The 144,179-nt window shown below is 31.9% G+C and overlaps 1 protein-coding gene across 3 annotated transcripts; it reads left to right on the top strand.

The window, feature by feature from the left end:
- The first annotated feature begins 65,558 nt into the window (after positions 1-65,558).
- LOC132730986 (phorbol ester/diacylglycerol-binding protein unc-13-like) lies at positions 65,559-138,627 on the top strand. Of its 3 annotated transcripts, XM_060717080.1 has the most exons (14): positions 65,559-65,740; positions 69,860-69,889; positions 72,571-72,639; positions 93,506-93,605; positions 99,243-99,360; positions 102,038-102,161; positions 103,248-103,327; positions 106,099-106,144; positions 109,423-110,221; positions 112,623-112,697; positions 117,658-117,820; positions 130,870-130,890; positions 135,035-135,120; positions 138,468-138,627. In XM_060717080.1, the coding sequence occupies exons 1-14, from the start codon at positions 65,719-65,721 to the stop codon at positions 138,610-138,612; spliced, it is 1,878 nt and encodes a 625-aa protein (XP_060573063.1). In that variant the 5' UTR covers positions 65,559-65,718; the 3' UTR covers positions 138,613-138,627. The 3 variants fall into 3 exon arrangements, with proteins under 3 accessions (XP_060573063.1, XP_060573065.1, XP_060573064.1); XM_060717082.1 differs by lacking the exon at positions 72,571-72,639 and having other exon boundaries at positions 65,560-65,740; XM_060717081.1 differs by lacking the exon at positions 130,870-130,890 and having other exon boundaries at positions 65,560-65,740.
- The last annotated feature ends 5,552 nt before the right edge of the window (positions 138,628-144,179 follow it).

Raw genomic sequence — 144,179 nt, 5'->3', positions numbered from 1 at the left:
AGAAGTAAGATGTCTGGATTAATTAATTCAATTTCCGTAAATGTGTTTATAAAGAGGTACATGTACATTTGTAAATATTTTATTGCTATACAAGAAGAGCCTAATCATGGAATACTAGTATTGGAGAATACCTCAGTGCATATGTGAAATATTTAATACTTGTTGTTATGTCATTTCTTACGATCGAGATTCTCTAAAAGGAAACCAGGACATCAAACGGACATTATTACAAAAAAGTGACAAGTCCAAACCTAACAATGTCAGGGGCAGGAGACCGAAAATAAACTCTTCGATAACAGAATATTTCAATTCATTGATTGTGTTGTTTTACCTGAAATATAAGTATTATAATCTCGATACATCTAGCTGACAAAATGTACGATCAAAACATCTGATGGCTTGTACGTTTATCAGCCTGTAAATACTGGGATCTGATTGGTTGATTCCAGTGACGGTGTTGTATCAACCAGTGATAGATGATGGTTATTTGAATTATATTCAGATAGGTAAATATTAAATGTCACACATACTGAAAGACCTATCGAAAGTCAATGTATTCATATTATCAGATATATGCCCCTGTGACAATGACAAAACTTAGAGTTATAAGGCCACCAGTCCATACACACCTTTATAATACAAATATACATATATGGATGCTACCCTTGTGAATGTGGCAAGAATAAACTGTCAGACAATTAATTCAAGAAAATAATCATTTGAATTTCTTAGATTTAAGAATACTTTCGCGATGTAAATTTAGTGTTTATATAAAAGATAACTGCTTACTAACCTTTTTTGTTGAAAGAATATGTTTCGGAATCAGTTTTATTTCAATAAAGAAAAAGTGTTTGTGCTGAACGCGATAAATGATCGTTTTTGGATGAACGCAATTAGAAATAAGTCAGTAGAATATTCAAATTCTATTGTGCTAGGGAATAAATGTGTAACTTTCTTGTGCTTCACTCGAGACAATAGATTGAAATTTAATTTAATTTGTCAAAATCGTTGTACACAAGGTAACAATTTAATACAACTTAATAATAATCTTTTATAACTTGGTAGAACATGTCATTGTCATAGTTTTAAATGATATCATTTCGATTTCAACGATATGAGACAAAATGAGGCTATACTTACTTTACAGTGCTATATGAATGTTTGAGTAAACACTTTCATATCGACTACACCATTTATTTACTAAAACAGTCTTGTTAATAGGAACGGAACATGCTTTTTACAAAATAGTTATATTAAGGGATAGAGAGCGCTGAAAATACAATATTAGCAAACTTCCTCAGATGTATGTCTATGTTGTTTCATACTGTTTTGGTGACACTTTTGCTTGTGTCCCTTGTTGTTTTCTCGTCTACGGTAAGTATCTTCCCCTTTGCCTCTAGTTTTTATTTCTTTGATTACCCCCCCCCCCTTCCCCCGGTCTCCTGTCCCCTTCCCCTTTATGGGCCTATTATTATTTTCTTTGAATTCCTAATCAGTTACAAATTATTTATCATTTAATGATTAACGTGTCGTTGCCCTGTCCTTTTTATGTTTGGGGTCCACCTGGGCTCCTTGCCATTGGTTCTTGTTGCTGGGTCATATGGGGGTTGCGTTCATTGAACGCCGCCTTTCCTTGTTGATCTTGTTTTTCATATTTTATAAAAAAACATGTTATGTCTGTCCCCAAAAGGATAATTTTAATTTAGCAAAATATAATTTTACATATTTTTCCTTTGTAACAAATTCGTTAAACATTCTATAACCTTTTCGCAGTGTAACCAATTTTTCAACTTTTCAATCATGAAAGGAAATTAGAATATTCAGTTGTGATAAATCCAAAGACATTATAGGAAACACAGTATCAGTCTAATTATAAATACTGTAATACGCAATCAATAAATTAAAGAAGGAACTGGTATCACTTGATATGTGTAACGACTTTTTTGTTACAACATGTGTTTCAAGCACTCTACATGCAGTTTAAAAATGCCACATATCCCAAAAATGTATGTGTCAATATTAGAATTATGTAATTATTCTGTCAACATGTACATGCCTTAAATTTTGCTGACAAGTTATCAATGATTTTCTCGTCAGTTTTAGTCAAAATACACTTTTGAATAATAGCAAAGTTATTTCAAAAGGCATCAATTAATGAGAACGTTTTAGATTGGACACAACCATCTTGTCACGTTTATATCATGATTTATGATATAGAAGTTTAACTGTAGACATAACCATGCTTGTGCATGACACGACCTTTTCAAATTACACATTTACGCAAAGTTATTGTCGTTCCAGGACGGCGGCATATACAATTAACAAGATTTAAATATTTTTACCCGTACACCGCCTGGTCAATCAAAACAGATAATTTAATACCACATGATAACAAAATAGACGACAAAAGTCCTAACACAGATGTACTTGTTGGGTTATCTATATAAGCAAATGAAATACTATACTCATGCACGAAGCTCGGCACTAGTATGTAGGGGCCTCTATGGGATAAACACCATATGGAATATTTCTCTTACAAGAAGAAACCTTAACTCTATTCTTCATGAAATTAGTATATTTCATGAAAAAAAAGTAATTTTCGAATGCCAGCCTGGATGGCTATTCCTATATTACTTTTGGAAATACATGTACTAAGGCTTTTTTTAAATATCAGTTCGTGCATGAAAAACTATTGCCCGGGTACCCACTAATGAACTTTTACAAAATTGTCTTTCTTGATAGACATGACCCTGATCTTTGGACTGTTGAATTGGCTCTCAAGCACTACACGTCCCAGTACATGTTCTTGCGCAATTGACATTGACATAAGAAATAACCAAACAATTTTCATGGTATCCCTGTTTGAAGATTAAGTAATAATATAAAGTACATCATTTCCCAATCCGTTATAGGCCATATATTTATGCTTAACTATTTCAAAATCCATCTCTTAATGACAGAATACTAAAATGCACATCTTTTTTCAAGCACTTTCAAGTCTAACTTGAGAAGTTGAGCTTCAAACCTGGGTCTTTCTTATGACATTGTATCAATGTGCCACACATAAATGCAATTTATTTCAAAATCTATCCAAAAATGACAGATATGGACGGGATTTAAAACGGACAGACAGGGACAAAGCAGCCTTTTGCCTCCCATAACCAATTATTCATCCTGAAGGTCGGGGTATACGGAATTAATCTAAACGCCAATTTGTGATCGCAAACACCCCTAACTGACACAAGAGGACGCTCGGACAGATAGACAGACGGACAGACATTTGAGCAGGTCCCCCCTCAGGGCGATACAAATCCAATTTAAAAAACATCGCAATGATTTAAAGAACATGCATTGTATTCTAAGAAGTATAAAAATAACATCTAAATGACAAAGTGAACTCAAATATGACACTCATTTACGTTGTATTAGGGTATAAATGGTGAACATAAGTTTGTAGTTTTAATGGATGTTTTTCAAACTCTGCGCTTGGAAGTCTTAATTAGTATCACTGCACTTCTAATAAAAGAAAACATGCCTAGTACAATGCCTTCTTGTGCTTGTTTACTTTAATTATAAAACAGTATATAAAACATAGGAAATTGTCAGCCATTTTGAAATCCAAGATGGCTGCTGCAATAAATTGTATTGTGTTTGCATCTATTCTTCTCGTCCACACTTCAGCAGACTAAAATTAACAAAGCCTTAAAAAGCCAAAACATGTGTATATATCTCGCCAATGGGAGCATTAAAGTAAAATTTTGAAATTGATTTTTAAAGGTCAAGGACTAAAAAAACAGCCGTGGTAGAGCAAAAAATGAATTCAGCGTACTCGAAATTGGTAAGTAAGCCCAACTACCTGCTTGTACTAAAAAGCCGAAGGGTTAATTTTTTCCAAATTTCAAAAGTTAAGTTTTATAATTACTAAAAAACAAATTTTTTTTTTTAGTGTCCCAATTTTCCCAAAGGTTTTTATATTAATAGTTTTGGGGAAATAAACAAAATTTCAACATTTTGTATTAACCAATGTTTTAATTGTTAAAATTTGTCAACTGTTGACTATTCAGGTGGTAAGCAATTCAAATCTAAATTATACTCGGTCGGACAAAGGGAGATGCCTCAAAACATTATCAAAATTTTGATTCCCAAAAACATTTTTTATCCTTTCTGTTCCTTATTATTTTCAGGGCATATGTCGCTTTCAAATTTAAAGAATTTTCTGTTCATAGATATTTTATACGCAAGGCAAGGTGTTTGCATGAGAACAATTCATATATATGTCTTTTGAAGGATTGGTTCTTTTTATCGCATATCAAAGAGAGAACCTTGTCACGGAATATTTAAAATACGCCTCCGTTAATACGTCGAACAATTGCGTAATTTTCATGCTTCATTCCTTTTGTTGTTCTTGTAAATACTTGTAGTTGAAAACATCACGCACGCATATACCAGATTGCTTCAATTATTGACTAACTTAAGCGTCATTAAAGATTTTACTGTTTGGCCTTGGATGTAAGTCTCTTACTCTTGTAGATAATTCAATGACAAAACTAAGGAACCCAATCTTTGGAATCAATTTAACATTTGATCTGTTTAATTAATTTGTGAGATTCGATATTTGATGCATATTGACCGTTAACAGTGTTCCAGCTAATTAAATATATTTTCATACCATTCTTGATTTTATAGGGCAAACTGAATGATAAAGAACTTAAACCGTTAACTACAAAAACTCGTTTCCAGGTAACATTGTACTGACAGTTTTAGTAAATAAATATTTTATGCAAACATTTTTTTAAAGATATACAATGCTCCAATTTGATTTTTGAAAATATTGATAATTGCTGCACAGTCTGTTTGTATGTATAAAATAAACATGGTTTGACTTCATTTAAAGTAAATATTTTATGTTTTGAATTCTACACACTATAGGTGGTCACAATGTGAATATATAGTGTCATTAAAAATGGCAGTTTTTTTAAAAAAGACCAACTTTACTTGACCCGTAAAAGAAAATGCAGCTTTCATGCATAATTTATTCATTCTTTTATTCAAATTAAACCTATTCAGCAAGAATGTCATGGATTTCAATACATTTCTAAGATAAATATATCTTTAATTCAGCTGAATATTGATTTTATTAAACAATCTTATCACAATAACATCTTACATCGAAATGTTTTGTTAACTGTTCACAAAACATGTATTGTTTTGTAAAATAAACATATAACTCCTGTAAAGATTCTTTGTAAACGTTTTAGAATTTCAAGTGATAACGCAGAAATATGAAATAATTTTAAAATAAAAGCAACAACATGCATTTTTCGTCTAACTATTAATTTGTAGGCTAAAACTTTTTTATATATCAAAAACTGCACGAGTCTCTCAAATTCTAGCAATGAATAACAAGTAACATTATATTACAAAGAATAAATATAATAAATAATGTGAACGGTAAAGAAACGGTTTTGTAAATTAAGTATATTTTAACATTTTGTACAGTAAACCTGTAATGATAAAGAATCTATTCTTTTTTCATAATGGAAGCGTCTTGTACAATGTATTACTATTAGCTTTTCGGGCAAAATTCGTGAAACCGACACATTAATCCAGTAAAATGTCTACACAAAAATGGTATATTTCAACGCCTATTGTGCTAAAAGAATCAATTCTGTCAATTCATAACTAAGTTTAGGTGACACTTTAAACATTGACCAGTCATTGAATAATCTTGTCTGAAACAAGAGAATTGACAATAGAACAAGCAGTAAAAAATTCTGATACAGAATCACTTTCATCATTGTTCCCAAATATATCCTAACAGTTAACTGACTCAAATGAACATACCAAAGGTTATTTAATCAATATGCTGAAGAAAAAATCAATTCTTCAAATTATTGATACTTAGACACATAGCTACATTTTTTTTTTAATTCCTCTAGTTCTACTTTTACAGTTACAATCAAAGTGATTGAAGGTTTATTGCTATGCAATTTCACTCATAAGTATTTTTATAATTAATTACAGAAATTGATAAATGTTACTGCAAATTATGACTGTAAATATCTATGTCACCACATTAACCTATGGTTATATGCAAGGATGTACTCATGGTTTTGGAAATCTTTTTGTCTTAACTTTTTTTTAAGCAAATCGATTGAAATTGAAATAAATTTGTTTCTTTCATATATTTACACAAAAATAAAATAAAAAATTGACCTTAAATACAATTAATAAATGTTAACTTATCAGGCTGTAAAACAGACACATTAAAACAGTTAACTGTGTGGGAAAATGGGAAAGACATACTAGGTTTTAATGACTACTGTGTTTAATATAAATTTAGATAATTTATGCTTTTAAAACAGTTTTACAGTCCACCTGTCATTACCTTCGCACTTTGCACTATGATATTTCAATAAATGCATGTATAATATTTATATTTGTAGGACCAATATGCTGCGAAAAAAAAACAAATATGTAAAACTTATAAAGCAGCATATTCTTTGCTGTATTAAATCGTACAACGATACATTACTAAATCCTGGTGCAACACCTAATTTGCCCCTGGTTTGGCTATATTTTGATTCACATTTTAACAACTTTAACATCAAAGTTAAATATCTCACGTTCATATTAACAAAGTAAGCACTGTAACAAATAATGTCATTGACACGGTGCAAAGACATAGCGTGCAATCTGCTTCAGTCGTGTGAAAATATAGATACTAGTATATGGAACATTCAATGTTGTGAGGACTCGTAGTACATGTAGTAATCATCACTCACTGTTGTAACCCTTTAAAGCAGAATTAACAGATTAAACGATTATGAGATTCAGTTATATCCAAAACTGGCAAATGGAGATTCATAATGTAGCTAAACTTGAATACTAAAAAATATTTAGACATATTAACTCATAGTAAACCAAGAGAGCTATGTCATTACTTTAAAATATCAGCACATAATCTCAGAATTGACGTAGGTATATATACTGGCATTGAATGACAAAATCGTATATGTCAACTTTTATTCTCACATTCAGTTGAATCTGAGTACCATTTTTATTACGCTGTAATAAATATTATGGTTTACGATAGAAAGATTTTGAAAATAATGCTTTTATAATGCCGATTGGCCAATAAATGTAATGAAATGAAATGTTGTAACCGCTTAAAACAAAATTAGCATTATCATGTTTTTCAGTCAATTTGCCTTTTTGCTTTGAGAAAATGTTAAAACGGTCAATAGAAGAGTTAAAAAAGCAGGTTGATTGAATTTAATGTCTGAAAATTAACACAGATAGTGTGCTGAAAGGAAACAGATGTCGTGTTTTGATTACCCTTCTGGATTTGCATGATAATTTATTCCATTAAAATAACTCTGAAAATTAGTGCATTAACCTATAAATGAGCTCAGTGCGATTTTAAAACGGTTATATATGAACAGACTCAATCAAACCGAGCGTGCAACATCTTAAATCTTGTCGTTTTTGGACGTTCTTTAGGGATTCTTTTTCTCTTTTTTTTATTATCTGGTTATTCTAATTAACTTTAAAAGATATCATCTTCCTTCAATGAATCTTTTCAAATTAATTTTTTTTCGAATAAAGTGGCGCATAAATTATCCGCTGGAATAATTAATTTTATTACAATTTTGAAGCCAATGCGTTGTCCTTCCTTATAAAATAATTCTCTTTAAAAAATAAGCGTCAGTCGGAGCTTTAACTAACATAAGTGTTTATTTAACGGTGTGATTAAATTTCTATTATGTTTTAATATTAAACTGTCCAATGAGAATCACAATTATAATTAAATATGCAGAAAATTATAAAATTGAGGACAATAAGGAGCGAAATAGAGTTTCTTTTTTATTTTTCGAAATGCACTAATTAGATTGTTTCGTTTTTGGGGTATTGACAGCTTTAAATTGCAATGAAAAGCAAATTAAAATAAAACTTGTTCAAAGCATTGAGATTTTGAGAATTTAGTCATACATAAAATGCTTTTGAATGCAATGTAATTTTGAATGTGAAATATGTCCTAGAATTAGTGAATCTTTTAACGCATTACAAAAAAGTACTGACTGCAAATTTTTCTATCCAAACCAACCTATCTACCTTTCTATGTTTACTGCAACACTCTCTTTCGAGTATTTCGTGCAGGTGCGTGTCTGTGCGACAGTTAAAAAGAAGAAATGTAAAGGAGAATAAACGTAATACTGAGAGTTAAAATTAAAAGTTGAAAGTATCAGTTAAAAAGAGAAAGCTAAAACAGATAAAAAAAAATCATTTTAAACATGGTGGAGAAGAGATGTTACTCACTGTTTAAATTGGTTCAAGGTCGGGACCTGCACAAATTTAGATGACAGAGAGTTCCAGAGGACTATAATTGCTGGAAAAAACATGTATGTTTTAAAGCCACTTAATTTGCAAAAATCTTCAATATTTGTTGTGTTCTGTTCATGAAACATCAATATCAATTCTTAAACCGTGTTTTCATAGCATAGATATTTATCAATTTGAATATTTGTTTTTATGTCTAGTTCAAGCCAAAATACAATATTGCATTGCCAAATAGATTGGCTCAAATTTAAGACCATTATATCCCAATAAATGCTCTGTGTTTATATCTTAAAAGCTTTTAATTTTTAATAATTAAACAATTATATATATAGTATTTTGTATGAAATTGAAAATACAACGTTTATATTTTGCAAATATTATGACAAATTTGTGCATTCCGCGCCATTTTTATAGTGATAATCTAAGTAATAGAAAGAGCATCGAAACACAAGGCTATCTGATTTTTACGAGGGGGGCATAGCCCCAGAGTATTAATCAGATTGCCGAGTTTTTTTATGTTCTTTCTCTTTTGTATCATAGTCATAACTATAAACATAAAAAAACACGTTCCCTGTTATCACAATATGTAACCCCGGGAAAAGGTAACCAATGAACGAGCATCTGAATATGCTATTTCTGTCGCTTTCCCTTTCTCTTCCGTCACAATAAGTAAACCCCAGCAAAAACACTAGCCAATCAACAGGCGTTGGAGTGCGGGTAACTAATACCTGCACTCCAGTTAACGCACTGTGCATGTATATGTATACGATTTAACTCTGACACATTTTCAACAGAAAGGTCCCCAAACTATGATACAAATGATTATTTAACGTTGAAAACTCACTTATGCCCCTCTAAAGAAGAAGAAAAAATATTCGTTTCTGCGGCATAATGTTCCGTTTATAAGACCCTGTAACGGTAATTATAAAAGTGTGACAAAATTGCCAATTATAATTCAAATTAGTCTTATAGGAAACAAGATAAAAAAAATGAAAATTGTTTCCGTAAATTTCAATATACAATTTTATGACAGTGTAATTATGCGATAGAAACATTAATTCTGTCGACAGCCAATTTTTGTGAAAAGGCGAATATTCACGAACAAAGTTACTCATTTTGCCTTTATATTTGTTTTTATTATTGAAGTCTAATCAATAATAATAATTGCATGATAAATTGAAATATTTCGAGAAGTCTTGTTCTTTGGTCTCGTTTGCCAGGATGATTATATCAGTTAAAAATGCTGGCACCTGATTTAAAGTTGTAATTTAAAACGTCAAGCGTATGTCTGGATTACGGTATCAATCATAAGCGAACATCTTGAAATTGGATCGTGTTTTATAGGGCTCTATATTTGCTTGCAAAAATTATTAGTTTTGAATTTTAAATTGCTTGTTTTTTGATTTCATGGTAATTGGTAAAAATAAAAGCAACAATTGGAAGACCACTTCATATGTTGTTATGAACTTGGTGCAAATATTCCTGATAATACGAATTTCTAAAATACTTTTATCAATATTGTAGAAAATTATTTCTTTATTTCTATTTTTGTAATTTGATACTGATTTCATATCAATATATAGTTTAATGCTGGCGTTTCCATTTTAACATTCCTTTTTAACTGCAATCTTTCAGAAGACATAATTTTAATACCCTTTAAACAAACATAGCATTTGTCCCTATAAATACCAAACAAATTCCATTTAGTGACAGAATGACAATATAATTCAAAGGATTAGCTTATTGAGAAATAAAAGTTGTGTATATAACATTGGATTACGTATATTTTTACTGCACGATGTGACTAAAATAAAGATTATATTTCATTATCAGGAATCGTCTTGTAAGACAAATAATCGTTAAGTTTTCAAGCAAACGCCAACACATTTACCGAGTAAAATGTCAAAGATAAACATGGTATCTTCCACCGCCTACTGTTCTGTGTGATTCAATTCTGTCGATTTGTAACTTGAATGAACTTGAAGCATTATCCGGTCATTCCATTCTCTTGTTTAAACTGTTACGATGTAGTAAATGATACTCAAGAATAAGCTATTGTATTCTTCAGTACGCAACGGTTCATGGTCAGTTCATAGTAACAATTGAAAATAAAATATTCGAGTCTCCGCTCTCCTTTACCTTTTTACTCTAGACTACATACAAAAAGTAGTTAGTAAGCCCAACACTTCAAACATGAAAAAATGTATTAAGAAAAATCCCATTTCTCCTTTAAGAACTAGGAAACCACTTAACAACCCACCTACTTATGCATATATAAACCCCATAGAAGAAGATCCACTCACGCCATCTAATCTTCAGTACGAATGTAGGATTTCCTAACGACAGAGAGCCCGGAACAACAGAATTTTCTCATCAATGAACCGGTATGTTGTACAGGCTCAAGACTGCAACAAGATTTAATAAAGATACTTTACGTCGTTGCAAGATGCCGTGGAATTGATTATTAATGATAAACTGTCACGGTCTATACTGATAAACATACAATTGACAGTCGAAGGTCTTGTCCAAAGGATTGTGTTTAAGCATGAAGAAAATCTATTCATAAATAGCAAAGTTATATCCAATTATAACAAAAATCAAGCAAAATTTTAAATTATGCTAGATCATTTATGAGTCAACGTTAAGTTTAGTCTGACCTTCTTGAAGGTTTTGTCCAAAGAGTTGTTGGTCAAAGTATGAAGACAATCCATTTAGATATAAAAAAATGGCACAGGCTAGCTACCTACCTACCTACCCCTACCCCTACCCCTACCCTTACCTTACCCTACCCTACCTACCCTACCCACCCTAACCCTACCCACCCTCACCCTACCTACCCACCTACACACCTACCTACCCTACCCCTACCTACCCTACCTACCTACCTACCTACCCTACCTACCCTAACTACCTACCTACCTACCTATTTTGACGGCAACAACAATCTGACTGTAAAAATAGCTCGAAATTTTTCGTCGAAAAAGTAATTCTAAAATTGCATCATTTTCAAGCTTTAACAATGTGGCTGATTATTTCAATTTAGTCAGATGATTAATCATAAAACACGCAAATAATTATTGGTCTAAACATTATTTAATGTGACTCCAAAACCCCTAAAATTATCTAATAATTCAATTTAATTCCGAGAAGGCCTTTAAACTCTCGCTTGAGTTAATCAGTTATCCAATATTATTCATTGTGTTATGAAAATAGGCTAAAATTACTTTCAACTGCATTGAAACTGAGGAACGTGGGTTCAAACCCCAAAATAGTCAACTTTTCTTTTTCTCTTTTTCATTTTTCATTTTTTAAATATTTCTCACATGCCTCATGGAAAGAAAAAAGTCTTTAATTTTAATAATGTAATTATTATAGGCTATTAAATGTCCAATCTAACAAATATGGTACCTTGTATTTTCAAAGTTAAATAAAATCAAAACTACACGGTAAACGTATTTTATATTTGAAAAGATTAACCAATATACTTTAAAAAAAATGTAGGCAAACGTTGAAAACATTCCTTCACTTTGGTTACTTTAAGGAATAATTTGAATAAAATTCACTGAGTAGGAAAACGGTCAAACTAGTTTTTAAAATGGATGGTGTAGGGTAATATTTTTGTACATATTTCAAACATTTTTAGAAGAAACAATCATTTTGCGTGTGTGATTTGTTAGTTGAATGCTATTACTTGTTTCTTAACAATGGTCAGTAAGAAAACATTTTTCATAATGATGATATTAAAGATTATTGATAGTTTCCTCATTCCTATCTAAGATCATAACTCGTAAACCTTACTTTAAAATGTGTTTATATGTTGGCATTCATGTGTCATTTAAGGCATTTAAGGCATATAACTGACCTATGTCATCAATTTTACAGTTCCTCCTAATGCCCATAAGGGGGTCATTCCTTTAATATTTTGGTATACGCGTGTGCAAATTACAATATTTTTATGTTTTAATCATTTATTATACTAGCATATTGAAACAGAAAAAAAAATCGTAAGAAGAGTTGAACATTGCCGATGTTGAACAAAATTTGTAACAAATTGTATTATTAGGATGACACCATAATTATAATATGGATGTCTTAGAAGTAAGATGTCTGGATTAATGAATTGAATTTCAGTTATGTGTTTATAAAGAGGTACATGTACATTTGTAAATATTTTATTGCTATACATGACATGGAGCTTCATCATGGAATATTGGAGAAGGCCTCGGTGTATATGTGAGATATTTATTACTTGTTGTTATGTCATTTCTTATGATCTGGATTCTCTTATAGAAAACAAGGGCGTCAAAAGGAAATCAATGCAAAAAATGACAAGTCCAAACCTTACATTATCGGGGGCAGGATACCGAAAATAAACTCTTCGATAACAGAATATTTCAATTCATGGATTGTGTTGTTTTACCTGAGATATAAGTATCATAATCTCTGATACATCTAGGATCAAAACATCTGATGGCTTGTAAGTATACCAGCCTGTAAGTATTTGGATCTGATTGGTTGATTCTAGTACAGTACCGGTTATGTATCAACCAGTGATAGATGATGGTGTTTTGAATTATATTCAGATGATTAAATATTAAATGTCACACATACTGAAAGACCTATCGGAAGTCAATGTATTCACTTAATCAGATATATGTCCCTGTGACAATGACAAAACAGGCCACTGGCTCATACACACATAAAGATTTATATTACAAAAATGCATATTTGGAAGCAAGAATAAGCTGTCAGACAATTAATTTTTAAAAAGAGCCCCCCTTCGTACAAAGTAGATATGCTCTATCTATTACTCATTACGATTTCAAAGACGACATAATGAGGCTACTTACTATAGGAATGTTTCAGTAAACATATCGATTACAATTATGAACTAAAACTTGTTAACGGGAACAAGTTTATTTTACAAAATAGTAATATTAAGGGATAGTGAGAGCAGAAAATACAACATTAACAATATTATCAAAAAAAAAAACACAAATCCTTCAGGGTAATTTTAATTTAGCAAAGTATGATTTTACAGATTTTTCCTTTGTATCAAATTCGTTAAACAGTATCGAGTATATAAAATAAACAATGTGAACGGTATAGAAATGTGGCTTACTGTGGATGTTTCAAAATTCAAAATTGTACCAGTTCATGTTAAATGTTGAATTCTGCTTAAGCCGGTGCTAAAATGTCACACACCCTGAAAGACCTATCGGAAATCAATGTATCTACACTATAAGTTAAATGCCCCTGTAACAATGACAAAACTTATAGTTATAAGGCCAACGGTCCATACACACATTAAGATTTATAATACAAATATACATATATGGATGCTACCCCTGTTAATGTGGCAAGAATAAGCTGTCAGACAATTAATTCAAGAAAATAATCATTTGAATTTCTTAGATGTAAGAATACTTTCGCGATCTTAATTTAGTGTTTATATAATAGATAACTGCTTACTAAACTATATGTTTCGGAATCAGTTTTATTTCAATAAAGGAAAATTGTTTGTGCTTAACGCGATAAATGATCGTTTTTGGAACGCAGTATAATAGAGACAATAAGTCAGTAGAATATTCAAATTCTATTGTGCTAGGGAATAAATGTGTAACTTTCTTGTGCTTCACTAGAGACAATAAATTGAAATTTAATTTAATTTGTCAAAATCGTTGTACACAAGGTAACAATTTAATACAACTTAATAATAATCTTTGTATAACTTGGTAGAACATGTCATTATCATAGTTTTAAATGATATCATTTCGATTTCAACGATATGAGACAAAATGAGGCTACTTACTATATGAATGCTTGAATAAACACTTTCATATCGACGACACCATTTATTTACTAAAACAGTCTAGTTAATAGGAACAATTTTTACTAAATAGTCATATCAAGTGATAGAGAGCGCAGAAAATACAATATTAGCAAACTTATAAAAAAACATGTTATGTCTGTCCCCAAAAGGGTAAAATTGATATAGCAAAATCTACTTTTACAGATTTTTTCCTTTGTAACAATTTCGTTAAACAGTTTATGTCCTTTTCCCAGTGTAACCAATTTTTCAACTTTTCAATCATAATAGAAAATTACAACATTCAGTTGTGATAAATCTAAAGACATTAAAGGGAACACAGTATCAGTCTAATTATAATTACAGAAATACGCAATCAATAAAAGAAGGGACTGGTATCACTTGATATTTGTAACAACTTTTTTTGTTACAACATGTGTCTTATGCACTCTACATGATGTTTATAAAATGTCACATATCCCAACAATATATGACTGTGTCAATATTAGAACTATGTAATTATTCTGTCAACATGTACATGCCTGTTAATTTTCCTGACAAGTTCGCCAGTTTTAGTCAAAATACACTTTTAAATAATAGCATAGGCTAATAATGTAATAACGATATCAACTGAAGGGACTTACTTTTCTATTCTACAGAATTGAAAGTTATGTTTTTATATTTAATCCCATTCCGCGAGATAATGAACCGTAAAAACTTATTCATCTAAGAATTGTAGTGATAATTTTGGAAAGAAAAAAAGATTATTCTCTCAATTTCAGCCAGTTAGTTATATTCTATATTCTTAAAATGTCATGTGGAAATAATATAAAATAAAACGTCAATTGCTATTAAACTAATTAAGGGGATTTTAATGTGTCACATTATGTCAACATATGACTAGTCAGGTGGTTAGCAATTCAAATCTAAATTATACTCGGTCGGACAAAGGAAGATTTTATCAAAATTTTATTTCCCAAAATCATTTTTCATCCTTTCTTTTCCTTATTATTTTCAGGGCAAATGTCGCTTTCAAATTTGAAGAATTTTCTGTTCATAGATGTTTTATATGTAAGGCAAGGTGTTTGCATGAGAACTATTCATATATATGCCTTTTCAAGGAGTGGTTCTTTTTATAGCAAGAGAGAACCTTGTCACGAATATTAAAAGAAGCTTCCGTTAATATGTCAAACAATTGCGTAATTTACATGCTTCATTCCTGTTGTTGTTCTTGTAAATACTTGTAGTTGAAAACATCACGCACGCATATACCAGATTGCTTCAATTATTGACTAACTTAAGCGTCATTAAAGATTTTACTGTTTGGCCTTGGATGTAAGTCTCTAACTCTTGTAGATAATTCATTGACAAAACTAAGCAACCCAATCTTTGGAATCAGTTTAACATTCGATCTGTTTAATTAATTTGTGGGATTCGATATTTGAGGCATATTGACCGTTAACAGTGTTACAGCTAATTAAATATATTCTCATACCATTCTTAGTTTATAAGACAAACTGAATGATAAAGAACTTAAACCGTTAACTACAAAAACTCGTATGGCAGTTTTAGTTAATAAATATGTTGTGCAATCATCTTTTAAAGCATTTATACTGGGACATATCTCCTATCAAATTTCTATGTAGCTAATAGCATAATAACATGCATATATTTTTAATTCAGCTGAATATTATTTTTTTAAAACAATCTTATCACAATAACATCTTACATCGAAATGTTTTGTTAACTGTTCACAAAACATGTATTGTCTTGTAAAATAAACATATAACTCCTGTAAAGATTCTTTGTAAACGTTTTAGAATTTCAAGTGATAACGCAGAAATATGAAATAATTTTTAAGAAAAAGCAAAAACATGCATTTTTCGTTTTAATCAAATATGCGCAGTTCATTAGATTCTTAACATAAGGTATCAAATTGCAAGGTTTACGGTATTACACAATGTCTTATTCCATACATTGATATAACTCGTGTATTTATACAATTTAGCATATCACGATTTCATGGTATAAATCTCATTTAAGTCACGTCTAACTATTAATTTGTAGGCTAAAACTTTTATATATATCAAAACTGCACAAGTCTCTCAAATGCTAACAATAAATAACAAGTAACATTATATAATAAAGAATAAATATAATGAATAATGTAAACGGTAAAGAAACGGTTTTGTAAAATAAAAATATTTTAACATTTTGTACAGTATACCTGTAATAATAAAGAATATGTTCTATTTTCATGGAAGCGTCTTGAACAATGTATTACCATTAGTTTTTTGGACAAAATTCGTGAAACCGACACATTAATCAAGTAAAATGTCTAAAACAAAAATGGTATATTTCAACGCCTATTGTGCTAAGTGAATCAATTCTGTCAATTCATAACAAAGTTTTGGTGACACTTAAAACATTGACCAGTCATTGAATAATCTTGTCTGAAACAAGAGGATTGACAATACAACAAGCAGTAAAAAAAATTCTGATACAGCATCACTTTCATCATTGTTCCCAAATATATCCTAACAGTTAACTGACTCAAATGAACATACCAAAGGTTTCTTAATCAATATGCTGAAGAAAAAAACAATTCTTCAAATTATTGATACTTAGACACAGAGCTACATTTTTTTAATTCCTTTAGTTCTACTTTTACAGTTACAATCAAAATGATTGAAGGTTTATTGCAATGTAATTTCACTCATAAGTATTTTTATAATTAATTACAGAAATTAATAACTGCAAATTGATGAATGTGAAAAAATAAAGATATATTTATGTCACCACATTGAATTATGGTTATATGCAAGGATACACTCATGGTTTTGGAAATGTTTTTGTCGCTACTTTTTTAAAGCAAATCGATTGAAATTAAAATAAATTTGTTTCTTTTATAAATTTACACAAAAATAAAAAAACTTGACCTTTTAATACAATTAATAAATGTTAACTAATCAGGCTGTAAAACAGACACATTAAGACAGTAAACTGTGTGGGGAAAATGGTAAAGACATACTAGGTTTTAATGACTACTGTGCTTAATATAAAGTTAGATAATTTATGTTTTTAAAACAGTTTTACAGTCCATCTGTCATTACCTTCGCACTTTGCACTATGATATTTCAATAAATGCATGTATAATATTTATATTTGTAGGACCAAGATGCCGCGAAAAAACAAATATGTGAAAATTGTAAAGCAGCATATTCTTTGCTGTATTAAATCGTACAACGATACATTTACTAAATCCTGATAAAAGATGAACCTGCAACACTTGATTTGCCCCGGGTTTGGCTATATTTTGATTCACATTTTAACAACTTTAGCATCAAAGTTAAATATCTCACGTTCATATTAACAAAGCAAGCAATGTAACAAATAATGTCCCTGACACGGTGCAAAGACATAGCGTGCAATCTGCTTCAGTCGTGTGAAAATATAGATACTAGTATATGGAACATTCAATGTTGTGAGGACTCGTAGTACATGTAGTAATCATCACTCACTGTTGTAACCCCTTTAAAGCAGAATTAACAGATTAAACGATTATGAGATCAGTATATCCAAAACTGGCAAATGGAGATTCATAATGTAGCTAAACTTGAATACTAAAAATATTTAGACATATTAACTCATAGTAAACAAAGAGAGCTATGTAATTAATCTAAAATATCAGCACATAATCTCAGAATTGACGTAGGTATATATACTGGCATTGAATGACAAAATCGTATATGTCAACTTTGATCTTCACATTCAGTTGAATCTGAGTACCATTTTTATTACGCTGTAATAAATATTATGGTTTACGATAGAAACATTTTGAAAATAATGCTTTTATAATGCCGATTGGCCAATAAATGTAATGAAATGAAATGTTGTAACCGCTTAAAACAAAATTAGCATTATCATGTTTTCAGTCAATTTGCCTTTTTGCTTTGAGAAAATGTTAAAACGGTCAATAGAAGAGTTAAAAAAGCAGGTTGATTGAATTTAATGTCTGAAAATTAACACAGATAGTGTGCTGAAAGGAAACAGATGTCGTGTTTTGATTACCCTTCTGGATTTGCATGATAATTTATTCCATTAAAATACTCTGAAAATTAGTGCATTAACCTATAAATGAGCTCAGTGCGATTTTAAAACGGTTATATATGAACAGACTCAATCAAACCGAGCGTGCAACATCTTAAATCTTGTCGTTTTGGACGTTCTTTAGGGATTCTTTTTCTCTTTTTTTATTATCTGGTTATTCTAATTAACTTTAAAAGATATCATCTTCCTTCAATGAATCTTTTCAAATTAATTTTTTTTCGAATAAAGTGGCGCATAAATTTATCCGCTGGAATAATTAATTTTATTACAATTTTGAAGCCAATGCGTTGTCCTTCCTTATAAAATATTCTCTTTAAAAAATAAGCGTCAGTCGGAGCTTTAACTAACATAAGTGTTTATTTAACGGTGTGATTAAATTTCTATTATGTTTTAATATTAAACTGTCCAATGAGAATCACAATTATAATTAAATATGCAGAAAATTATAAAATTGAGGACAATAAGGAGCGAAATAGAGTTTCTTTATATTTTTCAAAATGCACTGATTAGATTGTTTCGTTTTTGTATTGACAGCTTTAAATTGCAATGAAAAGCAAATTAAAATAAAACCTGTCAAAGCATTGAGATTTTGAGAATTTAGTCATACATAAATGCTTTTGAAGCAATGTATTTGAATGTGAAATATGTCCTAGAATTAGTGAATCTTTAACGCATTACAAAAAAGTACTGACTGCAAATTTTTCTATCCAAACCTATCTACCTATCTATGTTTACTGCAACACTCTCTTTCGAGTATTTTGTGCAGGTGCGTGTCTGTGCGACAGTTAAAAAGAAGAAATGTAAAGGAGATTAAACGTAATACTGTACATGTATTTGTGAGAGTTGAAATTAAAAGTTGAAAGTATTAGTTAAAAGGAGAAAGCTAAAACTGATAAAAGTTTTCATTTTAAACATGAAGGAGAAGAGATGTTACTCACTGTTTAAATTGGTTCAAGGTCGGGACCTGCACAAATTTAGATGGCAGAGACTTCCAGAGGACTATAATTGCCGGAAGAAACATGTATGTTTTAAAGCCACATACTTTGCAAAAGTCTTTAATATTTGTTGTGTTCTGTTTATGGAACATCAATATCAATTCTTAAACCGTGTTATCATAGCATAGATATTTATCAATTTGAATACTTGTTTTATGTCTAGTTAAAGCCAAAATACAATATTGCATTGCCAAATAGATTGGCTCAAATTTAAGACCATTATATCCCAATAAATGTTCTGTGTTTATATCTTAAAAGCTTTTAATTTTTAATAATTAAACAATTATGTATATATAGTATTTTGTATGTTAACGTTTATATTTTGCAAATATTATGACAAATAATTTTTGCATTCCGCGCCATTTTTATAGTGATAATCTAAGTAATAGAAAGAGCATTAAAAACACGTTCCCTGTTGTCACAATATGTAACCCCGGGAAATGTGCGGGTAACTTATACCTACACTCCAGTTAACGCACTGTGCATGCATATGTATACGATTTAACTCTTTCAACAAAAAGGTCCCCAAACTATGATGCAAATGATTATTTAATTTTGTCCCTCTAAAGAAGAAGAAATAATATTCGTTTATGCGGTATAATGTTCCGTTAATGAGACCCTGTAAACAGTAATTAGAAAAGTGTTACAATATTGCCAATTATAATTCAAATTAGTCTTATGGGAAACAAGATCATAAAAATGAAAATTGTAAAATTTCAAAATATTATTTTATAACCGTGTAATTATACGACAGAAATATTAATTCTGTCGACAGCCAATTTTTGTGAGAAGGCAAATATTCACGAACAAAGTGACTCATTTTGCCTGTATATTTGCTTTTATTATGGAAGTCTAATCAATAATTACAATTGCATGATGAATTGCCATATTTCGAGAATTTTTGTACTTTGGTCTCGTTTGCCAGAATGACTTTATATCAGTTAAAAATGCTGGCACCTGATTTAAAGTTGTAATTTAAAACGTCAAGCGTATGTCTAGATTACGTGAATCATCATAAGCGAACATATTGAATTGATCGTGTTTAAGGCTATATATTTGCTGCAAAAATTAGTGTTTGAATTTTAAATTGCTTTCATTGATTTCATGGTAAGAACAATGGGCATGAATTCATGGTTGTATAAACTTGGTATAAATATTCCTGATAATACGAATTCAAAAATACTTTATTAATAGTGTAGAAAAGATTTCTTTATTTCTATTTTTGTAATTTGATACTGATTCATATAGTTTATGCTGGCGTTCAATTTTAAACTTCCCTTTTTTAAAAGATCTTTCAAAAGACATAACTTTTTTCCCCTTGAACAAACATAATTTATCCATAAAAACCAACAATTTCCTTTTAGTGAAAAAAAATGAAAATTTAAATTTTCAAAGGATTACCTTATTGAGAAATAAAAGCTGTTTATATAACATTGAATTACGTATATTTTTACTGCAAGATGTGACTAAACTGAAGATTATATTTCATTATCAGGAAACGTCTTATAAGATAAATAATCGTTAAGTTTTCAGGCAAACGCCAACACATTTATTGAGTAAAATGTCAAGGATAAACATGGTATCTTTCAACGCCTACTGCTCTGTGTGATTCAAATCTGTCGATTGGTAACTTGAATGAACTTAAAGCATTACCCGGTCACTCCATTCTCTTGTCTTTACTGTTACGATGTAGTAAATGATACTCAATAATAAGCTATTGTATTCTTCAGTACGCAGCGGTTCATGGTCAGTTCATAGTAACAATTGAAAATAAAATATTCGAGTCTCCGCTCTACTTTACCTTTTTACTCTAGACTACATACAAAAGGTCGTTAGTCAGCCCAACACGTAAAACATGAAAAAAATGTATTTTTTTTAGGTTTTGTCCAAAGAGTTGTTGGTCCAAGTATGAAGACAATCCATTTAGAAATATAAAAAAATGACCCAAGCTATTTATTTATTTATTTATTTATCTAATTATTGATTTATCTATTTTATCTATCTATCTATCTATCTATCTATCTATCTATCTATCTATCTATCTATCTATCTATCTATCTATCTATCTATCTATCTATCTATCTATCTATCTATCTATCTATCTATCTATCTATCTATCTATCTATCTATCTATCTATCTATCTATCTATCTATCTATCTATCTATCTATCTATCTATCTATCTATCTATCTATCTATCTATCTATCTATCTATCTATCTATCTATCTATCTATCTATCTATCTATCTATCTATCTATCTATCTATCTATCTATCTATCTATCTATCTATCTATCTATCTATCTATCTATCTATCTATCTATCTATCTATCTATCTATCTATCTATCTATCTATCTATCTATCTATCTATCTATCTATCTATCTATCTATCTATCTATCTATCTATCTATCTATCTATCTATCTATCTATCTATCTATCTATCTATCTATCTATCTATCTATCTATCTATCTATCTATCTATCTATCTATCTATCTATCTATCTATCTATCTATCTATCTATCTATCTATCTATCTATCTATCTATCTATCTATCTATCTATCTATCTATCTATCTATCTATCTATCTATCTATCTATCTATCTATCTATCTATCTATCTATCTATCTATCTATCTATCTATCTATCTATCTATCTATCTATCTATCTATCTATCTATCTATCTATCTATCTATCTATCTATCTATCTATCTATCTATCTATCTATCTATCTATCTATCTATCTATCTATCTATCTATCTATCTATCTATCTATCTATCTATCTATCTATCTATCTATCTATCTATCTATCTATCTATCTATCTATCTATCTATCTATCTATCTATCTATCTATCTATCTATCTATCTATCTATCTATCTATCTATCTATCTATCTATCTATCTATCTATCTATCTATCTATCTATCTATCTATCTATCTATCTATCTATCTATCTATCTATCTATCTATCTATCTATCTATCTATCTATCTATCTATCTATCTATCTATCTATCTATCTATCTATCTATCTATCTATCTATCTATCTATCTATCTATCTATCTATCTATCTATCTATCTATCTATCTATCTATCTATCTATCTATCTATCTATCTATCTATCTATCTATCTATCTATCTATCTATCTATCTATCTATCTATCTATCTATCTATCTATCTATCTATCTATCTATCTATCTATCTATCTATCTATCTATCTATCTATCTATCTATCTATTTAATTTTGACGGCAACAACAATCTGACTGTAAAAATAGCTCGAAATTTTTCGTCGAAAAAGTAATTCTAAAATTGCATCATTTTCAAGCTTTAACAATGTGGCTGATTATTTCAATTTAGTCAAATGATTAATCATAAAACACGCAAATAATTATTGGTCTAAATATGATTTAATGTGACTCCAAAACCCCTTAAATTATCTGATAATTCAAATTAATTCCGAGAAGGCCTTTAAACTCTCGTTTGAGTTAATCAGTTATCCAATATTATTCATTGTGTTATGGAAATAGGCTAGAATTACTTTCAATTGCATTGAAACTGAGGATCGTGGGTTCAAACCAAACCCCAGAAGAGTCAACTTTTCTTTTTCTTTTTTTCTTTTTTCATTTTTTAAATATTTATCACATCCCTCATGGAAAGAAAAAGTGTTTAATTTTAATTCCAGTATTCCTACTTGAATACTGTCTAATCACCCTTAGGATATGTTGCCTGCTTTTTAAATTTGTCTTTTGACGTATTATCTGTGATATGCAGGCTTCATAACCTCTGATCCCCTTTCAAAATTCAATTTTATTTAGTTCCGCCCATTGTTTTCTCGTTTAGGTCACACGCATTTTTTTACTTGGGGACCATATGCCGCTTTTCATGGAATGGCACTTGCGTGTCACATTGAAGGTTCCATGACAACCGCCATATGAACACATCTGCGGATGTTTCAAAATTCCAAATTGTACCAGTTCATGTATAATGTTGAATTCTGCTTAAGCCGGTGCTAGGGGGCGTGGACGGTAACTTGCACTATCCAGTACCGTCCATGAACATTGTCAATTTTGCCGTGTTGGGCTTTCTTTAGGGATTCTGTTTATCTCTATTGTACGTTTAATAGCCTGTAAATACTGGGATCTGATTGGTTGATTCCAGTGACAGTTTTGTATCAACTAGTGATAGATGATGGTTATTTGAATTACATTCAGATAATTAAATATTAAATGTATCACACCCTGAAAGACCTATCGGAAGTCGATGTATTCACTTAATCAGTTATATGCCCCTGTAACAATGACAAAACTTAATTGAGTTATAAGCCACTGGCTCATACTCACATTAAGATTTTTTTTACAAAAATGCATATTTGAAAGCTACCCCTATTAATGTTGCAATAATAAACTGTCAGACAATTAATTTAAAAAATGAGCCCCCTCGTACAAATCAGAGATGCTCTATCTATTACTCATTTCGATTTCAAAGATTGAAGACAAAATATAGGAATGTTTCAGTAAACATGATTTCATATCGATCACAACAATTATTAACTTAAACAATTTTGCTTACGGGAACAAGTTTATTATACAAAATAGTAATATTAAGGGATAGTGAGAGCAGAAAATACAACATTAACAATATTATCTAAAAAAAACACAACCCAGGGTAATTTTAATATAGCAAAGTATGATTTTACAGATTTTTCCTTAGTAACAAATTCGTTAAACAGTCTATGTCCTTTTTCTCAGTGTAACCAATTTTTCAACTTAGCTGATTTTCTTTCATGATAGATGATTAGAAAATTCAGTTGTGATAAAACATCAAAGTAAACACAGTATCAGTCTAACTAGAAATACAGTAATATGCAATCAATAGAAGAAGGAACTGGCATCACTTGATATTTGTTACGCCTTTTTTATTACAACATGTGTCTCTGGCACTTAACATGCAGTTTATAAAATGACACATATCCCAAAAATATATGTGTCAATATTAGAACTATGTTATTCTTCTGTCAACATTTACATGGCTGTTAAACATTGATTACAAGTCATCAATGATTTTTTCGCCAGTTTCAGTCAAAATACAATTTTGAATAATAACAATAATGTTATAACGATAAAAATAGAAGGGGCTAACTGTTCTATTCATCAGAATTAAAAGTAAAGTTTATATTTCGCGAATTAATTGGCCATTAAAAACTTAATTATCTAACAAAAGGCAAACTGAATGATAAAGGACTGAAACCGTTAACTACAACAACTCGTATCCAGGTAAAATTGTACTGACAATTTTAGTTATATAAAGATTTTAAGCAATCATTTATTTTTCTTTAAGCATTTCTACTGGGGCATATACCATATCAAATTTCTTGATAGGTAATAGCATAATAACTTACATATATCTTTAATTTTAATTCAACTGAATATGGATATAAAACAATCTTATCATAATAACATCTTACATTGAAATGTTTTGTAAACAGTTCACGAAGCTTGTCTTGCAAAATAAGCATGTTCCAACTGTTTAATGTTGAAATTCTTCGTAAGGATTTCAGCATTTCAAGTGATAAAACCGATCTAAGAAATAATTATATATGGTAAAGCAACAACGTGTATTTGTCGTATTAATCAAATATGCTTATGATATCAGGTGCAGATCATAGATTCTTAACATAAGGTATCAAAGGGCATTACAATATGACAGTATGTTATATTCCATATATATGCTGTTTTTATAGAATTTAGTATACCACAATTTCATTGTATAATACGTGTTAACTATTAATAAGTAGGCTAAAACATAGCTTTATGTGCATCAAGAAGTGCAGGAGTCTCCCAGATGCAATGAATAACATGTACCATTATACCATATTGAGTATGTAAAATAAACAACGTGAACGGTATAGAAATGTGGCTTACTGTCGTGATCCGGAGTGAAAACTACCACCACCTCCACCACGGTATAGAAACATGTAAAATAAGCACATTTTCACATTTTGTACAGTATAGACTTTTTTACAATACAATTTTTCCATAGTAACGATTGTTGCATTGCGCGCATGCGTATTCTGCGTAGGGCAAAAACGCAATAACGATGACTACAATTTAATTGATTAAAGGCTTTAATACACGTGATTTCAAGTAATGTAACCCAGAAAACAGTATTATTGTTATGACTTAAAGCAGTATGTACATGAAACGTTAATTGTATCTATAACAGATATACGAAACCATGAGGGGCTATAACAATTCAATGAAAAAAGCGCATGTACAAGTCCTCTTTTTAAGATATCATATCATTTCCATCAGAAATTTAAATTGAAACAGCAGGGTGTTAAATATTTAATTCTATTACCCCTGTATTACATAATATTGCACAATTTGTATTGTACACTTGGCTTGGGAAGGCTGTAATTAAATGCCAAACAGATTGACACGTGACCGGTTGTGTATTTCCAGCTAGTTTACAATGTCATTCAACCGGAACGTTTTAGTACCATGACGTAGTTAAACAGGCATGAAAATCGTAATTTAAGTAACTTTTACATATACCAATCATATAATCATATCAATGTTTATTGATTTTGTGAAGTGACAAATAAATTATATATAGTGTGACGTGCATTTACATGTGTTTCCAGGAACCGGATGATGAACAGTGTGTTACTTCATTAACCACTCCCCATCTTAATTTCTCAATATTTTGAAATATAATGTAAATATATTTATGTGACATAAAAATGTTCTGTTTGGCATCAATCGGATAAAGGATAAAATCAGGTAAACTGAAAACTTAAAAAGCATTATCTCGCGTGTTCTGACTTTTTTCAGAATGATAATTAACCTTGATTTCAAATATGATTAAAACTTCTAAAGTTTATATATGAACTATTTCAACAAATTTAATTTGACCTCTTTATGTGCTTATAGATATATTTCCACAGTTTTTACAACAATGTAAATGTCAATGTCAGGTCCTTGGTCGTAAGTGGGAATTCTTAAATAATTATCTTTTCCATGCATTTTTATAGCAAACTTGATCACAAAGCTTTAAATGCATCTTTTATGTTTTTGTTAAAAGCTATTTCATATAATTTTCTACTTTTTGACTTAAACTAACTCGAAATTGAATGTGAACTTCTACTATATTTCTATGTAGGGCGATGCTCTTTTTGCCCTACGCAGATTGCGCATGCGCGAGAAAATACTACTTTCGATCAATTTTTCAAAGCAACGGACCGCGTCGTAAAAAGGTCTAAAGAATCTGTTTAGTTTTCATTATTGAAGCGTGTTGTACGAGAACAATCATCAAGTTTTCGGACAAAAGTTGTGGAACCGACACATTAATCCAGTAAAATGTCAAAGACAAATATGGTATATTTCAACGCCTATTGTGCTAAGTGAATAAATTCTGTCTATTTGTAACAAGGTTTAGGTGACACTTAAAACATTGCCCAGTCATTGAATGATCTTGTATGAAACAAGAGGATTGAATAAAGAACTTTAGACTTTATTCTGATACCGCATCACTTTCATTATTGTTTCTAAATGAGTATACCAAAGATTTCTAAATCAATATGTTGAAAAGAACAATTCTACCAGATGCAGACACTAAGCAACACTTTTAATTCCTATAATTTTACTTTTATAATTTCGAATAATTGCAGGTTTATTGCAATATACTTTCACTTATAAAAATTTTTATTATTCATTACAGAAATTCAAAACTGCAAATTGGTGACTGCAATACGACAAAGACATATTTATGTCACCATAATGACCTATGATTATATGCAAAGATGAGTGTTTACTAATGTACTCATGGATTGGATTTTTAACAATTTTGTCTATACTTTTATTTTAATGCTAACCGATTGAAGTTAAAAATATAACTGTTTCTTTCACATGTACATAAAAATCATAATATCTGTTAAATCAATCAAAGTTTATGTTTAAATAAGGTTAATTGTAGGAAAATTTTGTAAATAATACGATTAAATAACGTTAAGATCTCACTAGTTAAAGAGCATGTCTTTGCTGTTTCCGAATAAATTTAATTTCCGTCTTGTACATAAATTTCAATTGATAAATGTCAAGTTATCAGGCAAAAGCTGTAAAACAGACACACTAAGTCAATAAAATGTGAGAGACATACAAGGTAACTTCAACCCCTACTGTGCTTAATATAAATTTTGATGGTTTGTGATGTTTTTCAAACATTTACAGGCACTCTGTCATAACCTTCACACTTTATATTATGATTCCAATAAAGTGCATGTATATAAATTAATTTATGTTTGGGGATATAGAATTAGATATAGATGCCGCGGAAAAACAAATATTTGAAACTTGTAAAGCAGCATATTCACTGCTGTATTAAGTCGTGCAACGATACATTTACTAAATCCCTGGTATAAGGTGAACTTGCAACCTAATTTGCCCTGTGTTGGGTTATATTATATTTAGATTCACAATTTTTAGCATCAAAGTTAAATATCTCATGTTCATATTAACAAAGAAAGCAATATTACAAATAATGTTCTTGTAACAGTGCAAAGACAAAGCATACAATCTGCCTCAGTTTTCCGGAAATTTAGATATATGGAACAATCAAAGTTGTGAAGAATCGTAGTACATGTAATTATCATCAGTCATTGTTGTAACTGCTTAAAAGCAGAATTATCAGATTATCATTTGTGTTTTTTCGCTCCCATAACACTGTTATGCGAAAGTCAAATAACAATGTTTTACGGTCAATAGAAGAGTTTAAAAAAGCTGGTTGATTGAATTTAATGTCTTGAAATAAACACAGATAGTCTGCTAAAATGAAACAGATGTCGTGCTTTTATTGCACTTCTGCGTTTGCATAATAATTTATTCCATCAAATAATGCTCTAAAAATAGTGCATTAACCTGTAAGTGAGCTCACTACGGTTTTAAACCCGTTATATATGAACAGACTCAATCAAACTGAGCGTGCAACATTTTAAATTTTGTCGTTTTGGACGTTCTTTAGGGATTCTATTTCTCTTTATTTTATTATCTGGTGAGTCTAATTAACTTTAAATGACTGGAAGAAAAATCATCTTCTTTCAATTTTTTTTTTCAAATTAATTTATTTTATTTTGGAATAAAGTAGCGCATAAATGTATCCGTTTAAATCATTTATTTTATTTCACTTTAAAAGCCATGGCGTTATGCTACCTTATGCTATCCTCTTTTAAAAATCTCTCAAAAATGAATCGTCAGTTCGAGTTTTAACTCAAGTGTTGATTTAACAGTGTTGTTAAATTTCTGTTATGTTTTAATAGTAAACTGTCCAATGAGAATCTCTATTATAATTAAAAAGCAGAAACTTATAAAATTGCAGTCAATAATGAGCGAAATAGAGTTTATTTTTTCATTTTTCAAAAGGCACTGTTCCTTTTAGCAGACTGTGTTAAGTTTCAGACATTAAATTCAATCAACCAGCTGTTTGTAACTCTTCTATTGACCGTTAAAAAATTTTATTTGACTTTCGAATAACAGTATTATGGGAGCGAAAAGGTAAAGAGACGGAAAACATGATAATCTGATAATTCTGCTTTTAAGCGGTTACAACAATGGCTGGTGATAATTACACTTACTACGATTCATTACAACTTTGATTGTTCCATATATCTAAATTTCCGGAAAACTGAGGCAGATTGTATGTTTTGTATCTGTACTGTTACAGAGACATTATTTGTAATATTGCTTTAATCGTTGATATGAACATGAGGTATTTAGCTTTGGTGCTAAAGTTGTTAAAATGTCAATCTAAATATGACCCAACACGGGGCAATTAAAAGTGTTGCAGGTTCACCCTAATACTACGGGTTTAGTTAATGTATCGTTGCACGACTTAATACAGCGATGAATATGCTGCTTTACAAGTTTCAAATATTTGTTTTTTCCGCGGCATTTATGGTTCCCAAAAAATAAATTATATACATGCACTTTATTGGAAACATAAAATAAATTGGAAGGTAATCCCAGATGAGGTGTAAATGTTTTAAAAACATAACAAACCATCAAATTTTATATAAGGCACAGTAGGAGTTGAAATGTTACCTTGTATGTCTCCCACATTTTATTGACTTTGTGTGTCTGTTTTACAGCGTTTGCCTGATAACTTGACATTTATAAATTGTATTTAAGGACAAGACGGAAATTAAATTGATCCTGAAACAGCTCAGACATGCTCTTAAACTAGTGAGACTTTACTGTTATTCAATCGTATTATTTACAAAATTTTCCTACAGTTAACCTTATTTAAACATAAACTTTGATTGATTTTTCAGATATTATGATTTGTATGTACATGTGAAAGAAACAATTATACTTTTAACTTCAATCGATTAGCATTAAAATAAAAGTAAAGACAAAAATGGTTCAAAGTCCATTTAGTTAATACTCATCTTTGCATATAATCATAGGTCAGGTCATTGTTGTGACAATAAATATGTCTTTGTCGTATTACAGTCATCAATTTGCAGTTTTGAAAAACTGTAATGAATTATGAAATACTTTTGAGTGAAAGTATTTATCGCATTACCCAGGACAAACCTCCGAAACATATTCTTTTAACAAAGGAAATTAAGTAAACAGTTATTTTTATTTAATTTACAATCACGAAAGAATCCTTAAATTTAAGAAGTTCATTGTTTTAAAAATAAATTATCTGACAGCTTATTCTTGCCTCAATAACTTGGGTAGCAACAATAGATGTATACTTTTATTATAAATCTTTATGTGTCAGGACGTTGTCAAGAAACATCCAAAAGTGCCCAGGAAAAATCATAGAAAATATTTACTAGATTTCCAAGTACATGTATCATAACATTCTGATTTACAGTAAATCGTTATTGGGAGCAGAAAGACATCCGATGATTACTTCGATGAAATCATGAGTTTGATTATTGAATGACTTGGACGGATTGTAATTCTTTCTATCCAAACCTTTGAATAATTGTGATTGTTCAACCGGATATAGCAGTTTTGGGAATTTAGAAATGATTAACTGACTATGAAAATTTATCGTAATGTTAGGGATAGGGTTTTGTTCCTAATTATTGGGATCTGATTGGTTTGTAATGTAATGACAATGTTTTCCGTTTGAAATATGTCAGTAATAAGTAAAACATGCATCATCACTGACCATGCTATCAAATATTTCAGAAGAATTACTATGATATATAAAAAGATTAAGTTTTGGCTAACCAATGAGATATAGGGTTTTATCCGTGTAATAAAATCCATGTTACCAACAGTATATCCCGACAGTGTTGGTTATATAGCCCTGTTGAACTATTTTTTTGCGCACGTTTGAATTTTCATTATTCCGTAAACTTCTAAATTTACATCAAATTTATTGGTTGCGTTTGTTCTAATTGGCATATATCTCGATTCATTTATCATTATTTCTCTTAATTGGTTAAAAGTTACTCCACGATAATCAATACAAACTTAACTAACTTTTGTTTGCACAGCGTTCATGTAACGGTTGAACGTCTGACGTCATCTTCTTTACGTAAGTTTTTCCGACACATCAATATACAGTTGAAAATTGCTGTTATTATAGGCAAAGCATTTTTAAAAAATGCTTGTTTATCGGGAAAATGCTACATGTCACACTTCCAAGTGAGAAAATATCCACATTTGTAATCGAAAATTTTGAGATTTTCTCACTTCACAGTGTGATATATAGCATATTCACTAAAAACAAAGCATGTTTCATTTCACCTTGCTTGCCTATTGACAATAATTTACACCTCAATATAATAAATAGGCTAAATAGCAGCAATTAACCGCATGTAAAATTAATTATCTGACGATTGTCAATAATTTCTGCAAGGCACTTTATATTCATATTGTGAATTTTAAACATAACATACTTTGTGTTAAGTCAAAATATGTGTATTTTATATTACTAAGAGACTGTCATATTCTCACAATATCAATGTCTTAGGAGTTAAGTGTCTAGATTAATTTAATATCCGTTTTTGTGTTTATAAAGAAAAAAAGATTTTAACGCTATACAAGACATAGAACATCTTCATGGAATATGGGAGGATGCCTCCGTGAATATGTGAAATATTTGATACTTGTTGATATGTCATTTACTTAAAGAACACCAGGGCATCAAAAGCCCATCATTACAAAAATTGACAAGTCCAAACTTGTCAATATCGGCGGCAGGATACCGAAAATAAAATTTTAGTTAACAAATTAAATTAAAACTCTAGCACTTGTTGTTTGACCAGACATATCAGTATCATAATCTCGGATACATCCAGCCCACAAAAAAAAATCGATTCAAACACCTGATGGTTTGTACGTATAACAGGCTGTAAGTACAACAGGCTGTAAGTACTTGGATCTGATTGTTGATTCGAGAGACGGTTATGTATTAACCAGTGATACATGATGTTGATTTGAGTTATATTCAGATAATTAAATATTAAATGTCACACATACTGAAAGACCTATCGAAAGTAAGTGTATTCATATTATCAGATATATGCCCCATGTAACAATAACAAAATTTTATTTAGTAATAAGGCCACCGGCCAATACACACATAAAGATTTATATTACAAAAAATGTATATTTGGATGCTCCCCCTGTTAATGTTGCAAGAATAAGCTGTCAGACAAATGTTTTTTGCGCACCCTCGTACAAATCAGATAGCCTAGTGTATCGATGCTCTTTCTATTACTCATTTCTATTTTAAAGATTGAAGACAAAATGAGGCTACTTACTTTAGGAATGCTTCAGTGAACATGAATTTATATCGATCACAACAATAGGAACATGTTGTTTGTTTTACAAAACAGTCAAATTAAGGGATAGTGAGAGCAGAAAATACAACATTAGCAAAATTATCTAAAAAAACACAACTTGTTATGTCTGTCCCCATAAGGGTAAATTTAATTTAGCAAAGTATGATTTTATAGATTTTTCCTTTGTAACAAATTCGTTATTCAGTCTACGTCCTTTTTCTCAGTGTGACAAATTTTTTAAACTTAGCTGATTGTCAATTTGCATTATATTCAGATAATTAAAAATATATTTTCACACATACTGAAAGACTTATCGGAAGTCGATGTATTCACACTATCACTTATATGCCCCTGTGACAATGACAAAACTTTATTGAGTTATAAGGCCACCGGCCCATACACACATTATTAGACGCCGCTTGCAAGCGGCGTCTAGTAGATATGCTTTTGTCCACACAGCAATGGGAAAAAATTTAGACTTGATTTTGTGTATTTTTTTTTTTGTTTAAACAAAGTCACACTGATCTCAAATTTTCTAATAAAAATAGCTTTTCTGATGTACAACATGTCACGGAGCTTTAAGGGATTTGAATAAACGTCTAACTAAAATGCTAATGCCAAGTTTGAATATCATATTCTTTATATCATCTACATAATATATAACGTGCCAATGAGCCAGTCTATAATAGTCGATCGTTCTAAAAAGAGTTTACGACTGAGACAGTGTCACTTACTTATATTGCTCCGCCTCTGTTGAAGTTCGGCTCCGCCTTAAATTGTCGCAAACATTTAAAATGATACTCCGTATGCTAGCATTTAGTCTTCGTTGACGGGGCAGAAGGGAACCAGGACAACTTTGATCAATATCACTTGTCGAATCATTAAATTACAAGTCACAAAGCCTAAATCACGCCCATTATCAGAGAGGCGGTTCTTCCGTTACGGCCAGTAAGGGAAGATCACTGCAGAACAGTTCGTCCTCAAAATCATTCGAACATTATGCAATTCGTACCAATATTTAAATGGATATATTCTCGGCACATATTGTCTTGAATTCATTTTAAGTATACCAATCATTTCAAGTTTACTTGTTATCCAATTTATTTTGCTTCGACCAGACGTTTCAATATTTGTCGCAACAGAAAAACATTTTAGAATTTCAGACATGGCGTTACTTTGTGAATTTATGCATGAGGTTCTACCATTTTACAAAAATATGCAACTTTATTATTAAACAACGAGCACATACCAAGAACATAGAGAAAAAAAATTGGTTTGTGCTTCAGATATTCAACTGTGATAGAGAACGATTTTCAATGCTGATTGACTGTTCACATCATTTGGCGGCGTCTTTGATGTGCAGCATCAACATTTAACTTGTTTATAATACAAATATACACATATATGGATGCTACCCCTGTTAATGTGGCAAGAATAAGCTGTCAGACTATTATTTTCTAAATCAAATAATTTCTTAAATTTAAGGATACTATCATGATTGTACATTAAGTATTTATATGAAAAAGAATAACTTTTTTACCTGCTTTTGTTGAAAGAATATGTTTCGGAATTAATATATTTCAATAAAGGAAAAGGATATATTAATAAAGGAAAAGGTTTTTTCTTAATGCAATTTTTGGCAATAAGTCAGTAAAATAACAAACTCTATTGTACAAGGTAATATATTTGTTACTTTTTGTGCTTTACTCGAGGCAATAGACTGAAATTTAATTTAATTTGCCAAAATCGTTGTACACACAAGAAAACAATTTACTTAATAATAAACTTTGTATAACTTTGCAGAACATGACATAATCATAGCTTTAAATGAAATTGTATCATAGTTTGTGGACTATTCTGTTGAAAATATGTCAGAGTTAAATTGTATACATATATATATTACAGTACGTTAACTGGAGTGCAGGTATTAGTTAACCGCACTCCAGAGCATGCCTATTGATTGGCTCAGTTTTTCTGGGGTTTACTTATCGTGACGACAGTTGTTGTTTTTTGTTGTTGTTTTTTGCATTTGATACAAAAGAGAAAGAAAATCAAAACACCCGGCAATATGATTTATACTCGGGGGCTACGCCCCCTAGTACAAATCAAATAGCCCCGTGTTTAGATGCTCTTTCTATTACTCATTTCAAATTCAAAGATTTGAGACAAAATGAGACTAATTATTTAATTATTATATGAATGTTTGAGTAAACATGATTTCATATCGACGACAACAATTATTAACACTCTTGTTTATGGGAACATATTTTCTTTTACAAAATAGTAATATCAAGGGACATTGAAAGCAGAAAATACCACATTAGCAAACTTTGCGTTCATTGAACGACGCCTTATATTTTATGTAAAAAACAACATGTTTTGTCTGTCTCATTAAGGGTAATTTTAATTTATCAAAATATAATTTTACAGATTTTTCCCTTGTAACATATTCTTTAAACATTCAACTTAGCTGATTGTCAATCATATGGGAAATTAGAAAATTAAGTCGTGATAAAACCAAAAACATCAAAGTAAACTCAGTATCAGTCTAATTAGAAATACAGTAATACGCAATCAATAAAAGAAGGAACTGGTATCACTTGATATGTGTAACGACTTTTGTTATTACAACATGTGTCTCAAGCACTCTACATACAGTTTACAAAGTGACACATATCAGAAAATATATGTGTCAATATAAGAACTTTGTGTTTAATCTGTCAACATTTACATGCCTGTTAAATATTTATTGCAAGTTATCAATGATTTTCGCCAGTTTACGACAAAATATAATTGTCAGTAATAGCCAAAAATGTAATCACGATATCAATTGAATGGGCTAATTGTTCTATTCATCAGAATTAAAAATTATGTTTTAAATTTTTATTCCACGAGAATATTGACCGTCATAAAAATTTAATATCTAAGAACTGTAGTTGATATTTTGAAGAAAAAAAGGTTTTATCTCTTGCTTTCAGCCAATAGGTTATATTCTTAATGTGTCATGTGGAAGCAATATAAATACAACGTCATTTCATAGTAATATTAAACCAATAAAGGGAATTTTAATGTGTCCAGATATGTCAACATTTTATTAGTCAGGTGGTAAACAATCCGAATATAAATAATACTCGGACAGAAGGAGATACCTCAAAATATTATCAAAATTTTGATAACCCAAAACATTTCTTTTATCCTTTCTTTTCCTTATTATGTTCAGGGCATATATCGGTTTCTCATAGATATATAATAAGGCAAGGTGTTTGCATGAGAACAATCCATATATATGTCTTTTCAAGGAGTGGTTATTTTGTAATCGCAAATCAAAAAGAGAACCTTGTCACGGAATATTAAAAGCTGCTTCCGTTAATATGTCAAACAATTGCGTACTTTTTTGTTTCGTTCTTGTTGTTATTTTAGTAGGTATTAGATACCCGTAGTTGAAACGTCACGCACACATATACCAGATTGCTTCAATTATTGACTAACTTAAGCGCAATAAAAGTTTTTATTGTTTGGCATTGAATGTCAGTCTCTAACTCGTGTAGATAATTTATTGACAAAAACTGAAGAAATCAATCTCTGGGATCAGGTTTACATTCGATCTGTTAAATTAAATTGTGTGATTCGATATTTTCAGCCAACTGACCCTTAACAGGGTCCCACTTTCAGGTGTATGGAAATTAAATATGTTCTCATACCATTCAAGATTTTATAAGGCAAACTGTATGATCAAGTAGTTCTTGGCCCGATATACATCTAGCCACTGGACTGACATTTACACACGATACGTCGATACCAATATCTTATTGAAGATAAGTGACAAAGTTACATGCGATTTTACACAGATTAAGTCGCATAAAACACACTTTGATTAGTAGAAGGGTGTGCCATTTAGACCAAATGGAGAAAGTTAAAATCAGAGCCGTCATTAAGGACCTCTCTAAGGAAGGAATGTCCCCAAGGAAATCTATGAAGACTTAATGGAAACTCTTGGGAAGGAGTTCCTTCCTATAACACTGTGAAAACATAAAACATGGGCTGCTGAATTTAAAAGGGGAAGGGGCTCTGGAGATGATGAGCGGACTGGGCGGCCAAAAGAGGCCACCAAACGATGAAACTGCTGAAGCTGTGCTCGATCTGGTCATGTGCAACAGAAGGCGAGACCTGCAAAGCATTGCTAAGGAAGTGGGTATAAGCTTTGATTCAGTTCAGGCAATTCTGACTGATGTCTATGGCATGTCAAAAGTTTCCGCTAGATGGGTCCCCAGACAGCTGACTGACGACCAGAAACGGACCTTGCTTGACATTTCAAGATATCTTTCGTCTCGCTACCTGATTTTATCTACCGATCATAACTAAGGATGAAACGTGGATCCATCACTTCGATCCAGAATAAAAAAAACAGATCATGCATTGGAAGCAGCGTGGCTCACCCCATCCGAAGAAATTCAAGAGGGTGTCATCAGCAGGGAAAATTATGGCTTCAATTTTTTGGAATAGTCAGCGGATTGATTTTATTGAGCAAGGTCGTATCATAAACGGTACGTAGTATGCAGACGAAATGAGAAGTCTGTGTCATAAAATTGCGCGTAAAGGAGGAGCAAACTGACTCAATGCGTTCTGCTCCTGCACGACAATCACACATCCCAAGTTGCGATGGCTGCTGCTTTGAAATTCTTCCCCATCCCCCATATCCTCCGGAGTTGACCCCCTCTGACTTCTACCTGTTTCCGAAACTGAAAACCAAGCTTCATGGTAGACGTTTTGGAAGCAATGAAGGTGTCATGAAGGTGGTCAAAGAGTTCTTTGAGGTCCAAAATAGAGAGTTCTGTTTTGAAGGGTTAAACAAGTTGGAGCACAGATGGGCAAAGTGCATTGATGGCGATTATATTGAAAAGTAAGACCATTAGTTGGGTTTTCTGACTACCGGAAGTACATAGGGCGGCCAAGAACTTTTTGAGCAATCCTCGTATCATAATAACATCCTACATCGAAATGTTTTGTAAACTGTTCACGAAACATGTCTTGTGAAATAAGCATATTCCAACTGTGAAGGTATTATCATCCTAATGCATTACCTCCGCATTGAAGTATTCAAATAGGCTAGAACTACTGTTAACTTCGCCGTGGGTTTAATCCCCAGAAGGGTCAACTTTTTTTTCTTTTTCTTTATTCTTTTTTAACATTATTTATGTATCTCCCATTTGGAAAGAAAAAAAGTGTTTAATTTTGATTTTTTAATTTATATAGGTATTTATTGGCTAAATTATGCTAAATCTAGTAATAAATATAGTACCTGATATTTTCAAAGTGTAATAAAATCAAACATAGACAGTAAAAGTATTTCATATTTTACAAGATCAACCAATATACTTCTTTAAAAATTTTGGGGAACTTTGAAAACAGGCACTCATTTGAGTAAATTTTAAGGATTTTTAAATTAGGCTCCCTAAGTAGGAAAATGGTCAGACACGTGGTAAAAATGGGTGGGGTAGGGTAACATTTTTATACAAATTTCATAAATTTTAAGTAGAAACCATAATTTTGCTTATGTGGATTGTTAGCTGAATGGTACTATTTGTTTTTTACCAAAGATTAATGGGAAAACATTTTACATTAGAATGTTATTGCAGATTATTTAAAGGTTCCTCATTTCTAAAAAAAGGGGCCCTCATAACATCCTAGCTTGAGTTCAGAAAAGTGGCCATAACTTGATTTCCGTACGGTAAACTTTGTTTAAATTTTGCATACAGGTGTATTTTAAGGTATATATCAGACCTATGATGTCAATTATTTAGTTCCTTATAGTGCCCATTAGGGTGGTAATACCTTAACTGTTGAACTTCTTTATAAGCATTTCGCCATTTCAAGTGAAAGAAGAAAAATAATTATTTAAGGTAAAGCAACAACGTGCATGTTTATCATTCATCAAATATGCTTATGAAACCATATACAGCTCATTAGATTTTCTACATTAGGTATCAAATTGCCAGATTTATGGTACATGTATTACACCTTTTCTTGTTCCATACATTGATAATATTCGTGTATTTATACAATTTAGCATATCACGATTTCACAGCATAATTCTCATTTAAGTCACGTGTTGACTATTAATTACTAGGCAAAAGCATAGCGTTACATATATCAAGAACTGAAGAAGTCTACCTTGTTTTAGCAATGAATTACATGCATTATATAATAAAGAATAAATATAATGAATGATCTAAACGGTATTATAAAAAACATGTTTTGAAAATTAAGCATATTTTCATATTTTGTACAGTATACCTGTAACGATAAAGAATCTGTTTTATTTCATTATAGAAACGTCTTGTATAATGAATAATCATTAACTTTTCGGACAAAATTCGTGAAACCGACACATTAATCCAGTAAAATGTCTACACAAAAATGGTATATTTTAACGCCTATTGTGCTAAGTGAATCAATTCTGTCAATTTGTAACTGACTTTAGGTGACACTTAAAACATTGTCCAGTCATCGAATTGTCTGAAACAAGAGGATTGACAAAAGAACAAGAAATTAGCTTAATTCTGATACAGCATCACTTTCATCATTGTTCCCAAATATTTACTATAAGGGTCATCCCTCGGAAGAACTACACACAACAGAATAACATGAAATTGCAGACTTGGTTTGAGACTGTTGTTGAGGGATAATTAAATTTTGAAACATCACGCACATCCCCTAGCACCGTTTGAATGCTACACAATTTTCAACACTTTAAAGCACTTGGTGAGAACAATGATCCCGAAGTACCAGAAAAATTAAGTGAAGTACGGGGCAAATTTTTACGGCTGTCACACTACACTTGACACCTGCTGTTGAAGTTAACTGACTCAAATGAGCATACCAAAGATTTCTAAATGAATATGCCTGAATGAACAATTCTACCAAATATTGATCCTCAGACACACAGCTACGTTTTTAATTCTTTTAGTTCTAGTTATATAATTACGATGTAATCAATTTCATGAATATTGTAATGTATTTTCACTCATAAGTATTTTATAATTTATTACAGAAAAATTATAACTGCCAATTGATGACTGTAATAAAACAAAGGCATAAGCCTATTTGTGTCACCATATGGATAACATACAAAAATGAGTGTATACTAAATTACCCTTTTTGTTTTAATTTAAAGCAAGTCGATTGACGTTTAAAAGTACATTTGTTTCTTTCACATTTACATGAATTTAAAAGCAAAATATACGTTAAATCAATCAAAGCTTATGTTTAAATAAGGAAAATTGCTGGGAAAGATAATGTATCATATGATTAAATAACTGTAAAGTCTCAGTAGTTAAAGAGCATGTCTGTGCTCTTTCAGAATTAATTTATTTTCCATACTGTACGCGTCTTGTACAATAAATAAATGTTAAGTAAACAGACACACTAAGTCAATAAAATGTAGAAGAAATACAATAAAACTTTCAACGCCTACTGTGCTTAATATAAATTTTGATTGCTTGTTATGTTTTTAAAACATTTACAGACCATCTTTCATTATCTTCACACTTTATACTCTGATTCCAATAAAGTGCATGTTTATTACTTATTTTGACGGATCACAGATGCCGCGGAAAAACAAATATATGAAACTATTCATCGCTGTATAGAGTCGTGCAACGGTACATTAACTAAATTCCTGGTACAAGGTGAACGTGCAACCCTTTTAATTTGTCCCGTGTTTGACTATATTTAGAATTACATTTGAACAACTTTAGCATCAAAGTTAAATACCTCATGTTTATATTAACGAAGTAAGCAATGTTACAAATAATGTCCTTGTAACAGTAGAAAGACGTGGCTTGCAAAAACAATCTAATGGGGACATCAAATAACAATGTTTAAATGAACAATAGAAGAGTTACAAAAAGCTGGTTGATTGAATTTAATGTCTGAAAATTAACACAGATAGTGTGCTTAAAGGAAACAGATGTCGTGTTTTGATTACACTTCTGTGTTTGCATGATAATTTATTCCATTAAAAATGCTCTAAAAGTAGTGCATTAACCTGTAAATGAGCTCACTGCGATTTTAAAATCGTTATATATGAACAGACTCAATCAAACCGAGCGTGCAACATTTTCAATTTTGTCGTTTTGGACGTTCTTTAGGGATTCTATTTCTCTTTTATTATCTGGTTATTCTAATTAGTTTTAAAAGATTGTAAGAACTATTACCTTCTTTCAATATTTTATTTTTCAAATTAGTTTTTTATTATTTTTTTCTAATAAGGTGGCGCATAAATTCATTCGCTGGAATCATTTATTTTTTTATTTCAAATTTTGAAACAATAGTTTTATCCTTCCTTATGCTATCCTCTCTAAAAATTCAAAAATCTAACAAGTTAATCGTCAGTTCGAGATATAACTCAAGTGTTTAACGGTGTTATTAATTAATAGTCAACTGTTCAATGACAATCTCTATAATAATTAAATAAGCAGAAAATTATAAAATTGCGGATGATCGAAAAGAATTTCTTTATTGATCGAAAAGAATTTCTTTATATTTTAAAAATGCACTGATTAAATAATTATTTTTTTTTTTTTTTTTGTATTTACATTTTCAAATTAAAATGAAAAACAAATCTACATAAAAACCTGTCAAAGCATTTAATGCTTTAGAATTTAGTCATACACAAATGTGTTTGAGTGTGAAATACAAGACTTTGAATTGGTAAATCTTTAACGCATTACAGAAAAGTAGGACCTTGTCAAGAAACATCAAAAAGTACCGAGAAAAATCATGGTATATGTAAACTTGATTTCCAGGTATCATGACATTCTGAAGACCTCCGCACTTACTAAGGCGAAATCATGCGTTTGATTACTGAATTATTATTAAACTGATTGCAAATCTTCTTATCCAAACCTTCGAATAATTGTGATTGTTCAACCGACGATAGCAGTCTCAGGCATTTGGAAATGATAAATTGACTAAAAAAATAGATCGTAATGTGTGCGGTAGGGTTTTGCTCCTAAATATTGGGATCTGATTGGTTTGTAATATAATAACAAGTTGTATAGTTATGTTTGAAATATGTCCATACTAACAATAGCATACAAACACCATGGTGATATAGCCCTGTTGAACGATTTTTGAGTACATTCTAATTGTTTTATATTCAGTAAAGTTACATAAACATTATTTTTTGCGTTTTGTTCTTATTGGCATATATCTCGATGTAAATATCAGAAGTTCTCTTAAATTGTTAATAGTTACTCCGCGATAATGACTACTAACTTGACTTTCTTTTGTTTGCAAAGCGTTCAAGTAACCGTTGAACGTCTGACGTCGTCTTATTTCCGATTTTCTCACTTATTTGTGTGATATATAGCATATTCAACCAAAACAAATAAATATCTATTTCTTATATCTCTAATGGAATAGAAATTAACTATTAAAAAGAAGTGAGTTGATATGCACTTTTACATCGTTTGGGCGTTCTTTGATTTATAATTTACCATTAATTTTACCAACAGAACAATTACTCATAAAGAACAACCAAATGGGTCTTTGTCAAAATTTTCATCATTGTAGGATAGTCTCATTAGTGAATTAGTGGATATCATTGTATAGGCTTATACATATTCTGCAAGTGATTTTTGGTCATTCTGTATTTACATGTTCAAATCATATGCATACTTTCACATATGTAATGTAATGATCTTATGAGGGAACGCATACATCATGGCATTTTTTAATTATTGTGATTTTCTTTTTATTTATTGTTTAATTCACCTTGTTTGCTATTTGAATAGCATTTTTAATTTACAGACAAGGATTTACACCTCAGCAAAATAAATGAGCAGAAAAAAAAACAGTAATTAACCACACGTAAAATGAAATTATCCGACGATTATAATTAATTTCAAGAAGGCTTTCATTTCCCATCTGAGTTTATCAATTGTTCAAAATAATTCAGTGTGCGATAAAACATCATGAAATATTAAAAGGGCCATACATTTTGTCATTTTTCTCTAATATTTCCGATTTATGGTTAACTTTAAGTTGACGGATCCTCAAATTTCCCATTGTTGTTTTAAGTGTTATCATATTGCAAATGATTTATAAATGAGGGTTATTTAATCATTTAGGCATACATGTGTACACCTTATAGTTGTTTGTTTTATAATTCATTAGATAGTGAAACATAGAAATGTTTATAATCGACAAAATGGTGTATTCAAATTTGATGTTATATTGCGAGTTAAAAATAAAACCATATTTGTAACAAATTGTGTAATGAAGATGACATCATCTGCTCAATGTAATGTGCCAGGATTAATTTGAATTTCCGTTAATGTGTTTATAAAGAAATAAATAATTAAACGCAATGCAAGAAAAAGAGCATGGTCATGGAATATTGGAGGATCCCTCCATGTATATGCAAATATTTTATACTTGATGACATGTCATGCGATAGCGGTTCACGGAAGAAAACAAGGGCATTATGAGGATATAATTGCCTAAAATTGACCTGCCAAAAGCTCGTATAACTTGGTAAAAATGTTATAATCTTATCTTTAAAAATATATTTATTCTGATGTACATGTATCTTCGTAAATGATATAATATCGGTTTCAATGATATTTGACCAAATGATGCTACTTACAATGGAATCGGTATGTGAATGTTAAAGTAAACATGTTTTATATCGACGTGAATAATTATTTACTTAAACAATATTGTTTATAAGAACTTCGTACGGGTTATTAAGCGCAGAAAATACAACATTAGCAAATTTGTCTAAATTAAAAAAAACAATAACATGTTATTTTTGTCTCCATAATGGTAATTTTAATTTTCCGAAGTACAATTTTACGGATTTTCCTTTTTTTATATACTATAACAAATACGTAAAAAGTTCTTTGAAATCAATTTTTTAAATCCGATGAAATTCAGTTATGATAGGAAATATGATAAAACAAGAAACATCAAAGTTTACGCAGTATCACTCTAGTTTGGAATACAATTATAAGCGACTGATAAAAGTAATAGCACGTGTCACTTGACATTTGTAACGGCGCTTTGTTTCGTGTACTCTAGTTATAAGAGTGTTACAGTTTTGAACTGGAGATAGTGTGTAGCGGCCAAATAGCTCAGTCGGTAGAACCGCGGTACGATATTCCAAGGGTCCCGGCTTCAAGTCCCGGTCAGGCTGCACATGTTTCTCTCCCTGTAACAAATGGACAAATATACACACACACAAAATAATTGCATCAATATTTGGACTATGTAATTATTCTGTCGGCATGTGCATGCCTGATTATTAATGATTTTATTGCCAGTTTGAGTCAACATACAGTTGTCATGTGATATATCAACTGTTGCCCTGATTTCATTAATAAAACCAAAATTAACGTATTATAAACTCAAATCATCTCCAATGAAGTGACACATTGATTTTCAGCAAAGTTTCAAATCTATTTAATTTATAAATAAACCTTTGGTAGGGCATTAAGCTATATGTTTATATAAAGGCACACTTTCGAATTCCTTTCCTGGGACAGCCTGTAAGCAATGAGGGTAAAGTGTCATGCTCTTCATATCAAAGTTTCAGGATTACAATACAATACCTTGTTATATTCCATATATATGCTGCAGCTCATCTATACCCCTTTATATATCACTTCATTAATCTCATTTAAGTCACGTGACTATTGATTAGTAGGCTCAAACTTAGATTGAGGAGTCTCCTATGAATAACCTTTAAAACATTATATCTTAAAATATATCAAGTCAAGTTTAGTCAGTAAATATTTATTTATCTTATAATACTGAGAATAGCACAAAGGCTCTAAAGAGCCTTTAAAGCCGACTCATAAACTACATTTCAAGACAACAGTATATATAGTAATTTAAGAAAATAATTTAAAATAACATAAGATTATGATAAATAATGTTTGTTAAATATATTATCAAAGGATACATGAAAGAACAGCATTCTTTTTTACAAGTGCATGTAAAGACATAATCTAAAATGATTAAAATACTATCCTACATAATGAAAATAAAAGAAATAATACTGTATAATGGAAATCTGAAACATGCAATATGTAATTTAGAAAGAAATTTAGTTTAGAAATGAATAAGACATATCAAACATACGAAATAAGAAAATAAGGGCGCTATGAATATATTAAAACAAGCAAAGATAAACAACAACTATAAAAAAAATACGAGACGAATAATGAATAATGTGAAATGAGTTAATCATAAAACAAACCTTGTTAAATAAACATATTTTTTGTAGAATATATTTGTAATTATCAAGAATCTGTTTTATTTCTATATTTGGAAGCGTCTTTTACTTTTTAGTGTGAATAATCATTAACATTCTGACTAAGGTCATGAAACAGACCCATTAATCCAGTAAAATGTCAAAGACATACGTGGTTTCTTTCAGCGCCTATTGTACTACTAAGTTAACCAATTATGTCGATTTGTAACTAAGTTTCGGTTACACTTACATTAACCGGTCATTACATTATTCTGTCTGAAACAAGAGCATAAACAAGAGCATAAACAATAGAACAATGGATAAACTTACGTGCTAGTAAATTCAGTTGTGTTGACACTCTGGCCGGCTGCTAAATTTTTACTCATTACAAACTTACAGTTCCAAATTCATTAAAAGACAATAACCGCACATACTAAACTTCTCGGACAATTATAGGAGGTCCATTGCCAAACAGATTTATTTTCCAATTAGAGAACTAAGACCACCAGCATGCACATGACATCTCACACGTGTTTTATACGTTACTAAAGTATGATAAACAAGATCAACAAGGAAAGCCGGCGCTCAATGAACGCAACCCCAACAACATCCAGCAACAGCTATACTAAATAGGCTTTATTTTATATGCTTCTCAATAACGTAAGTCGTTGAAATTGAAAGTGTTAACATTTCTTGTATCAGATATAATTTCTCCTATTCATATGAATAAACGTTTTAGAGGGATAGTATTGGCACACTAGAAGTTAATAATTATAGGTTATTATTTACTGTATTCCTAGAAAAGATTTCGCGCATTTTAAGTTAGCGCTTTTCGCGGTAGGCATGATTCCGCGAATCTTTGTAGCCGCGAAAATGTCACATATAACAAATCCGCGAACATTTCTGGCTTCAACCAAATAAAAACATAAATATGCAGACTATTTATTATAATCTACTTAAACAAAAAAACACAGGTTCTATAGGAATGTGTAAAGAAATATGTATGTATGTTACAGATACCAATTTGGACCCTGAAAGAAATGTCAATTATTAGTAATTATGCTTATTGACTTTATTCGCTAGTCACAGCGTATACAAAAGCATTTACAGTTTGCGAACATTGAGTGACTTTGATTACTTTTTGCTCGAAGAAGGTGTAATCCTTTGTTAACAGTACAATAGCGATCAAGTGCTACATTGATAATCAGCTGTTATGTTGTTATAATGAAAGCGATGTTTAGTCCGATACTGTGAAAACAATAACGTATTGACATTTTGAAGATAAAGTCAGTTATGATTCAAATGAAAATAAAAGCTAACTGGTCTGATTAAATCTTCCTTAATCACATAGTGCAAAAGGTAAGGAAATAAGTAAAAAGTGTTCACTGAATAACCGTCCGTGTTCAGCTAGTCAAATGATAAAAAAAGAATCGAGTAACGTAGCGCTTTAGGCGCGACTTGTCAAAAAAAGTGAAAGAATTAAAAGTACCCAACAGGCAAGGTCATACACCAAAAACGTAGCCTCCAAAAACTGTAATTAAGGCCGTAGCGACTTAGTATTCGCGGAATTCGCGGTGACTACAAATCCGCGAAAGTTTGTCTCCGCGAAAAGGTCGACGTTGTGAAAAACGCGAAATATTGTATCCGCGAACATTTCTAGGAATACAGTATGTTAGAGTTCATTAGAAGGCATTTACAAAATCATACTGGTCAAGAGTGACTGTAGAACAATGTAATGTTTGAAATTGACATTTGAAACGCGTGTACTCAAACATGTAAATTTGTCGTATAACTCATGTTATTTATGTTTATTTACTCATAAGTGCAATATGTTTACAGAAGGTCACATATATCATTTGCTATTGTCTTTTTAATTGTATATCTTAAAGTAATAGGTTTTAAACTTTTCTTCGATAAAAAATATTTGTTTCTTTAACATGAACATCAAAATATCTGTTAATTCAATCAATTTAATATTTAAAAGGTTAATTTAAGGATAATTTCGTGCATAATACGATTTAATACGGTAAAATCTCATTCGTTTAAGAGCATGCCTGTGCTGTTTCAGAATCAATTTAATTCCCATACAGGACGCGTCTTGTACTTAAATACAATGAATAAATGTTAACTTATAGCGCTTTAATCAGACACTATAAGTCTGTAAAATGTAGGAGAACATGTGGGAGACATCCTAGATAACTTCCAACGCCTACTGTGCTTACTATATAATTTTGTATGGTTTGCAATGTACTTTAGACATTGACTGACAATCTGTCATATTAATTAACCTTAATTTCAATAAAGTACATGTATATCATTTTTGGGGGACCATATATGCCGCTTTTCACAGAATAACAAGTATCAGCAACATTGGAAGCAGTGTGTCCATAAGTGTATATTGTTATGCAAAGATGCTGTAATCTTAATTCTCTGCATAAGGTGAACGTGCAACACAATAATTATTGTGCCCTGTTGGACTATATTAAGGCTCACATTTTAACAACTTTAGCACCAAAGCTAAATACCTCATGTTCATATCAACGATTAAAGCAATGTTACAAATTATGTCTCTGTAACAGTACAAAGACAAAGCATGCAATCTGCACCAGTCTTCTGAAAATTTAGATATATGGAACATTCAAAGTTGTGAAGAATTGAAGTACATGTAGTTCTCATCAGTCATTGTTGTAACCGCTTAAAACAGAATGTCAGATTATCATGTTTTCTGTCCGTTTGCCCTTCTGCTTTGCAAAAACAGTCCCATGCGTAAATTAAATAACAATGTTAAAACAGTCAATAGAAGAGTTAAAAAGCTAATATCTGAAAAATTAACACATAATCTGCTGAAAGGAAACAGCTGTCGTGATTTAATTACACTTCTGGGTTTGTATGATAATTTATTTAATTAAAAAATACTCTAAAAGCAGTACATTATCCTGTAAATGAGCTCACTGCGATTTAAAACCCGTTAGAGATGAACAGGCCCAATCAAACCGAGTGTGCAGCATTTCCGATTTTGTCGTTTTGGACGTTCTTTAGGGATTCTATTTCTCTTTATTTTATTATCTGGTTATTCTTATTAACTTTAAAAGATTGGAACGGATATCATTTTCTTTCAATAAATGTTTTGCAATTAGTCTTTTTTGGAATAAAGTGGAACATGAATTTATCTGTTGGATTCTTTATATGGGAACACATAAATAATGGGAATTTTAATTGTTATGATTTTTTTAATATTATTTTTCTTTTGTCAATTTACCTTGTTTGCTATTTGTATAACATTTTTAACTTACAGACAAGGATTTACACCTTAGCAAAATAAATGGGCAAAACCAGCAATTAACCACACATTAATTATCATTAATTTTTAGAAGGCCTTTTTGTTCTCATCTGATGTCATCAATTTTCAAATGTATTCAGTGGGCCATAAAATAGCATGAAATATTAAAAGGGACATATATTTAAATAATAATAATAATTCCGATTTATGGTTAACCTTATGTTAGTGGAGCGTCAAATTTTCCATGGATGCTTTAAGTGTTATCATTTTTCAAATGGTTAAAAATTGAGGGTTATTTAATAATTAGGTATACATGTGTATACATTATTGTTGTTTATTTTATCATTCGTTAGATAGTGAAACATAGAAATGTTTATTATCGATAAAATGATGTTTTCTATTTTGGTGTTATGTGGCGGGTTAAAAAAATAAAACCATAGTTACATGTATAACGAATTGTTTAATGAAGACGACATCATCTGCTCATTGTAAATGTACCAGGATCCGTAAGTGTGTTCATAAAGAATTAAATACTTCAATGCAATGCAAGAAAAGGAGTATGATCATGAAATGCTTAAGCATCCCACTATGCAAATATTTGATACTTGATGATTTGTCATTTCTTTCAGTGTGTATTAATTGCGATATCGGTGGTTCACTGAAATGACACCGGGGCATTATGAGGAAAGTGACATGTCCACAGCTCATTTAACTTGGTAGAAAATGTCATAATCTTATCTTTAAAAATATATTTATTTTGATGTACATGTATGTTTGTAAATGATATCATATCTGTTTTAATGATATTTGACCAAATGATGCTACATAACATGGAATACAGTATGTGAATGTTTAAGTTAACATGTTTTACATCGAAGTCAATAACAAATAATTAATCAAAACAATATTGTTAATAAGAACTTTTAACAAAATAGTATAGTTAAAGCCTTCTTGAAAATTAAATATATACGGCAGAATCGGTTATTTTATTTTACGTGTGATTATTTGCTGGTTTTTGCCCATTTATTTTGCTGAGGTGTAAATCCTTGTCTGTAAGTTAAAAATGTTATTCAGATAGACAAATAAATTAATAAAATTTAAAAAAAATTATAACAATTAAAATTCCCATGATTTATGTGCTCCCTTATAAAACAATTCATTTTATTGTCCCCCGCCTTTTCCAAGAAAAAGGGAGATATAGAAATAGGCTCCGTCCGTCTGTCCGTCCGCTCTCACGAGACAGTAATAATGTGGCTAGAGGGACAATAAGTAACTGTTCTTTCTCTTTGATGTCATTCATTCCGTAATGCTTTTATGTGGTTATTTTCTTTTGTGTGGCTAAAAAGAACAATGGAGAGAACAATAGAGTAGCCACATTATTAATGTCCCGTTAGAAAGTCTGTCTGTCCGAGCAAATATTTTGGGTTTAGGGGCTATATAACAGTAAAGAGAACAAAAGAGAACAATAGGTTCATTCCGTGATCATAGGGTTTATGGGCTAGTAGCCCTTAAGAAAACAAAGAAAATAACAAAGAAAATAGCCCCTAAACCCAAAATGTTGGAACGTCCGTCCGTCTTTCCGTCCGTCCGTCACACTTTTGTGTCCGGTCCATAACTTTGTCATTTATCAAAGGAATTTGAAATAACTTTTGTTTGTTATAATAAGACTATGTGTTAATAAGACGATGTGTCATGCGAACAACCAAAACCCTACCTCCAGGGTCAAGGTCGCACTTGCTCATTCAAGGTCAACATTGTCTATTTGAGGGTATATGTCGTTTCCGGTCCATAACTTTTTTTATCTTTGAAGGGATTTTTTAAAATACTTGCCACAATTTTTCACAATAATAAGACGATGTGTCATGCCCAAAAGCCGGTCACCTACCTCCAAGGTCAAGGCCACACTTGGATGTCAAAGATTAACATAGTCTGTTAAAGGGTATATTTTGTATCAAGTCCATAACTTTTTTGAAAATACTTGGCACAAATAGTCACTATAATAAGATGATGTGTCATGCACAACACCTGCATCCCTACCTCCAAGGTCAAGGACACACTTAAAGGCAAAAAATTAACATAGTCTGTTATAGGGTATATTTGTGTCCGATCTAGAACTTCTTCAGAGTTCGAGGGATTTTGATATATCTTGGCACAAATAGTCACAATAATAAAACGATATGTCAAGTATAACACCTGCACCCCTACCTCCAAGGTCAAGTTCACACTTAGAGGTCAAAGGTTAACAGAGTCTCTTATATGGTATATTTTGTGTCCCGTCCATAAGTTCTTCATAGATCAAGGGATTTTGAAAATACTTGGCACATATAGTCACAATGATAAGATGATATGCCATGCGTAACACCTGTGTCCCTACCACCAAGGTCAAGGTCAAACTTAGAGGTCAAAGATTTACATAGTCTGTTATGAGGTTTATTTTGTGTCCAGTCCATAACTTTTTTATAGATCAAGGGATTTAAAAGATATTTTGCACAAATAATCACAATAATAAGATGTCAGGCGCAAAACATGCGTCCCTACCTCCAATTTGATCAATACCTTGTTTCCTACATTTATTATATTCAGGGCATATGTCTTTTTCTGATTTGGAGAACTTTTTGTTCTATAGCCAAACATAGATGTTTAAGTAGTAAGGTATTTGCATAAGAACAATCCATATTCATGTCTTTTCAAGGAGAGGTTCTTCTTATCGCATGTTTAAGAGGTAACAATTGCGTACTTTTACATGTTAGATACCCGTAGTTAAAAACACCACACGCACCTAATAAATTGACTAACTTATGCGTTATAAAAAATTATTGATTGACCTTGGATGTCATTCTGTATCTCTTGTAGATAATTAATTGAAAAAACTGTCGATCCAAATCTCTGGGATCCGTTTTACTTTTAATTGATTGCCCTCCATGTACTGAGGTCTTATTGTTAAACTGTGAGTATCGATATTTTTTGCCTACTAAAAAGTTGCATTTTACGTATATCCTGTATATATACGCATACAATTTATTTCTATATGAATCCTACTGAATGATAAATAATTAAAACCGTTTATTCAAACAACTCGTGTCTAGTTAACATTGTACTGACTGGACATTTAAGTCATTCTCTCATGCGCCTTCGGAACATGCTCTTCGTTGAGAGACACAGAGCTTCGGCAGATGATTAAACACTTGATGCTACGTGTAAGACGTAAGGTTGTATGGAAGACCTAAAACCCGGGTTAACACGATTTTCTCGAATGGAACCAGCTACCGACGCCCTGACTGAAGCCGATGGCAATGGTTCTGTAGGGATACCTGTACCTGCTTCATTTTTGGCACAGGTAACTGTACGTTTAAGTACCCATTGATAGCTGTGTAGATTACTACTTTCAGCTCAAAATTTATTTCTTTGGTTAATACTCTGTGGAAATTGCAGAGAGATAAATAATTACCATTTTGTGCCTAAAAATAAAAGTTTTAAGGGTATAAATGGTGACACGCCCGGAATCTTCTTGCGCCTCAACCGGCGGATTGACCCTAATTAAACGCAGACTACAGACAGAAGAACGGAACATACACCCTGTCGTTTAAAGTGTTTAATATTGATATAAAACAAACCTAGCATCATTTATAGAAATGTATATTAACTGTGGAGATCATGTCCAAACCTCAATCAAGAAATAAAAGAGAAATAATAATCTCAGATACCCGACACCCGACAAAGCAGCATAAGTTGTTTTCGCAATTTTTAATGATATCTTTTTTAACAGTCTTAATTTTAACTGTCTCTCTCTCTCTCTCTCTCTCTCTCTCTCTCTCTGTCTGTCTGTCTGTCTGTCTGTCTCTCTCTCTCTCTGTCTCTCTCTCTCTGTCTCTCTCTCTGTGTCTCTCTCTGAAACAAAAAGATAAACAAGAGAACAATGGATAAACTTACATGCTAGTAAATTCATTCATGTTGACACTCTGATCGGCTGCTCTATTTTTTATTAATTACAAAACTTACAGTTCCAAATTCATTACAAGACAATAACCGCACACTAGAAGTTAATAATTATAGTTTAGTATTTATGTTAGAGTTCATTAGAATGCATTTACAAAATCATACTGATCAAGAGTGATTGTATAACAATGTAGTGTTTGAAATTGATATTTGAAATGTGTCTCCTCCAACATGTTAATTAACTCATGTTCTTTATGTTTATTTACTCATAATGCAATATGTTTACAGAAGGTCACATATATCATTTGCTGTTGTTTTTTTTAATTGTATATCTTAAAGTAATAGGTTTTAAACTTTTCTTATCTATATTTCTATTTTAATGAAAATCGATAAGAAAAATATTTGTTTCTTTAACATGAACATCAAAACATCTGATAATTCAATCAATTTAGTATTTAAAAGGTTAATTTAAGGATAATTTTGTGCATAATACGATTTAATACGGTAAAATCTCACTCGTTTAAGAGTATATCTGTGCTGTTTCAGAATCAATTTAATTCCCATACAGGACGCGTCTTGTACTTAAATACAATGAATAAATTTTAACTTATAGCGCTATAATCAGACACTATAAGTCTGTAAAGTGTAGGAGCAAATTTTGGAGACATCCTAGGTAACTTTCAACGCCCACTGTGCTTACTGTATAATTTTGTATGGTTTGCAATGTACTTTAGACATTGACTGACAATCTGTCATATTAACCTTAATTTCAATAAAGTAAAGCAAAGACAAAGCATGCAATCTGCATCAGTCTTCTCAAAAATTAGATATATGGAACATTCAAAGTTGTGAAGTATTGAAGTACATGTAGTTCTCATCAGTCATTGTTGTAATCGCTTAAAACAGAATGTCAGATTATCATGCTTTCTGTCCGTTTGCCTCTTTGCTTTGAAAACAATCCCATGCGGAAGTCAAATAACAATGTTAAAACGGTCAATAGAAGAGTTAAAAAGCTAATATCTGAAATATTATCACATAATCTGCTGAAAGGAAACAGCTGTCGTGATTTAATTACACTTCTGGGTTTGTATGATAATTTATTTAATTAAAAAAGTACTCTAAAAGCAGTACATTATCCTGTAAATGAGCTCACTGCGATTTAAAACCCGTTAGAGATGAACAGGCCAATCAAACGGCGTATGCAGCATTTTCGATTTTGTCGTTTTGGACGTTCTTTAGGGATTCTATTTCTCTTTATTTTATTATCTGGTTATTCTAATTAACTTTAGAAGATTGAAACGGTAATCATTTTCTTTCAAATTAGTCTTTTTACATGAATTTATCTGTTGGATTCTTTATATGGGAACACATAAATAATAGGAATTTTAATTGCTATGATTTTTTAATATTATTTTTCTTTTGTCAATTCACTTTGTTTGAAATTTGAATAACATTTTTAACTTACAGACAAGGATTTACACCTCAGCAAAATAAATGGGCAAAACCAGCAATTAACCACACGTAAAATAAAATTATCTGCCGATTATAATTAATTTCAAGAAGGCTTTTTAGTTCTCATCTGATGTCATCAATTTTTCAAAATTATTCAGTGGGCCATACAACAGCATAAAATATTAAAAGGGACATAAATTCTGTCATGTTTCTGATATTTCAGATTTATGGTTAACTTTAAGTTAATGGAGCGTCAAATTTCCAATGGATGTTTTAAGTGCTATCATATTGCAAATGGTTAATAAATGAAGGTTATTTGATTATTTAGGCATACATGTATATACCTTATAGTTGTTTGTTTTATAATTCGTTAGATAGTGAAACATAGAAATGTTTATAATCGATAAAATGATGTATTCAATGTTGATGTTATATGGCGGGTTAAAAAAATAATACCATAGTTACATATATAACAAATTGTTTAATGAAGATGACATCAACTGCTCATTGTAAATGTACCAGGATCTGAAAGTGTGTTCATAAAGAAATAAATACTTCAACGCAATGCAAGAAAAGGAGCATAATCATGGAATGCTTGAGCATCCCACTATGCCTATACAAATATTTGATACTTGATGATATGTCATTTCGTTTAGTGTGTATTAATTGCGATAGCGGTTCAATGAAAGAACACCAGGGCATTATGGGGAAAGTGACATGTCCAAAGCTCATTTAACTTGATAGAAAATGTCATAATCTTATCTTTAAAAATATATTTTGATGTACATGTATGTTTGTAAATGATATCATATCGGTTTTAATGATATTTGACCAAATGATGCTACTTAACATGGAATACAGTATGTGAATGTTTAAGTAAATATGTTTTATATCGAAGTCAATAATAATTAACTAAAACAATATTGTTAATAAGAACTTTTAATAAAATAATATAGTTAAAGCTTTCTTGAAGATTAATTATAATCGGCAGATAATTTCATTTTACGTGTGAATAATTGCTGGTTTTCGCCCATTTATTTTGAGAGGTGTAAATCCTTGTCTGTAAGTTAAAAATTTTATTCAGATAGACAAAAATAATAATAAAATTCAAAAAAAAATCATAGCAATTAAAATTCCCATGATTATGTGCTCCATTATAAAACAATTCATTTTATTAATTGTGATATGATTCTCAGTAAAGGATATTTTAATGTGAGATTTGATGTCAAGTTACACTCGGACAGAGGGAAAAATCTTAAAGAAAAATAAAATAAAATACGGATATCCGAAAACATTTCATCAATACCGGTAATTGAAACCTTGTTTCCTACATTTATTATGTTCAGGGCATATGTCTTTTTCAGATTTGGAGAATTTCCTGTTCTATAGCCAAACATAAATGTTTTAGTAGTAAGGTGTTTGCATGAGAACAATCCATATATATGTCTTTTCAAGGAGAGTTTCTTTTTTATCGCATGTTTAAGAGGTAACAATTGCGTACTTTTACATGTTTCATTCCTGTTGTTATTTTATTAGATACCCGTATCTACAAACACCGCACACGCACATAATAGATTGACTAACTTAAGCGTTATAAAAAAAATATTGATTGACCTTGGATGTCAGTCTCTAACTCTTGTAGATAATTCATTGAAAAAAACTGTCGATCCAAATCTCTGGGATCCATTTTACTTTTGATTGCCCTCCATGTACTGAGCTCTAAGTAGTTTGGGTCACGGTGTTTTATGCCCCCTAACAAGTAACATTGTTGCATTTAACGTATATCCTGTATAGAACTTAAATAAATACGCATACCATTTATTTCTACATCACGCCTATTGAATGATTAAGGATTAAAACCGTTTATTTCAACAACTCGTGTCTAGTTAACATTCCACTGATTATATATTTAAGTAATTCACTCATCCGCCCTCTGAACATGCTCTCCGTTGACAGCCACATAGCTTCGGTAGACTTGATGCGACGTCTGTCGGTATGTAAGACCTAAAACCCGGGGTAACAAGATTTTCTTGTATGGAATCAACTACCGATGCCCTGACCGAAGCCGATGACAGTGGGCTGACTGTACCTGCTTCATTTTTGGCACAGGTAACTGTACGTTGAAGTACACAATAATAGCTGTGTAGATTACTACTTTTGGCTAAAAATTTATTTCTTTGGTAAATTCTCTGTGAAAATGGCAGATAGATAAATAATTAGTTTTTTGTGCCTAAAAATAAAAGCTTAACGGGCATGAGTGACATGTCCGGAATCTTCTTGTGCCTCAGCCAGCGGATTGACCCTAATTTAACACAGACTATAGACAGAATAAAGGAACATATACCCTGTCGAAATCTTTAAAGTGTATCCTTTTATAAGTTTAATATGGATATGAAACAACATTAGCGTAACGACATCATTCATAGAAAATAGATAATATAATAATCTCAGATTCAGCAACACCTGACAAAGCATTAACCGTTTTCGCATTTTATTTTATCAAATATGTTTAATGATATCTTTTTTTCTTTCTTTTTTTTTTGAAACAAAAGTCTTACAGTTCATCCGGCATTTTGCATCATCTTCATATCAAAGAGACACAATACCTTGTGATAACCCATATATATAATGCAACTCATTTATACTCATTTACATACCACTTTAATATTCTCATTTAAGTCACGTGACTATTGAACATAGCTTGAGGAGTCTCCTATGAATAACATTTAAAACATTATGTCTTTAAATATGTCAAGTAAAGTTTAGTCAGTTAAGAGAATAGCACACAGGCTCTAAAGAGCTTTTAAAGCCGACTCATAAACTACATTTCAAGACAACGGCATATAAAGTACCTTAAAAATATGGTAAAATAACAAAAGATTATGACAAATAATGTTTAGTAAATACATAGTGAAAGCGTACATGAAAGAACAGTATTTTCTGTTACAAATACATGTAAGACATAACCTAAAATGATTAAAATACTGTACTGTATAATGGAAATCTGAATCATACAGTATGTAACTTAGAAAGAAATCTAGATAATGAATGAAAAAGACATATCAAAAATGCGAAATAAGAAAATAAGTGCGTCATAATTATATTAAAACTAGCAATGATAAACATTTATTAAGTAATACGAGACGAACAATGAATAATGTGAAATGAGTTAATCATAAAACATATCTTGTAAAATAAACATATTCTATTGTGTATAATATAATTGTAATTATCAAAGAATCTGTTTTATTTCTATCATGGAAGCGTATTTTACTTTTTGGTGTGAATAATCAGTAACGTTCAGTCAAAGGTCTGAAACAGACCTATTAAACCAGTAAAATGTCAAAGACATACGTGGTTTCTGTCAGCGCCTATTGCACTACTAAGTTAACAAATTTGTCTATTTGTAACTAAGTTTCGGTTACACTTACACTAACCGATCATAAACAATAGAACAATGGATAAATTAACATGCTAGTAAATTCATTTATGTTGACACTTTGATCGGCTGCTCAATTTCAATATCTCGCAATTTTGCAATCATTACAAAACTTTAGTTCCAAATTCATTTAAAGACAATAACCCAATACTAAACATTCATTTTGTTCAAGTATAGTAAGTCCATTGCGGAAAAAAAAAGATTGTTTTTCCAAACAGAGAGTCAAGACCTTTAGCAAACACATGACATTTCACACGTTTTTCATACTAATTATACTAAATAGGCTTTATTTTATAGGCTACTCAATAAAGCTAGTACATTGAATTAAAAGTGTTTAAATTTCATGCATCAGATATGATTTCTCCTATTCATGTGGAGGGATAGTATTGGTACACTAGAAGTTATTAATTATAATTATAAGTTAGTATGTAATTGTTCATTAGAAGGCATTTACAAAATCAGACTGGTCAAGAGTGGTTCACTAATGAACTCTGTATTAAAATTGACATTTGAAACGTGTCCCTTCTTACAAGTTAATTTGTAGTTGAACTGTATTATTATTATTATTATTATTATTATTATTATGTTTTAAAAATTGATTACTAAAACTTAATGAAGTCATATTTATGGATTTTAAACTTTTCTTAATGTAATTCGGGAAAAAATGGAAATCGATAAAAAATGGAAATCGATAAAAAAAAATATCTGATAAATCAATCACAGTCAATATCTGAAGGGTTCATTTAAGGAAATGTTTGTGTATAAAACGGTTGAATAACGGTAAGATCTCTGTAGTTAAAGAGCATGTCTGTGCTGTTTCAGAATCAATTTAATTTCCATACAGGACGCGTCTTGTACTTAAGTACAAAGAATAAATGACAACATATCAGGCAAACGCTGTAAAACAGACACAATAAGTTAGTAATGTGGGAGAAAATGTGGGAGACATTCTAGGTAACTTTCAACGCCTACTGTGCTTATATTGTATAATTTTCTTTTGTTTGTAATGTACATGTACTTTAAACATTAACATTTTATTTTCATACTATGATACTAATAAAAAACATGTTTATCATTTTTGGGAGACATTATATTCCACTTATAGCGTAATCTTAATTCATGGTATAAGGTGAACTTGCAACATAATTGTGCCGTGTTGGACTATATTAAGTCTCAGAAAAGTATTCATTTCATTTAAATCAAATCCCAGTAACTGATGAACAGTTCTAATCCCGCTTAAATAATTACGAATACTAGACACTGATTTAAAAGAACGACTCAGAAATTGAGAATATAATTGAAGAGCGTTTGTAGTGGCAGGTAAATATCATAATTTGAAATACATGGAAAATAACATTAACGATTCCCACTGAATTTTTAAATTATTTCTACTACCTTCAGCATATGCTGAAATAGTTGACAGTTTCAACTCAGACTTGAGAGTCTTCAACTGTAGATCTACAAAAAGACATGAAAAGAAAAATTACCAATCATTAACAAAAACAAAATCTTGATCCACCACCTCACAATACTGTAAATAAAATCCAGTTGTTAACTGGAAAATTCATCTGTGAATTTATCATGCTGAGACCAACGAGACAAACAATCAGAGATACGATTTTCCATACTTGACAAATGAACAGCTCTTATTTTACATTGAGATTTGGCTGTTAAAAACAAATTTCTCTGAAACCATCCTGTAACATTGAACATCTGGCTCATCCAGAATTCAAGATTGATCATACTGCCTCATTTTCAAAATTTTTAGGTTTACGGCGTAACTTTTTGTTCTTTCGTTAATCGTTGATAGTAATTGGATCAAATTTGTAGCATCTTGAACAGATGATTTTTTTACCAAAGTTACTTTTTCACCGCGATTTTGATGACTGAATTGCCTCACCATTTCTGAACATCTTCTTTCTTCTGAGCAATTTGTCTCCTTAACATCTCTGCCTCGGACATGTGTTCTTTCAACTGTCTTTCCTCTTGATGTAGAGCGTGTACCTCTTTCCTCATCTCCAGAATATCTGGGCCAATTGCACCCTCCGCATCCTGATTATCCGAATTCACTTCGTCTTCAGGTTTGAATATTAATTCCGCTGAATCTACGTCTCCAGACAACAATTTAAGGTCGGTTATGTGCCCTTGTGACCAGAAGGATTCTTCTTCCTCTTCTCCGACACCATCGTTGAGTAATGTATAATCAACCCTTTGTCCTCTTTGTGGTAAGGACTTCTTCTCTCCTTGGAAGACATGATAACCTCCACTGTCCTTGAAAATGTTCACACGTGCAGAGAAATATGTGCACGTTTTGTTTTATAACAAAACGAAGATTATGTAAATATTTCCGAAAAATCCTCTCAGTTAGTGTGTTCTAACTGACTTATAGGGTAATATACCAGTCTATATAATAAATTAAAAAATTTCAACTAAATGAAAATATCAAGGATCGTTTCTTTATTTTTAAAACATGTGATCTCTGTGTCAACGAAATACAGAATGACCAAAATGTCCAGGAAATTAAAGGACAAAAATATTTATCAAAATAATCCACATTTTAACAACTTTAGCATCAAAGTTAAATATCTCATGTTCATATGCACGAAGTAAGCAATATTACAAATAATGTCCCTGTAACAGTACAAAGACATAGCATGCAATGTTCATCAGTCTGGTAGGAACAAATATATGGAACATTCAAAGTGGTGATGAATAGTAGCTGTTATTATTACTTATTGTTGTGACCACTTAAAAATAGAATTAACAGATTATGGATTTTTCAGTCCCTTTTCCATTTCGCTTTGAAAACGTCTTTTGCGACAAGTCAAATAACATATAGAAGAGTTAAAGAAGCGGGATGACTGAATCTAATATATTGAATAAACACAGATAGTTTGCTTGAAGAAGACAGATGTCGTGTTTGATAACACGCAAAAATCCATTCCATAAAAAATACTCTAAAGTACATGTAGTACATTATCCATTAAATGCGCTCACTGGGATTTTAAAATCCATCTAATTATTTGGTTATTCTAATTAACTTTAAAAGATACCATTTCCTTTTAATAAAATACTTGAAATGAGTTTTTTTGGGAGAATGTATATGCTGGATTTATATATTTTCATTACAATTTTGAAGCTACAATCCTAAAAAAAAACAAAATCGCCAATTATAGGTGTTTTTTTTTTGTTGTTGTTGTATTAGACATCTTTAAGTTAAAAATTATTAGAGACGCATTTAATTATTTAGTCATATTATAATTAAGAAGCGATGTGTAGGCAAGTGAAATATATTTCTATAAAAAGTGGTTCCTTAACGCATTACAGGAAAGGAGGACTATGTCAAGAAACATTAAAAAGTGCACGGAAAGTATAATGGTGTATTTTTTTTACAAAATTTACAATCATCATGACAGTCTGATTTACAGTAAATCCTTAGTGAGAACAGGAACACCCCCGCACTTAGTAAGATGAAACCCTATGTTTAGTTATGGAAGAACTTGAACCGATAATAAATCTTTCTATCTAAACTCTTGCATAATTATGATTGTTCAATCGGATATAGCAGTCTCAGACATTTGGTAATAATAAATTGACTAAGAAAATAGATATTGATGCCAGGGATATGGTTTAACCGCTAAATACAATACTGGGATCTGACTGGTTTACATAATGATGTGCTGTATGAAATATGTCCATACTAGCAATTACATGCAACACACTACAATCAAATGTCAAAATTTACCATGGTTAATAACAAGATCTTTAATACCTCTAATTGAATAGAAATTAACTATTATAAAGCGCACGTTTTCGTCGTTTAGGTGTTCTTTGGTTTATAATTGAACATTTATCATTAAACCATTTATTTCACACCTTATAAAATATAACCACGTGATGTTCTGTTGGATGCAATCTTATCACTTTAACCTCATTTTCTTTTCCAGAGTCCAAGAAGTCCGAATTGTCTAATCCTTATCGCACCCTATATATCTTCATTTTAATTTCTAGAGTCCAAAAAGTTCATATCAAATCCATATCGCATTCCATGGTCTAGTTTTATATTATTTAGTCCGAAATCAAATGCATATCATACTTCATATAGCCTTGTTTTGATTTTCGAGGGTCCAAAAATCGATATCAAATCCTTATTGTAATTAAAGTAAAAAAGTTCTTTCAAAATGTCAAAAATGTTCGTATCGAATAAAGAGATCGTTGATAACAATACTGATCAAATTGGACTCGTACGCAGCTGCAAAACCTATATCAGACTCGACTAGCGCCTAGTCCAATATAGTTTTTTTTTTCAGTTCTTTACTCGACCAATGGAATTCAGAATTGTACTCAACAATGTATAATAACTTCATGTTATTTAACGTATAAATCAATCACTTTACTAAGTGTATAAGACCACCGAATAGGTCTTGGTCAAAATTATCTTTATTGTCGGATGGTCTCATTAATGAATTAGGTTATTGTTGCCTAGGCTTTGATATTTTATGCAAGTGATCCGTTTTATGGTCATTTTGTATTTACAAGTTCGAAACATATGCATTATTTAAAATATATGAAAAACATGTAATGGTATTTGATCTTATGAGAACAGAACATAATTCTGGGGAAATTTTGATTATTATGATTATTTTTTCAATCCCTCTTCTTTGCTTATTGGATAACATATTCACCTAACATAAAATGAGCCGCGTCATGACAAAACCAACGTAATGGGTTTGCGACCAGCATGGATCCAGACCAGCCTGCGCATCCGCGCAGTCTGATCAGGATCCATGCTGTTCGCTTACAAACCCTTTAACACGTAGAGAAATTGATAGCGAACAGCATGGATCCTGATCAGACTGCGCGGATGCGCAGGCTGGTCTGGATCCATGCTGGTCGCAAACCCATTATGTTGGTTTTGTCGTGACGCGGCTCAAATATTTACACCTGAACAAATTAAATGCGTAAGAAGCAACAATTAACCACATGTAAAAAATAAAACGTGACATCATCTACTTGATATAAATAGATTATAGTATCTAACATTTCTCTTGATTTTCTTTTCAAATCTTAGGGATAATAATAGTTTTAGCCCAGTACATGTACATTGTATTTGATTTGGTGTGGAATTATTTATAGGTTACACGATATCTACGTTTACACATTTTAAGTCCTAGTTTTATGAAGTAACCGTTGACAAATTCTTAAAATGGCTCAAGCTTTGAGGGTATTATAACCTCTTAAATTCATCTGACTATTGCACTGAATGCAATTAATGTTGAATCTTTACATGTGCAAAAAAATTACAATATTATACAATGATTTCACAGCAGACATAAACATTATACCTTCAGCTCACCAAACATAAATTAATACGAATTAATACTATTCGAAATGTCAAATGTGTGTTTCATATCGTATGTGACTTAACGTAATATAAGTCTCATTACCAAGTCTAAGTATGAATTGTGTGATGTTTCAGAATCTATTTATTTCCATACAGGAAACGTGTTGCGCTTAACACGCTGAATAATCGTTTCAAGTTTCCGGCAAATGCCGTAAAACAGACACATTAAGCCAGTTATTGTCAAAGACAAACATGGTAACCCTCAGCGCTTTCAGCGCCAAGTGAATCAACTCTGTCGTTTCGTAACTTAATTGTACTTGAGATATTAACCGGTCATTCCATCCTTATATTGTGTGACACAAAAGAATGTAGACAACTGCCACCAAGAATTAGCTGCTGTAAAGTGATTACCTTATAACAGGTGTGAAAAAGGTCATTCTCAAATATTTGCTCATTTGTTTATGCCAAATGTTGCACAAAACGTCATGTAATGCTTACATTTCCAGGTTGAAATAATATTTACCTCAAGTTTGTGACGTACCTTAATGCTTCTTTTATTTTTCAACATACTTGTATTTATTGTTTTATAATAATTAATTAACTGCCTTATCACATGTACTTGTTTAGCATTGTAGCACTCCTTTCCACAAGATATAATTTTCAATCTGAGAAACCATACCATGCCTTTCTAAATATGTCAAAATAAAGCAAGACTTGACACATACGACGTAGTTAAGTTATTATAGAATGTATCTTACTAGACATTGAATGTTTTATATTATTTCTATACATTAAAGGTGAGTAGTTTTTTTCTCATAATAGATTACAGCTAGTCTCAAATGAATTGTGCACGTTTTAACACAATCATGAGTCATTTTATTTGTTGTAGTACATTGATTGGCAGATACGTATGTACAGAAAACGTGAATGAAATATCTCTTTAATAAATCTATTAGTATTGATCTATAAGTCAATACTTCTTCTCAAGTCAGCACATCAGAGTGCAGCTTATTGCCTTAGGTCTGTTTGGAAATAATTAACTATAAAAAGTTTAATGTAAATCAGTATTTTTACCGTTGAACACGTCACGTCACGGTCTTTAACGGGAATTGGCAATGAGAAATGTTACAACTTAATTTCTGTCTGTCCTTTAGGTAACTTTCGTCACTAATTTTGGATTCAAATTTTGATTGGCTACATCCTTAAGGACATTGAACTTCATAATGTGGCTTCATAGATATGGTTGAGGGCATGAATTGAACGGATTCATTTCTTATGAATCATTTGCTTTACTGTACATAAAAGACCGATGGACATCATTTTAATGATAAAAATAATAACATCTGTTCAGATTTTCAGATCAAATACTCAAATAGTTTAACGCAAGTTTGTGTACTGTATACATGTATTATAACGTTACTTTCTACATTTTTGTCATTGTCGCCAATACTATCTTTGATAATAAACATGATGTTTGAATGTCTGCCTTTTACATCTAAAATGTTACAAAACTTTTCGTTGATTACAATTAGTACGTCACTGCCTCTTATTTCATGGTTCACATATCAGATCAAATCTTTATTTTCACATCGACATTTAGCATTATGAGACTGAACTGTAAACAACACTGCGTGTTAAGGTTCCGTTACAATCCGGCCGTATCTTCCTTATTTTAAATTCAGGTACTTTAAATGCATTGTGGTGGTCTCTTTATTGCAGCTAATAACACATTTTTTTCTTTCCAATATCATATCAAATATCTGCCAGGAATAATTATTATACCGCCTTACTCTATCTACTTTAAGAGAAATCTATTGTAGTGACTCCCCCGCTCTTATTTGAGGAAAATCAATTTTTCAATTATTTCCCCGAATTTCTCTGTCTGATCTCTCCGGTGATTAAAGATTGCCTCTCATTTTGTTTCTGCAGAAATGAAAACTGACATTTTATTTGAGAATTCTGAATATTAGACTGCAGCACGCCTCTTTCATGTCTTTTAAATGAAACTTTATCTTTTATCATTAACTGAAAGATAAAATATATTCCGAATGTAATATTTCAAGGCATGCGTTCTCCCTAAATTTTGTATACTATATTGTATATAGGCAAAACTTACTTACAGTAATGTTTTGTAAGTTGTGTATGTAGTACAATAGAATGACATCAGAACTGTGTTCATTTCGACTTAGAGACAGTGATCATTATGTGAATAGCTCTATAAAGTGCCTTGTCCATAACACTCGGATAATTATATAATATATATTTGTTACATTTGAGCCATGTCACTGCTAATTATGAAAACTTACCTAACTTTGATAATGCTAAAGGCATCGTTAAGCAAAAACCATGTGGCTTTTCTTCTTCACAAATTAAGCAGGGTAACAGTTAATTGGCAGAAAATATTTAAGAAAGTATTAATTAAAGGAGGGAAATAATTTCATTAATTCCGAATGTTACTTTTTTGAACAACCGTGATTTGACCAAGGTCATCAAGTTTAATTGAATGCACGTGTTGAAACATTAGATAGTCACAGTGAGGGCACTGTGATAATGAGTTAGGAACACTGATCATGAGTCGTTATAATAATAATAAATGTATAAAAATATAAAACCAGAATCAAATAGAATTATATTTGAATGACTCTGCTGAAATTCAAGATTGTAGATATCTATCATTTTCAAATATTTATTTATTTATTATTTATTTATTTATTTATTTATTTATTTATTTATTTATTTATTTATTTATTTATTTATTTATTTATTTATTTATTACAAAGTAGTAAAAAGGGAACGGGTCGTTCTGAAGTGCAAAGAAGATTGACTAAGTTTATAAAATGTACACCTTTTCGCAGGTCACGAAAAACAGATATGGAAAAAAGATCTAAAACTTCATAATACCAATGGCTACGATACAGTTAATGAATCTTTTATTTAATGAATTTTAGTGTGTCTTAAACAAGAAATAATGAGATAGATCTAGCACTAGGCTACTCGATCCTGGATCAAGATGGCAATACAATTTATAAATCTGTCATTACATGGGCGTTCGTTTACACCGTGAAAGAGGGTGCGGTTACAAAATCTATTATCATTATTTTACATTTTAAGTGCAACACTCTATTATAATTGTATGTCTAATTACTAAGGAAGATGTTTCCACATGCAAGATTAAAATACACGTGCGCACGCACAATATTTAATTGAATTTAGCTGTACGTGTTATTTAGATTATCGGCTTTTGAAAACGCACGTCCAGAGGCAATACTGTTATGACTGTAGCCATTATATATGATGGATTCTGGCACATAAAACGTGACACACGCCACATGTAGTATTCTCAACATGTTTTATGAATTTAAACAATGGTTAATAGATACTGTACAGGCGGTGTATTTTTATATAGATCTTTGGATAGGCATGTGGACATTCGTGAACATAAAGGCATGTGGACATTCGTGAACATAACAAAATACATTACATGCGATTAGCTTAAGGTCTTTATTATAACATATATATATGTCTGGGAGTAGTCTACTGTTTACATTTATATAATTTCCCCTTCCTAATGCCTGGACAATCCTGTATCTTTGTCATAATTTATGCTCATATTTCTTCTTATTTTTGAATATATATACTGTTTATATAAAAACACACGTAAGATTTTTCCTGAAGTACATTGTATACTAGTTCCAATATAACGAATCCAGCTGTAACACAGTAGGGCGAACTAGCTATTTATCGAACTTCAATCTAAGTCCATCGACCGTTTTCTCTAGCTAATGAATATTCAATTATCCGCTATGATGTCACGATTCAAGATGGCGGCCTACTGTGTCAACAATCACGGACTTACAAATTAAATCTTGAAATATTTCCAAAATGATGGATTATGGATAAATACTTTATTTTGGAAGTTAAGAAGGCATTATTAGATTTGCGGAATCATGTCTCTTTTATGTATTTGCGGTAAGTAGCTTACTGAGACGAGATAAATCTAAATTTAGGTCAAAATAATCAATTTTCCCACCAACTGTCAAAATTTATTGCCTATTTTAGGCATCATCAGATTTCACTATGCTACAGGTGAAAATCAGTTTATTTAAAATATTTTCAGCTGGTTTCTTTGCTGAATGATATCGTTAATTTCTTTGATACGGAATGAGTTTACACATTAATCATTATCATAACTTATAAACTCTAAAGCAGTGAATTGAGTGACCAAGCTATTATAAAATCAAAGCATCCATCAGATTGTCTGATCCTGTAGAGACTGTATTTACAGTTAATAGATAACATGTGATAGTCTAACCTTGTGATGATCTGTAGTGATTAAAAATACATGTTTGAGTACTCATGAGTCAAGATGTTACCAGGGTGACCGTTGAAATGACCGACCCTTCAAATTTTCAAAAGGCCTGATTTGAGATTAGGATTTTAACTGGAGGGTCAAATTTTGTTAAAGTCATGGGGATTTGGCCTTGTAGCCGGTCAAACTTAGTCAAAATGACCCTGGTTACTGTTATTTTGAGGTATACTAAGCCCGACTGACTGTGATATAATATATCAACAGGTGGCCATATGATTCATTACCCTTTAGAAGCATTTTGCAGTTCTTAATTATTTGATACACTATACTGGCATGCGAGCAGTTCCCGTACAAAAATCGTAGTTACTTAAACATTATTTTTTATTACGCTCACTCACCAAAATTTGAATTTTACACATCAATATTCGGCTCGTCACACAAATCATGGAAATTCCATCATGTTCTAAACATAGAATAACCCTTACTTATGAGGCCTCATATGGGTACCGAAATTATTGATTATTTTGTATGAAGAGGAGTAGTTCCCGTACATAAAATCTCACCCATTGTAATTATACAATTTTATTATATCGGACCTATTTTTCATTAACAATTGTTGAACAGACCCTTCTCTAAGAAATAAATAGATGTAATTCAGGAAATAGACCGTAGACTAAACGCGGGTATCTATTACCCGTACCGTTACCCCAACGCATTCACATGCAATAGCATGCTTGTTTACATGATATTTTACGCATCAAAGCCATAAAATTATTTTAAATAGTAAATTGGTCAAAATTCTGATAATTAAACAAAGTTTTAATCACATTGCCTACTTATCTGTAAACAGTTGGTATTAGTGGAAAACCCTTTAACAAGCCTCACGTGTAAATATTTTTGCGCATGCGCGCAAAAGGACGGAATCCCCCAGAGAAACAAGGTCACGTTTTTTGACGACGCACAGGTGAAAGTGATTTTAAATGAGACTTTTAATGCGTATTGCCGAAAAACTGACACTTAGATTTTGTCTCGTTTATGTATCTGCTTGATTTGAAATGAATTTTTAAAGAATGCAAGTAAAAATCAAGCGTTTAAATGAAAAATACGGGTACTGCTTCTGTACGGGAACTGCTCGCATGCCAGTATAATGTATATTTTTCAATGATCAGAGGGTTCAGTGGAAGAAAATTGGCACATGGATTAAATTTGCTTTTATGTTAAAAAAGCATCCAGCTGTTTTATTTCTTAAAAAAACATTTGTTGAGACTTTCTTTATCATTATTTAATTATTTATCATTTTAGTGATTGTTCTGTCCGTGCTCTGTCTTGTGCCCTGCCCTGTTTTTGTTTGGTGTATGCATGGGATCCTTGCCACTGGTTCTTGTTGCTGGGTCGTATGGGGGTTGCGTTCATTGAATGCCGCCTTTCCTTTTTGATCTTGTTTATCATATTTTCTAACATACACAGGGTGTTGACTCTAGGACAGGGACAAATTAGGGAACATGACAATAAAAGGCTAGCAACTACCATAGATCTAGATAATTAAGTCAAGTAATGTCCGCAAAATATCAGTGTAATACAGCCAGACTGGCATTTATTTGCAGATGATTGTTCATTTTGAGGTTAACAAATAACATAATTGTTATCTTCTGTGCTTGATTGACAACTTCCTGCTGCAGAAGCTGATGTTGTTTTCAGTGCCAGCTACTGTGGACTGTTACTGTAACTGATGATGTTTACTATAAAAATATATTTTAGGTTGCTCTATTTGGTTTTTCTGTGCTATATTAAGACAGCCTATTTACATGTACATCATTAACAGGAAAATCATACTATTGGTTAGCGCATCCAAGTGGTTTTATCAAGGTCAAATGTACATTAGGTGACCATGCACTTGTCTGTAAAGATAAAAGTGATTCTTTTAGCAAAAATAAAAAACCTAAACTATCATCTAATTAGTCTGAGCGCTATACTTATTACTATGTATCTACAGTTCATACATGTACATTTGTACATTGCACCAACTCCTTGTATGGCAGTTCAACTGTTGGTTTGTCAAATGGATCGGAATAAAGGTGATTACAAGTCATTCACTTGTCAAATGTTTTACCTCTAGTGACAGTCAATGCATCATGTGAAAGGGCCTTTTCCACTATGAAAGGATTAAGTTAGATTGGAGGTGCAGGTTTGGGGCGGAAATTATTGACATGCTGATCAATGTGAATTTAGGTTGCAGACATTTCTCTGAAGGCATATGACCTTAAACATGCAGCGAGGTGGTTGTCTGGAGAGAGGCATAAAAGACCCTTATGGTCCCAGAAACTGAGCCTTTTGCAGTCATGGAGGTTTAGGCCCTTTTTATCTCTCACAGAAACCCAGTGTCTTTTCATGACAGATGAATACCTGTCTGAACTGTTAAGAGATTGTTTTTATATGTTTCATTAAGAAAGAGAACTGTGTTTGCTAGTATGATGTTTCTGACATTCATTAGACATGCAGTTTAATACCAGTTGTCATACTATGATATATGTATGTTCAAAATTTGATTTAATACATCGGCAATCATAGTCATTGTGTATTATAATAATAAAAGATTTGCGATTTGACTACTTCATATTGCCAGTTAAACATTTTGCTACTTGCAAAAAAATTTGCAAGACCGTTAAAAATATTGCTAGTCGCAGCCATCCTTGTTGGAATGAATTAGAAATGAGCCAAGTTTTGATCTTTCATCTGTTAATGCACTGCAAGGTCAGTGTGATTGATTTAATGTTTTTGTGATTGTGTACATAGCATCGTATGTTTATGGTGAGGCCTGCCTGGAAGATTCAGTAAACGAAATGTGTAGCCTTAGTCTTTAAATAAAGTAATTACTTGTTTGCTTTAGTTACCATACTTTAGTTACTTCTTTTTACTTTTCTTTACTTTTACTTTACTACTCTTTACATTACTTTATTATTCTTTATTTAAATTACTCTTTATCTAAATTCACTACTCATACTTCTTGAATTTACTTCACATTTATTGACTTTACTATTTACTTTACTTTATACATTTCTTTACTTTACTACTTAACTTAAAACTAAAAAATTATAGAGAATCTTTTAAAACATGCAATTTTAATGAGACAATTTTGTACAAAAATCATAAATTCTGATGGTAAACTTTATGTACTGTAATTACTAAGATACAGCATATTTACAATAACAACTGACATTTTATTGTTATTTAATAAATGCATGTTGCATTAAAACAAATCAAACAATTCTCTGTTTTAGTTTGAACAATATTGAAATGGTTTTCAATAATGTTGGTTTGAAGCAGAACACTGCAAAATAAATAAAATATGGCTATGCTTTGTCAAATAGACAATCAATAGGTGCCATAAAAGCACAATTGTGCACTTCCTGGAATTATTGAAATTGCCTCATACATTTTTGTATTTACATGTATTTTGTCATCTAGAGATAAATGTGGTATATGATTTCAAAATAGGATTATCTAAAATTGTACATTTGTAAGTTTTCAGTTAGGAAATGAAAGAAGATTAAATGATTCTTACCAAGAAAGAACATGATTGTCTTACATGTTCTCTTTGGTCATACACCGCTTACAATGTATCATGGAATAACATGAAATTGTTGTATTGAAGTTTCCATCGTATACCACCCCTGACTGCCACTAGATTCAAACAAATATTTACAATGTATAGTTGTATTTCACTGAAAGACATAATGAACCAGATAATTAATCTTTGTTTTTTCTTTCTTTTATTTCAGTAAAAAAAGCGAAACTTGATGGCAACGCAGGTAAGCTCAATCTTTCAGTTATTTAAGTGTTTCAACATGTCAACTTTGTTATAAGAATTGTTACTCTTATTAATACATAAAGAGAGCAACATGTTTTGATATACCTTTTTATTAAGTGATAACAGTACTACAGTAATCTACATGTTGTTTGGTATCCTACTGTAAGTGGCTACCGTCTCCATGACTGAGTAGTCAAGGCTGCTGACTTCAAACCATTTGTCAATTGATCATCATAGCTTTAGGCTCAAATTATTATTTTTTTCTGGCAGGGACTTTAGATTCTTTCTTTTTCATATGTTATTTGTCTATTAAAATTCTCAACTTTGATGGTTCTACTCAGGTGCCAGCTTCATGGTCAGTTCTTAAGCATCAAAATCTGTGTTAAGTTATAGTCGATAAACACTGCTTGGACAGATATTATTTCTTTAATCTAAATCTATTAGTTTTATTTGCTGGAAGGTAACTATTGTCCTTAACATGGAGATGTCTTCCGGCTAGCCTTAAAGTACTCTCTTATTTCAGAAATAAGGTCTGCTTTCATTAAGAAGCTAGGAAGATGCCTTTTTACCTAGTTTATAGATCTATGTGATTTTAAATAAAGAAAAAAACAAAACAAAAACATGTAATAGTTAACTTGATTATTTAGATATTGCAAAAATTATGATTTAAATAATTATAGTAATTTTTGTAGATACAAAACAGCATTTCTTCAAGCTCATGATTTAACCTTTTGCTTGTTCTTACATTCCCCCCTGTGAAAAGATAAATCAATTGATAGTTTGCAACTTTCAAGGGAGATAATGAGATATTTTCAGCCAAATTGATACTGGCAATATATTGATTTATAAAAGGCATGAAAGTGCAAGAATTTTTTATTAATGCAGTCAAATTCCATTTGAAATAGCACTTGAGTTGAACTGTATTAAAAATGTATAATGGCTTCTAAATGTTAAATGATCAGTATTTTCCAAAAGTACACATTGTACCAGTCAAGTAAAGTGACATCAAGGGATGAAAAAAAATCTTATTAGATAAAATGCCTCTATATGAGATCCAATCTTTTGATTTTTAGCACCTGACTGACAAATGTCTGTTGTTTTATATATATTCTTGGTTGTAACCTGATTTATTCCTTTAATTGACCTTTCCAGTGTCCATTAAGCAATTCCTGTTATGGGGATATCAAGATGAAGATTTAAATTTAGTCCACTAATTGTGTAGACGGCCTGGTCAAACTGCATCAATGTGCAGGCTGGCCTGGGTCTATACCGATGGGCGTGGTAGAAAAGGCTTAAAGCTTTTGGTTTCAGCAGGGTTAAGGTTAAATGTAGCATCATTCACTTTGAAAAATTTATCTCCAGGTGGCATTCAAATTTTCAGATTTTAAAAACGCTTGTATAATTCTGTGTTCTATTCAAAATGACAAGCTTTGAAATCGAGGAGAGAACAATGAATAACTGATTAAAGGTTAAATTTCTACTTCCTTAACATGAGAAAATTCACTATTGGAAATGCTAAGTGCAGAAAAACAATTATTGTTGGTAAATCAAACTAGGTGGCAGCACTTTTGTAATGAAAGACGCTTTTTAACAAGAACTGTCATTGTTTTTTGTCAATTTACCAAATGAATAAACTGAATTTAGCAGACATTGTTCTTTTCTTGTTGAGAGACAACATATTGTGTGTTGGAGGTCACATGAAATTTGATTAGAAAAAATTCGAAAGTTGGAAATTTATCGACAAAGCTCCTTTTAATTGCTTGTTTTTCAATAAAGGCAAATTAGGACTGAAGTTCTCTCATTGTTGTTTATATAATGCACAGTGTTCAGTGTTGCTGGATCAGAAAGGGATTTGACCCTCAGGCCAGCATGTACATCTGGGCAGTCTTTACTAGGCTCTATACTGTAGCTCTATATTTTTGTAATTTGATATTGAAATCCCTTAATTTTTGAATAGATTCTTCCAAAATTGAATGCTGGACAAATCCATTACATAAATTTAGCAATGACATATTTAACTGTTTAATACTCATGCAAGACAGTGAGCTTTAATATAAGATATGCAAGTTTTTGTTTTTTGTTTTACCAACTGATTTGCTTGAAACCTTATGTTATAGTAGAAATGATTGAAATGAATTAAAATGTATCTTATTCTTAAGTGTGGAGTTAATTTATTAACAACATTAAGGTAATTGTAGGAACAATAGTTATGATATAATTATGTACTAGAAATGCCATTCAAAGTGTATTGAGCAATTGACACTTTTATTAACTAATAGATACAACTTATATAAAACTACCATACAAAATGTTTTATGAAGATTGTTTAATACATGTAGTTCATTAAGTGAAACACTGTTCATTATTGGAGATTTTCAACAATTTTTATTATTTTTCAATTTTTGAGATACTTTAACTTAAATTTTGTATAAATATAACTTTAAATTTATGTGATTATAGATATCATGGTGTTATATCATGACATTGAAAATGGTTTGACTACTTTACATAATAAATTGTAAATTAATCAGATTGGCCACACTTTGAGGCTTATTATGAAACTACATTGCGCAATGTATTACACTCTTCGTGTATTTTTAAAATATGTTTAATACAATTCATGTATTTTAGCTATCTGTAAAATTTTTTTATTATGTATATTGTATGTCTTTTTGCGTCCAGGTTATGGCGGAGAACCTGGGTCTATGCATACCTCTAACTCTGTTGGGAACTCCCTATCTTCAATCACAGGTAACGTTGGCACAGTGCACTTGACTGTTGTATCAATGTCTTTATTTTTGTCTTCAGTGTTTTCAGTTGAAGAGTGTTGAACTGAGTTGGTGATTTGCTGGAGAGGTGATCATTTTGCCAGTTTTTATATAATTTTTGGGAAGTTTGCTTGTCAATTTCAGTTATTTACCAGTCTCACACATTAGATTATGTCATTATGTATTTGCACATTTGTTATAATAACTGCTATATTTCACTCAGACTTTGTTATATTATTATAAACTTTGACTTTCTAGTGATTTTCCGCTATGCCAATCAATTGTTTTGTAGCTCTGGTGATTTGTTTAGTAGATATGAACTGTAGAACTACTGTAAATTTTATTTTGAGTTTGTTTGCTTATATAAACAACTTCCTGTACATTCAAGATGAAACTTTTTTTGAGCTGCAGGATCAATAGCCAAGTTTATTGCAGACGTTAAAAAAATAGGCATGAGATATTTGTGTCTCCTGCAAGTAAAAGTTCAGGAAATATGGAGATTTATAACCATTACGTTTTCATTCTATTCCTCACATCCTTAAGTATTATAATTTTAGTACGGAAACAGTTCGTTTATATTCTATGTCATTCTTTGTTGAACCTCTAAGTATTATGAAGCATAATTAGACTTAGTCACAAAACAGTTGTAAGAGTTACTAAAGGATATATCTGGGTCTATGGCCGAGTGGTTAAAGTTGATGCCTTGAAACCACCGCTGTGGGTTCAAATCCTGACAGGGACTTTGGTTTTTTTCATGTAAGGAAGCTGAAATAATACATGGGAGGGCACCTGAGGCATTTCCCCACAAATAAGGCTGGAAAATCACCGTAATTATGACCTATACTGTGTTGGTGCAAAGTAACACCCATTTTTCAAAAACAAATCAGGTATCATTTGTGTTGATCCATTATGTCATAAGGTTATAGTGACACTTAGTTGCTGCATGTGTTCTAGCAATTGGTCTGTAAATGTTCTAATATTCTAATGCTTTCTCGAAGGAAACACTTTTTTTATTGGAACATAATCCGAGAACGCATATCAAGTAACTGCCTGCTTGTATAGGACTTAAATGTCATAGAACAAATTAATACTAAACCCTCAAGACAAGGCAGTTATTATCTAAATAAGTTAAAATTACTTTTTGTTGTACAGAACAAAGCGGTGAAAATAGAAAAATCAAGGAATGGTTTTTGTCACAAATAGAATACTCAGAACTATTATAATTATGTCTATTTTATACTTTCATTATGATGCATATACATTAGCCGTAACATGGTAAAGAAATGGTCAATGAGTTAAATATCACCATAAATACCAAAATATTACTGTAAATGTTATGGTCATAGGGGAAAGGTCATGGTCACTGTCACTTTTCTAAGATAAGAATATTCAAATCAGGTTAATAGTTTATAAAGTTCTCTCTACAGCAGAGGTCATGTAAAACAGTTCTGTGTAAATATATTTAGTCATATAGTATTATTGTAAAACAATAAATATTAGAATTTAATTCAGTCACTTATACACTTTTATTTGTTGAAATATTTTGTGTTCTTAGCATTTTTTGCTGTGTTTTACTTTGGTTTTGTTTCTCTAGACTGTATTTTGCACTGGTACATGTATAAGTTTTTAAGATAAAAGAATGATATCTGACAAAAATGTATTGGATCTGCCAAAGTGCAGACAATGCACTAGAGTAATGGTGAGAGAGATTTTCAGGCAAATTACTTTCCAATATGTAAAACTTATATGAATTTCTTGGAGATTGCATGATGGCACTTAAAGAACCAGGAAAAAATGAACATGATGCGCTCATATTAATGTTTAAAATCAGTCTTCAAACCTCTAGTGCCTTTATTTAATTCTGTTTTATGAAACCAATTTTGAAAATGAATAACTGATTTCAAAGATATCTTTAGTATTTAATATATACATTTATTTATGATAGTATCATAATTCAAACTGTAAATGAAACATTATAAACCTGATATAGCTAAGTGTAAAACAGGATAATATTATGATTTTTTAAAATTAATTTTCTGTACTGATTTACTGTAGTACATCTACTGTATCTTATATCATCATGATAACATCTTTTGTATTCTTGTCACTTTTGAACAGTTATAAATAGTATGTGAACTACTTTCTATTTAATAAATACACTTCCTAACAATGAACATGTGTAAAAAATTAAGTTAATGTTTTCATAGATTCATAAAAGTAGCTTGATTTAGCTGTCATAGAGTGTTTTAGTTTACACAATATGCATTGTCAGAATTTGGACTTAAATAATGTACAAAATACTCAAATTTGGCCAAATCTGAATGAAACATCTTTATGGTGTAGGTATATTTGTTGTGCAAATTAATAATGCAGTATTTTGATTAAACAATTTTAGGGTATGTCTCTAATTTCCACTGTCTTATGAGTAAGTAGAAATGCCTATTTTTCAAAAACTTACACAAATACTCATTTTAAACTTGCTGTGAGTCAATCTGTATGCTTAAGGTTTTTCAAATTTTTAAGAATAATTAAAATTATTAATAACCACATTTACATTTATAAAAAAGACATCTGTTTTTACAAGATTTCTGTTATTATGTTAGATTTATTGACTATATTTAGTATTTGTTTAACAAATTGGTCTTCTATAATAGTGTCACTAATTCCATAATATATTTGATTGTATACATTTTCATATTTTTTCGGAAGAACACACCAAAGAAACCCCTACCACTTGATATAAAAATGTCATGAGTCAGGTAAGGTTGCCTCTATTTCAGTGTATTGAGTCAGGTCAGGTTGGCCTTGCGCCTCTATTCTGGTGTATTGAGTCAGTTCAGGTTGGCCTGGTGCCTCTATTCTGATGTATTGAGTTTTGGAAGGTTGGCCTGGAGCCTCTACTCTGGTGTATTGAGTCAGGTCAGGTTGGCCTCATGCCTCTACTCTGGTGTATTGAAACAGTTCAGGTTGGCCTGGAGCCTCTATTCTGGTGTATTAAGTCAGGTCAGGTTGACATTGTGCCTCTATTCTGGTGTATTGAGTCAGTTCAGGTTAGCCTACTGCCTCTCCTCTGGTATATTGAGTCAGGTCATGTTGACCTGGTGCCTCTATTCTGGTGTATTGAGTCAGGTCATGTTGACCTGGTGCCTCTATTCTGGTGTATTGAGTCAGGTCATGTTGGCCTGGTGCCTCTATTCTGGTGTATTGAGTCAGTTCAGGTTGGCCTTTGCCTCTACTCTGATGTATTGAGTCAGTTCAGGTTGGCCTTTGCCTCTACTCTGGTGTATTGAGTCAGGTCAGGTTAGCCTTTTGCCTCTAATTCTGGTGTATTGAGTCAGGTCATGTTGGCCTGGTGCCTCTATTCTGGTATGTTTAGTCAGGTCAGGTTAGCCTACTGCCTCTATTCTGGTGTATTGAGTCAGGTCAGGTTGGCCTGGTGCCTAGAATCTGGTGTATTAAGTTAGGTCAGGTTGGCCTCATGCCTCTATTCTGGTGTATTGAGTCAGGTCAGGTTGGCCTTTTGCCTCTATTCTGGTGTATTGAGTCAGGTCAGGTTGGCCTGGAGCCTCTACTCTGGTGTTTTGAGTCAGGTCAGGTTGGCCTGGAGCCCCTATTCTTGTGTATAGAGTCAGGTCAGGTTGGCCTGGTGCCTCTATTCTGGTGTATTAAGTTAGGTCAGGTTGGTCTCATGCCTCTATTCTGGTGTATTGAGTCAGGTCAGGTTGGCCTGGTGCCTCTTCTCTGGTGATTTGAGTCAGGTCAGGTTGGCCTGGGGCCCCTATTCTGGTGTATTGAGTCAGGTCAGGTTGGCCTGGTGCCTCTATTCTGTTGTATTGAGTTTTGGAATGTTGGACTGGAGCCTCTTCTCTGGTGTTTTGAGTCAGGTCAGGTTAGCCTGGAGCCTCTTCTCTGGTGTTTTGAGTCAGGTCATTTTAGTTGGCCTAGTGCCTCTATGCTGGTGTAATATACTGTCAATTATTATCACAGCAGATCTGATTCAGGGAGAAATACAATCTTTCACATTTGTTTGTTTTAGGTATGTCTTGGAATATGTTCTTTCTATAGGAAATTGTTTCCAGAAGAGTTGTTGTTATTGATTGATTTTGCCACAATTGGTATGACAGTGGTGTTTATGACTAGGTTTTATAGATATTAAACTATTCCCCAGACACTTTTGATAGTTTGCTTTCATTGATTAGCACTTTCTGACCATTGCCAGTGTTTTAATATCACGTCTTCGCCAGTGTTTTAATATCAGTCTTCACAGTTTATATGTAACTATATATTATCTTTCTGCATAAGTTTCAGAGCTATTTGACAAAAGTTTAGAAAAGTTATGAGCAATTGAATATAAGTTAGAGTAAAACTTAGTTAGTGTATCAGTGTTGATTATACTGTGCTGAGGTCATATTGGAAACCTTTGAAATGTTTTTAACTCGCATGAGCAAATCATGCTCTCATGATGAACTTTAAAGGGACTCCACTGATGTCATAAAATGCCTAAAAACATAGAATTTGAAGTTCTTTTATAGATCAAAAGAGTAAAAAGCATCGAAACACTTTATTGTTGAGTCATTTTGCGCATTAGAAATACTGATTGTTGAAAAACAATGTAGGGAAATGGTCTGTAAATTTGCACACAAGCCACTAGTCTACTGTAAATATACATTATAAACAAAAGGTATACAAATCTCAAAAAAAAAAGCATTTCTAGCCCTGTCATGTCAAAAAACCTCAGTGGAGTCCCTTTAAGGTTCACTTGATTTAGTTGTCTGTCTGTTTCAAAGTTGTAACATCATCTCTGTAACTATTTGGCCAAATTTCCTTAAAACTAAAACTTAAAAAACTTAAAACTATTCTGAAAATAGAAATGTTCAATGAACAAAAATAACATGGCATTGACCCATGATCTGCGTAAGCATGTGACAAATGGCGGCATGGCAGAATGGTTAACAAGTCGGACTAAGTAATCTAATGATCACTAGCCGGATGGGTTCAAAGCCCGTCAGGGGCAAGTCATTGTTTCCTTGAGCAAGAACCTTTAAACTCATTGCTCAGTACTGGTTGGTTCCAGGAACAGATTGGAAAGTGTGTCTATAAGCTTACTACTTCCTACACAATCAAACTTAAATAAATTCTGTATATATAAATATGTGCCAGAAGTTCATGATGGATTTAGAAGTGCAATCTTTGGAAGTTTTCTTGTCTCAAACCACAAGCCCTAGAGCAATTAACATAGTATAGAAGACTTGGGGATTTTTTTTTTTCAATAGACTCATGAAGGTTAAGCCTTTAATTTTTTTCTTCTCTATATGAAAGCAAGGCCAAGAGCATAGGTATTTTGTAGCATTGTAAAGTTTTCCACTGCAAAGTTTATTTAAATATTTATCCTTGGAACTAAATTGGTATTGTCCTGGGGATCAACTGAAATTTCACAAAGTAAAACCTTTAAAGATCTTATTCTCCCATACTTGAATACCCTAAAAGTGTTATAAATCATGCCCTACAGGTACAAAAAAATTCCCCCACTTGGTGTCATATTTTTAGTGGCATATATTGTCTAATGTATTACATAAGATTAGCACATAAGCACATTTGGGTCCTTTAAAAAAACTATAGAAATCCTGCCCTTAGGTCATGAAGACTTGTAGAGGTAAAAACATTTAATTCTTCTAGTATGAAATCTTAATGGTCTACAGCTGACTTAAGATATTTGACAATTGTAACATTGCCTTGTGGATCATTACAAAAGTTATATAAGTCATTGCCTTGGGTCAAAAGTGGATTTATGTAGGAAACTTATTTGAATTTTTTTCTTCTTCAAAAACTTAAATGCCCAGAGCTTACATGTTTGGCATGTTTATCTGGTTATGTAAGTTGGAGGTCATCATGTTGATCCCCTTCTGAGTCAATAAAGTTGTACTAATAAGTTACTATTTTAGTGCCCAACATTAATTGGTTGGTCAGCCTGCATGAGTCAGTATGATGTGTCAGGTCAATATGTAACAGACTGATATATAAACCATCCTGGTGGCTTACAGAATAATCAATAAGTTAACCAAGATGTTTGTATGTACCTAATGAAGTAAAGCACATAGATGCACCAATAAGTCCTAATAATATAAAAAGAAAGTAAAGTGAACATTATTTATCATTATCTTAAAAATAATGCAACAATTGTACTTATACTGATAAAAAGTCTCAATGGGCAATCATTTAATTTATTTGTTGCTTAACAGACCATTGCCATAATATATTACAGTGAACTTAAGTTGACCTTTAACCTTCCAATAATGCTGGTATCTTTGAAAAGTCATAGCAACCTCCATTAAAATTCACTGGAATATAACCAGACTCTTACAAAAATGTAGACTGCTTAATTGTTTAATTTTCACATTAAGATAATTAAATTCCAAGTATTGTAAGTTCATATCTTCTCAAATTTAGCAGTAGAATAAGTGTTATTCAATCTATCAGTCCTATAATGCTTACAGTGATCTATAAAATAATGTTACTGGCTTATCTTATAGCCTATATTTAATATTTCAGAATGACATTTTCAACAGTTTGACCTAATGCAGCAATACCTTATTGACCTGTTTGGTCCTTAATAATGTTAGTAAAATTCTGGTTACATGATTACTAACTAACCAATGTTATATAAATAACACATAGGTTTGTGATTAACAGTAAAAGCCCATGGGTAACAGTTAATAATTACAAGGGATGATATTTTTTGCTGTATTCACAAACAAACCTATGTGTTATTTATTTTATTAACTTGAACAAAAACTTCATCTATAGATTTTTAATGTTCAGATTTTTTACTGTGAAAAAGTACATGTTCTGTTGTTAACCAATATGTAACAGTATAAATTTTTTAGTTACATGGTACAAGTTAGTTAACAATAACTCCCATTTCCTGGTCCATGGGAAATTATCATAACTGAAATTGTGAGGGGTAATACACATGTAATACTATGGAATGATTTTTGTCTAGTACAAGCAGAGCTGCATGCTTAAAGAAGAGTAATGGTTACTCAGTCATCTAGTATATATTAATTGTAAAGTATACAGTGAATCATGGTATATATCTATACAGAGACATCTATAAAGCATTAGTGTGGCAGCAAGGCTATATATAGTCTATTGATCTCTGCCTCTACAAATCTACATAGCTGATTGTTAATTCCTCACATCAATGAAACATTTTACACAATAACAGTGTGGCCATTATCCTCCTCCTATCAATTGCTTTGTCCTTTTATGTCAGTTCATATCAAAGTCTCATTTACTAGCACTCTTGCTGTAAAGTACAGTAAGTTGAGTAGCTGCTTTAATTTCTTCATTGTTAAAGAAGTAAAACAAAGATGGGTGTATAATGTTTGCAGTATATCTCTGTGGTGTTGTAGCTAGGCAACATATAAGTATGCCAGTTGATATTATTTATCATGATAGCATAAACACTGCTTTTTTATATCTGGGTAATGAGAGAAAAGATTTTAAGCTGTAGAAGGATTTATAGTATTGTGTAATAAAATTGCTTTGCAAGCGTCAGGCCGCTCTGTTAATGATGATTTATTTTTATGAAGAATGGATCTGGATAATCAGAAGTTCAAACAAGCTCAGAAATTGCTATAGATTTTCAGAAGTTCCTTTGTTTACTCAGCTTTATATACATGATATCAAGAAATAAAAAATGGCCATTAGTTTTACCCATATATTGATAAATATACAAGAAATAAGCCTATCAGAGCCTTCATATACAAGAGAAATAAAATGAAAGTACAAGATTTTTGGTTTTTAGAGTTCGGAAGAAAAACTGAAGTTGCTTCAACTTAATTTTTAATGAATTACTGAAAAAGATTGGCATACAAAAAACACCTAGCCCCTGGATGTCCAGTTTCTTTTTATAATGTATAAGCAAAATTATGGTTGACTGTAAACGGGCAAAATTAAATTATTTTGCAAAAAAAACAACAACATGTCAATTATATACATAAAAAATATTTTCATATATCTGGGTGAAAATCTGTATATAAGATAACAATGCTGTATAACCTGTGAATGGAAAAAAAAAACATATGACCATAAGAAAACCATAAAGAAACATATTTCATAAACAAGTTTAACCTAGCCTTATACATGTATTAATTAGCACTTTGATCATGAAAATCTTAAAATGAACAATAAGAAGTAAATGTTCCACATAGCAAGAAAAGTCCATCATGGGTATACCGTATTTCTCCGACTATAAGACGGGGTTTTTTTCTTCAATTTTAAAGACAAAAGTTGCTTTCCGTCTTATAAGAGGATCAACGACGTTTACCAAAATTTTTCTGACTTATGATTTTCAAAAATGACTATGGGGCCTTCTTTAATATCGAGGAAAAAATGTCCCTACCTGACCCTACGAATGTAGCCTCAAGCCATGTCCACTTATTCCGTTTTGAAAGACAATTATTGTCTTGGTAAAAGAGAACTAACATAAACAGTAATCATTTGTTAGGTCATTACATGTGTTGAGTAACAAAGATGCTATTTACAGATTTTTGGGAAATCAACCTCAAAACACCTGCACAAGGTCACGTAGACCAAAGCTGATATTGATTTTTTTAGAAGTGTAATTACAGATATGCCATATTAACTTGACACTTTAGTTTCAAAAAAATATTAAATGGATGATGATTAAGTATGAAAGATTAATAAATATAATTAAAAAATCTAATTAATAAAAAATGCCATTATTAACTAAATATCAGAGAAAGTATGCAAGGGTCACAGACTCCGTTATAAAAAAAAAATGCAACTTAAAATTTTGTGCCATTTTATCGTATTCAACCTGTAGATTCATGGAGAAAAATTAGGTCACATCGGGGAGATTTGTTTTTTCGCAAATTTTTTTTGGTTCATTTGGGAAAAAATCTTGTCTGGGTCATTTTATTTATTGTTTTTGATGGAACATGTTGGTACAATGTTAAGTAATTTGTTTAATGTATAATAAAAAATTTGAATCCTACTTTACGATTTATACTTAAGTTTCTTCTAAAAGATAAGTATGAATATCTTTTTATGTGCTTTTTACGAAACATTAGTATGCTTTAAGCAAATTACCCCAAATCAAAAATATTTTGCCACTCGTTCACACATTGATAAGCAATCTAGCGTGAATTGCATGGACACCTGCTGACAAGAGAGACACTTTCAATTATAGACACTGTTATTTGCCATTTCACTACACTTGTTAATTGTCATTTTACCATATGTTGTTAATTGTCATAAAACTAGACATTGATGATTAAAAGCAGGACCCTTCCTGAATGGAGATGGGTCAATAATCTGTGAATAAATTATAGGATTATTATTTACACTTAAATTTCATTGGTTTTTGATTAAAAAGGGTCATTAGTCTGTGAATAAATTATAGCATTTTTGTTAATTCTTAAATTTTATTGGTTAAAAATGACAGTATTGGTGGATTAATCTTTGATTTGTTTAATCTGAATGATAGATAATTTGGTGTCTATAAAATAGTAGCAAAATAGATTGACAGTAAAAAAAAAATTGCTCTATTTATATATGGTTATACACTATTTACAACGGCAAAGATTCATATCAATGAACTTTAGAAATTGTTCAGTGAACATGTATCATTTTATTTCATATGTTACTTTTGCAGTTTTACATTGAAAATAAAATAAAAAATTAAAAAAAGAAATAGAGAGAAAAGAGATGATTAAATAAAAAACCAACAAACAATGATGTGTTACTATTTTTATTATGACAATTTTATTCATGTCCATCCAAAACTCATTCTCATGATTTTTAACAATTTTCCATCAAAACTGAGGTGCAGTACTATTTTCCCCCTGATAAAAAATCCAACCCGTCTTATAAGAGGGTCTTAGCTAAAAATGCCAATTTGAGTCAAAATTAGGGCCCCCGTCTTATTAGCGATCCGTCTTATAGGCGAGTAAATACGGTAAAGGTTTAGAGAAAAGTTCATTTTGTGAATCATTCCATGCAACAGTGGTTCCTCAACTAGGCTTGTAAGAATGACTAGATTTTCATTGACATTGATGAATTGTAAAATCAATTCAGTCTTATTATGTAATGCTGTATATATTGATGGAAATTACTCTTGAATTTTTCCCAGACACTTGAGTTGTACAGTTTGTTCAGTTGTCTTGTTTGTTTTTGGGGTTTTTATTGTAATGAAAAGTTGATTTCACTTGTGAAAATATAAATGTGTCATACCACAGTAGTGGTATTAGAATTGGTAAAATAAAGTTAGATGTCTTGTTATGGGAAAGAAATATTTGTTAGTAAGTTCAATATATAAATATATTTTCATATTTTATAGATCTGAGGATTCAAAGTTACGTTGAACTACACATACTATCTGCTTTGTATTACCAGGTGTCCATTATGTGTACAATTTATAGCCTGATCAGAAATATCCATCTACTTTACTAGAATTAATCTGGAACTATTGTTTAATAGTCCGACTTATTAGCTTAGGATTTGCATTAAGTCTTATTTACAATGGTACATGATCAGTGCACAAAAGGCATTGGCCTTGTCTTGCAGAGCTTGTGGCTTACTGTTCCAGGAAGATTAACACATTTTCTTTTATTATTTTTCCTTTCTAATTTCCTTAATATTTCAAGATACAGAGAAAAAAATGCAAATTGAAATTTACAGGATTCTAAACAAATGAAATCGGATACAAAATATTTTCATAAAACCAATGTTGCAGCTGTTCTTTACTGAGGCTGTATAATTTATGTTAAGATTTATTTTGAAAAGACAGTTACCCATTTGAAGACTAATAATGCCCTGGAAGTCAACAAACAATTATCAAATTGTTGAAATGGATAAAATACTTGCCTGCTGGTGCTGTAAAATACATACAAGGAAACCAAACAGTCATATGACCTCTGGAAAATTACTGTAAAAAACCACTGTATAATTAGTTCAGGAAATACTTGTTCTTTATTGCCAATTTTTGTCTGTACCTGTTACTGACACTGCTGAAAACATATCTAAAGATTTTTGTAATCTGATAATTAGTATACAAATAACAGGTAAATAAAACTGAACAATAATTGCAACAATTGCAAAGTGCTTAATGCTGAAATCAGATTAGAAGTTAAAATAATGATGTATAAGAAATACTTACATTTGTACATGTAATAATTAGGGGCTTTTAGTTTTTTTAGCTCACCTGTCACAAAGTGACAGGGTGAGCTTTTGTGATCGCTTTTCGTCCGGCGTCCGTCCGTCATCCGTCCGTCATCCGTCTGTCGTCCGTCCGTCCGTCTGTAAACTTTTACTTTAAATGACATCTCCTCATAAACCACTAAGCCAATTTCATCCAAACTTCACAGGAATGTTCCTTTGGTGGTCACCTTTAAAAATTGTTCAAAGAATTTAATTCCATGCAAAACTCTGGTTGCCATGGCAACCGAAAGAAAAAACTTTAAATATCTTCTTTTAAAAAACCATTATAAGAGCTAGAGCTTAGATATTTGGCATGAAACATCTTCTAGTGAGTGTCTACCAAGTTTGTTCAAATAAAAGCCCTGGGGTCAAAATTGGCCCCGCCCCGGGGGGTCATTGATTTTCCCTATATGCATATAGTAAAAACTTAAAAAATCTTCTTTTAAAGAACCCAAAGAGCTAGAGCTAAGATATTTAGCATGAAACATGTTCTAATGGGTGTCTACCAAGTTTGTTCAAATAAAAGCCCTGGGGTGAAAATTGGCCCCCCCCCTGGGGGTCATTGATTTTCCCTATATGCATATAGTAAAAACTTAAAAAAATCTTCTTTAAAGAACTCAAAGAGCTAGAGCTTAGATATTTGGCATGAAACATCTTCTAGTGAGTGTCTACCAAGTTTGTTCAAATAAAAGCCCTGGGGTCAAAATTGGCCCCGCCCCGGGGGGGTCATTGATTTTCCCTATATGCATATAGTAAAAACTTAAAAAATCTTCTTTTAAAGAACCCAAAGAGCTAGAGCTAAGATATTTTAGCATGAAACATGTTCTAATGGGTGTCTACCAAGTTTGTTCAAATAAAAGCCCTGGGTGAAAATTGGCCCCGCCCGGGGGTCATTGATTTTCCCTATATGCATATAGTAAAAACTTAAAAATCTTCTTTTAAGAACTCAAAGAGCTAGAGCTTAGATATTTGGCATGAAACATCTTCTAGTGTGTGTGTCTACCAAGTTTGTTCAAATAAAAGCCCTGGGGTCAAAATTGGCCCCGCCCCGGGGGGGTCATTGATTTACCCTATATGCATATAGTAAAAACTTAAAAAATCTTCTTTTAAAGAACCCAAAGAGCTAGAGCTAAGATATTTAGCATGAAACATGTTCTAATGGGTGTCTACCAAGTTTGTTCAAATAAAAGCCCTGGGGTGAAAATTGGCCCCGCCCCGGGGGGTCATTGATTTTCCCTATATGCATATAGTAAAAACTTAAAAAATCTTCTTTTAAAGAACTCAAAGAGCTATGGCTAAGATATTGAGCATCAAACATGTTCTAATAGGTGTCTACCAAGTTTGTTCAAATACAAGCCCAGGGGTCAAAATTGGCCCCGCCCCGGGGGTCATTGATTTTCTTTATATGTGTTTAGCAAAAACTTTAAAATCTTCTTTGAAAAAACCCAAATAGCTAGAGTTTAAATATTAAGCATGAAACATCTTCTAGTAAGTGTCTACAAAGTTTGTTCAAATAAAAGCCCTGGGGTCAAAACTGGCCGCGGCCCCAGGGGTGTCATTGTTTTTAACTATATGTGTATAGTAAAAACTTAAAAAAATCTTCTTTTAAAAAGCCCAATGAGCTAGAGCTTAAATGTTTAGCATGAAACATCTTCTTATGGGTGTCTACCAAGTTTGTGCAAATAAAAGCCCTTGGGTTAAATTGGCTCTGCAATGTTGGGGGGGGGGGTGGGGGTTGGGGGGGGGCTATATACAGGTGAGCGACCTCAGGGCCATCATGGCCCTCTTGTTTTTGTTGCAAAATGAAAAAAAAAGGAGTGAGAAAGCAGTTTTGCATATGATTGTTTATTTAGTAGCCAATTGTATTTAGTCTTTTTGATTTATTTCAGCAGTATGGAGCTAGGCTAGCCTTCACTCACTACAGTCTGACATTTTTAGAACTTTTAACTGTCAGCTGACTACTTGTTATTCCTTGGCAGTGATGAGTCTGAAATTATTATTTACTTTAATATAGGCAGATGGATTCATTTTGAGAAAGCTTGTCTGATACTAAAGTGGGACTTTGGACATGTGATTTGGAATTTTGAGGAGTCAGTAAAGAGCATGTTTAGATAATAATGAACTATAATTTTCCATCACTGTTTCAATGAGTAATCTATTATGTGGAGACTTTGGCAGTTACTTGTAAAACACCTATGGCCATATTATGGCATGGTGCTTGTCTCTGTCCATGGGCCACACATATATCCATTTAACAACTTGAAAAATTTTAGGTGTGTGTTGTCTTTTTACTTAGAAAGGAGGGTGGTCCTAGCAAGCAGATAAGCCCTATTTATTTGAGGTCAATAGGTTTAAGGACAAGGTCACAGTGACACAAGCCCTATTGATTTTGTGATCAGTAGGTTAAAGGTCAAGGTCACAGTAACACTTAATGTAAAATCATTGTCCCCTCAAGTACTTGAAACTAAATAATGATAGATTTGTTAACTTGGTAGGGGCATTGTCCATGAGCAGTAGATGGCCCTTATTGAGGACAGTAAGTCAAAGGTCAAAGTCATATTGAGATTTAGTGTCATTGTTTGATCAAATACTTAAGAAGGAATATGCCTGGATTTGTGAAACCTGTTGGCGGCATTGCCCATGGCGTGTTGAGGTAATTAAGTCAAATGTTATACAGCTACTTATCAATGATTTGTTTTTAGCTCACCTGTCACAAAGTGACAGGGTGAGCTTTTGTGATCGCTTTTCGTCCGGCGTCCGTCCGTCCGGCGTCCGTCCGTCGTCCGTCCGTCCGTCTGTCCGTAAACTTTTGCTTTAAAAGACATCTCCTCATAAACCACTGAGCCAATTTCATCCAAACTTCACAGGAATGTTCCTTTGGTGGTCACCTTTAAAAATTGTTCAAAGAATTTAATTCCATGCAGAACTCTGGTTGCCATGGCAACCAAAAGAAAAAACTTTAAATATCTTCTTTTAAAAAACCATAAGAGCTAGAGCTTAGACATTTGGCATGAAACATCTTCTAGTGAGTGTCTACCAAGTTTGTTCAAATAAAAGCCCTTGGGTCAAAATTGGCCCCGCCCCTGGGGGTCATTGATTTTCCCTATATGCATATAGTAAAAACTTAAAAAATCTTCTTTTAAAGAACCGTAAGAGCTAGAGCTTAGATATTTAGCATGAAACATCTTCTAGTGAATGTCTACCAAGTTTGTTCAAATAAAAGCCCTGGGGTCAAAATTGGCCCCGACCCAGGGGATCATTGATTATTCTTATATGCATATAGTAAAAACTTAAAAAATCTTCTTTTAAAGAACCCAAAGAGCTAGAGCTAAGATATTAAGCATGAAACATCTTCTAGTGAGTGTCTACCAAGTTTGTTCAAATTAAAGCCCTGGGGTCAAAATTGGCCCCGCCCCGGGGGGTCATTGATTTTCCCTATATGCATATAGTAAAAACTATAAAAATCTTCTTTTAAAGAACCATAAGAGCTAGAGCTTAGATATTTGGCATGAAACATCTTCTAGTGAATGTCTACCAAGTTTGTTCAAATAAAAGCCCTGGGGTCAAAATTGACCCTGCCCCAGGGGGTCATAGATTTTCCCTATATGCATATAGTAAAAACTTAAAAAATCTTCTTTTAAAGAACCCAAAGAGCTAGAGCTAAGATATTTAGCATGAAACATGTTCTAATGAGTGTCTACCAAGTTTGTTCAAATTAAAGCTCTGGGGTCAAAATTGGCCCCGCCCCAGGGGGTCATTGATTTTCCCTATATGCATATAGTAAAAACTTAAAAAATCTTCTTTTAAAGAACTCAAAGAGCTAGAGCTAAGATATTTAGCATGAAACATGTTCTAATGGGTGTCTACCAAGTATGTTCAAATAAAAGCCCTGGGGTCAAAACTGGCCCCGCCCGGGGGGGGTCATTGATTTTCCTTATATGTGTATAGCAAAAACTTAAAAATCTTCTTTGGAAAAACCCAAATAGCTAGAGTTTAGATATTAAGCATGAAACATCTTTAAGTAAATATCTACAAAGTTTGTTAAAATAAATGCCCGGGGGTCAAAACTGGCCCTGCCCCAGGGGTGATATTGTTTTTAACTATATGTGTATAGTAAAAACTTTGAAAATCTTCTTTTAAAAAAGCCAATGAGCTAGAACTTAGATGTTTAGCATGAAACATCTTATGGGTGTCTACCAAGTCTGTTCAAATAAACAAATAAAAGCCCTTGGGTAAAAATTGGCCCGGGGGTGGGGGGCCTATATACAGGTGAGCGACCTCAGGGCCATCATGGCTCTCTTGTTGTTGTTTCTTTCATTTAGCCTGGTCACATGTTAACATATCACTTATCATAATGCTCTGACGCACGGAGCTCTTGAGTACAGAGTCCCGGAGCACTGGTTTGTAAACTGTCTTGCTCAGGTACATGTATATCAAACTGCAATACAATAAATACCAAGCACAAACACCTTGATTATAAACAAAGAAGAGTTGTCCCAGATTATAAAGTGCTGAACCAAGCCATGAAAACATATGCTAACAGTTGTGGAGTTTCAAGCAAAATTTCTAGCAAATTTCTTTATTTTGTAAAAAACAAATTGAAAGGCTGATTGTCAGTTAGTTTATTTGCCCAGATAGATGACTGATTCTTGATCAGACAGACGGAAATTACAAAATCAATACATTTCTTCAAAAGAACGGGGAAACATAATAGCTCGATTAAAAAAAGTGCATGTACAATCAGTTTGTTTGTTGAAGAAATAGCTTTTAAGGTTTGCCTTGCTGGTGTTTGAACGATTTTATAATATGATCACAGTAAAATATCAATGTAACATATCGTATAATGTATAGTCAGAGTAGGTCTATATTCCATTAATTGATGAGTGGCCTGATACATTAGGCTTTCATTACAGTTTGTTTAACTATTTGTTTAATTGATCTAATTGAGGCTGTTGTTGTATTAAAATCTAGGTGCTTTGTGTATCCTAAGCATTTTGTTACACATTAGCTGTTTATTGAGAAGTTTGATTTTTTTTTTTTACTTGAGGTACTATTTGTTTAGTTTCAAATTAAACATATTGTTGAATTGCAGTATTATAGTTTTTATTTTTGATGTGCCGTTTATTGTCCAATCAATAAAAAGTCTAATCATTAGAACCCCTTCAAAATGTTTATGGTTTCTATTTTTTCAGCTTCTAAGTAAGATTAACTTGAGTTTATTATTTTTTTTTATAGCAAGATTTTTTTCCAAAAAAATTCAAGCTATTAGTCTAGTCAGTCATAAAATGACCTAAGTTGGACATAACCTGAGTCAGTAGCTTGTGTTTATTTATAGATTTGATTTATATTTGGAGGTAAAAGAAAACACATATGTAAAAAGCAGCATGTTGAATAATTCAAATCTGACCTTGAACTTAAATGATATTGACCATCAAAGTCAAATTATTGATTTAGCAAAATTTTTAAAAACTTTTGTGTTCATTTTCGATATGATTCATACTTGAAAAAAAAAAAAATTTTGGACAGAATTGACAATTTGAAAAAATAAAACAATGGCCTTGACCTATAAATGACATTGACTGTCAAGGTCATATTATTAATTGTATTTAGCTGACATAAATTGCCATAACTTTATTATATATTATTATTAATTATTATGGACTGATTTGATTCATACTGCAATAATTGGAACGAAACAACACTCATGACAAAACCAACTTGATGAATAATTTAAAATGCCTTGATCTGTCAATGACCTTGACTGTAAATATCAAAAAATGAAATTTTGAATATATTTTGTACAAGAAAATGATGTTTGTATGGAGCATTCCTAATACTACAATATTCATTCTCTGACGTGTTTAATGTAAGAAATAAGGAAAAGTTGAGTGTTGTCTCCGCTTGGCAGTGGCTCTTGTTTGTGAAAGTCTCATTGTTTGAACAATACATGGATTAAATACATGAATAATTTAATCTGCCATGTCAGTTTTAAATGACATCACTTACATTGCCAGGAGATACGGAACTAAAAAAAGTATAGATCTGTGAAAAAGAAAATAAATTCATTCACTCCTGCCTGGATAATAAAGGATAGGTTGATTAGCTTTAAATTTCACATATTTCAGATTGAAATTTACATGCTACTAATGTTATATTTTATATACTTTTAAAAGAAAGGTTTGGCAGAATTTAATGGTGTGTAAATGGTTATGCTTTTGTAAGGCAGATTTAAAGGCAAAGTAATCTTGTAAATGTAGGATCTCTGATGTATTTAACATTTATTTATTAGAATATAGACAGAACAGATTTGTTCAGTCTCTTACCAAGATGCTATACTATACTTACACAAAGTCTATAATGGCTTGAAATGCTGGGATTTCAGAAACTGCATTAGAATCCATCTTTAAATTTGCATCTTTCAAATGAAATAATTATAGAGAAGCAGGTCCTGTGGAAGAATGGAATTAGTTTTGAGTTTTTGTGAAACCAGCTGTCTTGTTAGGGACGTGATCTAATGGACTTTAAACTTCAAAGATTAAATAGGTTTGGAAATTATTTCTGCTGTGGGATTTAATTTCATTGATTGATTCAATTCTGAAAAGCATGCACTCTAAATGTCTGCAATTTTGGAGAATAATAATGAGGCATTCACTAGACATGTTGGCTTTCTATTATGCACCATTTTGTGAACAGTACTAAGCATGAATCAATTTCAGATACATTTCTTATGTTTAGGAAGAAACAGTTCACTTGCTTTTTACTCAGCATATTACAGGGATGGCACATCCATATTCCTTTTGGAACTGCTGTAGCGAAAAATTCAATATAACTAATGGACAGCCATTGACAACTGATGTTTACTATTTTTTTGCAATAAAATAGCTGCAGTGTCTGAGATAAGGCTTCAAGGCTGTCTGACCTGTATTGTTAGAAGATTTTGAAAAAAAAAATCATACTTGTTAGCTGTAATTTAAGAAGCTGTTGTTTATATTTTGTCACAGATAAGGTCTCTAAAGACAGTGGTTAATTAGGAATCTCATTGGTGGTTACAATTTAATGATTTACAGGTGGAGACATATGAGGTCATTAGTTATACCCCCACAAACGAAGTTTAGGGGGGGTATATAGGAGTCAGCTTGTCGGTCGGTCGGTCGGTCGGTCCGTCGGTCGGTCCACATCATGGTTTCCGGACGATAACTAGAGTTTGGAATGAGGTATTGTAATCAAACTTGGTATATAGCAACCTTATGTGAAAACTCCGGTTGGTATTGCATTTGGACCCCCTGGGGTCAAGGTCAAGGTCACCGTTACTAAAAATAGAAAAATGGTTTCCGGACAATAACTACAGTTAGGAATGAGATATTGTAATCAAACTTGGTGTATAGCAAGCTTATATGAAGACCTGGGTTGGTATTGCATTTGGACCCCCTGGGGTCAAGGTCAAGGTCACCGTTACTAAAAATAGAAAAATGGTTTCCGGACAATAACTTGAGTTAGGAATGAGATATTGTAATCAAAATTGGTGTATAGCAAGCTTATATGAAAACCTGGGTTGGTATTGTTTTTGGACCCCCTGGGGTCAAGGTCAAGGTCACTGTTACTAAAAATAGAAAAATGGTTTCCGGACAATAACTTGAGTTAGGAATGAGATATTGTAATCAAAATTGGTGTATAGCAAGCTTATATGAAGACCTGGGTTGGTATTGTTTTTGGACCCCCTGGGGTCAAGGTCAAGGTCACCGTTACTAAAAATAGAAAAATGGTTTCCGGACAATAACTACAGTTAGGAATGAGATATTGTTATCAAACTTGGTGTATAGCAAGCTTATATGAAGACCTGGGTTGGTATTGCATTTGGACCCCCTTGCGTCAAGGTCAAGGTCACCATTCCTAAAAATAGAAAAATGGTTTCCCGACAATAACTAGAGTTAGGAATGAGATATTGTAATCAAACTTTGTGAAAAGCAAGCTTATTTGGAGACCCCAGTTGGGATTACAATTAATTGAAATATTTCTTTGTACACAGTTGATAGTTTGTGTTGAAATTTTTCTTCAGACTACTTATTTTTCAAAAAGTTGCTGGTGGGGGTATTAATCACCTTCAGTGATAGGTCTAGTTAAAGGTAGCAGTATATTCTTTAAAGTAATTTCAATACATCAATTTTTATGCCCCCGCCATGTAATGGCCGGGGCATATAGTGTTACCCTGTTCCGTCCTTCCGTCATTCCGTCCTTCCGTCATTCCGTCATTCTGTCATTCCGTCATCATCAGTTTCCGTTCATTATCTTAGTAACGGTTGCACATATTCAACTCAAATTTGACATATGGATATGTCATGAGAAAATACAGGTCAAGTTCGAATTTGGTCATGGTTCGATGATTTTTGGCAGAGTTATGCCCCTTTTACTTTGAAAATAATATGAAATTTTCAGTTTCCGTTCATTATCTCCCCAACGGTACAACACATTCAACTCAAATTTGACATATGGATATGTCATGAGAAAATACAGGTCAAGTTCGAATTTGGTCATGATTCGATGATTTTTGGCAGAGTTATGCCCCTTTTACTTTGAAAATAATATTAAATTTTCAGTTTCCGTTCATTATCTCCCCAAAGGTACAACACATTCAACTCAAATTTGACATATGTATATGTCATGAGAAAATACAGGTCAAGTTCGAATTTGGTCATGGTTCAACGATTTTTGGCAGAGTTATGCCCCTTTTACTTTGAAAATAATATGAAATTTTCAGTTTCCGTTCATTATCTCCCCAACGGTACAACACATTCAACTCAAATTTGACATATGGATATGTCATGAGAAAGTACAGGTCAAGTTTGAATTTGGTCATGGTTCGATGATTTTTGGCAGAGTTATGCTCCTTTTACTTTGAAAATAATATGAAATTTTCAGTTTCTGTTTATTATCTCCCCAACAGTACAACACATTCAACTCAAATTTGACGTATGGATATTTTTTTGGAATGCCAAGGTCAAGTTCGAATTTGGTCATGGTTCAATAATTTTTGGCAGAGTAATGCCCTTTTCACTTTGAAAAAAATATGAAATTTACAGTTTCTGTTCATTATCTACCCAACAGTGATACATATTCAACTCAAATTTGACATATGGATATGTCAAAGAAATGGGCAGGTCAAGTTGGAATTTGGTCATGGTTCGATGGTTTTTTGGCAGAGTTATGTCCCTTTCACTTTGAAAATAATATAGATACATCTTAGGAATAGGCAGTTTAAGTTTGAATTTGGTCGTGGTTCAATGATTTTGGACAAACTTATCTCTCTTGAATATTGGAAAAAATTTTGAACTTTCAGTTTCAGCACTCATACTTTTGTGGAAATGTATGTAGCCATTATTTTGGCTACAAATATGAAATATGCTATTTTCAAAAGGATAAGACTGAATAATTTCAGTGCCTTGAACATTGTATGAAAATGGTTTGTGTTAACATTGAAAAGTTTTAAGGGCTTTGAACTTAAAATGAAAACAATAATTTGTGCAAACAAATTTGGAACTAAATATAATAACATCTGAAATTTTGGCTGCATGCGGGGGCATCCGTGGCATGATGACACATTTCTAGTTGTTTTTGTCTTATACTTTCAGAGCGATTCAACACTTATGTGGTCTTGAAGTTACAAAATGTCAAATCAACAACGATCTTGGTCAAGGGAAACAACCCATGTTGGGAACAGGACTTTATGTTGTAAGTATTAAACCTAAAATGAAGTAAGGTATAAACTAACACACATTTTACTTCATGTCTGTTTTTCATAAAGAAAGGTATTTTTCTTCCATGATAAAAAGAGCTGTTTTAAATTCATCATTTGAACTGCTTGATATAGGCTACATCATCATAACTTAGGTATGTAACTAAAATATATCCATGATGCAATAAATGATGTGAAAGCAAATAAAATGCATTATGAAAATCACCAGTCATTTCGACTATCACAAAATTATTTAAAGCTAATACATGTACTTTACTTAAGAAATGGTGAATAATATTCTGTGGACAAGTCTTACAGCTTTTTTCACAGTGTCTAAAATGTTTAACAGCAGTCAACATTTGTACTGGTGATGAAAAAAAAAAAGACATTTGGGATAGCGGAATAATTATGTACCCTCACAATAAACATTCATTAGTGATATGAATGACATAAATATCATGACCCAGACAGAAATCTCCACTAGGGAGATATAACCAATCATATCTGCCCTCCACTTCCGATGCTTTGAAGGGAACTTCTTTATAGCTGAGTGCTGTATACTGTATGATCGAATAAGAAAAAAATACACACTTCTAAAGCTATTCTCGAAAATATTTGCCCGTGCATTAATTGATTGAACAAAAAGACCTCGATAAATACAGAAGTTGTGGTATTGACAGTTGTCTGTATGCAAATTTAATTATAGAAGGCAGTTTATCCCATTCCTTTCATTGTGTATAAAACATTCTTTGTCTAATCAATAATGCTTATATATAAGCAAGACTTCACCATTGTTTTATATTTTCCGTTGGGAATTCCTCTATATAAAACGGCAATTAAGGATATCTGGTAGAAATTTAAAATACTGTAAATTTGTCCCAAGCTTCCACTATGTGAAAGAATGGTCAGATTTCATGAATGAATTAGTAATTGACTTGTGAAGTATAGAAAGATTGTTTTGTTACAGGCTTTGTGCTGTTTTGTTGTAAATAACTTAATTAGGTCTGGTTATCATACATTTAGTCTGTCTAAAACATGACATGAATATGTAGTTGTATCCTGCTTGTAAATACATAGCTCTAGTTATCAGGTTTGTATGTGGTCAACCATATTTAGGCTGTAGTATTAAAAGAAGACTCATTCAAATCTTTTCTAACTTTAAGGATTAACTTTTAACTTTTAGGGATTTTGTTTTTCTGTATTTCATTGTCACATGCAACATTTTACAATTTTGCCGTGTTGGGCTTTCTTTAGGGATTCTGTTTTTCTGTGTTTAAATTTTTTTCATTATTTTATCAAGTATCAGTGCTAACTTTACATCTTGAAACTGTAACATTGTTATTATTATCATTATTATAATTATTACTGTAATTTACAAAAAAAATTCAGTTCTTAAAGTCATTATCAGCTATTTTGTTTTGGAAAACCATTAAATACAGAAAAGTGAAGTCTTTATTTATAAGCTGTTTCTGTCAGCAATCAATGGGATCTAAAATTACTAAAAAGACATGTTTTCATAAAGGATGGAATATAGATGGCTTTGTAATGTTTGCTTGTTTTGTTGGATTTTTAGTCACATCAACAAAATAGCAATGTGGAAAATTTGCAGGATATTTTTTTCCTTAGAAGGAAGTAGATGGAATATGAAGTACAAAAAGAGCATTATTGTTATCCACAATATTGAATGATATGCTTGAGTATTTTTCATGGATGCTGTGATACAGTTTGTATGTTTGATATTAAATGCTATTGGCATTGGCAACATGCATTTTAAAGATATGGAAGGAAAACGGGGATACCTGTAATATCTTTCAGGGATCATATTTAGTACTGTGAAAAAGAGTTATAAACATTCCTGTCTATTAGGACTAAGTTATTAATTTCAACTCCTCATTTAATACTGGGCAGTTTTGATGACAATCAATAGGTGTGACCCTAATCCTATTGTGGTCCTTTACTCTGTGAGTGAGTTAGCTAAAAACAAACCCTCCCATCTACTGAATAAAATTTCTGCAAGAGCTATAAAAGAAATGACTTCTCCTTCAGCTAAAAAATAACAAATGTAAAAATTTTGATGAAAAGATCATAAGGTGTTAACTTTGGGCGCAGGATTTTTCTCTTGTTAATAAATATTTAGATTTCATGATATGAAATGTTCCTTGCAACCATGCAAGGCTTCTACATTTTTGTAATATTTGAGGTCCACTGAGTCTTGAAATAGATTTTTCTTCTTTTCTATGCCTAGTTACTGACTATTATCATAGATATTTGGTATGCATAGACTTTTCCATGAAAAAGGAATTGCCTGTATAGAGTTTATTTATATTGGGTTTTTTTTCATGTGGATCAAATCAGAATTATGAAAAAATCATGTGTTTTTTAGCTCAACTATTCAAAGAATAGGGAGAGCTGTATTGTACTCATCTAAGTATTGCCATTGCTGTTCCAGGACAGTGAGTGAGTGTCACACTTTGGTTAAAATTTTGCATTTAAGTTGATATGTCCATAACGACAGGAGGAAATGGGTTGAAACTTCACAAACTTATTGAAAGCAGGAGGTCACTATCCAAGGACCATAACTCTAGCAAGGATTTTTACAGAATTATTACCCTTTATAACTTAAAAAAACTCTTGTTATAATACCAAGCACTGAAAATTGTCAATGCTGTCCTACTTCTTTTGTTCATCTGAAACTAGTTATGTTGGTATATTGCTTGGTAATAAGCTTGTTTGTTTCCCTTCCTATATCAGATAATATCCATAATTATAATAATTTTCAATCTTTAAAGTTTGTTGCTAAGCAGTAAATCAGCTGGTGAATACAGTGTGGTAAGATTGTTATATGAGGTTATAGAAGAAAAAAATTTGCTTCCGTAGTGTAATGTTTGATATTCATTTAAATTTACCAGCATTTCACTTCTTGGAAAATATCTGAAGACAATTTACTTCTTGAAAAATATTAAAACTCTGTAAAATTTATATTATACAAGTAAAACTTGTGTTATTTGTGATAAAAGTGTATGATTTGGAGTCTTATATTTATAGTTGCAATAAAAACTTGAAGTGTTACAGATAGATGAAGTTATACTGTTAGATTAGTCTGCACAAAGTGAAGGATTTAGTGAGCGAGGCATGGTCAATTTGTCTGGAAGCAGATGTAGCATTATATGATATTTATTGATATTCAAGTTATTGGACGAGATAGATTCATGGCTGTATCAGTTTGATACTTCTGCTTTAAATTGGCAGCTTCTGTCTTACACAATAAAATAAACAATTTTACTTAATATGATTTTGTAGATGATTCTTAACTTTAACATACATGAAATTTACTGAGAAAATTGAAAAGTGGAAACTTATAACCAACACAGGATAAATTTTAAAGTGTATTTAATGATGATAACCGATGTTTCGACTCTCAAGAGTCTTCATTAGGGTTATAAAATATTAGAATATAAAGAAATTAGTGTCTTATATATAAAAATTGGTTATATTTAATATAGTCACATTATTTGTTCTAAAAATAGATTTTATGTCATTATGGGTTTAGCCCATAATCTATATGTAGTTCTTTGCTTTTAAAATAAAATGAAATTTATGAGACACGAGACAAAGGATTATACTGTGTTACATTCTTAAATTGTTGTACATGCTGATGAAATCAAAAGGGGGACATTGAAATAGGTTGTCATTCATTCCGTCTTGGTCTTCTTGGGTTTGTCAGTCAGATGCTCTCTTTTATAACTCTTTTGGAAAACTAAGTAAGGTATTACCTCTTGAAATTTTATAAATTCCAAGTATGCAAGACGAAATTGTTCCCCTAGGAATTTTTGGGTTATGGCTCTGTGTTACTTATAAATATATACATTTGTATATTTAAAGGAAAAATACAATATTTTACAAGTGGCTTGTTGAATTTAATGGACACATTTGTGATAAGGAAATGATGCTCATTAAATTCTGAAATCAAAACCTGATTTTGTACTTTAAAGTTATGTCATGTTGTGAAATTAGATTTAAGTATGCATTGTTTTAAAGAAATTTTAAGTCAATTTTAATACTGATATACTAGATTTTGATATGTCTGGACTTGAATGTTTAAAGTATGCTACACATAGGAAGTGGCAGCTAAAATAATGACCCTCTTTCACTGCAAAGGGTAGAGATCTTTTTTCACATAACAAGTAATGGTGGGACACCTATGATCTCCTTTCACACAATAAGCTAGAGAGGGGCACCTATGATCCTCTTGCTTACAGTTAGCTAGGGAGGGGCACCTATGATCCTCTTGCACACAGTTAGCTAGGGAGGGGCACCTATGATCCTCTTGCACACAGTTAGCTAGGGAGGGGCACCTATGATCCTCTTGCACACAGTTAGCTAGGGAGGGGCACCTATGATCCTCTTGCACACAGTTAGCTAAGGAGGGGCACCTTTGATCCTCTTGCACACAAAAAGCTAGGGAGGGGCACCTTTGATCCTCTTGCACACAATTAGCTAGGGAGGGGCACCTATGATCCTCTTGCACACAAAAAGCTAGGGAGGGGCACCTATGATCCTCTTGCACACAATTAGCTAGGGAGGGGCACCTATGATCCTCTTGCACACAGTAAGCTAGGGAAGGGCACCTATGATCCTCTTGCACACAATGAGCTAGGGAGGGGCACCTATGATCCTCTTGCACACAAAAAGCTAGGGAAAGGCACCTATGATCCTCTTGCACACCGTTAGCTAGGGAGAGGTACCTATGATCCTCTTGCACACAAATAGCTAGGGAGGGGCACCTATGATCCTCTTGCACACAAAAAGCTAGGGAGGGGCACCTATGATCCTCTTGCACACAGTTAGCTAGGGAGAGGTACCTATGATCCTCTTGCACACAATAAGCTAGGGAGGGGCACCTATGATCCTCTTGCACACAATAAGCTAGGGAGGGGCACCTATGATCCTTTTGCACACAGTTAGCTAGGGAGAGGAACCTATGATCCTCTTGCACACAATAAGCTAGGGAGGGGCACCTATGATTCTCCTGCACGCAGTTAGCTAGAGAGAGGTACCTATGATCCTCTTGCACACAATAAGCTAGGGAGGGGTACCTTTGATCCTCTTGCACACAAAAAGCTAGGGAGGGGCACCTTTGGCCCTCCATTAAACAATAATCTAGGGTGGGGCACCTGTGACCCCTTTTACACAATTAGATTAAGGGAGGGGCACCTATGACCCTCTTACAAATTAAGATAGGGAGGGCACCTATGATCCTCTTCCAAAATTAGCTAGGGAGGGGCACTTTTCTTTTACACAATAAGGTAGGGTGGGCACCTGTGATCTTTCACACATACATTAATAATCATGCAGAAATAGTTGTTATGGTTTGAAAATGGCATGATTTGGGGGCTTACCATTGTTTGGCTGTAGTCAATTCAATGCCCACGTTCAGTTTCGATGATGGCCAATTGGTGAGTGTTTGACTAGAGTAAATTAATTTTTTTTCTAGTCGATTACTGTGACCATAGTAAGTGACCGAACCTTGCAAACATCTATACCTTTAACAGGCGTAAACTGTTGATATCTTTCATCAAGACATATAAATGTAGGTAATGTCTTGTTATAATTTTGTGACTGTATATTTATAGTGAGACAGACAGATTGGATGCTGGATTGATCATTGAAGTATGGAACAAGGGAATGCTGTGGGACAAGTTGATTGGTCTCCATTGGTTACCACTTCGTAGTGTCCATTTCTCTAACCAGGTATGTGGCATTAGTCTTTGTTGTGATTCACCAGTGCTAAGAGGTAGGTTAAATTCCTTTGCTTGAGAAATGTCTACAGGTAACTAACATAATATTGGTGGTCACATCTACCAAGGTCGCCATGGTGTTGGAAGTGTAATAATGCATGGAGAGACACCTGATGGTTTCCTCACCTTGTAAATGTTGACAAATTACTGTAAGTGTTAGTATAATCCTGAAGTCTAAACAAAACACAGATACGAATAACATGTCTGCAGAAACTTATTATTGACTAGGAAAGTCTTGGCACGTGGGTAATTTGCATAAAATAGTAATTGTTCATTTTGTGAAGTTCTCCTTGGGATTTATTTATTTGATGTGTGTTTTAAAGAAATTATTAAAATAACATTTCATTTAAAAACAACATCTTTTTAATCACTTTGTTGTGTTGGTTGGTTGGTTTATCAAGATCAAGGTCATCCTTGAAGTTCAAATATCATACAAATTTGTGTTGACTTTTCCTTGAAGGATTTTGAATTCTTCTCCAATTTAGCTCAAATATTAACCTCAGAATGGCAATAATATGCAAAACCCATGCAGTAGCTGTGCAGGCTCAAGGTAAAGGTCACCCTTGAAGGTCAGAATTTGAATACTTTCTGTCTGCACTTTAATCTCTTTCTTTTCAATTGCCTTAATTTTCACAAACTTAACTCATATGTTTTCTTTTAAAGATAATGATAAATTTCACTACATAAAACCCTGTGTCATAGAGATCAGGTATCCGTCACTCCTCAGGCAGCTCAAGTTTTCTAATGACATATGTATTTTTGCAAAGCTGATCAGTAACAAAGAAATATAGGTGGAAATATAACTTCCCTAAAACTTGTCTACCTTTTTTATGTCCTTTTTCCATGACAGTTTGCAGAATGGTTCTATTGGCAAGACCATTGTTAAGCAATGGGATCTTAACTTGGAACATACAACCTTATTGACTTGGCTGTTTATGGTTTTTATAATCAAATCTTATTGTCTGGTAGGCTAGCAGTAAAGTTTGGCCGAGTACTTAATGCCTGATTTAATGTATAAATAGATCTTATTTATTGTCTGTCCTAATGTCTTTTGTACTTCCTTTATTTGCTGATCAGTATTCTAAGATAATAGTGATATCTGACTTTTCTATTTTAGCAGTAGAAACCTATAACTCCTTAGTCTGTTTACCACACAGGTCACTGTCCTAGGTTAGGTCTCAAATTCTTAGTCTGTTTACCACACAGGTCACTGTCCTAGGTAAGGTCTCAAGTTCTTAGTCTGTTTACCACACAGGTCACTGTCCTAGGTTAGGTCTCAATTTCTTAGTCTGTTTACCACACAGGTCACTGTCCTAGGTTAGGTCTCAAGTTCTTAGTCTGTTTACCACACAGGTCACTGTCCTAGGTTAGGTCTCAAGTTCTTAGTCTGTTTACCACACAGGTCACTGTCCTAGGTTAGGTCTCAAGTTCTTAGTCTGTTTACCACACAGGTCACTGTCCTAGGTTAGGTCTCAAGTTCTTAGTCTGTTTACCACACAGGTCACTGTCCTAGGTTAGGTTTCAATTTCTTAGTCTGTTTACCACACAGGTCACTGTCCTAGGTTAGGTCTCAATTTCTTAGGGTCACTGTTCTAGGTTAGGTCTCAAGTTCTTAGTCTGTTTACCACACAGGTCACTGTCCTAGGTTAGGTCTCAAGTTCTTAGTCTGTTTACCACACAGGTCACTGTCCTAGGTTAGGTTTCAAGTTCTAAGTCTGACTACACAGGTCACTGTCCTAGGTAAGGCTTCTTGTCCTTACATCTATCAAAACTGCAATTATATTTTGTCATTTTATGGAAACATCAGCAACACCAATAATACCCCGTCAGTTTATTTTGATTAGTCAATAGACCTTCTGTAGATTAGATATTGACAAGTCATTGTTTATATTTACAATTCAATATTATATTGACATTTCATGCTTTAACATATTTGTTGTTATGCTTATATGAAATCTTTTACTTTCTTTGCGGACTGACTTGTTTTCTCTTACACTGAAATTGTTGCCACATATTTTAATGATGTGAACAGCAAGCCATTTCATTTCTCTGCCATTTTTGCCTCGTATTTTCATGCAATATTGGAAATAAATGACATGTGTCAATTTGATAACATTACTGCAGGCACTCAAGTATGACAGTGAGTGCCTTGACATACCAAACCAAAACTCTGTAATAGATCCAAAGCAGTGCATTTAGATATATTCAACATTTGATCTGACATTCAGTGCCCTCCTGCTGTTTATATAAATAAAACACAGGACACTATCTTTTACTAGGTGTCAGTAACTCAGGATGTTTACTTCTTGTTGTAGGTTTGATCATCATAACTACTTCCCACCTTCTTTTTATAGGACTTTGGACCTTAAAAAAAAAAATTTAAACAAATTCTTCCCATGAACCTTTGCATTTGTCAGCTTAAAATTCTTTTTCTTTACCAGAATGTGATACCAGAATGTGATTCATGGTCCATAGTGAAATCTTACATTTATTGCCTTCTTAAAAAATTATCTTTATTTCTGTCCAGCCATGATGACTTCTTGTGGAGTAACTCTGTATTGTTCTGTGTATATTTTGATTAATATGTCTCGAGGTTTTATTACAACCAGAAAATTGTGTGTATGTTGTAGGAGGGGGATGGTAAATGGATGTCACTAGACAGTGAGTTAATCATGCAGAATGGAGAAATTAAAGGCACACGTTACCCTACTGGTCATAAGGTACTCATTGAAGCAAGATTTGAAATTCCGTATGGTATGTCATATTTGTTGTATTAATTTATTTTAGTTCAATTGTGTAGGAAGATCCTGGAACTAAATAATACTGAGCAACAAGAGTAAAGTTTCTTGCTCAAGAAAACAACCACTTGCCTCTGATGGGGTTTGAACCTATGCTGTTATGTTTCATTAAAACAACACAATGTATTGATATTGTTTGTTGAAATACAGCAAAATTATATCACTGACAACCAAATATTTTAATATGATTACTAATTATTCAATTTTTGAAGGAAGATGATTTAGCCTTGTTAAATCCTTGTCATTAAGTTCATATTTGTTGAGATAGATCATATTCTCTTCATTATCTATAAGTGAGAACTTGTAACAACAACTTGTGTATTTTAGATATATTTTAAGCTTGTCAACTAGTTTTCAAATTAAATTGCTTAAGATAAAACTTAACATACTGACGAGATATCATTGAAAAGACTTGAGTTTCACTTGAATTATTTTTTACATTTACTGTGTTATTTTATTGGAATGCATTGTTCGAAAAGAATATCCCTACTCAATTATTACGAAGATTTCTATCTAATTTGTCATTTATTTTAAAACTGTGTGATATTTAGACTGGCCTCATATGAATAATTGATGTTTACTCAATCCTGATGCGCTGTAACTGTGTTAAAAGCAGAAATGTAAACAAACTGAGTGTTGATTACCATTTAATGATAATGATCACTCTTGTATTTTTTCAACTGTTGTTACATTAGTATTATTTATTCAATAATTCATACCTCTAGCACTATTACTAGTTAACAAGCTCGCATGCTGGTGAAATATCAGTTGTTTTAGCAACGCTTAATACCTCTGTCTCTAGCTCTAGCGCAAATGAATGACAGTTTTGTACAGAAAATAGATTGTTTTTCATGCTTGAATTCCTGTTTTTCATACACTGACAAGGCAATAGTAAGAAACAGACCTGTGGGAATATATCTCTTGAATTGGGAGACTTAGTGTTGGATATATTCCACATATTTATTAATATAGATTGTAACATTTATTTCCCTTTGATTATAGACAGATAGATTGTTAAGTATGATAACATTGTGCATTACAGAAGCAGTAGCCGAGCTCCCAGAACATGAGGCTATTAAATTAAAAGAGAAATTGGAAGTTCTTAATAACATGGATGCTGAGGTATTTTACATTTCTTTCTTCTCTATTGTTTTATTCAGATTTTTATTCAGTCATAGTTTTGTATGTTGAATATTAATAAGAAAAGATCAGCTGTTGTATTTTTTTAAACAAAACTATAAGTAAATAAGCAAAAGTGATAAATTTTTCTTCGCGCAATAGTGATGAATTTTTCCTTCACATGGATTTTATAAGTGTATTATTTGTTGAATGGTGTTTGTTTAATGGATTTTGTTATACAAAAGAGTTATTTTCATAGAAACACATTAATTAATATGTCTGACAATAAAAAATGAGAAAGATATGAATGAGGGTGAGGAAGATGATGTTGATTACGATAAGATTATTGATCTGGGGTTAACCTATCTTCCAATTTTATAAGAGGATGTCAATATTTTGTTAGGGTACAATTGCCTGTCAATCATTCAAACCCAATATCTCGACATCCTCGTTTCTGGTTCATTCAGTGAAGAATTTTAATCGAATTAAATGCAAAACAAAGCTTTTAGTTTTATTATGTGAAAACCATTAGAATTGAATTTTATTTCTAAATTTATTTTTGTCTGATTATGGTGTTTGTTTAGTGATATTTAACAGTTTATATTGCTATTTAAACCTGTTGGGACTGAAAATGATAAGCTTTTGCTACTTGTATGGAGTCAGTCCAGCCTGCACATTCATCCAGTCTGACAAGGGTCTATGGACGTTGGTAGCTCAATATTTCAATCTTGACATCCCTTAAACTTTGAATGGGTGGTTCCAAATTCAAAGCTTAGTAAAGATTGGACTGTTCCAAATTCAAAGCTTAGTAAATTCATTATGAACAATAAGCGGGTAGAGTTACCTTTAATGCAGATTAACAGTAAATGTCAGGTAATAGAATAATGATGTTATACTAGCATTACATTATATAAATGTCACATAGGCTTTTGAGTAACTGAGGAAACAGTATTTTTACAAGGGGTGATATTTTCTCTGTTTCTCACAAACCTATGTGTAATTTATTTTATTACCCAGAACAAATACTTCATTGGGACACTATTTCTGTAAGTTTTTATTTTTAACCAGGTTTTCCGAAGGAAAAAACTGGTTATTAGATTGAGGTATGTCGGCGGGCGGATGGGCGGACGGGCGGGCGGGCGTAAACAATTTCTTCTGTGCGCAACTCCTCCTACATTTCTCAACGGATTTTGACCAAACTTTCACAGAAGCTTTGTCATCAAGTGCCCTGGCGCATATTGTCGGGGTTTTGCCATTGGATAATATTTGACCTAATTACGGCCCTTTGTTGTTTTTTCTTATATAGAATATATAGTGGACAATTTCTTCTGTGCGCAACTCCTCCTACATTTATCAACAGATTTTGACCAAACTTTTACAGAAGCTTTGTCATCAAGTGCCCTGGCACATATTATCGGGGTTTTGCGATTGGATAATATTTGACCTAATTATGGCCCTTTGTTTTTTTTCCTTTTATAGAATATATAGTGAACAATTTCTGCTGTGCGCAACTCCTCCTACATTTCTCAACGGATTTTGACCAAACTTTCTCAGAAGCTTTGTTATCAAGTGCCCTGGAACATATTATCGGGGTTTTGTGATTGGATAATATTTGACCTAATTATGACCCTTTGTTTTTTTTCCTTATACAGAATATATAGTGAACAATTTCTACAGTGCGCAACTTCTCCTACATTTCTCAACAGATTTTGATCAAACTTTCACAGAAGCTTTGTTATCAAGTGCCCTGGCGCATATTGTCGGGGTTTTGTGATTTGATAATATTTGACCTAATTATGCCCCTTTGTTTTTTTTTCCTCAATATATAATGATCAAATTCTTCTGTGCTGAACTAGTCCTACATTTCTCAACAGATTTTGTTCAAACTTTCACAGAAGCCATATCATCAAGTGCCCTGGCGCATATTGTAGAGGTTTTGTGATTGGATAATTTTTGACCTAATTACGGCCCTTTGTTTTTTTTCCTTATACAGAATATATAGTGAACAATTTCTACAGTGCGCAACTTCTCCTACATTTCTCAACAGATTTTGATCAAACTTTCACAGAAGCTTTGTTATCAAGTGCCCTGGCGCATATTGTCGGGGTTTTGTGATTTGATAATATTTGACCTAATTATGCCCCTTTGTTTTTTTTTCCTCAATATATAATGATCAAATTCTTCTGTGCTGAACTAGTCCTACATTTCTCAACAGATTTTGTTCAAACTTTCACAGAAGCCATATCATCAAGTGCCCTGGCGCATATTGTAGAGGTTTTGTGATTGGATAATTTTTGACCTAATTACGGCCCTTTGTTTTTTTTTCCTTATACAGAATATATTTTTTCCTTATACAGAATATATAGTGAACACTTCTTCTGTGGCAATTCCTCCTACATTATTCATGTTTTACATTGCACATAGTTACATTGTTTATTGCTTGTATTTGTATTTCAAATACAACATATTTATCTACAATGGAGATAATTGAAAACCTGGTTTCGTGGCATTGCCATGTTTCTTGTTCAGATTTTTACTGTGAAAAAGTACTGTTACCTATGTAACAGTGCAAAATTTTTAGTCACATGGTACACTTGAATTAACAGGAAGAGTAACTCCCATTGACGATGGGAAATTAACATTAAAAAAATAGTGAGGGGTAATAATTTAATATAACCGATTTTTTTTTACCTTTGTTTAGAGACATACAGCTTGACCAATTAGCTAATGTTTACATGTAATAATTATTTTGAAATATTGTTCAATTTTTTCAGATCATGCACAGTAAAGAACTATCAAAGAGACAAACATATTCTCAGTGTAAGTTAAAAGATTTATGCTTTCTCTTCATATGGTAAAACTGTCTTAAATGTTTTAATTAGCGATTTTATAGCAGCTTATTCTGTTAAGTTTTAGTTTCTGTCTGAGGTATTGTTACAGTCATGGTGGTGTTGCTGTTGCCATCCCCAAAACTTTATCATTGATCATAACTTTTAAATTCTGGGTGTATTGTCTTCATACTTAGCCACCAACAATCATTTGGACAAGCTAGACCTTCAAGTAGACCAGAATTTATTTGACCTTCATTCATGAATGGTCAAATGTCTAAATTTTGCTTGATTTTTAATGATTTTGCTATTAGTGGCTAAAACTTTGTTATTTTGGAATGGATTGTCTTCATAACAATCTTCAATATCAGGCAGACAATGACCTTCACTCATAAATGATCTTGACCTTGAGTTCACATTATTGAATTTTTAAGCTCACCTGTCACAAAGTGAAAGGGTGAGCTTTTGTGATCGCTTTTCGTCCGTCGTCCGTCCGTCTGTAAACTTCTGCTTTAAATGACATCTTCTCATTAATCACTAAGCCAATTTCATCCAAACTTCACAGGAATGTTACTTTGGTAGTCAACTTTAAAAATTGTTCAAAGAATTAAATTCTAAGCAGAACTCTGGTTGCCATGGCAACTGAAAGAAAAAACTTAAAATATCTTCTTTTAGAAAACTGAAAGAGCTAGAGCTTAAATATTTGGCATGAAACATCATCTAGTCAGTGTCTACCAAGTTTGTTCAAATAAATGCCCTGGGGTCAAAATTGGCCCCGCCCCGGGGGTCATTGATTTTCCTTATTTGTATATAGTAAAAACTTAAAAAATCTTCTTTTAAAAAGCCCAAATAGCTAGAGCTTAGATATTAAGCATGAAACATCTTCTAGTGGGTGTCTACCAAGTTTGTTCAAATAAAAGCCCTGGGGTCAAAATTGGCCCCGCCCCAGGGGGTCATTGTTTTTCCTTTATGTATATAGTAAAAACTTAAAAAATCTTCTTTTAAAAAATCCAAAGAGCTAGATTTAGGATATTTAGCATGAAACATCTTCTAATGGGTGTCTACCATTTTTGTTCAAATAAGGGCCCTTGGATTAAAATTGGCCTAAACCCGGGGATCATTGATTTTCTTAATATGTATATAGTAAAAAACTTAAAAAGTCTTCTTTTAAAAAACCCTAACAGCCAGAGCTAAGATATTTAGCATAAAACATCTTCTAATGGGTGTCTACCATTTTTGTTCAAATAAGGGCCCTTGGGTTAAAATTGGCCCTGCCCAGGGGATCATTGATTTTCCTTATATGTATATAGTAAAAACTTAAAAAATAATCTTTTAAAAAGCCCAAATAGCTAGAGCTTAGATATTAAGCATGAAACATCTTCTAGTGAGTGTCTACCAAGTTTGTTCAAATAAAAGACCTGGAGACAAAATTGGGTCCACCCAGAGGGGGGGGGGGGGGTCATTGTTTTTCCCTATATGTGTATAGTAAAAACTTTAAAAAAATCTTCTTACAGCTAGAGCTTAGATATTTATCATGAAACATCTTCAAATGGGTGTCTACCAAGTTTGTTCAAATAAATTCCCTTGGGTTAAAGTTGTCCCTGCCCCGGGTGCCTATATACAGGTGAGCGATTTCAGGGCCATCATGGCCCTCTTGTTTTGCTGTAACTGGCTATAACTTGCTTATTAATGAATGGATTGACATTATATTAAGACACAACATTCTTTAGTATATGACCTTCATGTATATTGAACTCAAATTGACCTTTATGACCTTGACCTTGAAGGTTAAAATGTTGAATTTAATTTTCACTGATTTTTGCTATTATTGACTGTAAGTGATAAATGTATTATCTTCATACTTGGACAAAACAACATTTTGGTCAAGGCCTTCTAAGAGGTTGAACTTACCTTGACCTTTGAATGACCTTGACCATCAAGGTCAAATTATTGAATTTTGGTTAAATTGTCATAATTTTGTTATTTATGTATGGATTTGATTTATATTTAGACAAAAGAGACTTGCTACTAAACAAACATATTGAATAATTAAGATGTGACCTTGACCTGTAATTGACCTTTACCATCAAGGTAAAATTAATGAAATTCTCGTGTTTTTTTTCTGTAACCAAAACATTGTTATTTATAAATAAATTAACTTCATATTTAGAAGCAACATCTTTTAGATCAGGACCTTCATATATCAAACTCAAATTGACCTTGAATCATGTATGACCTTGACCTTGAATGTCAAATTATTGAATTTTCAATGATTATTGCTATATAATTGGCTGTAACTTTGTAATTAATCAATGGATTATACTTGGACAAAAAAACTTTAGGAAGGTTGAATTAATCTTGACCTTGAGCTTTAAATGACCTTGACTGTCAAGGTCAAATTATTGAATTTTTAAACTTTTTTTTCTTTAATTTTCTTTTTAAAATTTTGTTTAAACCAGTTATTTGTTTGCTTTTAGAAAAAGTAAAGAAGGTCGAGTGTTGCCCCTGCCTGACGGTGGCTCTTGTAAAATTAATGTCTTTCATGATAAATTGATATCGCAAGTCCATGTTTGTGCAAATGTGCTAACTAGTAGGTTTAATTGAACACACTAAAAGTCATAATTTCCTATCCAATGATATAAAATACTTTAGTGGAACCCCTTTAAAGTACTTTTTACTTTATCCTGTGCTAATGTATTATTGTTTCATGAACATGCCTTAAGAAGGTTCAGTCAGTTTAAGAAAATAAGAATCTTGACAGCGTTGAAAATACTTGCTAATTATTTCAATTCCTTCCCTAGTGATAATAAGTGTGTGCGCTTGATCATAGTAGCTCTCTCCACAATGTTTCAACTATAAAAGCAATTCTGCCATCATCTAGCACAGCAGCAGTGAGAACAATGGCAAATTTAATCACACATTATATTGTATTCTGACATCTGGCTATCCTAGGTCTTTTCTCTTACCACTAGTACCTTTTTAATGTCTGATTAATTTTATTCTGAATATTAATATGTCAATCTGTGTGGCTGTAGGAAATCTGACATCTGAAATTACTTGTTAACTGTTTCAAACTTTTGATATTGGTAGGGGGAATTTTGGAAATTTTGCACAAAATTTAAATTTTTTGAAATCTCTTAAAGAAGTGAAATAAAAAAAAATTAAAAAAGAATTAAATTAAAAAGTAAATTTAAAACATAGCAGGACAGTTACACAAACTAAGAATAGGTTGAATGATATTATATAAACAGATCTGTATTTATTTTATAGCGGGAATGTCAGAAGACAGCGACTATACCAGCGATATAAATTACCCATTACCCCACCAACACAACAGCTCCGCCCACCAGTTCCGCGGTGAACCTAATTACCCACTTAACCATGAAAATAGCCAAGAATACAGTCGGGATTATGGTCCATATGATTCCTTTGATAGAGATGAATATGGTCGGCTGCCCTCTTTTGATCGTATTGACATGGAACGTAGAGGTTCCTATGAAAGGGGCGGTTCTTTTGATCAGGATGTTTCTTTCGATGGTGATGAAATAGGATATGAGCGAGGTGATTCATTTGAGAGAACGGAGTCATTTGAGCGGGAGTCTGATCATTATGGTTATGAAAGATCTGACACTGAATATGAAAGATCCATACAGGATGATAGATACGACGAAGATGGATATGATCGTCCAATCAGAGACTACGAAAGACTGGAACTTGGTTCCCACCATAGCTCAAATAGGGATTATGATTCTGACCAGGAATATGCATATTCACATCCTGACTATGATAGAACGGTGACTAATGAGGATAGTGTTACATATGATAGGAGAGCGTTTGAACAGCGGTATGATCGCGATTTCTATTATGATTCACAAGAACAATTGAATAAAAATAGGAGTTATTCAAGGGAATCTCAAAATTACTCACGAGAGTCAGACTTTTATCCAATGGGAAGTGGTTCCCATGTAGGTAGGAGTGACACAGACTCTGAACCTCTCTCTTATAATAGTCGTCCAAATCAACGTCAACCATTGTCTAATGCCTCCACAACACTTACAGGTAGACACGGGTAAGTCAACATTTATAACAGCTTGATACAAGTAGTAATTTTAGTAATTTGTTGTATAAAGTCATCAGAATTTGGGTTCCAGGTTAAGCTTTTATATTACAAGTGTCTGGCAGGAACAAGAATTTCTGAAATTGCTTGTCATATCTGAACTTCAAACTTACTAAGCATTCTTGTGCGTCCCTTATATGTAATTGTGATTTGGTCATATTTAATCAGTTCTAAGTCAAAAACAAACTTAAAAACATTTTCTTTTATAAAACTACAATGCCAAGAGCTTAGATATTTGATTTTTAACATTTTGTAGCAGACATCTTCAAATATTTTTTAAAAAAATATGCAGCTTGGAAATGACATCAAATATGACAATATGTGACCTTATTACTGACCTTTACATTTAAAAATAAAAAAATGTGACCATTTCTAGCAATATATGAGCAGCATCACGACAAAACCAACATAGTGCGTTTGCGACCAGCATGGATCCAGACCAGCCTGCACATCTGTGCAGCCTGATCAGGATCCATGCTTTTTGCTATCAGTTTCTCTTCTTGTAATAGAGTTGGTAAGCGAACAGCATGGATCCTGATCAAACTGCGTGGATGCGCAGGTTGGTCTGGATCCATGCTGGTCGCAAACGCACTATGTTGGTTTTGTCGTGACTCGGCTCATATCTCAGGAGAGCAATCCAGGGCCATCATGAGCTTCTTGTTATTTTCTTTTTAGAAGATAGAACGTCGTAAATGTTTTTTTGGAGATTTTGTAAATGGAAACAATCTTATTGAAATGGAATCTATACATATTTGTAGGATAAATGATAATGACATGTAATAAAAGTGTTTTTTTTTACTTTTTCTTCACTTTTTTGTTTAGTGCTTTAACTGAAAATGCAACAATGGTACATGCCTTCAAAAACCCTTAAAATGCATTATGTACTTTCATGATAATGGTGTCCTATATACTTCTATATAATAAGTTATACAGATTTTTGATGGTCCAATGGTTTAAATGATACAGCCATGTTCACCAATTAAAAAGGACCTTTATTCAGCCTTTTAGGGATGGTTAAAGTTGAGATATTTAGTGACAAAGATTTTTTTTCAATCAATAAAGCAGTTAGCACCATAGAACAATGAAATATAAGGATTGTTTCTTCTATTTGCTAACAATTTTGTGTGGTTAATTCATATGATGATGCTACAGTAATTTATTACCTGATCTAAAAATGAATGTCTTGAAAGTAGCAACAGAAAAGTGTTTAAACCATCAATCTTTAACTTGATATTGATTGATGCTTTGTTCAATTTATCTCTAACTTTGCGCAATTTCATATAACAGCTTTAGATCATAATTTTTCTTAACTTTTACTTAAAAGAAAATAGCAATTTATTGGAGAGCAATAAATTTGTCACCTGTTAAAGTGGTTATAGTTTTTGGTTAACTTGTGTTTATTTTAAGCTTTCAATTTTGTGGATATATTTCAACAATTTGGATTTATTATAAAAAGAAAAATGAGGCTGGAATATAATTATGTGTAAGTATATGTGATTAATGTTGTTTTTAACAAGGTTCTTGGAAGGAAAAAACTGGTTATTGGACTGAGGTATGTCGGCATGTCTGGGCAGATGGGCGGGCGTTAACAATTTTCTGTGCACAACTCCTACATTTCTCAAGGGATTTTGAGGAAACTTTCACAGAAGTTTTGTCATAAAGTGCCCTGGCAAATATTGTCAGGTTTTTGAGATTCGCTAATGTTGACCTTAATATGGCCCTTTGTTTTTTTCCTTATATGGAATATATAGTGAACAATTTCTTCTGTGCGCAACTCCTCCTACATTTTTCATAGGATTTTAATAAAACTTTCACAGAAGCTTTGTCATCAAGTGCACTGGTGCATATTGTCTGGGTTTGTTTTTTAGCTCACCTGTCACAAAGTGACAGGCTGTCATCCATCTGTCCTTAAACTTTTACTTTAAACGACATCTCTTCGTTAAAGGCAAAGCCAATTAATAATTAATTTAAAGCACTTTATTTGTTGATTGAAAGTATTTTTGCAGTGAGAAAAGTGTGATAGAGTAGCATCTACTTTCCTAACTTTTTGCACATCTTCCTTGCTATATTTTTCTGGTCCTTGATCATTGATTCCAATACTTTTAGTTTAGAGGATTGAACATCACTCGAGCCGGTGGGGGGGGGGATGAAAAATGTTGCTCATTTCATTATATCTCTTGAAGAGACTCAATTATACCAAGTCTGTCCTTTGTATACATTGCTCTCGAGTGGTCTCCATTTTCTCAAGATTCCTGGAAACTTTGATGTCAAATAAAGCTTGAATTTTTGAAAAGTTATTGAAATGTTGCCTGATTTCACATAAAGTGGATATTAATCTTGTGTTATGTTTCAGGAGTCCTCATGGAAGTGCTGTAAGTCCTGGCAGTAGAATATCATCATTAACACAACAGAGCACCCAAGATTTCAGGTATATGAATTTCAAATTTAATCCTTATTTGTAATTTTTGGTGTCAGTATTTCCACTACCCCCTGTTAAACCCTAAGAAAAAACAAAACATAATTTAACTATCAACATAAATCACTCTTTTCATGCAATTTTTATGCTCCCCAAAGGGGGAGCATATAGTCGCTGCCTTGTCCATCTGTCTGTCTGTACATTGTGCTTGACTTGAGCATAACTTGAAAACCCTCAAAGAAAATTTGTTTAAACTTTTCACAGTGGTAGAGGGCTTTGAGGCAGAGTGCAATGTCAAAGAACCATAACTCTGTTATGCCCTGCTTTTGAATTATCTCCCCTCTTAGAAAAATCTTGTCCGGGACATAACTCTAAAACTATTAAGTGATATCAACGTGAAACTTTGTAAGTAGATAGATTTCATTGGGTAGATGTGCAGTGCACAAGAACTATACTGTATCCCAGCACTGCAAATAGTAGAGTGCCCTGCTTGCACTGCTCTTGTTTAAATTAAAATCCCTTGGACTTGAAATGGAAAGTCCAAACTTCAATGCAGGGCATCATTAAAGAAAACCAGCTGGTTTAGGGTTAAAAAATTAATAATATGAATACATACACCAATATTATAACTTTGAAAGTTTTGTTGTATATATTATGATATATACATATGATATATTTGTATGGTGATGATGATAGAACATCTGGTGTTTGGTATTGTATCTATCTATCCTCACCATAGTCATTGTTACCTGTATAACAGATGATTTCACATGAAACAATACACGCGGCTAATTAAAATAATACAACATAATGCGTATATTGTCTGTGTCAGGCTGTTTCGAAAACACATTTCAGTGAAAGTTGTGTAAAGTTATTTCAAAATAATTCAGCAAATGGATTTATAAATGTATTAATGATTGATCCAATATTATTATGGGACTGTTGACTTAAAAAGAAAAATATTTGATACAAAAGTTGTAAGCTTAAATAATAATAAAATAGGTGATAATGTTTATTCAAATGTAACACTAGGTACAGGTATATAATGAAAGAAGGCTATACAGGCGTTATTGTATTGAAGCTATTCTACAGTATAATTTGAAATAATTTGAAAATATAATTACCATTTTCATTGTTTTGTAAGATCTAATTGGAGAACTGTATTTGGATCAGAGTAAAATGTGAAAGACAAAAATGTTAATGTTATGCCTAGCGGTTCATATTTAAATTTCTATGTATTGATAAAGAAAACCCAAAAATTCAAAATGGACTATTTTTTATTTGAAATAAGCAAGTGTATGGTTCTTGAAGAGAAAGATTTCAGTTAAATGAATTTAAAGTGAAAGGAGTAATGTGTGTGAAATGGGTTTATTTCTATCATTGCTGGAGTGCTTTATAAAACCTTCTAAAACAAAGACAAATATTTCTGATACCCTAACAGATGATGAGGAATATGAGCAAATAGATAGCTGCTCGGAAGAGCATATTAACTTTGCTAAATGTAAATGGACTAACGAGCTCTCTGAGCTCTCTGATCAGAAGAACTTAGTAGATTATGCCAGGATCTCACCTTTAGAAACCCAGTATAAATCTATACAACAAAATACCACAGAAACTCAGTATCAGTTTAAACAGCTAGAGGATCGGCAAACTCAGCATGAATTTGCAAAAATTGGAGTTAACAAAACACAGTATGAGTCTATGCTAGAAGGTAGAAAATTACCACCTAGCAGTATAGAGTCTCAGCATGCGACTTCTGACTCTGGGGGAAACAGGTACTTTACCTTTCTAGCAATAAGTACCGGTATATCATCATCATGCTTTACTTGTTTAAATTTGACATGCCCTGTTTTCAAATTTGGATTAAATTCTTCCATTGTTAAATTGAAGGAATTTTGATTTCAAATTACTCATATTGAGCACCCAATGAGATATTCTGGCAAGAACGATACTAGAGGAAATTTTAATCAATTAAGTCATTGTATTTACTCAAAGTTGTCGCTCTTAAACTAAAGAAGGCAACAAGCCTCACATCCATGTCTGATAATTATATACAGTATATTCATAAAAAAAACTCTTAAATTGTAAAATACAGTAATTTTTTCTGTTAATTGAAGCACAGGAAAAAACATACATAAAGAAAATATTATCTGACAAAAGTAATAAGTTAATAACACAAATTTAGCCAGTAAACTTTTGCATTAAATTTATGTCATCCTTGCTGAATTCTTTAGATCTATCTTTGACCTCTAAATGTTTATAAAGTTCAACATAAAGTTAGAGTATCAATCATATTTTCTGTTAACAAGTGTTGTTTTACAATAATTGAACATTTCCCTTATGTTTAGAACATAACTGCTAAATTCATATGACAGTGAAAATGATGATTTTCTAAATTATTCATTGGTTGAAAAGATGGATGAATATCAGGAAATGCATATAGTGGAAAAACCAATTAAGTTATATCCTAAAAATAAATTTTCATTATGGGATAAAATAAATTGTCAAGGCAAGGGAATATATAATATGAATTATAAATCAGATCTTGTTACTCTTAGAGGATTCCATTTTAAAAATCTTATTTGAAATGCGAACTTTGCCGAGTGGTTGAGGGCATTAAGTTCAAAACCGCTTGCCCCTTATTGCTGTGGGTTCAAATCTCACTAGGTACTTAGGATACTAGCTATCCAGTGAGCTTACAAAATATTGTTGGTTGCTTGAGCCTGAAATAATGCACAGATGGGGCTCTGAGGTCTTCCACTCAATCATACTTTCAAGCATGCTATTTAGGGCAATTATTTAATGACACATGTTATATACATGTATGTTGTCACAAAAACCATTGATGTATAAAAAAATTTGCATTGCATTATTTTTAGATTTTTTTCATAAACCTGTATTTTTTTGTTATATATATTAGTGTTGATGTGAAACAAAATTTAAATCGTAAGTGAATAGAAATCTGAATGACTTGTCCATGTTTAAATCACTAAGATTGAGAGACAATTAAGATATTGGCAGCAATATATATATATTATCAGGGGAACAATAATTATAATTAAAATTCAAAAAGCAATAAAGCAGGTAGTAAAATGTTAAAAAAAATATATATTTGAATTATTTGAGTCGTCACACATAAACGATGTATGTCACCTTGTCATTGATAAATCATAATTACGTCCTTTGGTAAATCACATGGAAAGATGTAATAGTGTGTAATACTCAATTCAATAAATTATTGTGTTTTTGTAGTTACAGAGGATAATAATAGAGGATATTTGTTTAGTTCAGTGTAAGATCAGACTATATATTTCACCGAGTGAGCACCAAAAGGTATATTTCACGAGTGGCGCAGCTACGAGTGAAATATGAACTTTTGGTGTTGTTAATGTGAAATATATTTCGATTTTACACAAAACTAAACAAATTTTCTTTTTATTATATGCAAAGAAATGTTTTAAAAAGACATTAAACCTAAAACTGAATGAAAAGCGCGTCAAATAATAATACAACATGACGTCATTTACAACGTCACGTCATTAAGTTAGTTCCCAGTATTGTACAGGCTGGTATTACACTGAAACAACGTAAGGGGCTTAAATTCAAAACAGTGAGATTATCAAATTGATAATTTCACTGTTTGAAACAGTGAAATTATCAGTTTTATATCACTGATATATTTCTATAAACCACCGAAAAGCATGTAATAAATAATTATATTAGTTTGTTAGTATACATGTTTCTTGTATACATGTTTGTCTATACAAAACATATTCTGGATTATATCAGAATTTAGTACCTAAATAGTTTGGTTGTAATTTGCTAGACAATGTATTACATATTGGTTAATTTGCAGTAACAAGCAATCTGATTATAATTAAAATCAACCTTATTTTCCCAAAGATTTAAAACTAAATAGCAATTAGAAAAAAATAATCAAAAGTGAAATAAGAAAAAATAATCGATAGTAAAATAAGTTATTTTGTTTGCAGTTTTGAAACATAGTAATGATAAAAATTATAAAGCAAACTTTTGCAATTTAAAAAGAATTGTAAGAGTCCATTAATCTAAAATAAGCAGAGTTTTTTTCATGGAAGTGACTCGTGTAGAGCAAAGAGCTTGGTGTGAATGACGCTATTGATATGACTTCTTAGCACCTTCTCAACATTCTTAGAACTAAAACATTGCCATATAGTGCTCTCTTCAGAATTGTTAGTTGTTTTGAACATTATGTTAATATCAACCTTCAAGATAAAGGTCATTAAAGAGCCAAAGGAAATTGTGTTAATATTTTCACTTTTAAATAGTCAAGTATGGTTGATTTGTGCCAAAATAGATACTTCTTGAACGAAGTAAATATTATTATATAAAGGGTTTCTAAATGCTACATTTGTTAACTTATTTAACCTACAAAGAAGTATTTTACATTTATATTTTTGTTGGATAATTTATTTCAGCTTGGTCCAATTTAAAATGTCCATTAAAAAGGGCTATAATTTAAGTGAGAAACTGTTATAACATTACAGTACACTCAGATACTGCAGTATTTTGTGCATGGATTTTGGATGTAAGAATATTGTAAGTTACTTATATAATCCTTTTAAATGTAAGTTTTTGAATTGATCCATAAGAGTAGAATTTTATAATGTATAATTATACAGTGAGTCATACCTGTAAATTAAGGTCTTCAAAGGGAGAGACTGAACATTGCCTTTATAGACATGTGGGCTTTATAAAAGGGGGTTACTTCTTTCTATGTAATCAAGGAAGGGTTTTAGGGGGTTACTTCTATGCAATTACTTTCTATGTAATTAATGAAGGGTTTTAGGGGGTTACTTCTTTCTATGTAATCAATGAAGGGTTGTCAAAGAATTTACAGGGTGATCTCTTTTGGTCTTTACCACAGGTTTGACTGTTTTATTAATTATGACCATACATTTCTAGACTATATATTTTGCCCTCGTATTTTCAGTCCATTAAACAGTCGGTCTTCCACAAACATGAGTCGTCAGAGTACGCAGGAGTATAGTGACCCAGATTTATTATATGATTCCAGAAGTAATAACACAATGCCATCCCCGGCTAGAGCTCGGTGGATAGATGCCTTCAACAAAGTCTGTGCTCAATTTAATGCAGTAAGTACCAATCTGTATAGATACATGAAACATAAGGTTATTTAGTGTGATAGAGATTTAGTTACTGAGTTTTTCTAGATATGACTCCAGGCCTTGGTGAATAACCATGTTTGTTGATATCCCTATGGTAAGTTTATTTATGCATGATATTTAAGCATGATGTTTGTCTGACACATTGTGACTCATAGAGTGCTATATGATTAGTATGATTTCCTTCTTGTGCTTGATGATATTTAAAAGAAAACAACAACAAAACAATATTTAATGGTAAACAAGTTGTTCAAAATAGATTATTATCTCTCATGTCTAATACATGTATAATTATGTATTGTCAACAAAATTATGCTGTACAAAAGGGTAGCCCAACACCAAGTATGTCATCGTATACAATTAATACCCGATGGAACACAAAAAGAAGAACGTCTGATTAAGTTTTGATTGAGGACAACAGAGCTAGACAATGTGGATTACACAAAACTTGCAGAAAAATAAATACATATGCTAGTTGAACATGAAGATCTACTGGATGAAACTTGTTTGAATGAAGCTGCACCTAACACAAAACATCAGGAATATTTTCAACATTCGAGATGACACAGCTGCTATGAACACAACTGAAAATCAGTTGTAAATCCTACATTCTCATTCTATTGATACAAAAGTAACAATATCTAACAGAGTAAAGCATTGATGACAGGGAAGAATTAATTGTTAAACCTACACTGCGAAATGGGGGGGATTTTAGGAATGCCCTTTGTCAGTCTGACTGCATTTTGTCCGTAACATGTATGTTTCCGTGCAATATCTCTCCCACATTCTGTGAAGGATTTTCATGAAACTTGGCTCAAATTTTAAACTCACTGAGATGGGCAGAAGGCATGAGTTGGCCATTTTGGGTCAAGATCACACTTTTAAGGTCAAATATTTGAGTCTGCATCTTGTGTCCATTCCATATCTCCCAAATTCTTTGAAGGATTTTCATGAAATTTGGCTCAAATGCTCAGTTCACTGAAATGATGTGCAGAAGGCATGGGTTATTTCTACTAACTTAAGGCTACAGTTATAATTACAGGTCAAAATCTTTTTTATTCGTGTGTAAAAGTTGGCTGATGAAATTGTCCAAGTCTTGCAGTTTTGGATTAAAACCCAAGGTCAGATCATACATGCTTTAAAATCTAAATTCCTAAAACTGTACTATAAGAACTCGTTCAACTGTCCTTGATAATGGTCAGCTGCATTGCTATAAAATTATCGCAGTGGTGATAATTGGCTGTCCTTTGGACTGCTTTGTTAGAATTCACGTATAACAAAGATATATGCATTGTGATTATGGACAGACAGGGAAACATAAAGAGAAATACAGTATCAACTGTGTATAGCTTGGTATCTTGGCCTTCAGCTGATGGATAAGCCTTTGTTGTTATGTTGACTTTTTTTCCAGAAATATTTGTTTGAAACAGAAATGTTTTACACGGACATGCAGGTGATATTTACCATGTATGTTATTTAAGGTGATTTCAACAATCTAGAGTTCATTTTATGATTGTGTATAGGTCTGTTGGTGGTTTATATGGCATGAAACAAGCTAGAAAACTTGTCAGCTAAAAGAACTGTCATGATTTGTACCTCGGCTTCTTTTTCCAATAATGAAGATTTTAATTGGCAAAGCTGTTTATACTTAATTATGGTGACAGACTTCTTTGAATTGCTTTGGTTATACGTCTAGATTTTACCAATTGTTTTGTCATAAACCCAAATCGTACATTATGTAATTGTGACAGATTTCAATGATGTTGATAGTGAGTACAATTTTTACCTCCCAGATGTTGCCAGGCTGTCAATACAGGATTTATATATTGTATTTGTATACCTTCAATTCTTACAATAGAGAAAATTTGATTAAGTTGCGGGCAATTCAGATGGAATACAGATATGTTGTTATGCAGTGTTTTTTAATATGATTGCCTGCATTAGATACAATTGTGCTGTGTGAAAATGTGGATTTTATAATAAAATAAGGAGAAAAGGAAAATGTTATATAAATATAAAAATAAGTCTATGCAATTGTTATCAGTTTTGGTAGGGTATTATGATTGAGATAAGGTATAATTGGAGAATTTTATAATAAAGATGAATATACAATATTCATTAAATTTTGTATAATACTTAATTTGAGCAATGCAATTACGTATTGCTAATTAATAAAATAATCTATGTCTTGCAATTAAGTAAGGCTTATTGAGAAAATCATTTAAGTATTGCAATAACATAAGACTAATTAAGAAAATTATTTATGTATTGCAATATAGTAATTAAGAAATTAAATATATATTGCAATAATGTAAGGCTAAATAAGAAAATTATCTTTGTATTGCAATAATGTTAAGGTTAATTAGTAAAGATATCTTTGTATTTTAATTATGTCATATAAATTTTTTTTAAAAAATGTATAGTTTTCAATTATGTAAGGCTAATTAAGAAAACTATCAATATGAAAAATTATTTATGTATTGCAATTTCATCAGGCTAATTAAGCAATTATCTATGTATTGCAAGACTGTAAGGCTAATTAAGAAAGTTACCTTATGCTTTACAAATTTTTTAGGCCGATTAAAAAAGTTATCTTGTGTTTTGCAATTTTTAAGGATAATTAGGAAAGGTCTGTATGTATTGCAATAATGCTATAGTGTACAAATAAAGTAGGAATAACAACCATAATAAATTATATATAAGAATCCATGCATTATTTATACTTGCAACTAGAGGTTATATACTGATTTCATTACAGTTATTCATTGGTTTTGAACTTATAGATTAGAATGATATAATATGAACACTGTAAAACTATAAAAAGAGATATCATTTTTGTGTCGCCTCTACGGAGTAGTGGCGACATATAGGGATCACTTCTCCGTCGTCTGTCTGTTCGTCTGTCTGTCCGTCCGTCTGTCCGTCCGTCACAAAACTTGTCCAGACTACTCCTCATAAACTACTGGTGCAATTTCATTGAAACTTTACAGAAATGATCAGTACCAAGTCTAGTTGTGCATATTGTCAGCATTTTCCGGTTCAATGATTTTTGTCAGAGTTAAGGCCCTTTAATAATTTTTATTTTTTAAGTTTGTCCGGACTTTTTCTCTTATACCACGAATGCAATTTCAATGAAACTTTACAGGATTGATCTGTAGCTCAAGTCCTTGCGCATATTGCACAGGTTTTTCGGTTGAATGATTTTTGGCTGAGTTATGGCCCTTTGATAAAAACGTGTTTTTTTTCTGTGTGTTGCCAGATACACAAAAGCTTGTCCGGACTACTCATAAACTACTGGTGCAATTTCATCCAAACTTTACAGGAATGATCAGTACCAAGTCTAGTTGTGCATATTGTCAGCATTTTCCGGTTCAATAATTTTTGTCAGAGTTATGGCCCTTTAATAATGTTTATTTTAAAAGTTTGTCCAGACTACTTCTCTTATACCACTAATGCAATTTCAATGAAACTTTACTAAGGATTGATCTGTAGCTCAAGTCCTTGCGCATATTGCATGGGTTTCTGGTTGAATGAAATTTAGCTGAGTTATGGCCCTTTGATAAAAAGGTGTTTTTTTCTGTGTAATGCCAGATACACAAAAGCTTGTCCGGACTACTCCTCATAAACTACTGGTGCAATTTTGTCCAAACTTTACAGGAATGATCAGTACCAAGTCTAGTTGGGCACTGTCCGTCTGTCACAAAACTTGTCCCAACATGAAATTGGCCATCATGAGGCGACACATGTGATCACTGATTGCTCTTGTTTACTAATGAGAAATTTTTCATCACATAAACATATTTACACATGAATGTATTAAACTTTGATACTTTAGTACATATTCTGTGACATGTTTTAATTATAATTTCAAGGATGAAAATTTAAATTAGTGCAAAAAATTGTTACTTAAACTTTGCATGAAGAAAGATAATCATGATTGAAACAAATTGATGGGGTAAAAAGAATTGGGGATTGTAGGGGGAAATCTAAGGATTGTCACCATCATCAATCTGTTTGTCAAGACAAGTTTTTTCTTGATGACAATCTGACATTTTTGCAGAGTAAGTTGTTCAAAGCCCTTTCCAGATTAATTTGTATTATTTTATTATTAATATATAATATTATGGCAAAAGCTATTTTGACTTTGACTATTTCTAATTTTTCTGAAATAATCACCTAATGTAGGAGTTAAAACTTAGATATACAATATTTATTTTTTATACTAAAAATAGTCATCCTTGACTTTCATAGATTAGACATCATGGTATAAGTTCATGGGCAACCTTGGTCAACTATGTTTATTATTTTTGAAGGTTAAGATGAATAAATCTTGTTAAGTTGAAAATCTAAATTTCAGGGATTTAAGATTGTGATGTATGTGGACCCTTGAGTATTTGATACGAGTTGCAAACCTATTCTAAACTTAATCAGAGATTTATTCCAGTATCAACCTCCTCAGTATCTATTTCAAATACTGCATTATGTCAATAGAAATCAATTTCACACTTCACTTTAGTAATTGATAGAATTTGTTATTGTTGATCCTGTCAACACCCTTGGCACATGATGTATATTGCAGACAGTTTTCTAGTAACTATTGCTATATCACTGTCCAATTTCAAACATTACAAGTATTTGAGGTTACAATCTGGTCATTTAAGTTTACAGATTCTGCTTTTAATTTATATTTTATTTAAGACACAATCATGTTATCAGTTGGTTTTGAGGCTTTTAGAAGACAAGATGGTACTATGCCAATAATTCAGGAAAGGTCTTTTAGTTTCCACATGATAAAGAATTACTTTAAAAGAATAACATTTTTTTCTGTTGCTGTCACCATAAATGTTTGGAGTCCCTTGTGGCTGAGGGGTTGCCTTTACCAGTTGAAGCATAAAAATTGCAGCCACTGTTTAACTCTGTCAACAAAATGAGTTTGAATTAATGGAATTTTAATGCATCTCTAAGCTCCAGCAGGTGAGGTGGTTTTGACCCCTGATGTTGCTTTAAATTTGTAACACCAGAGGTTAGCCATAATCATCTTTCCTGATTTGGCACCATTTGACCTAAATTGTGTTGATGCTCTGTTAAATTAAAAAAAAAACAAACTTAAATGTTTGACTACTTGCTAGATAATGTGGTTTAGATAAACCTCAAATCTGGCAATTCTGGGAAATCCAGGGATGACAGATGGTTTTTGTGGTATTTTAATTAAAAAACAATTCACATGTATTTCTTATGACGTTTGAACACCACAGCTGTTAATAGTGATTCATTTGGAGAAGTTGACAATTTACCTATAGAAAGACAAGTCAGTATTAGTACAACTTGAGAAAGATTAAATGTGGAAATGCCAGTTTATGAAACACTAATTGGGCCATTTAATGAAACAAGTCTACTTTTGATAGTAATGTATGATTGTCTAACAATTATGCTTTTCATGAAGACCATTTGCAAATCTGTGACATTATAAATGTTTTGTATATTTATGCTGTATATTTTTCAGCATTTTAAGGCTTCTGTAACTTAGATGAACTATATTATGCTTACCTGTAGACTTTAACACCCCTGATGATGAATCAGGAAGAGTTGTTCTATTTCAAAAACATGGTACAATCATCATGATTGTACCATGTTTTTGAAATAGAACAACTCTTCCTGTATCATTTACCATGTTTTCTGTACCTTTAAGAAGAGGACCATACCCTTGTTAGTTTATGAAGTTTTTAGATTAATGTGGCATTTTACCTTCCATTGTGTTTATTAAGAGTATTCTTCTGTTAGAGAAAAAAGTTTAAGGTAAGATTGACTTGTATTTGGATGGTATTTAAAAAATTACCCATCATTTGTGTCTCCACTTTAAAAAAAATTGTAATGAAACATACCAAATATCAGTTTGGCAGAAATTTGAAAAATTTGTTCCTTTCTTTTCTAAATAAAGTGCTTTCTGCAGTTACAAAGCTATATTGAATATTGCATTGAACACACTTGGGATGTGTTATTAGTTGATAAGAGCTTAATTACTGCACTGGTTATTTGAACCACTTTCATGTCTACTTCCTGGAACTAACAGGTTCCCTGGAATCAGTTTTTTACATTAGTGTTGTGATACTAATAGGACACAAACCCACAACCCCTGAGTTAGGATTAGCAAACATGTGAAACAACTACAGGAAACGGTCAGTGCCTCCCTGAAATATTTAGCTATACATCCTGATAATTTTGGATCACAACCATCCTGTGTTTTAGCAGAGGCAATTATAAAAGTGTTGTCATGAGTAAAGAAACAAAAGATGGTATATGTATATATGTAGAGGGTAACCATCTGTTACAATGCTTGTAATTCATTCGTTAAACAGATTCTGAATCATTTACAATACAGTCCTATATATATATATCTGGTAACACATTGGTTGTAAATTGACTCTCTTTGTAATTATGTTTTCTTGTGATTTTTATAAATGTCATTCTCATTGTTTTTGTTTTTTCTTGTTTGTTTGCTATACAATAGTCTGAGTCAATATTGCCTTCTTTTAGTGATTATCACTGTATAGGTAATAAAGGTAATAGACCTAAGAGTCTGTAATAGCACAATATTGTTTGTAAAATAACTATACCACAGTTAATACAGCAAAAATTTGATTGATTAATAATGGTTATCTTAACTTTTGCTCATAATTATGTTATGTTGAAAGGACAAAGATTTGTACAGATTTGATTTTTTTTTTTTAAAAAGGATAATACATAGTTCTCTTGATTTTAAGCTCACAAACGTTGGGACAAAATCTCCACCAATCTAAATGAATCTTTGCATGATGCTCTATGATAGTTGTTTGAATAATCTCATTCCTTGGCATCCAAAAATGCTCTTGTTTAAAGATTTTTGGCCCACAGCTGTAGCATCACCTTTAAGTGTTCAAATTATGGTATTCACATGACAATTATGATCCTTCTTTTTTGTTTCCCTGTATGTATGTAAATAAGCTTTTAAAAATATTACTTTACTTATACAAGTTGCTGACTGGATATACTGTCAAATATAGCCTGAATATAAGGCCTTTGTTAAAATTTTGAATTTTTAATGCTTAAGCGCACAAATTATGGACCTCATTTCAGTTTTGTATATGTGAGTGACAGGTTTTAAACCTTAACCATGCTTGCCATATAATGATCTTTTGTCAAAATGTTTTACCAATTTTTGTGCATAGAATCAAAATTTGATCTTGGATATGACCTTAGAATTGGCCGGTAGAAATAATGTTATTGTCCGGCAATAGTGCGTTAATGCTAATTCATTTTAGTTATAGGAACATAATGCCCAGTCACTATATGATTAAACACTTTTATTAGAACTTTATGATTAAAGGTTATTCATATTATATAAAAGACAAAAGAAGAAAGTTCATAATTTCCATTTTATGCTGTGTTGATTGTTCTGTATCTCCATAATTTTGTGACTTAAATGTTAATGCTGTGAGAGTCATAATTTCCTTTAAATGTCAATAATTCCATAATGCTTATTAATTGCCTCACTTTTCAAGTGGTAAAGGAATAATTGTCCATTATATTATACCACCTAGAAAAGCTGGAAATTATGAGAGGAAAAAGATTGTTATATAGGCAATGGATTTATCTTGGGTAAAAGTAACAAAATGTTGTAACTCATTGAACTTTCAGAACAAATTAAGACGGTGTTGCATTGATACCGAGTCATATGTTAATCTGAGTTGTTAATATTTATATCACAGAGAAGTATATGTTCAATTATAGAAATAATTCATGTAGTGTTTTAATGTCACAATTGAATAAACAATAAATAAAACAAGAGTAAGCATTGCTGAGCAGTATATATAGTGAATAGGTGGAATTAATTTCTGGTTTTTCGAAACATGATCGAGGTAGGATCTGTGGTCTGTGAGAACAGATTGGAATTTTCGTAAATTGAAATGATAAAAGTTACAGGATAGTAAAATATAACTAATGTAAAATCAATAGATTATTTTGTTATTGACAAACTGGAATGCTTATTTCTTTGATGTTACAATAATGCATTGATAGTAATTACAAAAAAAAAGCAACAGAACTTTAAGAGTTTTGTAGTGAGTAATTTATTTGATTGCTAATTTTCAAGGATTATTTTTTCAAAGTCAGATGGTGTTCAAAGCCAAGGTAGCCTAGTGGTGTCTGGAACACTATTTGTAAGTTAAGAAATTTAGTTGATATTAATTTTGTCGGCAGTTTGCCTTAATATAGTGCAGTACTTTAGCAAAGTTACTAAATAATATCTTTTGAAAATTTTACAATGTTCATCATTTAAATTGAAGACTTGATATAAGATAAATTAGGAAAATAAAATACAAATGGGTAGAATTAGAATTGTAAACATTTACTATGTTTATTGTCTTTATATATTTAACTTGGTTTCTGTGGTGTAACGTTATAAAAAGATTGGCTAACTATATGTTTCATTATCAACTCTTATTAATGTAATATAGAAATTAAAACCTTTATGGCTTATAAGATTTAATAGTTCTTGTTGAAACATTAAAAAGATTGAAAGTGATTTTACATAAACTTCTGTGATAGATTTCTGATATATTTCCTTAAGCATATGTGTTGCCCTGGATACAGACTGATTTCAAATAAACATTATAAATTGTTTGAGATTATTAAAGTTCTCTTAGAGCAAAGTATGTAGTAGAGAATTATAATATATGTGTCTGTAAGAATTCTTAATCTGTATTTTTTTTACTGAATTACAAAGCATATTGAACATGGTCTATGAAATCTTGGATATTTGCATATCTGAGTCTGTTCCCACACAATATCAGCAGATGGCAAGTTTACTAGAAGACAATTATATTTAAGACAAATGATATATGATACAGATAATGTTTTCTTGATTGTATTATTTTTAAGTAAAAGTTGAATATGCCTCAAAGTAAAATTAAAGGCCAGTAGGGAAGTGTAATATCAAAATAAATATTTTACTCATTAGTTTTTGAAAAATGACTATTGAATATATAATAATCACTACAAATGTATTTATATATTTTATGTTAATGTGAAAAGTTTAATTTAAATCTTCTTCATCGGCTTATGTCATGTTAATATACTTGGTCCTGACTTCAGTTTGATTGGCTTTGATTGGCTGGCTGATGGTTGTCTGTTGATGGTTTTTTTGATAGGAGATATGTTCATTGAATGTGGCCCTTCCCTGAATATCTTTATTTTCATAATCTTAACTAAAGTCTTTCAATCCTTTTATTTTGTTCCAGACATATGTCAAACCCTAGGCTACCTGAATCCCTCTATGCTGGAGCAGAAATGTTTGAATTATTATTTTTTTTTTTAGAGAATACATGTACTACTTTAGTTCAGCTTATCATAGTTTGTGATAAGGCCAGTATTGACTATGAAACATTCCTTTAAAAAAACTTTCTGTAATTTCTAGGAATTATTTTTGTCTAACTGAGTGAAGTAAAATTGTGCATAAAAATAATAAAGCAAGAACAAAATTACACCTGCATCAAAATGTAGTTTTAAACTCAATTTATTGAGACTCAAGACATTTTTATTCTGGACTAAAATGTGAAAAATAGAGAAATGGGAGGTTTGTTAAGTGTATTTTGGGAGGAAGGTCAAGACAACTTCCTTGGTCTGTCTGAGGAAGAGGCTAAGGAGATTCATGATGAAATAAAAAAAGAATATGGTCACCCTAAATGGGGAAGTGTTATGAGGCGTAGACATGGAGGTAAAAAGAAATTATCAGAGATTGTAAAACAAGTTAGCGAAGCCAATGAAAAAGAAGAAGAGAAGGAAGTTGTTGTTGTTGGAGTTGACGGCGAAGAAATTGATAAGGAATTGCTAAAAAAGGTAATACAGGATTGGGAATCTTTGGAAAGTGAGCAAGGTGCTACAACCGAAGAAGAGGATAATGTTAAGAATATTATAGATGATCTAGGAGACCTTGATGATACAGAAATAGAAAACAAGGAAGGAGATGTTTTGAATAAGGTTGAAGATGATGATGATGATGAAACTGTTGTTATTGAAGGGAATATTGTAAGGGAAGATGAAAATGGAGACAATATAGAAATACAAAGAGAGGTGAGAAATGATAACATATTTAAAGTTTTCAAAAAGGAACATATATTGGCAAAGTCTATGTTACATTAAATTTTGTTTCAAAGATGAAAAATAGCATAATTTTTATATAAAGGTGGGAGGAAAGAAATAGTTTGTGAATTATTTTGAAATATTTACGCATGTGGCTTTAGAGATGAAGGTTTTGCCATTCTTTAAGAATCCATTCTTTTTGTCTATACATTAATGTGGAAACACAATCACACATTGGCATTTACCTCATGGGTTAATTAAAAAGCTATTCTGTTAAATGTTTTGAACAACTTGTTTGCCTCTGACTATTAGTACCTAAGTTATAAAATATATAATTACATAAATGGTGATATTTTAGGAATAGCACTTAATTGCTGTTTATTTCAGGCCACTTTTAAATATCAGACATATTAGCATTTAGAACATGATTGCATGTAGTCATTGAAAATCAAGGGTAACAAGACTGCAAAACTGTTGTATGACCTTTATTTCATATAAGTTGTCAACCATGGATATACTTAATCTAGCTATAGCAGATTATGTGATGATTGCATCATGTTCTTTGAATGCTAAAGTGTAGTATTGATATAATTATGATAATCATTTTTTCACAGGTATAGAGTTAATAGGCTAACATGATCACATTGTCACCTTCGTGCAGTAATGGGTGAACTCCTAATAAAATTTAATAGGAGTTAACCCGTTACTGCACTAAGGTGATGATATATGCCGTATGTGCTGTTTGTCAGGATAATTCCAAGACAAGTCAGTTATTCATACTAAGCATTCAGAGTGTTTGCCTAATTTAGATACATGTATATAATTATGTATTTATTTCAATTTCAATCATTTATATATCTAAGAGACCATGTTTAATGAAATATGACTTCATTTTAAGCTATGTCTAGCTTCAATTAATGTGAAAAAAGCTGCTGTTAGTGTTTCATTATATTGTCTATAATTGTCATGGTAGATAGCTCAAACTATGGGATGGGGTAAGGTTTCTTGCAAATAGATCCTATTAAATATGTTGAGAATAGAATTAATACAAAATAATAACAACAGTTTTTTTTTCTCTCAGAATCACGGCAAATGCAATTATTTATAGCAATTTTTGTCTCCTATAATCATTGAAAAAGTGCTTCTTGGAAAAATGATGTCATATACCACGGTATTGCCACACTGCTTTATATAGAATTTTTAAGCTAAGTTGGTATTAATCATTATAACTGTGTATTTTCTGTGTTTCTTATATAATTGTTTAAATCTTAAGTAAATTTTTTTTAAAGCATGTTTTTTTCCAGATATTTCTTGATTTTATTAATTCTTTATTCTTAATAATCATCTCCATTAATTTTAAAACATGGCTCAGCATTTACATTAATTTTTCACAGCATATGTTTTACAGTAACACATGTGTTATAGTAAAGTACAAAATAATTACTTATGTCATTATATCATTATGACATGTTCATAAGCTCAACCAAAAGTGCGAGTCACATTGACTTGCCATCTTGTTATTCATGTAATATAATATCCATATATAAAAAAAATCAAAATAGAAAAACAAAATCTGGATTTTTTTAATATGTTTTTAGCTCGACTTTTCTATGAAAAGGGGAGCTATCCTACTCGCCCCGGCGTCGGCGTCGGCGTCACACCTTGGTTAAGTTTTTCGTACCACCCCACTTTATTTCAGAAGTATTACAAGTATGGCTTTGAAACTTACCATACTTGTTCACCATCATAACCTCCATCTACAGACAAGAGTACATAACTCTGTCAAGGTTTTTGACAGAATTATGGCCCTTTTTTGACCTTAGAAAGTGTATTGAGCTTGGTTAAGTTTTTTGTACCACCTCACTTTATTTCAAAACCATTGGAGGTATTGCTTTGAAACTGACCATACTTGTTTACCATCACGACCTTCATCAACAGACAAGAGGACATAACTCTGTCAAGGTTTTTGACAGAATTATGCCCCTTTTTGACTTAGAAAATACATTGAATATGGGTAAAATCCACTTATTGCCTTAACCCTTTGAGATATTGCTTTGAAACTTTTAATGCTATTTCACATCATTACCCCCATCTGTACGCAAGAGAAGGTAACTCTGTCAAGGATTTGTTTTAAAAATTAAGGCCTTTTATCGACTTAGAATCTTGGTTAAGTTTTTAGTACCAGTCCACTTTTTGACTGAACTGTTTGAGATATTAATTTGAAAGTTGGAATACTTGTTTACAATCATGATTCCCAAACATGTCCAGGAGAAGGTAATTCTGTCAAAGATTTTATTTGAATTATGGCCCTTAACTGTCAATGTTTTGTATTATAGGCAAGCAGTGTTCAAGGGTATCACACAATTCAGTAAAATAATTCTTCACTAAATATCTTAATGCTCATGGCCATTGTTCACTTTAAAAATACAGAGATTCTTGTATTGCCTTTTACTGCAAAAACTTTTTTTATTGGCAAGCAATAAAAAAGTCGAGCGCGCTGTCTTACGGACAGCTCTTGTTTAATATATGGATATTATATTACATGTTATCAAGATTATTATCATTTGAGCTCAACTATATGAAGAATAGTATGGCTTTTCGACCCTATAAAGTCAGTACAACATTTGGTAAAAGTTTTGTAATGCAACTTTTGCTCAGAAGGTATTCATTTCAAACTTCACAATTGTCTTCAGCTAGGCCACCCAGTCCCATACCTCACTGTGTATAGGAATTGTGTCTTAAACAGTTTGTTCCCTATCCATTATTATGCACATTGTAATTGAAATAAACATTTCAGCCATATATATACAAACGACAAACTAATGTCATTTACTTCATAGTATTTGTTATTAAGTATTAAAATGATAATTGATTTGCTAGTTACATGTTAATTATTATGATAGGATTTAGACTTATGGAATATGGTAAGCATAGTTTGACACCAAAATAACATTAAACAGAATATGGCAGAGCAAGTTAAATTTGAACTGAGAAACATTCATGGAAGGAGTGGCAAACTCTGAGTTTCAAATTTAATGAAAATTTATTAAAGCGAATATTTCTCATTTTGAATTAAATATTCAAATTAAGATGCTGTAGAAAATGTTTTTAGATTATTATATGCATTGCATACTTCAAAAATGAATCTGCAACCAGATTTTTTTAACAAGATGTAAGTTTAATATTTTCCATTGAGCAAATAAATTGTTTTGGATTTGATTAGTTTAACAGTTTGAAAGGTATACAAATTTGGAAGGACTTTCATAGATTTGTAAGATATTTTATCAGTTCACATTTGTCTTGCATTATAACTAAAAAATGGTAAAGGAAGCATAATATGTATAGAAAAAATGGAAAGAACATGATTATCATGTATGCAAAAATTGCAAGCTTCATATATATCTGCTTCATCAAACACATTCCTTTACCACTGTTGATTTAAATAGTTACAAGGAATTATTCTTGGGAATGGCTTTTCATTTCCTTGTTAATGATAAGAGACAGGAAATATTAATTTTCTCCAGGTTGTTTGCCCATTTAATTATGTAATCTATCCTCTTTGTAAATGACTAAGGTGTGAAATGGTTATATCTAAATGTCCTTTATTTCATTTAATATTGTATGATATAATGAACAATCTTAACTTTGGATTTGAATAAACACCTGTGTATGTGTGCAGTGTAATTATTATAAATTATAATCATTCCTAGTATAACCTGATTGAAAATCAACCCTGCTGTTATCCAAAAGGAGGCAAACATGGGTTTTTCCAATCCCTCGGTACAAACAAATTTTTACCATTTTAGCTTCAGCATGCACTTCCTTACACAGTAAAGGGATTAAGGCATTGCACTTACTATTGATATATTTGCGAAATTTTGTTTGTACTCCTGGATTAGATGAGAAAAAACCAAATTTGCTGAGCTCCACAATATCTATTATGTTGTTTAAATATTTGATTTATTATAGGTTAAAGTTGTGGGTAGTGTTGTCTTTAAGCCATTTACCATTTTATATTTATATTATAATTATCTCATGAATTTTCATTTACATGATTTGAAATTCAAATATAAAAAGTATTACATTTGCCTATGTTAAGAATGCTATAAATCTTGCACAGCCATATTAAGCAGCACTATATATTTTATACACTTTTGTATACAAGTCTTTGACCCAAGGTGTGTATATTGTCTCCAGTCCTCACTGATGCTAGTATATAAGGAGCAGGAGCAATAAATTTCCCTGGTCACATTCCACTCTGGTGCATGCTTGTACCTGAAATAATGCATGATGGGATTTCTAAGAATATCTTCCATCTCTATAGCTTTAAAGGTCTTTTTAAGTTTTCCTGTTTATATACTATCATATGATGTTAATGCCACATCAGATGAAAAACAAAAATGTTAAAAAAGTGGCTTATAAGTTTTGGAAACCAAAACCACCACATCTTAAGTGGGTGAAAAAAAGTTGCTGGTTGTCTTTCTAACAGTGCTATTGCAGTGAAATAAATATCATCTTCCTCAAAAGCTTGATTAAAACTGCTGATTCTTTAAACAAACTTTGTTTTTGCTAAAAGTGCCTAAGCTTTGCTATATGCTGTAGGAGTCCACATAATGACAAACTATGGTAACTAACTAACAATCCTATGTAATTGTTTCATAATTATTATGTCATATTGCTTTGAAATTTAGGACAATGACATAATTACCAAGTATTACTGGCACATTGCATTGTCAATTAAAAATGTACTTTTAGTTTAATACCATTTTAATGCCAAAAAATAATTTTTGGTTTTGAGTGGATTAAAAATGAATGGCAGTGCAGATATCTGTCTTCCAAAACCAGCTTGACACCCTATTTGACCTTTTCATATTATATATGTTGAATTTTATAATGACCTATTTTTTCAGCTCAGTATTCATCTAAAATAAAAATTACATAAAAAGTAAAAATCTCCCCACTTTTGTGAATCTTAATTATAGTAATACCAGAACAGATTATGTACCTCTTGCCAGAATTCTTCTTGCAATGGCAGTTGAAATATGTAGAATTTTACTATCAAAAGGAGGGCAGGCAGGGGTCTGAAGTGTTGCACGCAACACCAGTTACATGTTAATATTGTCAGTGTCCATTTTTAAAAGAGATAATCCCCCCCAATGGTGCTGCTTTACTACATTAATGTTGTATGATATTGATCTTGTATTGTACTGCCATTGCTTTTATCTTTATTTACAATTACTTGTGCTAATTTCTATTTTGGTCCAATATGGCATTTAAAACTGCCATTTTACTTTATAATGACTTACCAACATTGAATTTCATTGTCTTTGTTATAATTTATTGTGTTAAATACATACATCAATAATATTGTATTTCAGCATTTTAATTTAAGCTGTATTCCAGATGAACATAAAAATGCCAGGAAAAAAAATATTCTATTTATTTTATATTGTATTTCAACTGCATGGTAAATGGTATTTTGAAATTGTGTCTGTTTAATTATATTTTATTGGAAAATATTTGAAATAGGAAAATTTATTTCTTCAATTTGTTGAATTTATTTTTGTCATCATCATTTACAAGCCAATCCAATGATTTATCATTTTGTTCTACAGTCCAACCTCGATTATTCGAAGTTCCGGGGACTGAAAATTTACTTCGAAAAATCGATGGGTTCGAATAATCCAAATCCGAACATAGTGATTGACAAAAACTACACCACTTGACCATATCGCCAATTCTAGCGAAGCTAAATGATTACAACTCCTCTGTTACCGGTAATCAATCGAGAGAAACAAATAAACAATAATAAATGTTTAAAAATATTTTTTAATGTTAATTTTAACATTACTTGCATTTTATTTCCAGATTCTGTAGCACATATAGCGTATAGGTTAATATAAACATGCATGAACATTAAAAATATCGCTGTCATCTTCCGTATGGAAGAAAAAAAAACATCGGACACGGCGCAGGATTTAAATCATAGATATACATGTACATGCATTTCAAATGTATTCAACATTATACAAGTAAAGTAAATATTTTATCTTCGTCAAAATATAAACAAGCAACTTGAAGAGTCATATTATTTTTCACTTCTAAATGTAATTTTCACAGACACATTTCGGTAATAATTAACATCATATTTTCACTTTACATCACTTTAAAACATGTTTATTTTTTTTAGAAATGATGTTTTTGTTGTTTGCTTAGCACACTTCTTCCTAAAATCGTCTTTCACAATTTGTTTTTATTTGTTTAATTTTTTTTTCATTCCATTCTTTCATTAAAATCTTAATTTGAACAGATTTAACCGTCCAATTAATATCACAGTTTATTTTCATTTGTTTAGTTTCATTCATTAATTAAAATAGTTATTCTGAACACGTTTAACCGTTCAATTAAAAGCGTACGATTAATGTTCGGTGATTACAGTTTAAAATGTACACGCAAATCGTTATTATCACAATTAACTAAATACACGCACCGCTGTTAGAAGTTTTTTCCGCAAAGTTTTTCACAAGTCGGGACGGTCAGCGAGTCAATCAGTGCCAATTAGTCGGGCTTCGAATAATAGGTGTGAAATTATTATATAATGATATAATGGGGACCGGAATTTTGCTTCGAAAAATAGGAGGTATTCGGATAATGCATTTCGAATAATACGTTGGTATTTATATTAATTTATATAGAGATGAAAACGGGACCGTAGATCAACTTCGGATAATACCGGGTATTCGAATAAAGGGTTGTCGAATAACCGGGGTCGGACTGTATTTGTTTGTATGGTAATTTGGTTACAGTGAGCTTTTTAATTTCTGAGTGTTTGAGGAGATAATTTACAATTCCCTATGCCACCCAACAGTATAGAACAAGCTTAGGCCCGCACAATTCTATGTGGCCAGTTCAGCCAAACTCTTCACAGTTTACTCCTTTAGTTTGTCACATTGATTTTGAAATCCATGAAAATATAGAATATATATCATACTGTAAAAATTCAACAAATTTATTGTGTTAGAATATTGTTACAGGTTGTAATGAATGTTATATTTCTTCTATGTATAGACTGGAACACTGGTAGATGGTAGAAATGGTGACTTGATACGTGCACATCCTGAAGATACAAGGTCATGGACACATCATAATGGAATGTAAGTTGTACAATTCAAGTGTAATTTGTCATACTACTCAAGGTCATATTAAAGGTCATGGACACTCATAATGGAATGTAATACTACTCAAGGTCATATTTAAGTTCATGGACACATCATAATGGAATGTAAGTGGTACATTTGTATATAATACTATTCAAGGTCATATTCAAGGTCATAGACACATCATGATAGCATGTAAGTTGCACAATTGTAATTTGTATTACTAATCAAGGTCATTTTGAAGGTCATAGACACATCATAATAGCATGTTAGTTGCACATTTGTAATTTGTATTATCAATCAAGGTCATTTTCAAGTTCATGGACACATCATAATGGAATGTAAGTTGTACAGTTGTTATAGGTAATGCTACTCAAGGTCATTTTTATGCTCCCCGAAAAATTTCGGGGGAGCATATAGTCGCCGGGTTGTCCGTCCGTACGTACGTCCCGAATTCGTGTCCGGCCCATAACTTTGTTATTTGGAGTCGGATTTTAAAATTATTTCACAGAAATTATCACCATATTGAGAAGACATGTTGCGCGCAACATTTGGGTCGCTACCTTGAAGGTCAAGGTCACAGCATGACCTTGCAGCAAAATCGTGTCCGGTCCATAACTTCAATATTTGAAGTCGGATTTTAAAACTATTTTACAGAAATGATCACCATATTGAGACGACGTGTCGCGCGCAACATTTGGGTTGCTACCTTGTAGGTCAAGGTCAAAGCATGACATTGCAGTGAAATCGTGTCCGGTCAATAACTTTGTTATTTGAAGTTGGATTTTAAAACTATTTCACAGAAATGATCACCATATTGAGACGACGTGTCGTGCGCAACATTTGGGTCGCTACCTTGAAGGTCAAGGTCACAGCATGACCTTGCAGCAAAATCGTTTTCGGTTCATAACTTTATTATTTGAAGTCAAATTTTAAAACTATTATACAAAAATGATCACCATATTGAGACGACGTGTCATGCACAACATTTGGGTTGCTACCTTGAAGGTCAAGGTCACAGCATGACCTTGCAGCAAAATCGTGTCTGGTCCATAACTTCATTATTTGAAGTCCGATTTTACAACTATTTTACAGAAATGATCACCATATTGAGACGAATTGTCGGGCGATACATTTGGGTCGCTACCTTGAAGGTCAAGGTCACGGCATGACCTTGCAGCAAAATCGTGTTCGGTCCATAACTTCATTATTTGAAGTCGTATTTTAAAACTATTTCATAGAAATGATCATTATTTTGAGATGATGTTTCGCGTGCAATATTTGGGGGGGGCTACCTTGAAGGTCAAGGTCACAGCATGACCTTGCAGGAAAATCGTGTCTGGGCCATAACTTTGTTATTTGAAGTTAGATTTTACAAATATTTCACAGAAATGATCACCATATTGAGACAATGTGTCGCACGCAACATTTGGGTTGTTTTTACACTTTGAACTTTGTCTGTGACATAACTCTGACACTACAAGAGGTATACCTTCCTGTGTCCAAAACCTATTCGGGGAGCATCACCCGGTTCAACCGGCTCTTGTTAATGTCATGGACACAGCATGAGGGAATATATGTTGTACAATTGTACTTGGGGCCATATTCAAGGTCATGGACACATCATAATGGAATGTAAGCACTTGTAGTTCCAATGATAGGTTATATTACTCAGGGTTAAGGTAATATTACTCAGGGTCAAGGTAAATGGACGCATAATTATGGAAAGTAAATAGTAAGTATGAATGTATTACAGTTGAATGTCAAGCTCAAGGTCATTGTTCTATTTTACATTGTCATAGTGTATTTGAATGTAAATATATGAAGGAAGGTAAGTTAACTTAGAAAGGAGAGTGCCTGTTTTACATACCTTACAGTCACAAGTTTAAGTCTTAAATTGATGGCACATGTTTGATTGAAGATCAAAATGTCACAGAAGCCAAAGTTTCCAAGTTTAATTGATTATCTCATTATGCATATAATTACATAAACAGCAGAGAAAAAAAACTAAATAAATATAAAACCATGTCTATAGAGGATAATATTCAGACATTTAAAATGAAAAAATCTGGTTGATAATGAAATAAACTGAAAATTAAATTGAAATGGATTTTTGTGTGATTCTAATAGCCCAATTTCAGTGAAAAGCATTGCAACACTTTTTATTTTGGTCAATTTGCACAATAAAAAATAATGTTCTTGTAAAACAGGATCTGAAAATGTGCACACAAGTTTTTGGTCCAATTTAACCTTCATCAAATATATACATACATGTATATATTGAAAAAAATATTTTCTGTCCAGTCATGTCAAGAATAAAAAAACTCAGTGGAGTCCCTTTAACCCTGATTGAAACTGGTTGGTGCAGAATCAAAGAACATTTGTAAGATGATTGCCTTTCTTTAGATGACTGAAAAAATGCACTTAAATTTAACACATTCTAAACAAAAATTAAATTTTGAGATCAAGTTGAAAGACTTAACTTTGTTGTAAAGTGACATGTAATAGAACAGTTTCAGAATTTACCAGAAAGATCACACTAGGTAAGTTAAAGGATAAAATTAGAAGACTGTTTTAAACCTCAGTGTCAAAGTCATATATAAAGTTAATAATTCAATTTGTCAGCAATAGTAAGAATAAATAAGGGAAAGTTGAAAGATACAAAATAGGGCTGTGAGCTGGTAAGTCAATATCTCTTAGACAATTCATGTAGGTCAAATTGTGTATGAATAATATGGTTATATAGTCTTTTATGATACTGTTGGAAAGGAAATTGTTAGTTAACAAATATGACATCATTCTTAAGGTAGGTGAATATTGAAAGAAGTGATGATGAATCATTTGAGTAAGTTACATGTGGGCAAGCAAAAATCAAAGTAGGTCATACAGTAACTGAAGTACGTTTTGTATATATAGTCATCTTATTTTCGGCTTCCAGCTAAACCTGTGAAACTATCTTCAAAACTGCAAAAACAAAACCTCACTTAAAGAGTATAAATGTATTAACAAAAGAAATATGTTGAAAGATACAATGTAAAAAAATCTTTTATTATAATCTTTTTGGATCTTTTAATTATACAAGTGAAGTAAAACAATCATCTTGAATGTTTAAATTTTGTGCTTTTCAAATATGTATTAAATGCTTGATGTGACTTAATCCATTTATTGGTTTAGTAATTAATGTTTTATTTTTATGTTCATTTACATTTGCTGAAGAAAATGTTGCTTTAAGAAATGAAAGAACTCTTGTAATAAAAAGTCATGTATTTCTTATCTTTAAAAAGCGATTAAATGAAATTTTTATAAAAATGATCTTGATTTTTTTTTTTAAATTCTATTTGCAGATTTCCTGAGCGCAATGAATTCTACACTTCCATAGACAGCATGCCTGAAATAAAACCTCCGTCGCGGAAATCTGCCATCCTTGTTAGTGACTTGGTAAGTAATATCGAAATGTTCAAATCCATGTATAACCTATTTATTCCTTGACCATTTATTTGTAATACTTTGGTAATTTATACTGAAAAAATACTGAAAATCTCAAATTACACCTTTACAAATAGAAAAGTGTTTTAATTAAGGACAAATTCTTTGCATTTTAAATCAGGATATTGATGGAATTTTCAAGAAAGCTTTCTGATTTTGAGAAGAATAATGCATTAATAGATGATATTTTCAGGGTTACAATAACTTTTGTATTCTTTTCTTTATCTCAGTTATTGTTATTGAAGTGTTTTATTTAATGGCTGAAGAATATATTTCTGATTTTACAAGGCGAAAAAATCAGATCAAAATGATGAATTTAAATCAAAATGATACATGTACATGTACACTGGTATAGGACCATTGCACTTGAAACACATTGTTTTACACAAATATACATGTATTTTTATATGATGATGTATTTTTACAAGGGTTATTTAATTAATATATATTTAACATATTGTAAAATCATCTTGTGCAATATTATCACATAACTTAGATATAAACACTGATCTGTATTATATCTCTACCTTCAATAAATACATTCCTTCTTTATGTCTGGTCCATAATTTTAGTAAAAACCTCTTGAAAATATAGAGCCTTAAGCGTTATAAATTTCATTACCTTTAAAGTATATGAAGGAATTATTTAATGAAATAATTACCCGCAGGGAACCCTCTATCAGTTGAAGTTACTCTGGATAAATTATTACTTATGGAATATTTTTGCCAAAAATAAACACTAAATCAACTTAGTATATCATGACAGATTGACTCAAGTTTATTGCCCCTGCTTTGATTTCTCCACCACTAAAGTCTGGTTTTTATGATGTTGTTTAAATTGATGAAGCTATGTAAATAAGTTTATATGTATGTGTTTTCTTTTATTGTTCCAACAGTGATGAAGGTATAACATCTTTCATTGTTTTTTTCTGTCACTCTGTTATATTTGTAATTGCCACACATTTTCTAAGAAGAGATCATCAGGGGTTTATGTGTCTAATGGAATCATGTTGTCCACTCTCATTCAGATTGTTTACTTACACCAATATACTTAACTATCCTGTCTGTAATTACTAAGTGTTGTTTTCCCCCTTCTTTTTAAATCAGGAAAAAAGGTTTTATTCTATATTATATGATGAATTTACTCTCATTTACAGAAGAATTCTTCACATTACACCAGTAAATAACTTTTAATATATATTTTAATATATAATCATTATCGCCATGGTCATTTATTACACATCATCATCATATCCCCTTTCATTGTGGCATGTTTAGTTCATTATGTGTTTGTAAGTTATGCTGCTTTGCATAAGAATAATTGGTCACTGGTTCTACGATTGTACACCAGCTTGTGCCTGGAAGCAAATGCACAAAAAAGTAACCCTAATATCTTCTGTCCCATAACTTTGTAAAACTTCATAAGTAATTTATTGCACAGACGTTTATAAATGAAAAGATTTCATTCCTTAACTCTAGGAAATTAATTCTTTTCTTGAATTATTTGGACAAAATGATTCTATGATAGCATATAAAAGACCCAGGAAGAATGTGGGGATGTGATCTAAACCTTTTGTTCTAGTTCTAGATGTTTTTATGTTGTACTAACTTTAACTATTGTTTTTTTTTGTATTATTTATTTTTGTATGACAATTGTGAATGAAGGATAAGGGTCTTGTATGTACTTTATAGGTACTTGATTTCTTGGGGATATTATAATTGGTTATAATTTAGATAGGTCAGATATGTTATAATGTAGATGGGGTAGATATGTTTTGCTGTAGACAGATAGATTGGTTATGATGTAGAATAAAAAGATTGAATATGATGTAGAGAGAATAAATTGGTTCTTATGTAAATAGGGGGTAAATTGGTTATAATGTACATAATGTAGATTGGTTATAATGAAGATAGGGTAGATTGGTTATGATTAAGATAAGGTATATTGGTTATGATTGGTAGATTGGTTATGATGTACAAACAGTAGATTGGTTATGATGTACAAACAGTAGATTGGTTATGATGTACAAACTGTAGATGGGTTATGATGTACAAACTGTAGATTGGTTATGATGTACAAACAGTAGATTGGTTAGGATGTACAAACAGTAGATTGGTTATGATGTACAGACTGTAGATTGGTTATGATGTACAGACTGTAGATTGGTTATGATGTACAAACTGTAGATTGGTTATGATGTACAAACAGTAGATTGGTTTTATGATGTACAGACTGTAGATGGGTTATGATGTACAAACTGTAGATTGGTTATGATGTACAAACAGTAGATTGGTTAGGATGTACAAACAGTAGATTGGTTTATGATGTACAGACTGTAGATTGGTTATGATGTACAGACTGTAGATTGGTTATGATGTACAAACAGTAGATTGGTTATGATGTAGATTGGTTATGATGTACAAACTGTAGATTGGTTATGATGTACAAACTGTAGATTGGTTATGATGTACAGACTGTAGATTGGTTATGATGTAACAAACTGTAGATTGGTTATGATGTACAAACTGTAGATTGGTTATGATGTAACAGACTGTAGATTGGTTATGATGTACAAACTGTAGATTGGTTATGATGTACAAACTGTAGATTGGTTATGATGTACAAACAGTAGATTGGTTATGATGTACAAACTGTAGATTGGTTATGATGTACAGACTGTAGATTGGTTATGATGTACAGACTGTAGATTGGTTATGATGTACAAACTGTAGATTGGTTATGATGTACAGACTGTAGATTGGTTAGGATGTACAAACTGTAGATTGGTTATGATGTACAAACTGTAGATTGGTTATGATGTACAGACTGTAGGTGGGTTATGATGTACAAACAGTAGATTGGTTATGATGTACAAACTGTAGATTGGTTATGATGTAGATTGGTTATGATGTACAGACTGTAGATTGGTTATGATGTACAAACTGATGTAGATTGGTTATGATGTACAAACTGATGTAGATTGGTTATGATGTACAAACTGTAGATTGGTTATGATGTACAGACTGTAGATTGGTTATGATGTAGATTGGTTATGATGTACAGACTGTAGATTGGTTATGATGTACAAACTGTAGATTGGTTATGATGTACAAACTGATGTAGATTGGTTATGATGTAGATTGGTTATGATGTACAGACTGTAGATTGGTTATGATGTACAAACTGATGTAGATTGGTTATGATGTACAAACTGTAGATTGGTTATGATATACAAACAGTAGATTGGTTATGATGTACAAACTGATGTAGATTGGTTATGATGTACAAACTGATGTAGATTGGTTATGATGTACAAACTGTAGATTGGTTATGATGTACAGACAGTAGATTGGTTATGATGTACAGACTGTAGATGGGTTATGATGTACAAACTGTAGATTGGTTATGATGTACAGACTGTAGATGGGTTATGATGTACAAACAGTAGATTGGTTATGATGTACAGACTGTAGATTGGTTAGGATGTACAAACTGTAGATTGGTTATGATGTACAGACAGTAGATTGGTTATGATGTACAGACTGTAGATGGGTTATGATGTACAAACTGTAGATTGGTTATGATGTACAGAAAGTAGATGGGTTATGATGTACAAACAGTAGATTGGTTATGATGTACAAACAGTAGATTGGTTAGGATGTTACAAACTGTAGATTGGTTATGATGTACAGACTGTAGATTGGTTATGATGTACAAACTGTAGATTGGTTATGATGTACAAACTGTAGATTGGTTAGGATGTACAAACTGTAGATTGGTTATGATGTACAGACTGTAGATTGGTTATGATGTACAGACTGTAGATTGGTTATGATGTACAAAACAGTAGATTGGTTATGATGTACAAACTGTAGATTGGTTATGATGTAGATTGGTTATGATGTACAGACTGTAGATTGGTTATGATGTACAAACAGTAGATTGGTTATGATGTACAGACTGTAGATTGGTTATGATGTACAAACAGTAGATTGGTTATGACTGTACAAACAGTAGATTGGTTATGATGTACAGACTGTAGATTGGTTATGATGTAGATTGGTTATGATGTACAAACTGTAGATGGGTTATGATGTACAAACTGTTAGATTGGTTATGATGTACAAACAGTAGATTGGTTATGATGTACAGACTGTAGATTGGTTATGATGTACAGACTGTAGATTGGTTATGATGTACAAACTGTAGATTGGTTATGATGTACAAACAGTAGATTGGTTATGATGTACAAACTGTAGATTGGTTATGATGTACAGACTGTAGATTGGTTATGATGTACAGACTGTAGATTGGTTATGATGTACAGACTGTAGATTGGTTATGATGTACAGACTGTAGATTGGTTATGATGTACAAACAGTAGATTGGTTATGATGTACAGACTGTAGATGGGTTATGATGTACAGACTGTAGATTGGTTATGATGTACAGACTGTAGATTGGTTATGATGTACAGACTGTAGATTGGTTATGATGTACAAACTGTAGATTGGTTATGATGTACAGACTGTAGATTGGTTATGATGTACAGACTGTAGATTGGTTATGATGTACAAACAGTAGATTGGTTATGATGTACAAAACAGTAGATTGGTTATGATGTACAAACAGTAGATTGGTTATGATGTACAGACTGTAGATTGGTTATGATGTACAAACAGTAGATTGGGTTATGATGTACAAACAGTAGATTGGTTATGATGTACAAACAGTAGCGATTGGTTATGATGTACAAACTGTAGATTGGTTATGATGTACAGACTGTAGATTGGTTATGATGTACAAACTGTAGATTGGTTATGATGTACAAACAGTAGATTGGTTATGATGTACAAACTGTAGATTGGTTATGATGTACAGACTGTAGATTGGTTATGATGTACAGACTGTAGATGGGTTATGATGTACAAACAGTAGATGGGTTATGATGTACAAACTGTAGATTGGTTATGATGTACAAACAGTAGATTGGTTATGATGTAATATTGGTTATGATGTACAAACAGTAGATTGGTTATGATTGTACAAACAGTAGATTGGTTATGATGTACAAAACTGTAGATTGGTTATGAATGTACAGACTGTAGATTGGTTATGAATGTACAGACTGTAGATTGGTTATGATGTAACAGACTGTAGATTGGTTATGATGTGACAAACTGTAGATTGGTTATGATGTACAAACAGTAGATTGGTTATGATGTACAGACTGTAGATTGGTTATGATGTACAGACTGTAGATTGGTTATGATGTACAAACTGTAGATTGGTTATGATGTACAAACTGTAGATTGGTTATGATGTAGATTGGTTATGATGTACAGACTGTAGATGGGTTAGGATGTACAAAACAGTAGATTTGGTTATGATGTACAAACTGTAGATTGGTTATGATGTAGATTGGTTATGATGTACCAGACTGTAGATGGGTTAGGAATGTACAAACAGTAGATTGGTTATGATGTACAAACTGTAGATTGGTTATGATGTACAGACTGTAGATTGGTTTATGATGTACAAACAGTAGATTGGTTATGATGTAAAAACTG

Source organism: Ruditapes philippinarum, unplaced genomic scaffold (genome assembly GCF_026571515.1).
Source record: "Ruditapes philippinarum isolate M1 unplaced genomic scaffold, ASM2657151v2 ctg2941_1_1_1_1, whole genome shotgun sequence".
Classification (NCBI taxonomy): Eukaryota; Metazoa; Mollusca; class Bivalvia; order Venerida; family Veneridae; genus Ruditapes; species Ruditapes philippinarum.
The sequence above is the reverse complement of the archived record's forward strand: the minus strand, read 5'-3'. Positions and strand labels throughout refer to the sequence as shown.

Bases quoted from the DNA above. Each gene is read 5' to 3' on its own strand.
- LOC132730986 (XM_060717080.1), top strand. From the start codon at position 65,719: ATGTCTCTTTTATGTATTTGCG. The intron at 69,890-72,570 runs GTAAGCTCAATC...TTTTGCGTCCAG, and splicing joins GAAACTTGATGGCAACGCAG to GTTATGGCGGAGAACCTGGG. The intron at 130,891-135,034 runs GTAAGCATAGTT...TTCTATGTATAG, and splicing joins ATTTAGACTTATGGAATATG to ACTGGAACACTGGTAGATGG.